The sequence below is a fragment of the Sturnira hondurensis genome, unplaced genomic scaffold, assembly GCF_014824575.4.
Source record: "Sturnira hondurensis isolate 20B ecotype Veracruz unplaced genomic scaffold, ASM1482457v3 Scaffold0023357, whole genome shotgun sequence".
Classification (NCBI taxonomy): domain Eukaryota; kingdom Metazoa; phylum Chordata; class Mammalia; order Chiroptera; family Phyllostomidae; genus Sturnira; species Sturnira hondurensis.
This window is the reverse complement of record NW_028095988.1, coordinates 1,331,965-1,469,656: the sequence shown is the minus strand read 5'-3', so window position 1 is coordinate 1,469,656 and position 137,692 is coordinate 1,331,965. Positions and strand designations below refer to the sequence as shown.

The 137,692-nt window shown below is 49.3% G+C and overlaps 1 protein-coding gene and 2 pseudogenes across 1 annotated transcript; all 3 read right to left on the bottom strand.

The window, feature by feature from the left end:
• Positions 1-18,796: 18,796 nt before the first annotated feature.
• Positions 18,797-136,900, bottom strand: NUP210 (nucleoporin 210). Its single transcript, XM_037037453.1, has 40 exons — positions 136,507-136,900; positions 118,663-118,799; positions 117,092-117,223; positions 110,850-110,946; positions 107,968-108,118; positions 106,066-106,198; positions 101,521-101,679; positions 100,901-100,969; positions 97,888-97,994; positions 97,061-97,201; positions 95,480-95,617; positions 94,339-94,494; positions 89,840-90,038; positions 84,718-84,863; positions 77,295-77,516; positions 75,403-75,576; positions 65,550-65,742; positions 64,925-65,031; positions 62,904-63,008; positions 62,717-62,818; positions 55,228-55,356; positions 54,132-54,259; positions 53,903-54,038; positions 52,434-52,496; positions 52,026-52,205; positions 49,485-49,565; positions 48,110-48,241; positions 46,678-46,836; positions 43,102-43,193; positions 40,453-40,627; positions 38,881-39,056; positions 36,346-36,566; positions 29,988-30,124; positions 27,374-27,497; positions 26,213-26,359; positions 24,196-24,446; positions 22,856-23,072; positions 21,571-21,666; positions 21,408-21,491; positions 18,797-20,178 (listed from the first exon to the last, which is right to left on the bottom strand). The coding sequence occupies exons 1-40, from the start codon at positions 136,689-136,691 to the stop codon at positions 20,078-20,080; spliced, it is 5,682 nt and encodes a 1,893-aa protein (XP_036893348.1). The 5' UTR covers positions 136,692-136,900; the 3' UTR covers positions 18,797-20,077.
• Positions 24,457-25,874, bottom strand: LOC118980799 (ubiquitin-conjugating enzyme E2 L3-like; annotated as a pseudogene).
• On the bottom strand, positions 116,284-116,384 carry LOC118980988 (uncharacterized; annotated as a pseudogene).
• Positions 136,901-137,692: the final 792 nt, after the last annotated feature.

Sequence of the window (137,692 nt, the reverse complement as noted above, 5' to 3'; positions counted from 1 at the left end):
AAGGACTCCCCCGTCTGCTGGCTGAACCTGCTTTCCTAAGTTGACTATTTTGGCCTCCGTATAAGGGTGACACGTGCTGTGCTCAACCATCTGGGCAGGGCCAACCAGATTCCCCTCAGGTGCCATGGGCTGCTGTGACTTCCTCTTCTGTATCGCTACTGAGTGGGCCCTCAGGGAACTCTGTTTCCACCTTCCCCTCTCCTGCCTCATGCACTACAACAGGGGAGGGGGATCGCCACGGCCCCGCTATTTGGAGGTTTTCCTCCAGTGCTCAGATTCTGCCCTCCAAGTCTTCCTCTCTTGCTTGGAGTTCATGTAACTCCACTACATTGCAAAATGCAGTGTCCGTCTCAGCTCACAAAGCTGAAAGAAACACCCAGCCCACGGCCCCTGTGGCCACCTGAGTGTTAAGCTTCTCCAGGGTCTCCCCTACCACCTGCAGGGCTTTCTCTACTGTGCCTGGGCTGGCACTAACACTGGGCCAGTTTGAGGGGGACCCAAACCTCCAGGAGACTTGCCACCAGATATCGCAGGTCACCCTTCCAAGCCCCCTCCAGGAGGGCTGATGGCTCCTGCATGCCTACTGCGACAATCCTGCTGATGGTGCCAATTGTCTTGCAGCCATTCAAGGCTGAGCAGATTCACCTGGGTTTTGGGCAGATGGAAGAAAAGTCACGAAGCCATCAGGATGACTGGCATGTCTTAATTCTAGGGTGGGGTGAGCCACGTGCGCCAAAAGCCATGTGCTGCACCACAGGAAGTCCTGACTTCCCTATATACTAAATACACACAAAGCCAGCGGAGTACCAAACTATTGTATAGCAGAGCTTGATTCTGTGCATGGGAGCCCCTACTCAAGGTTATATGAATGCTGCTAAGTCACAGTTGCCCAAACATCTGGGCGAGGGACTCCATTTTCCCTATACCTGGGGACAAGCCCGGAAGAGTGAAATGGCAGTCTTGTTCAACAAGCTTATAGACCTGCCAGGCAAATGGTGCCACACAGCAAATGGGGCTGGCTCTGTCCTCCCAGGAGAGACACAGCAGGTCAATGGCAGCCCTCCCCACATGCAATCCCAAACTTGTTCGCTTATGTGCTGCCTTCTTAAATTTTGCTGTCACTGGGTACACACTAAATGCATATCTGTTTTTTCTTTGCTTTTTTAATTTATTTTTATTTTTATTTTTTAAAAATATTTTTTTATTTATTTTTAGAGGGGAAGGGAAGGAGAGAGGAAGAGAAACATCAATGTATGGTTGCTTCTTGTGCATCCCCTGCTGGGAACTGGCCCCTGCTAGGAACTGGCCTGCAACTCAGGCATGTGCCCTGACTGGGAATTGAACCACGATTGGTTCACAGGCCCGCGCTCAATCCACTGAGCTACACCAGCCAGGGCTCTTTGCTTTTTTTAAAAGCAAAAATATCTTCAGTTTAAAAGCTTTTTAACCAAAATATATGTAGTCTGAAATGGAAGTTTGTGTCACTTGCCATAATTAAAAGGTAATTCATGAAATAAAACAGAATGAAAAAAAATGTTAATTTCTACTTAGAAATGGTGGTCATTCTACATTGTGATGTTGAAGCCTAATCTTTCTAGATTAGCAAGTGCTGGAGAGGTGTTGAAGACCAATCACTGTTACAGAGCAGAGGTCCAAGGGCTGGGGGAGGGGGCAATATTTGGCCCACCCAGGGACACCAAAAACTGTGACAGAATACAGGGGTCGAGGACAGTATACTAATACTGAAAGGACCCCCTACTGAGCTTGATTGACCATCGCCAACAGGAAAGACATCTCTCAATGCCAGAGATTTGTGAAAAGGAAAGGAAATCCTTTCCTTTTCAAGGATTCAAATCCTTCAAGTAGTGACCCAATGTCTCCATTAAAACATCAAAGTCCTTTAGGATACCCACAGACACCCACCGTGCTTCCATCTCCCCCTGCCCTAATTCGGGGTACCATATCTCAGGAAAAGAGCACACGTCCTTGTTTCCAGGCTGCTGGCACCATCAGCTGTGTTGCTATCCAGGCAGAATCTCTAACTACTTCAAAGCCATGTGGCACCTTCTCATGGCCTACTGGCAAGAGTTCTTTGTACTCATCTTCCAGGCAAAGTTTCTTCTACTTTCCAGGTCACATGGCCAAAGGGAGCACCCCAAAGCCGTGTGTGGTCCTCTTCTACCAAAGCTGCAGGGGTCTACACTCTGGCCAAAACCACATGTCTCTTCTCTCCACCAGAGCTGTGGAGAGGGTAGAGTTGCCACTCTGCCAAAGCCAAGTGGCGATTCTCTACTAAAGCCACATGGTGGTTCCCCCTACTAAAGCTGTGGGGGACCCCACTCTGGCAAAGCCTCTGGCTCTCTCTCCCTGGAAAAGCCAAGAGGGGGTTCTCACTCTGGCAAAGCTGCATGGCACTTTCTCCAATGGCTGCCATGTCTGGGTTTAAATCCTCACACTAATCTTCCTCTGTACCCCCATTTCCGACTCTTCCTACAATCAGTTACACCTGCCAGCATTCCTGTATTATTCCAAGTTTACTGGGCTGCCATCATGAGTCTGGGCAGGTGTGGCCCCATGTCATGGAGCCAATCTTCTCCAAGCTCCCACACAGGTGCTGTAACCAGGGGAACCTGTTACCTCTTGTGGGGGAGTGACTTCATCGAGTGACTTCATCCCCTTGGCTCCAAGCATGGCCACAGCTATTTAACACATCTAAGCAACCCACAAAAGGTTATAGATATGTTCAATGACCAGGCCATGGATTAGCTTCGAGGCTTGTGGCTGTACAAAACAGCTCTGCATGTTCGTGCTCCATGTGTCCCTTCCCCCAACTCACACCTGTGGGGGAAGGGGGAAGGACATCTTATATGTCTCTCCAATATTTCCTAGACACCTTTCATTCTGGACTACATTCCAAATCCCTTTTGGGGGCCCCCCTCTTGGCTGCACCCTGTATCATCACCATGCAGCCAAGCCCTTCTAGTTCATCTAATAGAAGTATTGAAATAGAGATGAAAGGTGGAGGTTGTCTCCCTAATATTCCGTATTGTTTAACTTGCTCCTGTTCACAAACCTGAAATGACCTTGGCGATTTAGTCTCAGGTGTGTTAGGGCCCCACAGGACTTGTCCAAACTCCTCACTCCCAGTCTCTGCCTTTTAATCTGTAAAATGGGGATAAGCATATAAACGGAGGAAGGATGTTGGAGACCCTGAAATTCAGTGAGATGACATGTAAGTCACCAAGCACAGCTCCTCCTCTGAGGGAGTTACAACTATTTTCATTAAAATTACCCTGAAAGAGGGGATTGCATTAGCAGTGAAAGGAACATGCACCGTAGGGGGCATCTCTTCCAAACTTTTTTTGGAGATGGGGAGTCTGAGGCCCCAGAGACAAGGCCCTCTCCCTTAGACCCTGGGGGTACAGCACATGCAGCCAGGAGGCTGTCAGGAACCCATGAAGATGTTTGAGATCGGAAGTGGGGGAAGGAGGAAAAAAACACAATATGTCAAAATGAATAAATGTTTAATTAAATGTCCATAGAACATAACATTAGACAATTAGTCAATTGCATCTCAGCTCAGCTCCTGTGTGGTTATACATAAATTCTATTTAATGAGGTATGTGCGTGTCTTTTCATATATTTGATGTGATGTGCTTTAGATATGCCAAAATAGAACCTAGCAAAAGTCTTAGAATAGCCCTAGCCACAAAAAGGCAGGAGTTTGCCAAGGAGTCCATGTTTGTTGGTTGGTTGGTTGGTTGGTTGGTTGATTCATTCATTCATTCATCAATTCATTCATTCATTTATTCACTTATTCATTCTTTCATTCAACAAGCACTTTACAGAGTGAAGTCAGCAGAGCCCACATGCAAAGCCCTGATTCTATTCAAGGGGCAGCTCAGAGTCATCGCCTCCCTTTAGCTCTCATCTCTTGGTATCCTGTCCTGAACTTGATTCTTTTATTCATCTCCTGCAGGGCAGGTTCCCGCCATACACATGGGGGAAACCGAAGTTGAGAGGGGGCAGAACAGGACTGATGTCACGGAAATTCACCCATAGTTAGTGGCAGAGCAGGGATTTGCACCCAGACCTCCCTGCTGCACCTCTTTTGGGAGTGAGCCGGCCTGCATCCTCTGCCGCCAGCGCATCAATATTTACACAGCTGACCTAGACCTCTTTCCTTCCGGAAGTCTGCAAGGAAGCCCATTACAGATTCATGTGGCACTGAATGTACTCCTAATTAAGAGAACACAGTTGTTCTAATTTTAACATCACTCGCATACTACCTCCATCTGCCTCCCCTCCTTCTCATTTCTGTTAGAGGATGTTTGCACCTCCTGAGAGCATGCCACAGCCCCAGCTCTCTTGTCTGTTAGTTGGGATGAGTCACCTTTTAGAGGGCTCGTCATAGCATGGGAGACTCAAATACTTCTTCTGGGGTCCCTGACGTTACAGAACAGAGGTCTAAGTGGGGGCAATGTTGGCCCACCCAGGGACGCCAAAAACTGTTACAGAACCACAGGGCCTGCCCCCACGAGGATGGTAAACTAATACCATCTGGACAACCCACTGGGCTCGATTGTCTGCTGCCAATCAGAAAGACGTCTCTCCATGCCAGAGATTTGTGAAAAGGAAAGGAAAGTTTTATATAAAGTTATACAGACTTAAAGTCATGACCCAATGTCCCCATTAAAATATCAAAGTTCTGTAGGATACCCAGAGATGCCCACAGTGCTTCCTTCTCCCCCTGTCCTAATTAGGGGTACCATAACTCAGAAAAAGAAACACACATCCGTGATTCAGGCTCCTGGCACCATCAGCTGTGATGCCATCCAGGCAGGATCTCCAATTAATCCAGAGTCATGTGGCACCTCCTCATGGTCGACTGGCAAAGAGTTCTTTGTACCCATTTTTCCAGGCAAAGTCTCTTCTTTCCTTCACCAGAGCTGCAGGGGTCTGCACTCTGGCCAAAACCACATGGATCTCCCCACAAAACTGTGGAGAGGGTAGGGTTGCCACTCTAGCAAAGCCAAGTGGCTATTCTCTGCTAAAGCTGCATGGTGGTTCCCCCTACTAAAGCTGCAAGGGTCGCCACTCTGGTGAAGCCTTGTATTTCTTCCTTCTTCCACCAGAGCCAAGAGGGGGTCCTCACTCTGCCAAAAGCACATGGCTCTCTCTCTGCACTGCCACAGCCGCATGGATCCGGCTCCTTCGATGGCTGTCGTGTCTGGGTTTAAATCCCCGTGCCAGTCCTCCTTTGCAGCCCCATTTCCCACTCCTACAATCGGCTACACCTGCCAGCATTCCTCTATTATTCCAAGTTTACTGGGCTGCCATCATGAGTCTGGGCAGGTGTGGCCCCATGTCCTGGAGCCAATCTTCTCCGAGCTCCCACGCAGGCGCTGTAACTCAGGGGACCTGTCCCTGTTACCTCTTGGGTGGAAGTCACTTCCATCCCCCTGGCTCAGAGCATGGCCACAGCTATTTAACATATCTATGAAACCAGTTAAAGGTTATAGATATGTTAAATGACCATGACAGAGGTTAGCTGCAAAGCCCTTGCTGTACAAAACAGCCTTCGATGGCCCTGGTCCATTTGTCCCTTCCCCAATTCACACCTGTCTGGGGAAAGGGGTGAGGACATCTTAATATTTCCTAGACACCTTGAATTCTGGACCCCATTCCAAATTCCTATTTGAGGCTCCCCTCTTGGCTGTACCCTGTTACACTGTAGGATTTTCCCATTGTAACAGGGTACAGCTAAGAGGGGGGCCCCAAATAGGAATTTGGAATGGGGTCCAGAACTCAAGGTGTCCAGGAAATATTAGAAAAGTATATAGGACATCCTCACCCCAACAAGTCTGAACTGGGGGATGGGACACATGAAGCCAGGGCCATTGAGCACTGTTTTCAATAGCCACAGCTTTGCAACTAACCTCTGGCATGGTCATTTAACATATCTATAACCATTAACTGGCTTCGTAGATAGGTTAAATAGCTGTGGCCCTGTTCTGAGCCAGGCGGATGGAAGTGACCTCCACCCAAGATGCAACTGAGAGGCAACTCCCCCTGGTTACCGTGCCAGGCTTGGAGCCTGTGCTCTCACGTGTGAGAGCTTGGAGAAGATTGGCTCCATGCCATGGGGCGACGCCTGCCGGGACTTTCAATGGCAGCCCAGGAAAGCTGAAAGAATGTAGGAATGCTGGCAGGTGTAACTGTAGGAGGAGTTGGAAATGGGGCTATAGAGGAAGATTAGCTTGGGGATTTAAACCCAGGTGCAGCAGCCAGACCAGGGAGAACCACTTGACTTTGGCAGAGTGGGGACCCTGCAGTTTTGGGGCTCTCCCTTTTCCCACCCCAAAGGGTGGCAAGCAGGAGAGACTTTGGCTTAGGAAGCAGGAGAGACTTTGCCTGGAAGAAAAGGGGTGAAAGGATTCTTGCTGGTGGGCCATGAGGAGGTGCCACATGGCTTTGGATTAACTGGAGATCGTGGTGGCGACACAGCTGATGGTGCTGGGAGCCCGAATCACGGACTTCTACTTCTTTTCGTAAGATACGGTCCCCAGACTAGGGCAGAGGGAGAAGGAAGGACTGTGTGCATCTGAGAGTATTCTAAAGGACTTTAATATTTTAATGAAGACATTAAGTCACTACTCTAAGTCTGTATAGCTTTTAAACAAATAATTCCTTTCCTTTTCACCAATCCCTGGCATTGAGAGACATCTTTCCTCTGGCAGCAGGCATGGCAAACCTAGTGGGGGGACCCCCAGAGAAAAAAAGGGGGGTTCTTTCAGTAATAGTATATTTTACACCCACCCCCCAGGTCTGTTCTCTAACACCATTAAGCACAGAACGCCCATCCAGTTAGCACCTGGGCCAGGCTGGAGGTTGGCAGCCTTAGCCCCTGTTGTCTCGACTCTCAGAACAAAATTCATCTGCTTCTCAAATCCTGTCAAACATCTGCCCTGTTGCTAAGTTCCCTTACCTTTCCCCTCCCTCCTCTCTAGCCTAGGATTCCCAGATAGAATAGAGGATGCCCACTTATATTGAAATGTCAGGTAAGCAATGAATCATTTTTTTAAGCATAAGTATATCCCATGCAACATTTGGGACATAGTTACACTAAAAAATATTCACTCTTTAGCTAAAATTTTAATTTCAGAAGTTTAACTGGATTTCCTATATGTACGGGGTAGGGCAAAAACAAGTTTACAGTTGTGAGTACATTAAACCAAGTTTAGTCTTGCATTATTATTTATTACTTATTATATTATTTTTCATATGAATAACTGTAAACTTACTTTTGCCCCACCCTGTATATTATTTTTATGTTAATGTGTAATGATTTTTTTATATTTTTCAATTATAGTTGACATACAATATTATATTATTTTCAGGTATACAACATAACGGTATGTAACAGGGAATATCAGGGTCCCCCAAATGCTTAAGTTCCCCCAATAACATGGCTGGGGTAAGGGGAAGCAGAACAAGGCCTTGGAGAGTCACTTTACGTATCTAAAGAACTTGGCCAGTGTTTTAGTTAAGTTAAAGTTAAGTAGTTTAGTTTAGTAAAGTTAAGTAGCTGTGCCTGCTTGGCTTGGAGCCAGTCGGGTGGGCGTGGCTCTAGCCCTTGAAGCAGCCGGGAGGCAGTCCCCTGGTTGCTTGGAGGCGGTTCTTACGTCATGGGGCCCTGACTGCCCAGAATAACTGCAGCCGGCAGCCGGGCAGCCGAGAAAGGCAGAAGAGACCAGACTACTGGCAGGTGTAACCCGGTGTGGGAGGAGTTGGAAATGTTGTTACGGAGGAAGGTCTGCCCTAGGATCTAAAGAGAAGCGTGGCAGCCCTGCGGGAGTTCTGGTCCATGTGGGAAGGAGAGTAGGAGAGCCATGAGGGGCGTGCACTCTCTCCCTCTCTGGACCACGCAGCTTAGAAAGGAGCAGGACAGCAGGGTGCAGCAGCCATGCGGGGTCTTGGACACAGGGTTTGAAAGCATGCAGAAGGACACCCACTGGCCCACCAGGAGAATAAGGGTTTGGATTAAGAGCAGGAGCCTAACCCAGCACGGACCCCTGGAAGAAGCCAGAATGCAGACAGGAATCTGCCCAGCTGTGCCACAGGCTTCTGTTTATTTTGACTGTCCTGGCTTGTCAAGGGGAAGCAAGGCTGTGTGTTTTGGCGTGTTTTTTGTTTCTAAAGGGCATGGGATTTAATGGCAGAATTCTGACATTATTCAAAACCTGTATAACTTTTGAATAAATAGTTGGTTTCCTTTTCCTAAGACTCTGCCTTTGAGAATCACAGTTCTTATCAGTGGTGGGCAAAAGAACCCAGTGGTTCTGTTAGAGTTAGACATTTATATAACTTACGAAGTGATCACCCCAATAAGTCCAGTTACCCATCTGACTCATAAATATAAATAGTTATTATAATATTGTTGACTGTATTGCCTATGTTGTACTCCACATCCCCGTGGCTTTTTGTTAACAACTCATTTGTACTTTGTAATCCCTTCTCCCTTTTCACCCATCCACCAACTTCCCTCCCCTCTGGCAACCAACGTTTCAAAATGTTCTCTTGAGTGCCCTACATTTTTATTTGCTATTCCCAACCCCCACTTCAGCCACACTGCCCTCTCACTGTTTCATAATTACCAATAGCATTTCCACCTCAGGGCCTTTGCATGTGCTGTTCCTTCCAGCTGGAATGTACCTCCTGCCCCCTCTTTGCTGATTCCTTGACACTGAAACGTTGCTCAACTCGAATGTTGCCACTGCAGTGCAGTTTTTCCTGACTGTTCAACTGAAGCAGCATCCCCACCACCTCTATTAGTCTCTCTCCCATGATCATGTTTAATGTTTCTCATGGCACTTAACACTAACTCTGAAATAATCTTCCTATTTATGAGTTTTCCATATGCCCCACTACAAGGTCAGCGCCATAGGAGAGGTCGAGTCTGTCTAAGGGAGTCCACGCACATGCATATTTGTTGGGCGTTGTTAAATATCTGTCTAAAAGTGCTCCTGCAAGTCTTGATCCGTGTGGCTCAGTTGGTTGAATGTCATCCTGCAAAATGAAAGGTTGCCAGTTTGATTCCTGGTCAGGGCACATGCCTGGCTTTCTTCCCAGATCCGGGCATGAACAAGAACCAACTGATCAATGTTTCTTCCTTACATTGATGTTTTTCCCCTCTCTTCCTGCCTTCCCCTCTCTCTAAAAATAAAAAAAATTAAAAATTAAAAATAAATAAATAAACAAAAGGGCCTCTGCAAGAGAGGTTTCATTTTGTCCATACCACAGCTGGGGAAACCAAGGATCAGAGAAGTAGATGACCCTTCCTTGGTCTCCCGTTGGCCTTTTATGTATCAGGACCTCTTTCCAGTATTTTGTATTAAGTTTTTCATCCCAAATCAGCCCAGTGATGGAGGTACTATTATAGAGGTACTCGGCCAAAGTAAAGAAACTGAGGCACAGAGAGGTTTAGCAACTTGCTCATGATCACATAGCTCATGAGAAGTGGAGTCAGGATTTGAACTCAGGCCTCTACCCCCAGAGCCTGCATGTAGAAAATAGTGATCTGGGTCAGTCTCTCACTTTACTCATTTAAGTGTTAACAGACCCACAGAAACCCTGGCCAGTCATATAACCTCAACCCTCTCCTGACCTTAGCCATTCCCTTCCTTGCCGCCGTCACCAGCTACCCAGCACACACAGCTTCATGCTCTCTCCTTGGGCATTTTTTGTAGTTGCTGTCCCCTCTGCTTGGGAATCGCTCCCTGTTTTTCTTGTCCATCAGAGAAACCTTTTATTATTTCATCAAGGTCACTAAGCAAGTATCCCTTCTTCCAGGCACATCTCCCCGATCATTCCCTCTCCTACACCAGGCCTGGGCTTCCATCAGGCTTCCTCAGGACAGCTCCCACTCTGGCTCTGGTCCGAGCCTGGGCTGTTTCCACATAGGACTGGGAGATCTGGGAGGCACGGATGGGTCAGAGGCCTTTCAGGTCCCCAGTGCCCAGTGCCCAGGGCAGGCTGAGCTGAGAAGATGAGACAAGTCCAGGACCACAAGGGAACCTCAGCTCCCATCAGCAAAGAACCATCAACAGGGAGCCTCAGTTGCTCTTGTTATTTCTGTCCTCAGCAGAGCTTTGGTCTGCATCCCAGGCTGGTGGGGGCCAACTGGAGCTGACTCCTCTGGTGTGACTAGAGCAGGGACACCCAGAGTCGGGGTGTCTGGTTCAAGGAGAGACTTCCAGGAAATTAAATCCAGTTTGGGGTTTTGGCTCAGTATTTCTCAAGATCCACACAGAGGAAAGCAAATGCCTATATCTAGGAAGTTGTTATAAGAAAATAATCAGAAAAGCACACAGAGTTGTGCTCACAAGGATGTTTATCCAGTGTTGTTTATGACACTAAAACATTGGAAACAAGATAAGTGCTGTGGACTTCTGGACAAGATGGAGACACAGGTAGATACTTTGCCTTCTTGTACAACCAAAGGGCAATAACAAATTTAAAAACAAAAAATAAGTAGAATTGCCAGAAAAATCAAACTTTATGGAAGTCTGACAACCAAGGAGTTAAAGAAGAAACATCCACTCAGACCAGTAGGAGGGGTGGAGCCGGGCAGCTGGGCAGGGAGGACCTGTGTGGCAAGGCGGTGGCTCACAGACCAGGCGGTCCCGCATTTTTGTGCAAGACAGACCATGCAACCCAGGGATCCAGTGCAGGAGAAGGAAGCCTCCAAACCTCTGGTTGTAAAAATCCATGGGGGTTGTAGTTGCCAGAGAAATTTCCAGCCTCACAGGAGAGTTCATGGGAGAGAACTAGAATGTACACAAACCACCCACCGGGAGTCAGCACCAGAAGTGTACAATTTGCTTATGGGTAGCAGGGTAAGTGGCTAAAAACTGGCCAAGAGCAGAGCAAGCAGCATTGTTCCCTCTTAGAGCATCCGCCACATACACTGCTACAACACAGAGACATGGATTGCCCCCTGCCTCGTGAATACCTAAGGTTCTGCCCTTACTACATAACGGGCACCCTGAGACAAGAAAATATGGCCCAAATGAAAGAATAGATCAAAGCTCCAAAAACAGAACTAAGTGATGAAGCAATAGCCAACCTATCAGATGCAGAGTTCAAAACACTGGTAATCAGGATGCTCACAGAAATGTTTGAGTATGGTTGAAAAATAGAAGAAAAAGTAAAGGCTATACAAAGTGAAATAAAGCAAAATATACAGAAAACCAACAGTGACAGGAAGAAAACCAGCACTCAAATCAACGATTTGAAGCGGAAGAAAGAATGAAACATTCATCCAAAACAGAATGAAGAAACAAGAATTCAAAAGAATGAGGAGAGGCTTAGGAACCTCCAGGACATCTTCAAATGTTCCAACAACTGAATCATAGGGGTGCCAGAAGGAGAAGAGGAAGAGCAAGAAATTGGAAACTTATTTGAACAAATAAGGAAGGAAAACTTTTTTAATCTGGCAAAAGAAGTAGATTTTCAGGAAGTACAGGAAGCTCAGAGAGTCCCTAAGATATAGAATTCAAGGAAGCACACACCAAGGCACATCATAATTGCATTACCCAAGATTAAAGATATGGACAGAATATTAAAAGAAGAGAGAGGAAAGGAGACAGTCACCTACAAAGGAGTGCTCATCAGACTGTCAGCTGATTTCTCAAAAGAAACCTTACAGGTAGGAAGGGGCTGGAAAGAAGTAATCAAAGTCGTGAAAGGCAAGGACCTACATCCAAGATCACTCTATCCAGCAAAGCTATCATTTAGAATGAAGGGCAGATAAAGTGCTTCCCAGATAAAGTCAAGTTAAAGGAGTTCATCATCACCAAGCCCTTATTATATGAAATGTTAAAAGGGCTTATCTGAGAAAAAGAAGGTAAAAAATATGAATAGTAAAATGACAACAAACTCACAACTATCAACAACTGAACCTAAGAAATAAAAAACAAACTAAGCAAACAAATCACTGAAATTGAGACCACATGGAGTTATCAGTGGGGAGGGGGATGGAGGAGAATCAGGAAAAAGTTATAGAATAGGAAGCATAAATGGTAGGTAGAAAATAGACAGGGGGAGGTTAAGAATAGTATAGGAAATGGGGAAGCCAAAGAACTTATATGTATGACCCAAGGATATAAATAAAAGCAGGGGAATGCTGGTGGGAGGTGTGGTCCAGGGTGGAAGGGAATAAAGGGGAGAAAAAAATGGGACAACTGTAATAGCATAATCAATAAAATATATTTTTTAAAAAAGAAACAAGGTAAGTGCCCTTTTACGAGGGACTGTGTTAGTGACCTATGCTACACCTGTGCTAGGCAGCTGGCCTCTTGCACCATCCTCCCCCCCCCCCCGCCCCGCTCTCTGCCCATCAGCCACGATAGTCACATTGTCTCCCTCTTAGAGCCTTGGCACGCACTGTTCCCACTGTCTGGATCACTATCCCCTTGCCTGCTTAGGTGGGTAACTGCCTATCACTCTTCCAATCCTCAGCCCAGTCATCACTTCCCATCCTCCCTCTTTGATTAGATCAAATCCCCCAATAATATGGGTCTTCTAGGAGCCTGTTGTATTTGTCAGAGACGAGCTACCAGTGTTTATCTTTTTGCCCAATTGGACTGTAAGTCCCACAAGTGTAGGAGCTGATCTATTTTTGTTTCCAAGTATAAACACAGATCCTAGCATACATAGTGCCTGGCACACTTTAGGCACTCAATATTGGTTGAATGGTTGTATAAATTAATGAAGAGCTAATGGATATAGACCAATACTCATATTCATGCCAAGATGCCCATTTCTGCAAGAAAATTCGTGTGCATGTGTATGTATGTGAGAGAAAGTCTTAAAAGAAAGGACAGCAAATCTAAAACAGTTAACAGTCAGCAGGAGGTGATGTTTCTTTTCTTCTTGCTTATCTATATTTTCTACTTCAATTAACTCAGATTACTCTGTAGTTAGAAAAGTACATACATGGGATGGGAGTAATAGAATACTGTACTTAAAAATAATTAAATAATTTTTAAAAAGAAGAAAAAAAAATTATAAACACGTATAAAACTACTGTTTCTGTATCATAATTAAATGCAAATATGTGGATTTCCTCCTATAAAAAAAAAAAGAAAAGTACATACAAGTCACCTGGGGGTCTTGTTGAAGTGCAGGCTCTGATCCAGCCAGTCTGTGGTGGGGCCTGAGTGTCTGCGTTTCTAGGCTCATGCTGCTGATCTGAGGACCAGAGTTTGAGTAGACAGGTTGTAGAGTATTGCATGAGAAGAAGAGAGGAAGGAGAGGAGGGGTGCTGGAGGAGAACAGGAAGAAGGGAAATTGTAAAAGAGGTGAGACATCTGCCCCTGACTGAGAAACCAGGCAGGTGGAGGTGGGAGAAAAGACAAAGGGAAGAATGAACAGATGGGCCAGCGGCTGAGACGGGCATCCCTAGGGTAGAAGAGACTTGGTGGTGGGAGGGGCAATGAGGCCTGGCCACTGGGGCGAAGAAATGGCCAGAGGGGTGCAGTACTTCCATGCAGTACTTCCATGATGGGTGGGCAGGCATAATTCAGGGGTCCAGTGTTCAGAGCCCTCCCCTTGGGCTGAGCATTTCCTGGTGATGAGTGCTCTCCGAGGGCCTGCTCCTGTCAGTCTCTCAGGTGTCTGTAGTCAAACAGGGACAGACAGGGACTGCTTGCTGTTTCCTTCAGAACCTCACTGTGCATGTTGACTGAGTTGGGCTGCACTTTGCAGAGGTTCTTCCCTCCTGTTGCACCCAGCTCAGCTAAGCTGTGGCCTCTGTCGTCTCTCTCCCTACTGCCCAGGAGAGGACACCCCGTCGAGGGAAGCAGGTGTTCTTGGAGGGCTCAGCGTTGGTGGGCAGACTGGGCTCAGACCTTCCATCTGCTCCTTTCCAGGTTCTCAGCTCCTCAGAGCTGGGGCAGGGCCTGATCTGGGCTGAAGATGACACTAAGGGGGGCGGGGAGGGACTAGCAGGACTGTAGGCAGAAGCCTGTGAGAGCCCGGTCAGAGGGCGAAGGGGCAGAGAAGAGGGGAGGACACACATTTTCTCCAAATACAGCTCGTGCACTCCCTTCAGACAGACTAGTCATTCTATTGGTGAACACTAAAGGGGATTCTACCAACACACACATTTAGCCTCAGGATAGCCTTCTACCCGTCCCCAGTCGTGCCGCACTCCCACTCACGCACCATCCACGGCTCCCCATACCTACAGAAGTGGTTTGCAACTTTTGGGGTGCTTCCTCAAAGAACTTTGGCAAGCTTCTATCCCCCCACAGCCTTTCTAAGTTGATAGCTATACTTTTTCACCCTATGTTTACGGGTATACTTTTGTTAATAGGAAATAAAACACATTAAACATTTGACAAGATAAACTACACTGAGGCTCAACTAATTAGAATATTTTATGACATTATTTGATTAAATAGGTTTTAATGATCAAATTAAACAGCCCACTCAGAAACTGAAATTATGTGAAATTTTATTAAGTAGGTTTTATCCGTTTTATAATTCACAATGGGAAAAGAGTCCCATTAGATTGAGAAGAATCAACTTTGCGGACTTAGATCCCAGCTGTGCTGCGTCAGAACATCTCACCCCGCCCGTGTTCCCTTGGAGAATGTCATAAGGGTGTAGAGACAGGAAGCTTGCAGCCTGAATGTGGTGATCCCAGGCATCCAAAATCAGGACCTCCCGTCATCCCGAGTGTAGGGGCCCTGGGGCTTTTTACGCCCAGCACAATATGCCGTAAGTTTGTTCCAAACGTATGAAGATTTAAACCCAGGCCACTACCTGGTCCTTCTCACTGCTCATCAACACTGCCCCCACACGAGGTTAGAAATGTCTGACCTGGGGCCCAAACCTGCCCTTTCCCTGAGATGCCCATTGTTCCAGGCCTGGCTCTGACTCATCTCCTCCCAGGCACAGTCCCTTCTCCTAGGCTTCCGCCCTCCCATCCCATCGAAGGTCCTTTGGTCGTCCTGCCTGCCTCTCACTCTGTCTCTCCATTTGGCTCCTCTCTCTGCCCCTGCGCAGCACATACCTTGAGCTCCCAAATGGCTGGAGAATAAATGCGTGACAAGAAGGGCACTGACAAAGGGTATGAGCATCCCTTGGAGGTTGCAACAGGAACTCAATTTTCCTGGCTTAGGAAACAAAACGATCAACTTGGCAACAGACATGAATCTGCCTCCATCTCCGGTGCCCAAGAAATAGCACTTAACAATTTTCTTCTGATTTAGACAAGGAGTCCCCATTCCCCTCCCTCATATGAATGGAAAATGTCATTTCAATGGTTCCTGAAAACACAGGGAAATGACTACATTTACACATTGAATGCAACCCCACAAAATCCCCTTCTCCGCTGTTTCTGAGACCCTGGGGGCAGTAGAAGCAGGTGGTTGGGGAAGTAGTTGCCTGCTGGAGCTTTCTGGGTGAGGTCATGCACTCCAGGTCTCTGTCTCCACCCCCAGCCCTTCACAGGCTGTGGGTTTTCAACATAGGAGCTAATTAAACCCACACAGCAAACCTACAGAGGAGGTCCTGTCTTAATAACCTTTTGTAGGCAGGGCATCTGAGGCTCAGAGGGGTGATGTGAGGTATCCAAGGTCAAAGCCATCCACTGGTAAGTAGCAGAGGCAGGAGTGCTAGGTGCCTGGGCCCTGTCTGCCAGCCTCACGGGCCACTGCTCTTTGCCTCCACGGAGAAGGACCCAGAGGAAGGGCGTGCCCTCTGCCCTAGAACTGTTGTGCCTTAAAGCAGAAAAGCAATGCATTTCAGGCTCTATTTTCCTGGTTTTTATAAATCAGACAGAAGTCTGAGATTCAAAAGGACAACAATGGAAAAATTAAAAAAGACTATCAAAAGTAAAAATGTGTCCTTAGAGACCAAAGCTAAGATCATCCTCACCTTCATGTTTTCAATTACTGTACGTGAATGCAAAAGTTGGCCAGTAAAGAAGGCTGATAAGAAAAAAAACAATAATTCACCTGAAACATGGTGTGAGAGGAGACGTCCATGGGACACCCTGTACCACCAGGACGATGACCCAGTGGGCCCTGAGCTGGGCTGTTGAACAGGACGCATGGACACCACTAATTTAGGGCTGCCAGGAGTTGGAGCTGACAACAGGGCACGCAACACAACTAGCGCGGGACCTGTGCTGAATATGTGACATCAGGTGAATGCTTCCTAGGTACTTCTGTGTCCCATGTCCTGGGAACAGTTGAATCAGGCTTGTTCCCACACTCAAGGAGGTCCCAGCTGGGAGGGGGGGCTGCAGGAACATCCTCCTGCCTACTCACCTGCTGCCTCTTCATTTCATTACGATGTGAACCAACGGTCCTTCCACACAGGGCTCCCTGCGGGCCCTGTGTGCCGGCTTTCCCCAACAACAGCAACGGGGGGAGGGGGGGACACACAGCACATGGGGACACAGCACCTTCAACACTTCCCGTTTATTAGCTCAGGGGCTCTGGGGTCCCTCCCCTGACCCCACTCCACACAGCAGGAGATGAGCAGCAGGCAAGCGAGCCAGCCGAGCTTCCCTCACATTACCATCTGACCTGCGCCTCTGGAAGTAATTCTCTTCCATGAAGACGTCCCTGGTGTCAAAAAGGTTGGGGACTGCTGTAAATTAGCTCATTTTGTCCTCACAGAATCCTTGTGAGAAGTGTCCATCCTCCTGTTTCCCGTCAGGGAAAGCAGGACCAGGGCAGTGAGAGTCCCTGCAGGGGCTTTTAGATTCTGCATTCAGCATCCCAGCATGCGCAGGCCACCTATGACGAAGTTATCTAAAGTCATCACTTGTCCCCCTGAGTCTGCACCCAGGCAGCCCCCGTCCTTCAGGGCCCTCGGTGTGGGAGCTGGGCTCCTCCTTGCCCCATGGAGACCACACGGTGCTAAAGCCTCTTCCTCACCTTCCCCCTCCCCTGCCTGCCTCCTCCTCCAGGAGAAGACACCCCCACTCACCCACCCACTGCCCAAATGAAGGCTTCACACGTGGTATCTCGTTTATTTTTACAGTAACTTTGTAGGCACTGTGCCCATTTCACAGAGGAGCAAACCAAAGCCCAGAAAGCGGAAGAGACTAGAACAGGAGGGAAGGGGTGGATCCAAGCTCTGTCTGATCTCAAGCTGAGTGGGAGGTGTGGAGGATGGGTAGGGTCTGGAAGGCAGCTTCCAACCGAGGACAGAGAAGAGGTGCAGGGAGTGGAGCCTATGTGGGAAACTGCGGTTTTACCAAAGGTGTACCGAGGAGCTGGGGGCCAGTTACACCCAGAGAGGCCACACCCAGGCAGGGCTGTGGTGGACGTGAAGGGCAGCGGGGGTAAGACAGCTGAAATGAGAAGAGGCTGAGGCAGGGAGGCTAAGCCTCCTCCCTCAGGGAGGGACCCTGGACTGAGAAGTGGGCCGTGGGAGGCCAGACAGACGAGGCGAAGAGAGGATGGGAGGAGAGGATGCGTTGATGGCAACTTGGAGACTGGCTGGGTGCAGGGGGACGTGACGAGGGCCTGAGGAGGGGACCTCAGTAGTACAGGGGCAAGTGCGTCCATTGTGGCTGAAGGAGAGTGCTGGCCAAGGGGTGACTAGACATGAGGTGTGGCCTCAGGACTGGGGGCGCAGAGCAAGGAGAGCTGGGACTTCTGGGCTTACTTTTGGGTGCTGCCATTGAATGTGAGGAACTAGTTTGGGCTGTGAACGAAGACCACCTTGATCATGAAGCCGGTGGGTGTCAGAGGCCTTCCTGTGCTGGGATGCAGCATCATGGTCTTGACAGCCCAGTGACTCTGGTGGCTGTACTTGCCTTTATATGGAAGCCCCACCTACTCTGCTCAGCCAGGGGAAGGGACGCTGAGGTCAGGAGACCATTTGTGTGCCCCAAACACAGTGGTATGTTGACTCCTGCATATGCTGGCTGCTCTTTTCCCTGCTCTCAATTAGGGGTTTGAGTCCTAAGGAAGAAGCTGAAGTGACATTGGGGACAACTGGTCTCCACCAGAGGCACCTGTGGGTGGCCTGTGACCTTGGGCAGCTACCTCATTTCTCTTAGCATCGGGTCCCATGCCTGTGACCTGCCTCACGGGGCTCTCAGAAGCCTGTGTGAGTGCTCTGTGAAGGCAGAAGGGGGTCCTGGGGGCCGAGTGGGAATGGGGAGGTGGGTGAGGAAAGGCTGACAGAGGACCAGTCCTGAAGGGCACGAACAATCCAGAGGCAGAAGGTGAGGGTCTGGGGAGGCAAGGTGGGGCAGCAGATGAGAAGTCGCCCACAAGGCAGGGAGAGTGAGTGGGGAAGTATTCAGACTGTAGAGGTCAGTGAGGCGACGGGCTGAGCAGAGGTGCTGGTAACCCTGGGAAGGTCAGCCTTCAAGGAGCGTGGGGGTGGGAACTGGAGTGGCAGGGAGGAAGGGACGGCTGGCAGAGGGAAAGGTACCAGAGTGAGAAGGCTGAGCGGACGCCCGGTAACATGTGGGTGTGTGGGCAGGGCTGCCACGTTCTCCTACAGGGAAGGCACCTATGGGCACCCTCGGCTGCCAGCCGTGGGAAGACACCATGGCCCCATGTCCTGGCCACTGGCTAGTCTTCTGGAGGTGGGAGGAAGGCCTCAGTGGTCAGCCCGATGAGGGAGGTGTAGTACAGAAGGATCAAGGGCAGCAAAACAGACCTTCTCCCCAAATCCACATAATCAGAAGCAGTCACCAGGGCCTGGGCAACTTCTAGGCAGGACTCATGCAATTCCGGCAATGATCATGCTCCTCTTAAGAAATTATATTAAGCTTTATTAAATAAACCAAGTAGAAATACGTCAGTTTGAGCTCAAGTAATACGCAAGGCACAATTCTTCCTGTCTCCAGCTTTTCCAAAACAAATCACAAAGACCAGCCCCACAGGACTGAAGTGCATTCGCACTGCAGCTCAGAATCAAACCAGACCTCGCACGCAGCATCCGTGTGTGACCGGCCCTGGGGTGGTCTCTAGGCCCAGCCCCAGTGCACAGGGCAGACGCTGGAGGCCTCAGTTGCTGAAGAAGGAGGAGCTGGGAAGGAGGGAGGCCTTTCCCACTTGTCTTCTCCGCAGTCTCTGCACTGACCCTGCTGGACTCTGCACCTGCTGGGAAGCTGCCTGGAGGGCAAGGAGGCATCTTCCATTTGCAGCAACTTGGAGGCTCAGATCTGCTGAGGTGCAACTGTTGTACAAAAGGAGGGACAAATAACACTGGGTCTCTGTGCTTGGGCGGGACACAGAGGCTTCTCCAAGGGAACAAAGACATCTTCCTAATGATGCTTCCACGGTCCCTGTGCTGACAGAGAGCTGGGATGTCCTTATAGGGCTGAGGCTGAAGCCAGGAGATGTTTCCACAGGTTAGGAAACAAAGAACCCCAAAGGCCAGCAGTCTATTCACAGTGGCCCCAAGAGGGGCGAAAAGCAGCCTGGCTGGTAGTTCCTGCATTGTCTCAGGTCTCTGCGAGGCTGAGCTGGCTCAGGGGCCCAGCCGCTGCAGTCCTGAGGCTTCTTGTGCAGTGACCGGGCGGGCGCGGCACGCTTGCCATCCACACTCCTCACTTTCTAGCAGGAGCCAGATTAGGGGAAAGGTAGCTTCCACAGGGAAGATACCCCACACAGATGAAAAAGTAATTAAAAAGTCCTTCCCCTGAGACCAATGCAGTAATATCTTCTACTGATATTTAGTTTAGTCAACTTCTAAACAGAGCTCTGCCTGCTCAGAGTCCTGAGAAAGGAGTGATTTTTGAGAGTCTAGGACAACTGCAGCATCGTCCACAAACCCTCGATAACCAGGCAGAAAGGAATGAGTCAGAAAGTCTTAGCCTTTGCAAGACTGAAGTAAAATAAACTGCGATACATAAGAATAAGCTAATGAGCAAAGCCTAACTAAGTATGTATGAGAACAGAAGCTTCAGGGTGGGCCTGTCAGGCTTGGGTCTCAAGGGCTAGCTCCAGGCTGGATGCTCCAGGCTGGACGCTGCAGGCTGCCCCTCCGTGCAGCCGTGGGAGTGTCAGGGCCTTGAAGGCGGCCACGACTAGTGGGAGGTGTAGGCAGGGCTCCACAGCCCTGAGGGAGGACTAGCTCTTCGACCAGGAGGCAGTGCTTTGCAAGGCATCAGTGATGAGGCAGCAAAATCTAGGGTGAAAAGAGAGACAAGTGAGCAACGAAGCACAAGGGGAGGGGCCCTCCTCAGAGACTCCTCTGAACCAAGTTTACCAGGTGCTTTCCTAAGTATGCCCCCAGGCATCTCTGGGCCACACATGAATCTACTGGGGGCTTGCTGAGCTGGCCCTAAGAGGGATGGAACAACAGCCGGACACGAATAGAGTTCTGGAGCGTGACCCCTGACCTCCCAGAACTCAAATACAGAGTCTCAGGGTGACAGAGAAGCATCCAGTCCATGGTGCATGCAGGGAGGGGCCATCCAACTAGGCAGGAACAGATTCTTGGTCAGAGAAGCTGCATGAACAAAGACTCTAAGGTGTGCAGAAGGGTCTGAGTATTGGGGAGGCAGTGCAAAGGCCTGGTGTGAACCAGGAGGGGTGCAAACACAGGGAGGGGTGAATAGGGAGATGTGGTTAGGGTGAGTGGCTCTGTGAGGACAGATGGTTAGCATAACCGAGCTACAAAGCAAGTGAGCTGTTGAACTCTGTGTGCCTTTCACTGGGCGAGTTCATAGACCTAAGAGGCACCTGGTAAAAGACTATCATTCTAGGGATCCAGGTTGCATGTGGGAACTTCTTGCTCTACAAAATGCATCTATACAAAACCGTGTCCTCTTTCAAAAAATTCACAGACTCCTTAAAACCTAGACATAACTCCCACCCCTCGCCCCACCAAAGTCAGCAGACATCAGCTCAAGGATTTCTTAGGTAGGAAGGGAATGCTTGAATGGCAATAAGGAGACACAATATGCTGTGTACAGCTGTGCATATTGGGTACTATTTCAGGGAATACCACTTATAAGAGAGGTGCCTCCTGAAGTTGTGCTGAGTTGTCAGGGCCTTGGTGCCACCAGGGACAATGTACTGTTCAGAAGGATGAGCCTTGGCATTCTAAATTTTTTATCAGGAGTCCCAGAACCCTTGCCTCTGAGCCAGCCAGCCCAGCCCCAGCTTAGAGCCCACTGCGGTCATCTAGCAGACTCGAGCCAGGCCCAGTGCGCATGCCTGCAGGCACAGAGCTCCCTGCCACCGTCCCTCTATCCGACATGGGTCTGTTTGGGAGAGCCCTCCTGGCCCATGGCCAGGACCAGCCTTGGAGCTGCGGGGTTCCCTCCCACCAGCTCCCAGCTCTGCCCTTCTCCCCTAGGCTCCTCCTCTTCCTCCCAGTTCTGCCTGGCTGTGCTCAGGGTGGCTACTCACAGTAGGGGCTGTGCTGAGGACCAGCTCGGTGGGACAGAGCTGGCGGTGTGCGGAGCTCTCGCGGGGCACAGACCATGTGGTAAGCTGCAAGATCAAATGCGTAGCTGGTAAGAACAGCGAGGGTGGGGAAGCAATCCAAGGGACACAATGTAGTCTGCCTTACCTATGATCATGACGGCAGTCCCAGCCAGCAGGGCAAAAAGTGTGAAGAACATGACTTGGTAGGAATCCAGGAAGTGCTGGAAGAGGCTGGCTCCATCTGTGATCAATGGAAATATAACTTACTAAATGCCACACGGAGTCCTTTTGTGCTGCTTGAGGCCAGGGACAGTGTCTGGTCCCATGGGGCTATCACCTCAGTACTCTGTCACCTTCCACTTGTTCTGCCTGATCTGACCCTGTACTGCCTGACAGTCCACTTCCTTGGAGGAGACACCTAATGAAAAGGCTCGACACTGCTCAGCAAGAAGGTTTGGTTTCCTTACAGTTCAGCTCAAGGGTAGAACAGACCAATCTGGGGGAGTACGGAGGGTGTGGGCTGCTTGGGAGTCAGCCACACCACCTTGAAGGCAGCATTGAAAAAGCCAAGTTGAGAGTTAGGACCACAGAAATGGAAGTCAGGGACAAGGCATTGTATAGCCACCCCACTGCTCTCAGAGGTGAGGATGAGTATGTCAAGGACACCCAGCACCTTCTGTGCCAAAGCCTCCCTTACTCTGGGGCCTTCCTCGGCATGGCCAAGGACTCATCTCCAGCCTTTATCAAGGATCCTTCCTGTACCTCACTGGGCTGTCCTGCACTCAGCAGGAAGGCAGTGGCCTCCTCCAGTGTTCCTAGCACTGGTCGCACCCCTTCAGTCCACTCCCAACCAGGCCTGACCAGGTCACTTCCCTCCCCTTGGGAAAAAACCCAAGTCCCTGGGTTGGCTTTTTAAGCCCCTGGCCCAGCCCCATACCCTGCACATCACCCCAGGGGCATTCTGACTATACCACCCTGTCCCCCACTCCCTCTCGCCCTTCCAGACCCAGCTGAAGCAGCCCATTGGAACTGCAGCCCCTCCCAGCAGAGGTGAAATTGCCCCCTGTATATTGCATTGGTCTCAACCACATTCTAGAGTCATTCCTTTCTTTCTGCAGCTGTGAATCCATGCCTCTCCACTGGGGATCACAGGGGGAGGTTGTGGGGAGTGCTTCTCAGGCATCTGCCCAGCACAGGGTCTGGCATACAACAGGCTCCCTGTGGCTGCCACGTTGAGATGAACCGGGGTGGGGGGGGGGGGGGAAGTGTGTAAGATGGCTTAAATGGGCCATTTTCGTGTTGTGGTACATTCTGCATTTCTGACTCTTCCAGTTCCAATGCTCCCAGGTTCCCATTAACACCCAAGGCCTCTCTGGTCCATACTTGCACACCCACGTCCATCCCAGCTAGTGTCTTAGCCCATGACTCACAAGGACTGGGCCCTCGGCGATCCATCACAAAGGCCACAGTTACTGGGATGGTGACGGCTTGGCTAGTCAACGGGCTGGAGAAGGTCAGCGCGGTAGACAGAGGCCCCTGGCTGCCGGCTGCAGGGTCGGAGAGGCTGACTGTGTACGTGACAAAGCTGGGCAGCCCCAGAGACTTTTCCTTCTCAAAGGCCAGCACGGCTGGGGATCTTGATTTCACCTGGGGGAGACATCAGGGCTGTAGGTTAAGTGCCCTCACTGCTGCTGAACACGCTGTGCTATCCTGCCATGCCTGGAAGCCAGAGGCTCGGACCCCTCCCAGGTCCCTCCCACACGCTGGACGGGTGAAGATGGCTGGGCACTTTCAACTGACAGCACGCCATCTGCTACGCCCAGGAAAGAGCACACTGTCTACACTAGAGCTGTTTTTAAGGAAAGGTCAAACCAGTATCATTGAATTCTAATCAAGTGCACTTTGAGAAGTGCTAAACTGACATGAACTATCACCGCACACTGAGTTTCAGGGGGAGGAGCCCGGAGCTCCACTATCGGTGGATCTCCAGCAGCCCCATCCCAGGGCCTGGCAGACCCTCCACGCCGACAACCCACGCATCCCTTTCGCTCAGCTCAGCCACATCTGATGCTGTGAGACCAGAGAAGCAGATGGCAGAAGAGCCAACAGCTCCCTCAGACACTCCCCCGGTCTCTAACCAGCCTGCTGGACTCCAGGACATTGTTTACCCACCATTCAGCAGGTGGGGAAATTGAGGCACGAGAGAAGGGACTTGTTCCCAGTTGTACACGCGTCAGTGACAGGTTACAGAGTAGGGCATTTCTGCCTGCCTCGTGTCAGCAGCAAACCTTCCATTCATTCAATCTACTAAATGCTCACTAAGCCCCGGCTGGTGTGGCTCAGTGGATTGAGTGCCAGCCTGCAAACCAAAGGGTTTGATCCCAGTCAGGGCACATGCCTGGGTTGTGGGCCAGGTCCCCAGTTGGGGGTGTGAGAGAGGCCACCACACATTGATGTGTCTCTCCCTCTCTTTCTTCCTCCCTTCCCCTCTCTAAAAATAAATAAATAAAATCTTTTAAAAAATGTTCACTGAGCACCATGGCTGTTAGAGAGGCTGTGCTAAGTGCTGCCCTCACATTCCCAAACTTCCACTTGGGGAGACCAGCAGAAATCATAACAGTGCTATGGGGAGAGAAGGGTTCAGAGCATTCAAATGTTTTTTTGTTTTTAATTTTAGAACGAGGTGATCTAGGATTTCCACATTCCATCTAACCTTCTCTGCCTCCTGGTCCTCTCTCATGCCCTAGGCTTGTATGCTGATGCCACTTACCTCCAGGTTCTCCAGAACCTCCATGGCACCAAAGACTTTGACCTCAGAGCTGGTGTAATGGTTGCTCAACAGGATTTCAGCCTGGTCGGTGTACAGTCCTGGGCTGAAGGGTACCTCGGCCCCAACCTGTTCTCCAGAGAAGTGGCTGCCCAGGAGGGAGGCAGTGACCAGCAGCGCTGTCTTCTTCATGCTGAGGTGCTTCAGCTGCTTGTCCGTCAGTCTGTGCATCATGACTGAGCAGAGGTACTGACCTGTGGAGACAACGGTCGGTCTTCTGCTTTGTCCTCTTTCCCAACCGTGCCTCCATGCTGTTCCTCCTCCCGGCTTTTCTTTCTTTCTTTTTTTAAAAGAACATCTTAGATTTTTAACCCTTTCTTCACAGGTTACCCGGACCAGTTTTGATTAAGAAAAGTGCAGAAAGTTATTAACTGCCACGAACGGTGGCATGTGTCACACGTGTCTGTTTTCCAGAGTCCTGCTTTGCAGGAGTCAATGCATTGCTGGGGTCTCTGCCCCCAATTGCTGGAATCGAGCATGGCAGAGTTCAGCCGATAGGTTGCTTTTCCCTGTATTCCTTTGTAAATGCTTTAGTGTTTGTACAGAAGTTCTTAGGGTCCTTAGAATACTCTTCAGCTATGTCTGCCCAAAGGAGGTGCTTGGGCTGGGGGTCGTTCACCAGCGCTCTGAGGGACTGGATCACTTGGTCGGTTTGGGTTGCTGGTTTCCAGTTCTCAGCACTAATTACTGGCAGACAGATCTTCCCCCTCTCACTGATGTTGGGGCTGATAGATATTCATTTGAAATGTGGCCTTTGGCAGTTTGAATGGGCACTCAGCTAGAAAGTTGATTTAAATTCTAAAGGCCCTTTTATCATATAGGCAGTCAGGGACAATAGGCCCTTGCCAAGTTAATAAGTTTGTGTCATCAACATGGATATTTTGGAAGTTTTAATTCCACATCTGCGGATTTCTTCAAGCTCTTTCATCAGCGCCTGCTAGCCACCATCTTGGATCCGCCACTGCTGGTCTCCCAGTCTTTCCCTGCTGTTCCTATTGGAGGACTCCTACTCACTCCTCAGAGCCCAGGTGAGGTGTCACCTCCTCCAAGGGCTTCCTGGGAAGTTCTTCGTCAGTGTCTCCAGCCCACTACATACCAGCACTCTCCCTCACTGTCTCAGAAAGCTCTATTCACCAGATCCTCATTGGATTCATACTCTCTGGGGCAGGAACATGGGTCCAGCCAATCTGGCTCAGGTCAGGTCTGCTGAGGTGAGCAGCAGACCCCATGACCCAACACTGGGTTGCAAGTCCAGCTGTAGCTGACTCAGGGTATAGCCTACGGCCCCGGATGCAGTAAGATATTCTGTAAAGGCATGAGTTAGGACTATTTTGGTGTCTCATGTCCACCATGTCTGACCCAGAGTAGACAAATGAGCTGCACAAACACTGTTGAGTGACGCCTTGGAAAGCTCCCTAAATCTAAAACTGGATGCCTGGATAGGGTCTCTAGTTGGCCCAGACCAACCAAGTGCCCCACCATGCTTTTGCCCACCCTGCAGGCCTTCAGTTCCACAGCTCTAGTTACTGGTAACTTGTGTGGCCATTGACTATTGAACAAGGAAGGGCCATCCACCCCTCTCTGGCTTGCTCTTCTCAGAGCCCACACCTGTAGTAAAGTAAGGTACCACCCACCCCATTTCACTGAGGGATGTAGTCTCCACACCCACAGGCTCGGAGCTGGAAAGAGCAAAAGAGTAATCAAGCCCAGGGTTTCCAACTCTGAATCATGTCCTTTCTGCTGCAGTAGGTGGTTGCTGAAAATGGCCATGACCCATCACAGGAATGCCCACTTCACCTGGAGGACACAATGAACCACAGAGCCAGAGTGACAGAGTTAGTCCCCAGGCTTGGCTCTGGACAGACTGCCCCTCTAGATGGATACCCATTGTGAGTGAAATGCACTGAAGGCAAACCCTTCACGGAAGTCAGTTTCCACTTTTAAACCCCTGCAGACTTACCTAGTACAGTGTCAAATGCTGGTTCTGCACTGAACACGTCATGGGCTGGGAAATCGAAGACGTTTTGCTTGAACTGGACCTGGCAGCTGATGAGAGATTCTGGATGCAGGGTCTTGATAACTTCCATCTGGGCCAGGGAGCACTCACCTGGAAGTGGGGAGAGGTTGAGATGGGTGGGGGCCAGGCCTGTGGGCCACCACACCAAGGCCTGGCAAGGTCTCTTCACCTGCCTGAAGAGCCCCAAAATGAAGGAACAGGGACAGGCCACAAGGAGGCTGGCTGGGCCACAAAATGGCACCTACACCCCAAATTCCTTCCATGTGGGGCCCCCAGGGTTGCCAAAAGATTCATGACGGTGCCATAGTTTATCGAAGCTGAGGACAAACTTTATAGAGGAGGGGCCATTCTGAATTTCAGATCAGATTTCCAGCATCTGTTCTAGACCCTGTGTCCAGGGGCACGGCAGATGGGTCAGTCAGGCCCATAACGCGTGTTGTCTGTTCCTGCCAGCAGGGGGAAAACGGGAGATTTCTTTCCAGATGTTAGGAGGGCACCGGTTCTGCATCGATGCACTGACTGTCTGTCTGAGGCAGCACGGGGCTGTTCCCTTGCACCGAAGCAGGAAAACAGAGGTTATCAGGATGAAATAAAGCTGTCTGCTCATGCAGAATGAAAATAGTGGTATTTAATTCTACCAGTTAAGTAGTCTTTCAATTTTAAAAAAACCCTGAGCTGGTATATTTCTTTCTGGCAGCTGCTGTCTAGGGCTGCCATGGGCATGACCTGGGAGAGGTAATTACAAAGCCAACATCAGCAGTGAGGCCGGTTAAGTCATCATGTTCTGGGATTAACAGTGTTTGTTGGCTTTCTCTACTCTGCTGCCCTAGAGCTAAAGTTGCCTTAACAGCTCAGAAACAGTTTCTGGCTGCCACGCTCTTTTAGGAAAGTCCTTTCATGGCATCTGCTTGTGTACAACTCAAATTTCTAAGAAGATATAAGGAACAGGCCAGCTGGGGTTAAATATTCTCTCTGGAGTGGGCATCAGTCTGAGTAGGAAAACCATACAAAACCCCATTAGAAGGGCCTAAGAAGCTGCCCTCCCCCCTCCCCGAGACTGGCAGGGCCTCCACCTGGACAACCTGCATCGTGCTCACTCTCTACCTCTCAGATTAGAGCTTCTGTCTCCCATGGTGATCATCACTTTGGAAGTTGTGACATCCTGGAAGTTGGTCTGGACAGGGCGGATGTGACGAGCTACGATCTTCTGAGGGACTCCGATCAGTATCTGGAAGGAAGCCAAGGGAACTTTACTGAGTGCTATGTGCCGGTCTGTTCATTTTTTATCTTAACCTGCGGCCTGGGACACGGGAACTGCCCATTTCACAGCTGACAAAACTGAGGCTCAAACCCTAAATGATGTGCTGGAACAGGGCAGAGTGGGGGTTAGATTCCTTGGCTGGTCAGACTCCACAGCCCAGTGGTCTCCCACTGAACAAGAACTGAACAGCAGGACTGGATTTGTCCATTGGTCTGGGGTGGGCTGTGGATTTGGCTCCTACAACATTTATAATCATTTCTCTGTTCATCAATTGGGTTAATTAACCTTTCAGCAAAGAGAAAAGAATATATTTTACTTTACTGTCATTTAGTCAAAATAAATTAACCCAGCCAAAATGCATACTCACACAGCTTTGGCAGTAAAGGCCCGAACACTCCAGTCTTCCCAGATTTCTCTCGCTCGTGCCCTTTGCCCATCTTACAATCCCAGATGCATGCCTTCACATCCTCTGCGAAGCCCAACCCTGTCTGCCCTGCAGGCCCAGCTCTAGAGCAGCCTTCTTCAGCTGGAAGGCAGCCTGCCCAACTCTGTGTAGGCATTGAATACTTCCTGCCTCCTCCAGATGTGATTTCCCCCAGAACTTGACCTCTTGGAGAATGGGGATAGCGTCCCACTTTCCCAGAAGTGCTCATTGCTCCCAGGACCATGGCAATCAGAGCTGTAGGCAGGGCCCAGGCCCCCTAGTGGTCACCCACACCTCTGTGCTGGCACCGCCCACGTTCTCCAGTCTTTTCGTCCCCTGACTGCCCTGTGGTAGTCCTTTCCCAGCTTATTCCTTCCTCCTCCACACTTCAGAGAGAGGGTCAGGGCCTTGACCCCACTCCCTTCTTGCTCTGGTGTGCCTTCCAAGAACCCAGGTCTTCAAGAACCATCTCTGTGCTGTAAACCCCTACCCCTTCTCCAGCTTTTTGCCCTGGAACTCCAGGTACACCTGCCTAGCTGCATTATCACCAGCCTCACCTGAAGGAGCTCAAATTCACTATGTCCCAAAGTCACTCATCATCTTCCCCTGAAACTGGCCTCCTTTTCTGTGCTTTCTTTTCACAGCAAAGGACCAACATCTACCTCGTCTCCCAAGCCAGACCATGGGGAGTCAAGGCCTCCTCCTCTCTCACCCCCTACTTCTAAATGGTCATCAAGCTTTGATGACTTCTCCTGAATCTCTTCCAAAGTCACCCTTACTTTCTACCCACCTAGTGGTGCCAGCTGAGGGCCCACCACCCTTGGTCTCCTTTGCAGCTGTTCCTCTGCTCTGGGACTCTTCGACTCTTCTGGGCATCAGGTGGTTGTTCTAAAACATACCTCTTTTTCATATTACTGTTTGACTCAAAAAATCCCTGATGAACTCGTACTACATCTAGCATAAGCTTTCACCTTTTTACCCCGCCGTAGTAACAGTACAGTAAATACCTACTGAGCATTTGCTATGTGCTGAGTACCATTCTAAGTGCTTCACACATGTTAAGCCATTATTCTGCATAGCACTGTCATCCCCATTTTGTAGGTAAGAAAATTGAGGCACAGGGAGATTTAGTGACTTATCCAAGGTCACCCAGCCTCTAAGTTGGGTGGTACAGCTGGGATTTAAACTCAGGAAGCCTAGTCCATGGAACTAACTACCTGGAAATCAAAGTGTTTCATGATCTGATCAGAAAACAAGCCCCCACTTCCCCACAACCTATTTTCCAGCCACCAGGACTGGGCTTGTGAACCCTGCACACCTTTGCCCATGCCATGCTCCCTCTGTCAGCAACCCCGACAGGTCCCTGCCCCTGACCACTCTGGTAGCTCATTCCAGGAGAGCACAGCTCTATTAGTCACAAGGTGATTCTCGCTGCGATGTGCTGGTGCAAGCTGCATTGCTACAGCACTAAACATGCAAGCTCCTGCCTGATACTGCTGGACTCACTAAGTGCAGGCGGCCTCTAGGAATGAGACACAGTGTGATGCAGCAAGACTTGCTCAATGATTCATTCTTGGCTGCAGATAAACAGAAGAGAGAGTTTTGTTTGCCTCCAGAGAGACTCAAAAGCTGACTTGCTAGGGGAGTTTTAACTTTGCCAGTGATGCCAAATCACTGTGCTGGCCTGCCCACAGCCACAGCTTCCAAGGAATGCCCATGCAGGACATTCCCGCCCTTCCAGGCACACCCTGAGTTGAGTGGGAGCCGAAATCAACCCTAGGAGATTGCCTCTCATCGTCATACCATTTGAATATGGGGAGATGGAGGCTGGAAATAAAAGGGCACCTGTCCCAATCCTAGAGGTAAGTGGGTGGCAGACCCCAGACTCATGACTCCCAGATCCTGATTGTTTCCCAAGGCACTGACACTTATTTCTTAGAAAGAGTCATTCAGTGTCATAAACTGAAAGTTTCACCCCAAGAATTTCAACCATGCCTCTCAGGCCATTGAACCATGTATGTCCTCAAGCTTACCTCTTTGTAGGTCCTCAGATGCCCAGTGACCTCATAGTAAACTGTCACAGATCCGGCATCCCGGGCCACAGCCACTCCTGTCTTGGGATCTACCTGAAGGATGCTGCTGGCTGAGGAGCTCCAGGTTCCGGAGAGACCTGGGAGAGAATGCCCAAAGTCACCCATCTCTCCCACATCCGACACACCTGCCAAACCCCATCTCACCTGGTGGCTGTGCCAGCCTTCTCCATCTCCCACCCCCACACGCCCCATGGCTGCCCGAGGGAGCTCGCTCATCTCTCTCAGGAAAGAAGTTATGCTCTGCCTGCCTCTGAGGCCTGGTTGGCCTATAGCCCTCGTGTCCCCGGCTGGCGGCCCCAGACCACCTGCACTCTGCCACCCTGCTCAGTGCAGAGCTGTAGCCCTGGGAAGGAGGGGCCTCTGGCCACTCCCATCCCCAACACCTCTCTGCATGTTGTCTCCCAGTCACTCCCTGAGATGACCTGGGTGTTGTCCCTCCCAGGCCCCAACCTGTGCATGCTGTTCCCTACAGCAGCGCTGAGCACATTAGTTATCAGTCCTTTTCTACCAAACAAAGCAGGTGTTAGACTCAGAGCTGTCACTAGACAGCATTCGTCAATTAAAAGCCAATCATATTACATGGTAAGTCCAATAAAAGAACTTGGCAACCACATTCTATTTATGGCAACTTATATTTGTTTTTCTTTAAAGGCAGTGTTTACCTTTCTTTTAAAAAGAATTTAATTAGATAAAAAGATAGGGGAGAGAGGCAAGATGGCAAAGAGTGAATGGAAGCTACACTATCCTCCTCCCAGGACCAATCTGGAATTACAACCAAATTGTGGAGAAATCACCCAGAACATATAACTGAACAATAGAGAGAGATGCCTCACAACCTCGGACAGACAGAAGAACCAGCTTTGGCAAAACCTGTCTGATAAGGAGTATGGTGGAGACTCGAGAGCGCTGGCTGGGCGCCCACAGGTGGTAGCGCTTGAGGGATAATTAAGCAGCAGATCAGACCCCCCCCCGAGAAGAATGGGGTCTAAACTCTAAGCTGGGATCCCCAGCCTAACACACCAGAGCCCCAAAAGTGCACAGGTAACAACTAGTGGCAAAAAGTAGCAGGGTTGGCTCTGCCAGAGACAGACGACTGGAGACACAAAAGAGTCCTTTAAAGTGACAATGCACAAATTTTCACTTGCTGCCACTTACCCAGGGCTCCGGCAAAGCTGGAGGCACCTGAGGAGACACTGGGGATGGAAGCTTTGGGGAGAAAGTGGAGAAAGTAGCCACAGGGAACCTGGTACTGAGTCATCTCCCTTGTGGCAGCAGCCATTGTGCTCAGGCAGAGCACTCCCTTCCCAGTGGCAGCGGCCCTGGCTGCCCTGCCCCCAAGAGAGGCTTTGTCCCAGCTCTGTGGTACTTAAGCCTGACTGCTGACTGCAGAGTGACTAGATCAGTAACTAATGGAGACAGTCACAGATGTAGACCCCCGGCAAAGAGGTGCAGAGTAAATTAGATATGCTTGAGGAGAGACTGGAGACAGAGGCTTTGGAGAGAGAACTGAGAGAGCAGCCGCTAGGATCCTGGTACTGAGTTGTTACCCATACTTCAGCAGCCATCCTGCTCAGCAGACCACTCTACTCCGAGCAACCACTGCCTGATGGGAAATACTAGCCCCAACCCCAGGAGGGACTCTGCCCTGCCCTATGGGGCTTAAGCCTGACTGCTGAGTGCAGAGTGACTAGATTAACAATGGAAGGAGACAGCCACAGACAGCAGATCACTGGTAATCTCGGAGGAGGCTGCCTAAGGTCAGACGAGGTCACCATCTGACATTACCAGAGGCGGATCCAAAAAGAAAAAAAACAGTGGTAAATACCAAAGGCTACTAAGATAAAATCCACTGTAGTCCTCTCCACGATTAGTGATATTTTCTTTCCTGCATAGTTTTTTAACGTTCATTTTTTATCCAGCAAGTTTGTGCATATGAAGTCACTAGAGTTTACACTATAGTTTATTTCTCTCCTTTCTTATAATAGTCTTAATCTCTTTACAACCTTATTAATACTGGTTTACTTGCTGTTGATACTGAGATTTCAGGGGGCACATATTTTTGCAGATGTGGGTTTGTTCCCTGGGCTTTGTGGGTTTCTTCTGGCAGCACCTGCACAACAGCACACAAGGTGTGGTGGGCAGAGTGACCCTCAGTCAACCAGCTGGAGGAAAGGACCGACCAAAGAATGACCCAAAAACCATCAAAATGCAGTTACATCCAGACAGCCAACACAAACAGCACCCAAGAACATCAACTTCAGGAGATCAAGGAGACTGCACCACTGTATCTTACCAGTCTCATATCATAGACGTTCACAACCACAAACTCAAGGGGTCAGAACAGATTAATTTAAGAAACAGAGGCTAACAACAAGAGTCTCACAAAACAATGGGAAGACAAAGAGACAAACCCCAAATGAAAGGAAAGTGATAAGCCTCAGAAAGAATACTAACTGAACTAGAGGCAAGTCAACTATCAGATACTGAGTTCAATGCAATGGTTATAAGAAAGTTCAATGAACTCACTGAGAATTCCAAAAACTACAGGGAAACTATGAGGAACTTACTGCAAACTATATCAACCTGAAAAAGGAAATATAAACCATCAACAAGAGCTAAGAGGAAATGAAGAATACAATTTCTGAAGAGAAGAACACAGTGGAAGGAATTAAAAGCAGACTAGATGAAGCAGAGTATTGAATCAGTGAGCTGGAGAACAAGGTAGAAAAAAACTCCCAAAGTGAGAAAGAAAAGAAAAAAAAAGACCCAGAAAGAACAAAGAGGTGTTAAGGGAACTGCAGAACAACATGAAACATAACAATATCCATATGATAGGGATACCAGAAGGAGTAGAAGAAGAGCAAGGCATAGAAAGCCTGTTTGTCAAAGTAATGATGGAAACTTCCCTAATTTGATGAGAGAAAAAGTCACACAAGTCCAGGAAGCCCAGAGGGTCCCAATCAAGAGGAACCCAAACAGGCTCACTCCAAGATACATCATAATTAAAATGGCAAAACTCAAAGATGAAGTGAGAATCTTAAAAGCAAAAAGGGAGAAACAGGAAGTAACATACAAGGGAGCCCCAATAAGACTAGCAGCTGACTTCTCAATGGAAACGCTCCAAGCCAGAAGGGAATGGCAAGAAATATTCCAAGTAATGAAAACCAAAGGCCTGCAGCCAAGACTACTTTATCCAACAAAGCTCTCAATTAAAATGGAAGATGAAATAAGGAGTTTCCCAGACAAGAGAAGGCTCAAAGAATACACCTCCACCAAATCAGCACAAGACATGCTACAGGGACTGCTTTAAGAAGAGGGAGGAAAAAGAGTGAGAGAGAGAAGAACATAGGTACAAAGGGAGTAAAATGGCAATCAGTATGTACCAATCAATAATAACCTTAAATGTAAATGGATTAAATGCTTCAATTGAAAGACACAGAGTAGCTGAATGGATAAGAAATCAAGACCCACAGATATGCTTCCTACAAGAGACCCATCTCAGGACAAAAGACCATCCCTGACTGAAAGTGAAAGATTGGAGAAAAATATTCCAAGCAAATGGACAGGAAAAGAAAGGCTGGGGTGTTGAAAACCACCCTGCCTGGTTTCAAAAGCTGCAATCCCTGCATGGCTAAGGCTGAGCCACCTTCAGACCATAAGCCACTAAGGAGACAAAGCTTATCTCCCTGGCAGGGGCGCTGCTTCTGCTCCTTTTACTTCACCCTGCCTGGCCCCCAGTGCTTGGTCGGTTAGCCAATGATGAGTAAGATTCCCCAAGCGGGGAACAACCTAAGACAGGCATGATCATATGGAGGCCCCAGGGAAGGACTTGGGGGGCTATGGAGAAAGGGGGTGATGGACCCTTGCCCCTCAGCTTTGACAGTCATTCTATCTGTGAGAACTTTCCCAGTCTCTTGGCTGCCTTACTTCCATTGCCTGACTTAAGCCTGAAACAATGACAGGGGACAGTGCAGCCCTGTGCTGGAAAGGGTGGGCTCCCCTGGTGATAAGGACTTAGAAAGAATATATAAAATGCAGTGAGACCTGCTTTGCTAAGAATGCTCTCAATTAAATGATAAGGGTCCGAGCAGGCAGTGGATTTGTTTTCCAAAATTTTGTAGCCCTTTAGCTAACAGACTCTGACTCAGAATAGGCCTTCAGAGTTCTTTGTATGCTATCTATTGTTTGATCCTTACTGCCTGACAATGATTAATGAGCTTTACCTGTATTCCTGTGCAAAATGAACCCAATAAAAGCCCATTGAGGAAAAGGCCTTGGCCATTCTCCTTTGAGAGATCAGCTACCTTTCTTCCCCAAGCAGATCATGTCTTGATAGACTTATTCTCATTCGTGGTGGCTAGAAGGAGGGGTGAAGGGGCTGTGAAAAGAATGCCCCCCTCCCGACTGGGGTAAGCAATACTGATATCAGACAAAATAGACTTCAAAAGAAGGGCTATAAAGAGACCCAGAAGGACACTACATAATACTCAAGGGAAAAATCCATCAGGAAGATAGAAACATTATAAACATATGTGCACCCAACAAAGGAGCACCCAAATACATAAACAAAATCCTGGAGGACTTTAAGAAAGATATTAACAGCAATACAATTATAGTTGGGGATTTTAACACCCCACTGTCAAAAATGGACAGATGTCCCAAACAAAATATCAATAAAGATATTGTAGCATTGAACAATGCCCTAGATCAAATAGATATACATAGAACCTGTCAGCCCAAAGAAGCAAAATACACATTCTTTTCAAATGTACATGGAACATTTTAAAAGGTAGACCACATGAAGGGACACAAAACAAGTCTCAACAAATTCAAGAAAACTGAAATCTTATCAAGCAATTTCTCAGACTGCAAGGGCCTGAAACTAGAAGCGAAACTCAAGGGAAAAACAAAAACACTCAAACTCATGGAGATTGAATAGCATGCTATTAAATAGTGAATGGGTTAAAAATGAGATCAAACTAAAAATCAAAAAGTTTCTGGAAACAAATGAACATGGACACACAACAGTCCAAAACTACTGGGACACAGTGAAGGCAGTCCTGAGGAAGAAGTTCATACCAATACAGGCTTACCTAAAAAACAGAAACATTTCAAATAAACAATCTAACCCTACATCTACAAGAACTAGAGGAACAAACAAAGCCCAGAGAATGTAGAAGGAAGGAAATAACCAAGATCAGAGTAGAATTAAACAAAATAGGGATTAAAAGCACAATTCTAAGGATCAGTAAATGCAGGTGCTGGTTCTTTGAAAAGATAAACAAAATTGAGAAGCCTTTAAGCAGACTCATCAAGGAAAAAAGAGAGAACCCAAAGAAACACAATCAGAAATGAAAGAGGAGAAATAACAACTGATACCACAGAAATACAAGGATTTTAAGAAATTACTACGAAGAAATTACTATTATTTCTTCATTAGTATGAAGAAATATACGCCAAGAAATTTTAAACCAGGGTGAAATGGACAAGTTTCTAAAAAATATATATTTCCCAAAACTGAATGAAGAAGAAGCAGAAAGTCTGAACAGACCAATAACAGCTGGTGAAATTGAAGCAGTAATCAAAAAACTCCCTACACACAAAAGCCCTGGACAAGACAGTTTCACAGGAAAAATTTATAAAGCATTTAAGGAAGAGCTAACCCCTATCCTTCACAGACGATTCCAAAAAATCCAAGAAGAGGGAAGACTACCAAACCCTTTTTATGAAGCCAGCATCATCCTAATCCCAAAACCCGATAAAGACACAACAAAGACAGACAACTTCAGGCCAATATCACTGATGAACATAGATGCTAAAATGTCTCAACAAAGTCTTGGCGAACCGCATCCAACAATACATTAAAAAGATCATACACCATGACCAGTGGGATTCATCCCAGGGATGCAAGGATGGTATAATATTCACAAATCAATAAATGTAATACATCACAAAAAAAACAAAAGATAAAAACCATATGATCATATCAACCGACACGGAAGAAGCATTTGACAAGGTACAGCCCCGACTTATGATAAAAACACTCAGCAAAGTCCCTGACAACAAGTAAATGAATGAGTGTGGCTGAGTTCTAGTAAAACTTTATTTGTAAAAAATAGGCATCAGGCTGGATGTGGTCCAGGGTGGTAGTCTTTTGACTCCTGCCCTAGCACGTCAACGAAATTCTATTTGCACGTCTCCTACAACAGGAAGCTGAGCACCTCCCCTGGGAGCTCGCTCACGTTTTTGAGGGCCCATATCTCACAAGGGAGGCTCCCTTGGCCAGAGTCTCTCTTACCTTCTAGGCTGACCAGAACAGTGGCCAGACAGAGGACGTCCCCCACTACCACTGTGCCAGACAGCTCCGGTGAGATGGTGTGTAGTACGGGCAATGGGGCGAAGTCAAAAAGGCCCATGTGTTCTGTGTCCCACACGCTGAGCAGGGTCAGGCCCACGCTGATGGTGCGGATGACGCAGGTATTGTTGGTTGTGCCCTTTCCGATTTGCACAAACTCATCTCTAGGCACAGGAGGAGTATAAAGGCTCTCAATAAGTATCAGGAAAGAGCCCCCAACTCCAGAGGGAGAAACGCAGCATGAGTCTTCTGCTGGGCAATGCTTTTTGCTGACTGCAGCCCCAGATGTTGCCCAGCTCATGGCCACCCAGCAGGTGCCCCCAGTAGGAAAGCACCACAGGCTGAATAAGCTTGCCCTCACCCCACCTTCCAAAGGAACCCATGGCTCTCTGGGATAGCCGGGGATGGCCCACATCCCCATCCCCATACTGCAGATGGGGAGGCTGAGGCCCAGAGAGAAAAGTGACCTACAGAGTGTTTTCAAATAGGGAACAAGTATGTCCTGGGGAGGCAGAGACTGCCCTTCGTGGTGTGACCTGAACAAGCAAAGTAGCCTCTGTACGCTTTCTCATCTGTAAGATGAGTATAAGAATGAACCCTTGTTGCCCTGGCTTGTGTGTACTGAGCACTGGCCTGTGAACCAAAAGGTTGATAGTTCAATTCCCAGTCAGGGCACATGCCTGGGTTGTGGGTCAAGTCCCCAGTTGGGGGCAAGAGGCAACTGATTGATGTTTCTCTCACACATTGATATTTCCTTCCCTCTCTTTCTCTCTCCCTTCCCCTCTCTCTAAAAAAGGTTATTAAATAAAAATTTTTAAAAACAACAAACCCTTGCCACAGACTCGATATGAAAGTGAACCAAATCAGTGGTTGTGAGTGCTGAGACTAATGAGTGCCTGGCATGAAGGAACAGCTCAATCCATACCAGTTGGTGTTGTCCAGTGAAAAGGCTTAGTCTAGGCAGGCTGAGGGTGAGGGTCCCAGCTTCGTCACTTCCCTCCACCATGCCTTCTGACTCCTGAGCCCAGACTGGTCTCTTTGAGAGAGACTCTTACCACAAAAGGGCCAGTGTGACTTCTGTAGAATAGCTGACAGGCTGCAACAACCCAACCCCATTCCCTCCAGGGCAGCCTACAGCCCTGACTGACAGATGGCCAGTACTGTGTGCACAGAGCTCCACAGCTGGCCAGAGGCCCTCACAACCACAGTCCAGTTGATGACTCTGAGGACTAGGCCATGTTCCCCATGTGACAGATGAGAAAACAGAGGTCTGGAGAGGTGACCTGCCTTGTCCAAGTTCACAAGCTCCATAAAGGGCAGAGCTGGGCTTGAACCAGGTCTCACTGCAAACCAGGGTCCTTCTATCATGACATGCCCCCAGCATCTGGCCTCAACCAATTCAGCAAGAGGGGCCACATCTGTTGCAGGGATCCTGGGAAGGCCAGGTTATAATGGCCATCAGCACTTGGACACAGTCTTCTGTGCTCCTACCCCAGCGCTGCCTAGACAGCTCCCCAAGCCCTACTCCTTCCTCCTAGTCTGATGCTCCTCTCTCCTCCTCCTCTGAGTTTGGACTGCATGCCCCTGAGGCAGCGGTTCTCAACCCTACAGTAATGTGGAAGCCTTATTAAAAGACAAATTGCTGGGCCCTGTGAATGTGCGCTTCTGAGAGGTCCCCAGTGATGCTGGTGATGTTGGTCTGGGGAGCACACTTTGGGAACCACCTCTCCAGCAGACTTGGACTTTCAGCAGGCCCAGACTGATGCTATGGCTCTCTTCTTCACTCTGGAGACCACCCTCTCTCACCTCACATTAGGCCAGAGGCTGCAGTTGTATTTCAGGACAGTCATTCAAAAAGAATTGCACTTGGAGCTGGGTGGGACCTGGTATTAAAACCCCACTTCTGGGTTGGGTGGCCCTGGACACATGGCTTGACCTCTCTGGGCCCCAGCATACGGGCCACAGTGAAGAGTGAGATGTCACGCAGAAGGGCCTACACACAGCACCAGTGAGCACCTGAGCGTTGGGAGGTGTACCTTGCTCTGACCAACTCCTGTAGAGTCCGTAATTGATAATTTGCACCCACAGATTACAGGGCCAGGGCAATGGCCAGGGTTGTTTACATCCCCTGCCACCCAGCTTTCAAAGGCACACTAAAGTCTTATTACAAACACTCCAACATCTATGTTTTCCTTTCTGACCCTCAGGACATGTCCCCACCAAACATCATCCTGCCATACAGCAAATAGGCCTCCAGCCACGCTTTCCTCTTGCTCCTCCTGCCTCTGGACCAAACCTGGTGCTTCCCCTGGTGGCCCTGTGAGTGTGGCATGCTTCTCCTCCTAGAAACTTGAAGGAACAGAAGTCTTCTTTCAGTGGCATTTGCCTCTTTGTGTTGTCATCAGTAACCTCCTTAAATTAAATCTGGTTATAACCGAGGCACATTCACATGAGAAATGTACATCACCCACAACCTACCTGTTAGTCGCAAAGTTGAGGACTGAATTGTGAGCATGGAAGATGTCTCCAGAGTTGTCATGGAAGTGAACAGTGAATGTCATGGTCATTCCCAAAGGGAGGGCCATCAGAGCCTCCTTGTTCCGGGTGTGCAGGGTAGGGCTCATGGAGATCCTCAGGTAAGACACAGGAGACACCTGAAGGACGACAATACGGCAGATATGGCAATGACTGTGTTGGGAAATGGCTGCCCCCAAAACCCACCTCCCAAGTAGGAGATGCTTGCTCCTAGCTGGTCCCCATCTCAGGCAGGACTAGGGACTGGACCAACAAAGAGCAAAGGCCCCACTCCCCAGTGTTCCAACCTAGTGCCAAAATCGCCACCTCTCTGCACCGTGAGCCAACCCAACCCACAAGAGTCAAAATCCATGACTTTGAAAAATTAGATCATTATTCACGTTGCAAAAATATCCCTGGGCTTTGACTGTTCAGAGTCTTCTAAGGCTCTCCAGGCATTTGAGGTAGAGATGCCGCCTGCTCGGACTGCGGAGGCAGCACGGACTGGGGGCCACGGCACAACTGCAGCTGCTCCGAAGAAAGCAGACGGGGAAAGGAGAGAACGAAGGGTCTGGGAGCCCAAGGACCCAGGCTTCATAAAGATCAGCCTTGGTTCTCTTCCAGGTAAAATCTACCCTGAACAAAAAGCTACGTCCCCAAATCCCTTTCTTTGACAAAGTTCAGTGACGCAGTGGCTGGTACACAACTGGTACTCAGGACGTATTTGCTGACAACAGATGAGAAGCAGTCACTTTCACTCACTCACAAGCTAGGGTGGAGGTTCCCTGCCAGGCACTCACCTCGAAATAAAAAGACATTACTTAAGGAACTAGGCCTGTGACCCAGGGAAAATCTGAAAATAAAAGTGGTCATGTATTCTGTCATCTACGATTCAGAAGATGGCTGTAATGAGATATGGAATATCTCACGTTTAGAATAAACCCTAGCACGCAACCTAGGGATGCCCAAGAAGAAAAGTCCTCTCACTAAGAAGGGACATGGGAAGCACCCTGATATGACCAGAGGACACAAGGCTGAGCCAGGCCAATGCAGGTGAGGGCCCAGACTCTCTCAACTACTGTGACCTTGAGCAACTCACTTCCACTCTGAATCCTGTGTGTTTGTTTTCTTGCCTATAAAATGGGTCAGCTACTCCTTCAGGCTGCTGTGGGTGTGGTGTGATGATCTGCAGGTCAGGTGCCTAGCACATGCATTCAGAGGTGCCTACCATGTTCCAGGTACCAGCCAGCTGGTCGGGATCCTGAGGTGCCAGTTCCAGCCAATCACGGACTTTGCTGGACCTTAGTTTCCCCAACTATGAAAAAGGTCGTTGTCATCTATAATCTCCAAAGATCTTTGGCTCTGACAGCCAGAAAATGCTGTAGCTTTTTATCTAGGATCCTTGCCCCTGGTTATTCTGAACTAAATTCTTATAACTGCGAGGTAAAATATTCACTTTTATACATGCGAGGGGGAAAATACTGCCTCGGCACTACTGCCTTTATTACTCTAAAAAGGAACAAACTATGATCCTACCTTTACTGCAACGATGATAGTCTGGTTGGCCCCAAAAGGCTCTTGGGCAGTCACTTCAATTGTTGCGGTCCCAACTGTGGACCCCGACACCAGAAAGCCTTTCTCGTTAATGTGCACTACGGGAACGTTCTCGGGCCCGTCCAGGACGCGGTAGCTCAGAGACGCGGCACCATCCCTTTGGAAAACAAAGCAAAGCGGCTTTTCACACAGAAGTGGGGGTCTGGGGGGAAGGCCCAATGTTAGCTCCACCGTGCACATATGGGAGCCTGCCTCTTCAGCCACCCACAGGAAACCTCATTGCGAAAACCGAAAGTTCCAAGGAAAGCATTTCTTCTCCCCCTTCTTGGAACAAACAGCACTGACCCACCCAGCTGGTCAGTGAGGAGGGAAAGACCATGAGGGCTGGTTTGCTTTCGTTATGGGGCATTTGTTGTAAAGTATTGTTTCTGAGGCAAACTGAGTTCAATTTACTGAAATCAGGAAGCCTGGTGTAGTGGAAAGAAGATGGGGCTTTGAGTCACTCCGACCCAAAGGCAGACCCAGTGCCCCACAAACAGCTGTGTGCCTTGGGGCACATCACATCCCCTCTAAGTCCCCTCAGCTGTGAACGGGGAGCAATGCCCTATTCCAAGGGCTGCTAACAGGGTAAAAATGAGCTACTTGCTCAGAAAGTGATCTGCGAAACTACTCACATTATACACTGGGCTAAAGACAAAGTGTGTAGTATTTTTAAAAATTTTTTTTATTTATCTTTAGAAGAGAAGGGAAGGAGAGAGGGAGAGAAATATCAATGTATGGTTGCCTCTCGTGAGTCCCCTCCTGGGAACTGGCCTGCAACCCAGGCATGTGCCCTGACTGGGAATCAAACCACGATCGTCTGGTTCACAGGCCCGCACTCAATCCACTGAGCTACACCAGCCAGGCAAATTGTGTAGTATTTTATGCCTCTTACATATTCATTAATATCATAAAGTAACAGGAAGGCTTTGTGCCCCAGCCCTATAAACCTGCTCCTTAGAGGCCTTTAAACAAATGCTATCTTCTCTGCCTCAACATTCAACCCCATCACCAACCTCTCCTCTTAACCTAAAGAACTCCTGTGCATTCGCCAAGAACCAGTCAAACATCTCTAACCATGACATGCCTTCCCTAACCCCTCACATGAAAGGCCCTACTTTGGGCTATGGCTTGAATATCACATTTCGTTTCATTATGGCTCTTACCATGCTAGCTTCCTCTTTCCTCCCTACCAGATTCCCTAAGGGTACCACGCGTTAGTCACTTCTCTTCCTGAAGCCAGGCACACAGCCCGGCATTTAGACAATTTGGCTTAATGAACCATGTGTTTGTGTTTCATGACCATGTGAGTGCTCCTATGGTCCCTACAGTCCCTCCCCATTTTGCAACTGCAGTTCGAGTGCAAGTCATCCCTTGGAATACAAGGTGGGCATTGGTTGCAGATACGCTTTAAAACTGTGTTTCTCAAACGTGAATGTGCTTTCCCACAATTGGGGGATCTTGTTTAAGTCCAAGGTTGGCATTTTCACACGCTCCCATGGGATGCTCATGCACTTTGAATGGCAAGTTTGAAGACACACAGGCATTTGGAAAATTTAACACTTCCAAGTTGGTGCTTTTCCCCTTTTGAGGTACTGGATTTCAGCAGCAGTTATTAAACAGTTTCTAGGCTACAGCGAGGAGAGGAGAGCCCTACAGGCCTAAGTGATGAAGAAGAGCAAGGAGGTCCACCCAAACAAAAAGGAATGTAAAGACCACACCCATTTTAAAGGCAACACCAAGACCTGGCTGGTGTGGCTCAAGGTTTTGAGCACTGGCCTGAGAACCAGAGTCGCTGGTTTGATTCCCAGTCAGGGCACATGCTTGGTTGTAGGCCAGTTCCCCAGTGAGGGGTGCACATGAGAGGCAACCACACACTGATGTTTCTCTCCCTCTCTTTCTCCCTCCCATCCTCTCTCTCTAAAAATTAATAAATAAAATCTTTTAAAAACTTTAAAAGTATAAAGGCAACATCAAGAAAGATGCTCAGTTCACCTAAAGCAGCCACAGCTGCTGACGGCTTTTAAAAAAATGGTCTTTTTCATCTTCATCTGAGGACTTTTTAAGATTTTAGTTATTTATTTTTAGAGAGAGGGGGAGGGAAGGAGAAAGAGAGAGAAGCATCAGTGTGTGGTTGCATCTTGTGTGCCCCCCACTGAGGACTTGGCCAGCAAGTGCCCTTGGCCTAGGCATGTGCCCTGATTGGGAATTGAACCGGAAACTCTGGTTTGCAAGCCAGTGCTCAATCCACTGAGCCACACCAGCCAGGACCACCTGAGGAGATTTTTGCATTGCTTTTATAGTAAGAGAATAAGAGAGAGAGAAAGAAAAAATGAGAGAATGACAGTAAGACAGAGAAACACTGATGTGAGAAACATCAAATTGGTTACCTTCCTGTACATGTCCCAACAGGGATCGAACCCACAACCTGGGCATGTGCCCTGACCAGGAATCAAACCCACTTTTCGGTCTACTGGATGACATTCGAACCACCTGAGCCACACCAGCCAGGGCAGCTGCCGATGACTTTGACAAATAAATTGCTGGATGGGAGTGCAGATCCATGACCTTGCTAAAAACTGACTCACGTACCTGTTTGTCTGAAGCTTTAGAAATGAGTTGGGTGACATTAATATTTGTTCTGCTTCTATTTCAGGGTTCAGCAGCAGCAGCTTCTCAAACACCTGGAACAGGGGCACATTTTATTTCATAAGATGCACTGGAATCACATCCAGGTATCTGTTCTCTCTCAGCAGGGACAGCCAGAGGAACTCACAGATGAGAAACAGTTGTAAGCAAGCACCTGCCAGGTAGCTGATGATGTGCTGGTAAGGGCTGAACATAAGAGGCAGAGGTGTGATGAAGAGAAACAGGCAGGTGCATGCTGTGTACCCTGATGGGAGCTGCTCCCAGAGCCAGGCAGCATGGGTCTCTGCCTCAGTTCGGAGCGGAGGTGAATTGTTTGTCAGGATGTATGCACAAAAGGCAGCATGCAGAATCATAGGGCCTAGGCAGAGTCTTGCTCAACTGTAAGCCTGCCAGAACTGAGCTTGCAGAAAGCACCATCTAAATTCTCCTTCCTCTCAGGAAGACATCTGCCCCTCACCATGACCATCTTGAAACAACGCCTGTCTCACCCCTTGGTCCCTATGTCGCTCCCTACCCTGCCGGGCTCTCTCTGGACCCAGGGGGGGTGGGGTGGGTATAGGGGCAGCACAAGACAATAAATCTGATAATGTTGGACTGTGTTGGGAACTGCCCTGCCTGGTTTCAGAAGCTGTAACTGCCCCGTCCCTCCCGTGGCTAAGGCTGAGTGAGCGACCTTCGGACCATAAGCCACTAAGGAGACAAAGCTTATCTCCCTGGCAGGGGCGCTGCTTCTGCTCCTTTTACTTCATCCGTAGCTGGCCCCCAATGCTTGGTCAGTTGGCCAATGACTGGTAACATTCTCCAAAGGGGGAACAACCTAAGACAGGCATGATCATGTGGAGGCCCCAGGGAAGGACTTGGGAGGCTATGGAGAAAGGAGGTGATAGACCCTGGCCCCTCGGCTTTGACATAGCCTGAGTCTTCATTCTGTCTGCGAGAAGTCTCCCAATCTTTTGGCTGCCTTATTCCCCCTGCCTGACTTAAGCCTGAAACAATCACAGGGCGCAGTGCAGCCCTGTGCTGGAAAGGGTGGGCTTCCCAGGTGATCGGGCCTAAGAAAGAATATATAAAATGCAGTGAAACCTGCTTTGCTAAGAATGCTCTCAATTAAATGATAAAGGTCCGAGCAGGAAATGAGTTTGTTTCCCAAAGTTTTGTAGCCCTTTAGCTAACAGACCCTGACTCAGAATAGGCCTTCAGAGTTCTTTGTATGCTATCTATTGTTTGATCCTTACTGCCAGACAATAATTAATGAACTTTACCTGTATTCCCATGCTAATTGAACCCAGTACAAACCTGTCTGGGCAAGGGTCAGCACCCTATCCCCTTGAGAGGGCGGCCAGGCCGTTCTGAGGTGCTCCCCCCTTGAGGGAGTAGCCGTGTCATCCCTTTCCCTCCACAGGACTTGGTAGTCCGTATGAATTTGTCTCATACCTCATCCATGATGCCTCGGACACTGTGGGCAGTGTCTGCATCAGGACTGAATCTAATCCTGTCACTCCCCAGGGGCCCTGAGGCCCCTCATGGCTGTAGGGTTTGCAACAGGAAACCAACCTGACTCCCTTCCAATACCACTCTGTTTTGACCGTATAATCCTTAAGCCTAGATATTTTTTGTCTGTAAAATATGTTTAAAATAATCCTTGCCATGCCTGTCTCAAAGAGGTTTGGGATTCACTTGATACAGTGTGAGTGGCAGTGCTTCCCAAATGGGAAAGAATGAACAGCGTCTGACAGCTGCGTGGGGATCTGATGTCAGGTGAGTCCTTCTGCAAGGCAGGTGGCGTTCAGTGAAGGAGCCTCGCTGACTTCAACTCAGACACGCATACTGTGCAGGGAACAGACACAAATATGTTTCCCTCTATTTTTCTTAAGCATGTATTCTTTGTTGTTCCCCTTTACATGGAGGTGAAGGTAAAAAAACCTCACTTTCCTGTTAACCATGCAAGTACCGCAGTAAATGGCAACGGGCCCCCGGCCTGCAGGGGAGAGAGTGGAGTGGGGAGGCCCGTGGCGGACCACAGTGTGGCTCTACTGAAGTGGGGGCTGCGTTCACCCCCTGCCCGTCGTGCCATGGGGCAGATGGACGTCTTATGGCAACCTGCATATTGGATTTTTATGCAAAATCTTCCTATTTTTAGATGTTGGCAACAAAGAAAAACTGTTTCAAAGCATTAAGTGAACCAAATAAAACACATATATGGATCCAGGTTCTCTAGGCTTCTAACATTCTCAAAACTCCACATGCCGTCCATTAGGGAAACCAAGGCGCAGAGCCCTGAAGTGACCCAGCTGAGGTTACAGAATCTGGAAGCTGCAATGCCCTGTCTGCAGTTCCATGAGGGGCGCTGGAACTTAATGTCTAACCAGAAAGAACATGTATTTGTGTTTATCTGTTTAGGTGCACATACATGCATGTCTGTGTGCCCATGTCGGCCTGTGTGTCTTCTGGCAGAGATGTGTGCGGTGCTGTCTGTGGACGATGCTCATGTGAGCCGCCATCGAAGGCTGTGGCAAACGGGCATTTCCTTCTTTGAAAATCTGCTTCTTTACCCCTGTTGGGGTATGTGCCTAGGTTACAAATGGTTTCTCTTTTTCTGAAGAGGCGCTTGAACCCATTTCTTTTCTCCTGATAGTTAGGGGGTGCTTTCAGTTTTCCTTTGTAATTTAGGAGGACCCAAAGGTGACTGAGTTCCGGATCAGCCAGACAGGGTCCTTGAAGCTAAAGATGTACTTCAAAGCAACTTGTCAACTCCCTAGTTTGACAGAGGGGCCCAGAAAGGCAGAGGAAGCAGGAGGGCAAGCTGGAGAGACACAGGAAGCTGGGCGGAGGGTGGGAGGAGGACTGCTGGGCTCTGGGTCCCGCGTCGGCACTGCCCCCTCCAGGGGCTGTGGGCAGACCACCTCTCTCTCAGAGGCTTCGTTTCCATCTATGCAGGGATAGGCCACACCATCCCCCAGCCATCTACGGGCCCACCGCCTGTCTACGGAGACATGGATGGGCCGCTTCCCCTCCACACCTTCCTGTGGGGCCGCAGGCTCATTGTCAGGCAGCAGCAGCAGCAGCAGCAGCTCCTGCTCCTCCAGCCTCACAGGGGCACTGGGAAATGGGGAAACATGTCTGCCTGTGAGGTCTTCCGTGAGGGTTTGTAAAATAAACTCAATTGCATTAAGGCCCAGCTCAGAGCACTTCCCAGCCTCTTCCTCCCACAAAAGCACCCCACATTCCAAGCTCAGAAAGTTTTTCTACTTTGGAAACACAGTACGCTATTTCAGACCTCTAGGCCTTTGCACTGGCATACAGCCAGTCCCTCCCCACTAAAAGGTCCCTCCTCTGCGAAGCTTTTGGTCAGTGCATCTCGAGGCTCCCATAGCATCTGACATACCCCCAACCCCAGACCTCCAGACCGAGAACGCCTCTGGGGCAGGGCAGTGGGAACACTCATGGCCCCTGAGAGGAGGAGGGCACTGGGCTGGCACTTTCTCTCTCACGAGTGGTTCTGGCCCACCTGTCCTTTACCTGGATTTGGATCTCATCGGAGAGTTCTTCGGCGAGGCCATGCAGCTGTCCAGCTTTGGGGTCCAGAGCCTTGACTACCACCCTCAGCCCTGTCCGGCCTTTTACCCGACCGTGCACGGTCATGGCAAAGTTGTACTGCGACGGGAGCCGAAGTGACGCCTGGGACAGACACCAAATATGTTTTCAGGGAGAGCCATGGGGCCCTAGAACCCCCAAAAGGGGCAGTCAGTCAGAAGCCCCAGACTGTTCTCAAAGGCTGCTGCCTTCCTATTCTGGTCAGGGCTGGTTAACCCCAAAGTGTGCAGACTGTGTCACCCCAGAATCAGCACAGAACACCCCACACCATTTCACTGTGTTCTCAGGTGAATGCGAAAAAGGCTGGGCCCACCCACCACAGCCAGCATTCTTACAGCAGGGCTCCTCAGAGCCTTCAGTGTGCAGAAGTGGTTAGGAATCAAGAGGGATGCTAGACTCAGAGGTGTTTCCCTGCAGAGCTCCCATGTTAAGGGGTATCTGTGAATGAGTCACTTTGCCCATGGTCTACCAAGAGTCTGGGGAAGCCCCCTGGCCCTGGGAATAGGACCCTGGCCCCACTGGGTTGGCCGGGGAAGGCATTCGCCCTATACCAGACAAGCTTGGAGCAGCCTCTAGGAAACTCCATCCCTGTGACTTGCCCCCTCCCCTTCACAACCACTATCCCCTCACCATCCATGTATGAGGTAAGAAGGCATATCACAGAACCACCTCCCACTCAGGTCCTGTGTGCCCAAGGCCTACCTGGGGTGACAGCCTAGAGTCACCAGGCCTGGCACCCAGTCCCTTCTCCCTACTGGCTTGTGGGGCAATCCTGAGTGTGTCCCTCCCCATATATAAGCTCCAGTTAACATGAAGAAAAAGTTTAAGTAAGTTACTTCCAACACGCTCCAGCTCTGAGATCTGAGGAAGGGCCGGGGTCCACCCAGTGGAGGTTACAAAGGAAGGGGAGTTTGGCCTGTGCCATAAACCAGGAGAAAACCCGAGGTCTGCCAGGCATCCTCTCAAAAAGGGAGTAGAAGTTAGAGGTTAGGGACTTCCCCACACAGTTGTCTTTTTTCATACCTTCTGTTTGGTACGTTATCTATAACCTACTCTGTAGTGGTTAGCAAGAATGTGCTTAAGAAGAAAAGGGCGGGGGACAGTCTTTTAGCACTACAAAAAGAATTGCTGGGAGACCATCATACCCAGATGCAAGGACTCAGAGGAAGGACACAGGCGATAAGGAGTGGTGGCAATGTTTGGGAGGAGTCCCTAAGGGCCTCGAGAGAAAGCAGAAAGAAGTTGGGACTGGCCTAGTGTGAAGATGCAGACCTAGTGTGCGGAGCGTTGGGGGAACCCTCTCTGCACCGGACTCTGGCCTGGGATGGAGGGTGGGAGGCTCTGGGCAGGTGGTTACCTCATGGTGCCGCCCCCGGATGTCCAGGATATCCCGCTTGGTGACGGACCAGTGGAAGGTCAAGCCTGGCACAGCATTACCAAAGGAGAAAGGGTTCTGGTTGTTGGTGATTCCAGTAATGTACACGGGCATCTGTGGGGGGGAAGCCAAGCTAGTGACAAGCAGAGTCCAACCGACAGGAGTGTCCCCAGAAGCCTTGGGGCTCTGCCCTGCTCCCTCTCCACTGCCGGGGGACTTCTGTGTCTCCTTTGAGCCACCTGAGCTGCGTCCACTCTGCCCTCAGCAGAGACGGGTACGGCACAGGATTGGGAAGATGTGATAAAAAGGCAAATGATGGTGCCAAAAGCAGAACCAGCCCCTCTCCACCCCGTCCTTCTCGGGCCGTGGGCTGTATTTCACTTTGGCTGAGAGGCCCCATTCCCGAAATGACTCCCTCAAGCTCTAGGACAAATGCAGCCCCCCGCAGCGCGGCACACTCTGCCCACAGTCGCTGCCTGGGCTCCTTTTCTCAGCCCAACGGGGGCCCTGATTACATGGATGGGTGCAGGTGGGGTTACAGCCTCCTCCAGCCTGTGCTCACCGAGGGTCTACTGGATGGAGGGCACATTCGGGGGCCATGCAGCAAAAGGCAGTGACAGACTCTGAGCCAGTTCCCAGCTCCATCATCTACCAGCTGTGTGACTTTGGGCAGAGCTTTAAGCTTTCCATGTGTTCACTTCCTGGTCTATCACACGGGGATGACACTGGTGGCCTCCTCACAGGGTTGTGATAAATGACTTAATACACGGAAAGCACTTAGTACTCAGTACACGCTATACAGTTGTTAGCTCCTACGTGTGGAAAGGTCAGGCGTTATGTCAGTAAGTGCACAACACAGGACTGGAAGGGGATAAATGCTGTGAATAAAAGGAGCTTTGCCCTGCGGGGGAGAGAACCAGGGAGCGCAACTGTGGTCTGGAGCAGGAAATTCAGGGAAGGCTCCCTTAGGACAGGGTGTCAAACTCATATTCCCCGAGGGCCACGTCCACAGTTGCCTTCGAAGAGCAGAATGTAACTCTAGGACTGTATAAATGTAACTACTCTTTAACAGTTAAGCAAGAGGTCAGTGCTGCCACTGGGTAGAAACATGGTGGCTAAAACAAGGTGGAGGGCTGGATTCGGCCTGTGGGCCTTGTGCTTGCCACCTGTGCTCTGGGAAGTGGAGCTGAACCCTGTAGGGAAAGAGGGTTATGCAGATAAAGGGGCAGCGGAGAAGTGCTCTGGTGAAAGGGGTAGTGTCCTAGCGGTGGCTCCCCCAGCCTCACCCTGAACCGGACCTGCTACAAGGCTGCTCAGACAGCACAGACAGGAAGGGCTGCAGAGGAGCCCGCCTCACCTGGGTCCCCGTCCTCATCCGAGTGATGGGGGCTCGGATCCTCACCGCCTGAAGCAGCAGCACCTCCACCTCCACGAGATCCTAGAAAAAGGGCTTCAGAGCTCAGGCTGGCTGGCAGTATGTGAACGTGCCAACAACAGGGGTTTCCGGAAGGGGCCCTCTAAGGAAAAAGGCTTCTGCCAAGGCCTGCTCATTCCTAGGGCTAGAAAGCACCCACGGGATGTTGCTCAGGGCTTCTTTTACAGAGGCAACCTGGTTTGTGGCTGTCTCTCCCATTCCCCAAGGTGGGGTCAGGGGGAGGGAGAGGGAGGGCAGGTCCCACCCTGGTGCTCCAGGTAGCACTGGAGAGACTTGAGGGCAGTGACTAGGGACTGTTCTCGAGGCTGGGACACCCTCACAGGACAGGTTTCCAGACCCTTCCGACCTCAAATCCAGAGCCTGTTGATCTCTCTAAGCAGAGCAAATGGACAAATGCAGGAACCAGGCAGAGACTGATGAGAAAAGACCTCATACCTCCCTTCATTCTGAACCCTATACTCCTTTAATCCTGGCCAAAGACTAACTCGAATGGCTTCTTCATAGTCCTGTTGACTTACTCAGAACATAGGCTAATGAGACTTTTGAGCCCTTTTTACATATCCTTATACTGAGCCCATCTCCTGTGTCTTGTGATCTGGGCTATTGCCTGGCACATAGTAGGTCCTCAATAAGCATTTATTCCCTTCCTTTCCCTTTATCCTTTTCAGCGCTCAGTCTCTTCCTGCCAGTCCTGGTCCACCTCTTGACCTCGGGTGCTGATTCTTAAACGGATAGAACTGGAAACTTATGACCAGAATCACATACTGTTCATATGGAGCTGGTCATGCAGCCTCTGCATGTTCCAAGGGGCATCAAGGCCTCCTCCCAGCACCTCCCTCAGACTGCCAGAAGGGAGACATCAGGAGACAGGTGGCCTGGCAACGTCCAATTACAAAGAATAGCGATGGCCATGAGGGAAAGGTGGGCTATGTGCCTCTTTGGCCACGTTTCCAGTCAGCTGCCATTTTCAGCAACCTGGGTCCCCAAGATGGGAATAGTAAGCCAGTTCCTGAAGCCATAATGCCTTCTTTAGAGAGAGAAAAAGGGCAGAGCCTCTTTGGTCCTTAATTTTATTCCCGAGGACATCTCCCTGAGCCCGCTGTATGCCACAGCATAGACTCTTGCATTCCCACTGCTTTCTTGTCTTTAGAAAATTGATAGGCAGCATCAGAGTGCCACCTCCACGATTCAGGAGGACGGTGCAGTTTAACTAGGATACGTGAGCAGACACCGAAACGACTGGAGAAAAGCGTAAATAAATGAACTCATTGTTGGCTCAAGGTCAGCCTCAGGGAAGCCTCCTTCCCAGGGTGGCATGTGCACCAGCTCGCTCCCCGGGGCACTCCGTGTCTTCCTGGGCCCCAATTCTGGACAAGGAACAGGATGACTGGGTTCTGAGAGGTTCCTGTCCAGTCAGGTGATGCAAAACAAGATGCTCTTAAGCCCAAATTGCCACACAGTTGTAGCTGTGCAGCAGCCTCTGCCAAGAGGTGGCCGCAGGTCACTGCAGGCCAAGGGGGTCAGGGAGGGTCCGAGCACCCCAGCCCTTCTCAGGAGGTGGGAGCACCCTCCCATCTCCTTTCCAGAGGCCTTAAGAGGTACCTACCCCCTGGGAAGAAGGGAAATAATCAGATTTAGGGACACCAACTTTCATGCGCTTGGTGTCAGTCCCACTGACACGGAGCAGGGGCCTCTCCTAGGGAAGAGGACGCCCCTAACTTGGCCTTCCAGCACCATGTTAACCCAGAAAAGCAATCAGGACATGTCCCTGACTCTAGCAAAGAGGCTTGGGAGATAAGCCTCGTGGAGCCAAAGGTATTAGTGGATGATTCAGGTTTTCTGTTTCTCCTAGAAATACAAACCCAGGCCTGTTGGTATCCAATTATTTATGCTTATGAGCCAAGCCAGCGCACACCTCTGAAAACCCACACTGTAGTTCACGAAGTGTGACAGCACCCACGTCTTCTCTCTCAGAACACCCCGGCCCTGCTCCAAGTGAATGAACAAAAGGAACGAGAGCTCTGCCGTCAGCTGTCCCAGGTCAGGCCCTAGAACTGCTCTGTAGGAACCGACTCACTGACGGCTTCTGTGGCCCCTCGCCTGCAAATGGGGAGTGACAAAAGACACAGGTGCTGAGGCTAAAGGAGGCACCTAAAATGAAGCCCTCAAATGTCCCTGTGGCAGGGGGCTGGAGACACTGTCCCTTTAAAAACAGCTGCAGAGACTCAATCTGCAAAAGCATCCAGGTGCTCCCATGTTGGCAGGGCTGACCCAGATGACAGGCAGGGGCTATAGACTCGGGGGGCAGGAGCAAGAATCTCAGAGAGGGGTGGTCCTCAGCAGCAGGGCCAAACCGGGTAAATAGGGCTTCCTCCCCTTCACAGCTGGCCACCCCAGCAGCTGCTGGGGGGAGCAGGATGCCCCATTGCAACAAAGGACTCAGAAGGCAACCGTCTCTGTTACCTGAGACACGATGACGAGCTTGCCAGTCTCAGCATCCACGGCCTGAACAACCCCTGACACGGTGCTGTTGCCAACGGCAAGCCCCCGAACCAGCCCAGCACAGTTCACCACTGCCACGCTTTCGTTGCTGATGGAGAAGAGGATGTTGGACTGAGGCTGGGGTCCTCCCTCAGAGGTGATCTGGAGTGGGGAGAAACAGCAGTGCCCGTCAGCCCCTATCCTCCTGGCCAGTCCAAGCCTCACCTCTGAGGACAAGGGCCTCAACACCCGAGAGCATTCCAGTTTAGCCTGTCTGATGTCCAAGGCAGGTGGACATGCCTGAAGCCAAGGGCAGTGTAGGTGGCTACTACCTTGCAGGTGTCTGGCCACGGAGAGGAGGGGGGCAGGGATGGGGCCTTTGGCTCCTACCTGTATCATGGCCCCAATAATCAGCGTCACCTTCCTGGGTATTAGCTTAAATGGGGGGAAGACCTGGGTGTGGAAACAAAAGAGAGAGAGGAGACCATTGCTTTCCGAGCTCATGACGCTGGGCATAGTTCACAGTTAATATTGCCAGGGAGAGGGGAACACAGTGCATGGACATCACTCCTCTTGAAGAGGCAGCAGGGAGAGCCTGGGTCTTGTGCCAACTCTGAAGGAGCCCGGGTGGCCTGCAGAGTCTCATCCTACCCACAGGCCCAAGGATCTGTGGCTGGGGAGCGCACATTCCACCGTTTGTGAATGTCTCCTGGGAACCATTACAGGTATGCTTTTTCTAGCCCAGACCTGCAGAATCAGGTGGCGTCCTGTGATTCAGGTCTTTAGACCTCCAAGAGATTCTAATGCACGTCGGTTTCCAATCCACTGCCTTTGCGATTTCCCCAACTGTTTTTGGAAGGTTGCCTCTTTCACTAAATTTCTCCTGACAAATTGCCTTAGAAGTTCTCTACTCCAATGCCCTGAAAACTTTTCAGAAAGTGGGCCCAAGGGTAGAGACGAGGATGCCCAGTCTCTGCAGCAGGGCAAAGCCCCACATCCTCCTCCTGCACCCCTTAATCCCAGCCTAGCAACGGAGAAAAAGTGCCAGCCGGCCAAGGGGATGCTTTGTGCCTAAAGATTAGTCTCTTAGAGCTGTGCTATTTACAGGCAGAAATAAATTCTGCTTTACCAGGAGACAGGTGCACTTCCATGTAGTGATATAATCCACATCCTTCAGAACACGGATTGATTAACACCAAGCCTGCCAGCTTAGGTGTGGCCAAGACCCTCAGGGGACGCTGGCAGGAGCCCGACAGTTTAGTGCTGCTCGGAAGGGAGGAAGCTCGATACTTCTTGTCCCCTTGTGACTGGGGCGCTTGGTCAAACCTCACAGCCTGAGAAAGCGCCAAGTCACTTGTTGAGATGATGCTGGGGGACCTCAGAGCTCCCACATCCAGGAATTACCCACTCCAGGTGCTCCCATTCCAAACACTCACCCCTTCTAGGGGCCTGTTCTAAAGCTCAGACTGACTTTCATGAAGAGCTTCCATACATGGACCCACAACTGTCTGCAGCTGTTGCCCATCCATTAGTTTCTGGAACTTCCACAGTTTAAAGAATGTCCTGCTACGACCCTGCCAACGGAGAAGTCGCTTCCCTTCCCTGAGCCACATCAATGGCCCCTATGATCCAGAGGGAGATTAAAGTAACAGCCCCGCTTCTCTGGGGCTGACCCCAGATCCATGCCTGGTAGTGGGAGCACACAGCTGGGCACAGATTTTAGAAATGCCTCTTCACAGTGGCTTCCTGGACTTTCCTTGAAATTTCTAGCCTATCGCAAGAGACATACTCCCCTATCCACCCACGTGTCCCACAGTGGCTGGGCTCATCCCACGTGTAGAGCAGAGAAACAGCTTTACCTCAATCTGTTGCGGGGCTGAGGTGATTGTCTGTCCAGCTTTATTGGTCACAACTGCAGTGAGACTGGTCTGGCCAATGGCCACACCGTGGACGTGGAACATGGCGGTGTAGTTGTCAAGGGCCTCGTCAAGGGAGCTGGAACAGAGGGAAGGGCTGGCACTTTTCCCCGCAAAGAGACCTGTCAGCACTGACCCCAAGATGCCCTGTTCTGACCCCTGGGGGACTCACACCAATGAGACAATCTGGGAGGCTGCTTGGAGCTTCAGGTCCATGAAGGCAAAGTATTTGGCCAGGAAAGGTTTCTTGTGAGAGTCCAGCACACGGACATATGCCTTGACTGTCTTCCCAATCTCCACCTACATCGCAGGGACAGACACTCAGGGGGGCCTCTGAATGACCACTTCTACCACCTCTGGCAACCTCCAGCTTTCTGAGAAATGTCACCAACCTCAAACCCACAGACCTGGAAATTAGGGACAGGTCACCTGGGTTGACCAGTCCCTAATTTCCGACTATTAGCCAACCAACAAATAAAAATCAATTGAGTATTTGCTGTTCACAGGGACCTTAGAGATACTTAGATATATAAATTACACACAGTAAGAACTTTAGGAAATGGGAGCCAGAAATGCTTAGTGAAGAAATAAGTCTGGTTAGCGAATTGCCAGTGGAAGTGACACCACAGGAGGAATATGAGACTGTAAGAGAACGTTGGCTTTTTCAGTTGTCTAAGCTGCTCAAACGCCCCTCTTAATCACCAACCCTTCTCTCCACTCTGGAAAACAGGAAGTGACAGTAACCCTCTATAAATCTGGCTATAGTTACTTTAGGTATGTGAAGTATAAACATTTCCTATTAATATTTTTTAAAAGCCTATATCTATTATGTGTTTACTTGCAAAAGACTTGGCACTAATGAGCTTCATTCCTGAGAATCCAAAAACCTAAATAGTGGGGAGAAAAAATCATGTTCAGCAAGGTGTACACCTGGCTGGTTAGTACCTACACTAGCTAGAAGATAGAAATTCCCGAGTCAGGGATGATAATGGAGTCGACTCCAAGTGGGAGTCACAGCCAAACTTTATGGAGGTCAACTGGGATGAAGAAATAAGCTCAGAGGTTATTCTGCATCATGTACACAGAACAGCAGAGATAAGACACAGAACTGCAAGAGCTGCAACTCAAGAGCAGGGTGGGGGATTGCAGAAACCATGGGGAAAAAAGCAAAGAACATGAGAAAAATATCTCCCACAGCCACGGCATTTTCCTGTGGTTTTTTTTGTGAATCAGCAGAGAGGGAGCCACATGAAGAAGTTGACACTGACCTTGTCCACCACTCGGACGTACAGCTCCTGAATGTCCGAGACATAAACAACAGACTTTGCTGGGGCTGGGAAGGCGAGGCACAAGTCGTGGATCATGATGGTTGACGTGCCTGGGAGCAGAGGGTGGACCTGCAGGGTTGAAGATGGGCTGCTCAGTTACAGCTGCTCACAGCAGCAACCTATCCACCGTGGAGCGCCACTTCCCAGAGACCTCTGGGGCAGAGGTCAACATTAGTGAACAAGAAGCATCCTAACCCAAATGTTGCCCTGCCCACCCCTCATCACGAGCCCCCAAGGCCAGCCAGGGGATGAGCTCGAAATACAAAATGTTAGTGCTGGGATGGATCTCAGAGAGCATTTGTTTCCTCTGTGCATTTTACAAAGAAAACGGAAGCCGTTCAAAGTGGGGCAATCAGTGGCCTTGGGGCACGCAGCCATATCGCCCATCTGGGCAACCTGCCACTGCAGCTCCAATAATAGAAAAGCATCTGGCAAGTCAGGGGCTGGAGGGCACGAGACAGCTGCTTCTCACTCACAAATCTCACCTGAACTCACAGAACCACAGAGCCTGGGAACAGACCGTGGAGGCCTCTGTGGTCTTAAGTGTAAGCTCTTTGAGTCTCACTCATCTCTACACTCATTTCTAGCCCAGCTCTGTTTGAAGCAGAGACCTCCTAAAATGTTCTGAGTAAGTGAACTCATCCGAGCTACTGTTTCCCAGCCTCTCACTGCCAAAGACCACCCCCTTGTTAAATCGTCTCTCTCTACCCACTTTCACGGATCCCATCTGAAAGAACCTCTCCCCAAACTATATCCAATCACTCTCTCATGCTACAGGTGGATTTTGAGCAACTTGTCATATTGCTGATGTGCATATTTCAGTGACGCAGTCTGGAGGCTGGACAAGTACAGGTAAGTCTTGGAGCTAGTGGTGAGCCCAGTGGGGTGCATGCCTCTCATCCCCATCTGGCTCTGGCTTTGAGATCTGATACTCTTTGGGGCTGTCTTCACCCCTGCTGTAGCCTCAGGGCTGAGCCTACCCTGTGGTACTGACTACACCTAGTAAACTTGTCTTGATTAGATCAATAGGCAGGGGCAGAGTTGAGTCATTCAGTTAACAAAAAGAAACCTGGTGTTTCAGCCTGCTTATTTAGCTTCATTTTTAGCTTTGTTAAGACCCAGAAATTCTGGGGGAAAGTCCGCAAATCCAATCTACTTGGATAGTCCTCATCTACTTGGTAATGGCTGTTTCTGGTCCAACTCCTTCAATGTACAAATGGGGAAACTGAGGCTCACACAGGCTGACAGCACAGCCCGAAGGGGCAGCACTGGGAGGCAACACAGGTGCCGAAGTGCCCGGTGTAGGGCTCCTTCTGCCACACTCTTCCACTTCCAGAGCTAGTATGTCTGGGGCCTAGAATGGAACTGGGAGCAAGACAGGGAGTGGGGTATACAGTCTGAGCCATCGCCAGGCCAAGGAAGGGGTCTGGGAGCACCAGGCCTGTTTCACAGAGCACAATTCATCCTGGTGTATTGTATTGCCCCAGAGAGGAACAAAAGCTTTCTTTGAGAATATAATGCAAGGATATGATGCAATCCTGAAAAAGTTACTGCCAGAAGTAGCCGGCATACTTCACAATGTGGAGAAATTGCACATAGTACCAACTGCTGATGGAAGGCTTTTTCCTTTTCACATTTTTTCCTCCTTCAAAAGGACCATTTTGCACATTTTAAAAAAAGACAAAATTGTGGTCAGGAAATCTATTCCTCTTCCACTTGATTTCATAGAGGTAGGATGTCAAGCCACCTTCCAGGTGACATGAGAGGAAGACAGTGTCATGCTGCCATTCATGGAGAGGCTGTGGTATATCTTGCTCTGTGTGCTTGAACACGTCAGCTCACTTCATGCCCATATGACACTGGGTTAAAGAAACCACTCTTGGGGAAGTAAGAGGAGTTGTCAGCTAGCTGGTGGCAAAGTGGGGACCTTTCTCTAGTGACTCTAGATTGTGCACGTTTGTTCTATCCCCCTCCTTCTCCAGATGCTTCAAACCCCCTTGCCGCCTGATTGACATAAGGGAGCTGCATGAAGGAGAGGAGGCAGGGAAATCCCTGCCTGGAATGAATTCTAATTTCCAAGTGTTGAGAATTTCAGCAAGTACTAGCCAAGGGGAAAGTCCTGTCATCTCTTCAGAGGTGATGAATGCATTATTGCTCATTAAGATTCTGTAAGTGGATCTAGAGGCAGCTTTGTTCATGAGTGGGCTAAACTGTGATGTCCACTTGTACCCACCAGGCACTGAGGTTCTGCTTACACCATTTCAGCTCCTTCTTTCCTTTGGCCCCATCATGCTTTAGACTTGTCCTTTCCCAGGCATTTGCAGAAGAGTAAGGATCCTACAAATTTCTGAATATCACTGGGGCCAACAGCTCTTATTTCCTACAGTGTGCCCATCAATACCCTGTGGTGGGCCAGGTAGTACCATGCAAGAGTGTTGGGGTCCGTGCCCCAAGTAGATGCCCCCACGGCTCATGGGGATGACCAGGATCACACAAGTATCACAGGCACTGAGGAGGTCCTGGTTTAGACACAAACATGAGACTGTATCCAGGGATTCTGGCCCACTCTGAACTTCCCACAGGGTCAGGGCTGAGGACATGCACTTCTGTCTGCAGGTCATTCTCAGAGGAAAAGCAGGACACACCCAAGTCCAAGCCCAGAAGCTGCCATCTACTGCCAGCTTCATCTCAAGTACCCTCCTTGGATATACAATATTGTCATAATGGGGTACATGTCACAGGACTAAGGAGATGGGGGAACCACTGCAGCTCTTGAGCACTTGCCTTCATCTGACTTGTCTGCACTGAGTCCTCAGGGCTGGGATCAGAGCCTGGCACATGATGGGCCCCGATAATAAAGGTATGAAGTGCTCAGACCACAGCAGGATTCTTCCCTAGCTCTTATAATCCATGGGTTCTCCTTGGAGGCCTTATTTTGGAATGTAAAGAATTGTTGGGAAGAAAGAAAACCTAAGCTTAAATCAGGTAATCACTCCAGTGTGCAAGCCAGCCAAAAATGAAATAAAGGCCCCTTGCAGAGTTTCGGGGGCTGCATGAGCCAAATGGAGCTCAGTCCAGCGCAGCCCCTGGAGCACTGTGTGGGCATTGGAGCTTTCACAGTGGCACTGGCAAGAGCTCCACAGCTCCTGCCACAGAGGCTGAAGCCAAAACACACCCAGGAGCCATTTCTGCATCTCATATGTGTGTCAACAGGGAAAGAAAGAAGCTTTTCCTATGACTAACTAACAAACTGTTGTGGGCTTTGTCTCTGTGTTTAAGGGAAATGAGAATGCTACTAATTAACAGCTGGAAAATGCCAAAGATGTGCAAATGTCCTTCAGAAACAGCCATTTGAGAACAACTGCTAGGACCTATTGCAGACAGTCAACACTCCACAACAAATTCATATGCTGGTTACAGAAGAGGCAAAGGACACCAGAGCCTGATTTGTACCTAGAGTTGCAATGGTCTCTGCAATTTGTACCCAGAGGTCAAAGATGATAGGGAACAGAGACCCTAGTGGTCAAAGTGTCCCCTTCTTGGGTCAAAGTAATCCTTGTGGGGCCTGCATACGGGGTGCTGCTGCACTCCCACAGTGCTAGACTGATCCTGGGGGTCCTGCCTGCAGTGGGCACTCTGTACCACTTGAGAGAGCCATGCAAGAGATGAAACTATGAGCAGAGGCCAATCCACAACTCGAAGAGAGATCTGCTTGAGCTCTATTGGAGTCATCCGTAAAATGGAAAAATCAACTCTTGTCATGACTACGAGACTCCTACAATCTGTTGCTGAGAGGCACTGTATAGGGCATGGGTGTCAAACTCATTTTCACCAGGGCCCCCAGCAGCCTCACAGCCACCTTCAAAGGGCTAGATATAATTTCAACTCCCTAAGAGTTAAGGAGTAGTTACATATAGACAGTCCTGAAATTATTTCGGCCCTTTGAAGGCAACCTCGAGGCCGATGTGGCCCCTGGTGAAAAGAGTCTGACAGCCCTGGTGTAGGGTGACCCTAGAATTGCAGCACTGTAGAACTGAACAGGGGTGCATAGGTCTCCTGCGCAAGTTTCACTCTGATGCTGGAACCCCATGTTGTGTCTTTCAGACAAGCATCCCCGTTGCTGTTAGAATATCCCTCCAGAGGCAGATGCTCATGGCCTACAGAGGCACCTGGTCCACCATGGACTCTTAGATGCTCTCCTTCTTGGAGGAAGTGTCTCCCTCTGGTCACAGGTCAACCTCAGGGCTTATGCAAAATGCAAGGTGGCAGGTAAATGTGAGTAAAAGTGTTTCCAAGTAGAGTTGGCACTGTACACATCTTTCCCAGCTTGAAAACAGAAGAGCTACTTTTAACCTCCAAAAGTAAAGGAAACAGTAATATTTCAAGTAGTTGGGATTACTTAAAACTTGAGGTTTTCCTTTTAATGTAAAGGATGTGACAATGAACACTTATTTATGTGGCAGGAAGAATGGTCTGGAGAATTACTCTTTCTTTTATAAAGGGAATAAAAATGCCAGGGGAAAGCTTCAGATATGATCTCAGGCTTCCAGCAACCCTCAAGCTTCCTCTAGAAACACACATTTGTGCCCAGGTGCTGAGACACAGTTTTTCTTGCTCTGATTTACAGCAATAAACCTACAGCCCTGCCATCTGTGGGTCTACTTTGAAAAGAACAAAAATAGACTTACTTCCTCACCCTTCACCAAGGGACTGCACTGTGAAAAAGTGTGCTCTCCACAAGACAGCTAAAGACCCAGGCTGACCACTGGAGGAATGTAAAAAATGTCTAAAAAAACCCCCCAAATAACAAAAAGATCTGAATTGTCCTAAGACACATGCTAGCAAAACTGATGAAAAGAAACAATCCAAACAGACCTAAAACAGGTGAAGGATTGAATTGGTTTATCAAAAAACTATCCACAAAGAAAAGCCTGTGTCCAGGTGACTTCACTGGTTAACCCTACAAAATATTTAAGAGTAACTGGTCCTGGCTGGTGTAGCTCAGTGGATTGAGTGCGGGCCTGCGAACCACACGATCATGGTTCGATTCCCAGTCAGGGCACATGCCTGGGTTGCAGGCCAGTTCCCAGCAGGGGACGCATCAGAAGCAACCATACATTGATATTTCTCTCCTTCTCTCCTTCCTTCCCATGATAAATAAATAAAATATTAAAAAAAATAAAGAATACTTAAAAAAACAGTAACTGTTACTAATTCTATAAGAACTCTTCCAAAAATTAGAGGAAAGAGCACTCCTAAGTCCGCCCATGAAACCTTATACCCAAACCAGACAAACACATCACAGAAAAAAAAAAAAAACCCCTACAGACCAACATCTCTTATGAATATGAGCATAAACTCCTCAATAAGATATTAGCAAACTGAACCCAGTCACATGTAAAATGAATTATATATCATAATCAAGTAGCTGTTTTCCTAGGAATGCAAGGTTGGTTTAATATCTGAAAGTCAATTAATGTAAGACATCATATCAACAGAATAAAGAAAAAAACACATGATCATCTCAAGAGATACAGAAAAGCATCAGACAGAATCCAGTACCCTTTCACGTGTGTTTGTGTGAGTGCACAAACAGAGCTGACACCTATAGTGTATGTGGGGTTTCTTTCTGAAGCGATGAAAATACTCTGAAACTGACTGTGGTGATGGCTGCTCATTTGTCTGAATATACTAACAACAACTAAGCTGTATATTTTAAGTGGGTCGATTTTATAGTATCTAAATCATGCCTTGATAAAGCTGTTATTAAAAATACCAACAAAAGATGCATGGCGGCTTTTCCTTAGACATAACCTGTGCTCTCCTGTTTGCAACAGCCCCCCCTTCTCGACCCTGAAGCTAAGCATCGGGTGACAGCATAGCATGGCCCAAACATATTTCCCACAGCCTGCTGATTTAACTCACTCGCTTTACACCTGTTCCACCTCACAGGCAACTGATTTTGTGACTCAGCTGTCAAGAGTCAACGGATACAGAGAAATGTACCTGCAGAGAGTTCCGGCTTGAAATACCCTACAGAGATTGAGGTGACATATGTTTGATTTCTGACTAGGCCACAGACTTACTGTATAGTTGTGGGCAAGGCAGCCTGGCAGTATTTCTTTTTTTTTTTAAAGATTTTATTTATTTATTTTTAGAGGGGAAGGAGAGAGGGAGAGAAACATCAATGTATGGTTGCCTTTTGTGCATCCCCTGCTGGTAGTTAGCCTGCAAGGAACCGGCTTGCAACCCAGGCATGTGCCCTGACTGGGAATCGAACCGCGATCGTCTGGTTCGCAGGCCCGCGCTCAATCCACTGAGCTACGCCAGCCAGGGCAGCCTGGCAGTATTTCTAAAACGAGATTTGGGGAGCAGGTCTCTGTGAAGGTTAATTCTGACATAAGCCTTCTCTGGAATTAAGCAGTTTGTTCTGTGCTGCTGCTAGCTCGGAGGGGCTCCCCTGCGGGACCAGGGCAGTGCTGACGGCCAATGCGGACACAGGACTGCAGGCGACTCGCAGCCAGGCAGAGGCCCTAACCTGTCCCGTGTTGCTGCACGGTCCGCACTATACCCACCACACGCCAAACACTGAATCAACCTGCCTCTTTCGAGTCCAGGAAAAAGTCTCCTTCGGTGCTGGGACAACTGCAGCAGCCCTCACGTACTTGGCAGTCACTGCTTAGCAAAGGGGACGCAGGTCTGAGGCCCAGAGCAGTCCAGCAGCCAGAGCGGAGCTGCAGTTTAATGACACGGTTTCGGGTGTCTCGGCTGTTTGTGTTTGGGCTGCCTGCGTTTATGGCTTGTGGGCGTGGTTTGACACATTCAGTAGTAAGAGTCTCCTTTTAAAGGAAGTTCAGTTGTCACTGGTATTTGTTTTTACTCTTTGCTATAACTATAGGGTTATTGAGAGACAAAAACAAAAACATTTAAACTACCCAAATGATCCACAAGGAGAAAACGGCTAAGGACAAACAGTTGCACAGAAATAACCAGCCAGCCTACACGGCAACATGGGGAAAAAACTCAGGATAAAATAATTGAAAAAAGTAGAATGCTAAATTCTTCCATGCAGTGTCAAAGATGCCACATTTGCAAGAACAGGGAGAGGATCAAGGAAGGAATGTGGAAAAAATAGAAAAAGCTAACACATCTTTTAAGAGCAACTTTATGGCTGTTAAAGTGATGCTTTACATATAGGTATTTAATCTTAATAAAGATTGAAAGGAAACCATTAGGTAACTAATAGTGTAGGTAATGTGTGGAGATGAAATAAAAATCACAAAGGTAGGCAAATGACCAAAGTTTCTCACCAATGAATCAGAAAATTCAAAGAAGTCACAGACTGCAGCTGATATGATCAAGTGCCAGCTTTTGAATCGATCATGAACCCACAGCCACCCAGCCCGTGGAGACGAGAGCCCACACTCACCATGGCACTGCCTCTGGCCTCCTGGTAGGCCACCTTGACAACGTCTGTGGTGCTGGTGTTGAGGAAGAAGTAGCCAGAACCTTCTCGGACGTGCAGCTCCGCCTGCAAGGAGGGCCAGGCTAGGAGGCTGGAACCGCCAACCCAAAGGGCCATGTTCAGGCAGCAAGGTGGCAGGGGAGGGCTGTACCTGTACTCCAGGGTGGTTGTAGATGGTCATCTCTTCCGGACTCACCCTCACGTCCTCCACCAGGATGAGTTCTATGGAGGCCGACACAGGCACAAGCGGGTCGTGCTGAAGGGCAAGGCCATAACCATCAGATCCAGGAGGCAACAGGTCAGCTCTGCGCAGCCCACAGGCCTACCTCCTACCCCCTGGGAAGAGCAGGACAGAGGCCCCAGGTCCTGGTGTCACCACAGGGCACGTGTTATGTCTGGGACCAAGCCCCAGTGAACCTATGTAGGAGTTCAGCTGAGAGGCCATGTTTCTTTGAGGCATCTCATAATCCTGCAGAGGAAAGTGCCCCCATCCTACCTGCCGGGCTCCATGTAGGGGGCAGTTCGCACACACACCTGGAAAGCAGGGGGCACACAGCAAACAACCAGCTGTAGTTCCATGTGCCAGGGACAGGTGCTTGACCAGCCTAAGCACAGGTGGTACTATGCAGGTGTCCTCAGGTTACACTCACAAGACAGTAAGCTCAGCCCTCACCCAGTAGGCCATGTGCATATTTAAGTATCTTTGTTTCCTGCCACATGTCATTCCAGGGAGACTGCTGGACCAGACTCAGCTCCAACCCACCCACACGCTCACACATTTGGATACCTACCAAGTGCTAGGCACTGTGTTAGGCACTAGAGGGATAGTAGCTGCCTTCAGGGAGATGTATTCTAACACAAGGACTGAAGAGAAAAAGTAAAGGGGTGACAAAGATGCGAGCGTGGTGGAGGCTGAAGGGGCCGTGATAGGTGCTAGAGGGAGAAGGATTCTCAGGTGTGCCTCTCAGGTGAGCAGAGACTCAGGAAGTGAAGGTATGAATGATGTCAATAAATTATGAAAAGCCCATAGGCCAAACAGCGCAAGAGCAGAGACCTGCTTGGATGTTTGCACCCCAGCAAGGAGGTACATGAAGCCACCACCAGCCAAGGAATCCCTGGTGCTAGTGGGATGACTGAGGACCTACGCCATCAGAGACAGGCACTGGTGTGCTCCTCGGGGCTACCCGCCTCCAGGCCAGACTCCTAGTGCTGCTCCCATTAGGGCCACACCCTCTTCAAAAGTGTCCCCTGCTCCCTACTACCCAGGAGATGATTCAAGCTCCTCATCCTGGCATTTAGAGTCTCTTGGAGTCGGACCCCACATTCTCTGTATAGTCATTATCTGCTGCCTCCACCCTACTCAAAATCTGAGTTGATTGCCACCCCTCTTCCACGAAGGGGTGGGTGTTATCCAGGCAGCGCCATTCTGGGGGAACCCATCTGCCACTCACTGGCAGTGCCTGTGCCTGGGCCCCGTGAGATGCTGCTTTGTAGAGGTGTGGTCTAGTAGGTGGGCCACACGCGCATGCAGATGGTGGGAACAGTGTACACGTGTGTGTTGGGCGGGGAGGGGTGGGCATCATGTGGCAGATCCCTGGAGAGCAGGGAGCACGAGGGGCTCTGGGCCCTGGGGCAAAAGCAGCCGCTCTGTGCCCTAAGTTCAGGGAACTTTCCACACGGGGGCTCATGTTGTGGATGGAACTAAAAGAACAGGAAGTCACCTGCTAGAGAAGAGTAAAAGGAGGGAGGGAATGGCATCCAAGCAGCAGGAACTGTGGGTTCAAAGGCATGACAGCCTGAACCACCAGGTGTGCCAGGTGGGGTAAGCCAGGCCCATCAAGGACAAGAGTCTGGGTAAACAAGTCCTGCCTGAGAACGAAGACAGCTTCAGCCAGAAGGTCTGGGGGCTCCCAAAGCTGTGTGCTGGAGGGCCGGAAGGTGGCACTGGATCCCTCCAAGTCACCCAAGTGAGTGGTATGTGGGTGGGGGAGAAGGGACGCAGGAGGCCAGCAAGGAGGATCACCAGTTCAGGCGAGCCCACCACACCCAGTCTAGGAATGGGGGTAGTAAACTGGGGGCTGCGGCCCAGTGAGGCGGCTCAGAACATTAGGACACAGGGAGAATGGGGCAGCGCAGAGCGATCCCCGACCACCAGCGTGCCCTGAGAGATACCGGCTGCTTCACACCGGCTGCGCGGAGGTGGGACTGCTGATAGCCAGTCACGGTAGCAGAGATGGCTGTGGTTCCGGATGCCTTGTGAACTGAAATGGCCTGCAAACCTGAGTCCAGGAAGAGGGAAACCTGTGTCATTTTTTTTGCATCATTACTGCCTCTGAAACACCCCCTCCCTCCTCTGATTTGTAGTTTTAAACTTTCCACAGCCCTAAAAATAGCTGTTTATTGAAACCGTATGTACCATACGGGTTAACAGGCCCTGAGCAAGGTTCCACAAAGCAGCTTGAGATGCTTTGGCGAAGATGGGCTTAACCCTTGGCTGTGGGGTCTGTGACGGTAGCATGTAGAGCACAGCCCGGGAGACAATGACATGCTGCACAACCTGGGACTTGTGGGTCACCCGTGATGTGCCCTGAGCCTGTTTCCCCATCTTTGAAACAGAATATCACAGGATTAAAGAAAACGAGTGAGTTTACATGCTCCCTAAGTTTTCGTCCTAGATAAGGGAATCTCAGACAACAGCTCCAACAGCCTCCAGTACTCCTCAGGACACATCTCATCCACAGGGTTTCACTGCTCTGTCCTCCTGTCCTGGGCCAGGGGGCTCGCCACCCCAGCTTACCGTGCAGCTTCTTCTGGCCATCCCCGTCATCTTGGGACACCAGCTGCATGGGCAGATCAAGCTCAATGCTGGCCAGCAATGGCCTCGTAGACTCCCACTGGATGCTCAGAGAGCTGAAGTTGTTGAATCTGCGGCCCTGCTGGTCATAGGCAACCAAGTCCAGGAGGGGGTTGCGGTGGCTGGAGACGGGGACCTGCAGGAAACCAAGGTCAGGTGCTGTGGCCATGCCCAGCCCACAGTCGGTACAATGTTCAGAGTGAGCACTGAGGACCATACCGGTATGGCCACTTGTGACCACATAATATACCCTGAATCTGACTGGCTGCCTTATGGGCTCATGAGGGTGTTGGTGAACAACTCAGGGTGAGCCACTAACCAACCTTCAGTACTGCCTGGCGATCAGGGTGCCCATAGCCCTGTCCAACCTGGTTTCTTATGCTAGTCTACTGTCTTCAATGGGGGCAAAGGCCTTTGACAATGTCTAAAAGCATTTTTTTAGTGGGTGGAAGTCAAGGATGCTGCTGAATACCCTGTAGTGCACAGGACAACACCACAAGACTAAAGAATCTGACCCAAAATGTCAACAGGGCCAAAGTTGGGTGACTCTGTCCTGGACTTCCCCACCCCAGCCAGGCTGCTGTCCTTCCCCTCAGCCCTCGCCTTTCCAAATCCTTTTCAAAACTTCCTCTCTGCCCTCCCCACCCCTCTTCCCCTCCAGGATATGTCCCCTGGTGGTTTAAAAGGAATGCCAGTTCCAACCCTGAAAATGTCCCAGAGCCACTGAGTTTGCAAGGCTCTTGCAAAGCTCTTTCCTTCCAAAATGACCCAGGGATGTTAAGAGCTATCATCTACATATTAAGGGCAAGAAAACAGGGTCCCACGGAAGGGAAGGAACATTCAAAGGCAACTCAGCGGCCAAGTGGCACACCTACAGGATTCAGTTTCAAACCCTGAATTCTATCACCTACCCTCACCTCTCCATCCCTGAGAAACCTGTACCTTGGAACCCATGCTGAATTAGCCCCACCCCCCGACCCCGCCATGCCAGAAGCTGGCTCGTCCCCTTCTCGCCCTGACCAAAGAACATGGGGGCAGCTGGGGTGAGCAGCAAGGCAGGGGCCCCAAGCACCTGGACATCTGGGTCCCACAGCTTAGACTTGAGCTGCAGTCCCACCTCTTTCCACCCAAGCAAGCAACCAAAATAAGGACAACAAACATTTAGAAACAAAAACAACTAGAACTGCCCTCGCTGGTATAGCTCAGTGCATTGAGCATTGGCCTGCGAACCAAAGAATCACGGTTCAATTCCCAGTCAGGGCACATGCCTGGGTTGCAGGCCAGTTTCCAGCAGGGGACACACAAGAGGCAACCATACATTGATATTTCTCTCCCTCTCTCCTTCCCTTCCCCTCTAAAGATCAATAAATAAAATCTAAAAAAAAAAAAAACCCAACACCTAGAACTGACAGAAAATTGATCTGTATGGAAGTTAGACAGCCAAGGAACTGAAATAGACACATTCAGCCAGACTGGTAGGCAGGGCAGAGTTGGGTGGCCCAGCGGAAAGGGGTCACAGCACAGGAAGCAGTGACACTGGGCACGCAACGCACTCTGGGCATGCAAGATGATACCAGACAGACCCTGGGTGCCCAGGTAGCAGCTGGAAGACCCAGGATGTAGGGTGGCAACGGGGAGACCCAGCAAGGTGGTAACTGAGAAGTGGGGCACCAAGTGCAAGGTGGCTGGCTGACTGGGCAGTGGTCCCACATTCGCACACAGATAACTGGGGAACGAGACAGATCATACAATCCAGCGTCCTAGCGCTGGGAAATAAAGCCTCAAAACACTGATTGAAAATACCGTGGGGGTTGAGGCATGGGGGAGACTCCCAGCCTCACAGGAGAGTTCATTGAAGAGATTCACAGGGTCCTAGAAAGCACACAAACCCACCCACATTGGAATGAGCACCAGAAAGGCCCAGTTTGCTTGGGAGAAGTGGCAGAAGGGACTGAGGTCCCACAGAGAGCAGAGCAAGCACCATTGTTCCCTCTTGGACCCCATCCCTACACACAGCGTCACAACCCAGTGACTTGGTTGCCCCACCCTGGTGAAAACCTAGGGCTTCGTCCCTTGCTATGTAACACACACGTCAAGACAAAAAAAATGGCCGAAAAGGAAGAACAGATCAAAGCTCCAGAAATAATACAATTAAGCGACCAAGAGATAGCCAACCTATCAGATGCACAGTTCAAAATACTGGTGATGAGGATGCTCATAGAATTGGTTGAATTTGGTTGCAAATTAGATGAGAAAATGAAGGCTACACTAAGTGAAATGAAGGGAAATGCACAGGGAACCAATAGTGATGGAAAGGAAACTGGGACTCAAACCAATGGAGTGGACCAGAAGGAAGAAAGAAACAACCAAACACAAAAGAATAAAGAAATAAGAATTCAAAAAAATGAGGAGAAGCTTAGGAACCTCCAGGACGTCTTTAAATGTTCCAACATCCAAATTATAGGGGTACCAGAAGGGGAAGAGGAAGAGCAAGAAGTAGAAAACTTATTTGAACAAATAATAAAGGAGAACTTCCTCAATCTGGCAAAGGAAATAGCTTCCAGGAAGTCCAGGAAGCTCAGAGAGTCCCAAGGAAGCACACACCAAGGCATATCATCATTACATTAGCCAAGATTAAAATGAAGGAGAGAATCCTAGAAGCAGCAAGAGATAAGGAGACAGTTACCTACAAAGGAGTTCCCATCAGACTGTCAGCTGATTTCTCAAAAGAGACCTTACAGGCAAGAAGGGGCTGGAAAGAAGTATTCCAAGTCATGAAAGACAAGGCTAGATTTTGCTCTAGCCTTGGACAAGACAAGGATAGATTGCTCTATCCAGCAAAGCTTTCATTTAGAATGGAAGGACAGATAAAGTGCTTCTAAGATAAGGTCAAGTTAAAGGGATCCATAATCACAAGCCCTTATTTTATGAAATGTTATAGGGACTTATCTAAGCAAAGGAAGATAAAAAAACATGTATAGTAAAATGACAGCAAACTCGCAGTTATTAACAACCACACCTAAAACAAAAACAAACTAAGGAAACAACTAGAACAGGAACAGAACCACGGAAATGGAGATCACATGGAGGGTTAGCAACAGGGGAGTGGGAGGAGGAGAGAGGGGGAGAAGGTACAGAGACTAAGTAGCATAGACGGTAGGTAGAAAATAGACAGGGGGCAGCAAGAATAGTATGGGAAATGTAGAAGCTAAAGAACTTAAGACACACGAACATGAACTAAAGGGGGGAGGAATGTGGGTGGGAGAGGGTGTACAGGGTGGAGGGGAATGAAGGGGGGAATGGGGCAACTGTAACAGCATAATCAATAAAATATATTCAAAAAAATAAAAAATAAATAAAAGGGTCATGTGAGATCACTTTAAAGGGCCTGGCTTACTGTAATTAATGCATAAATAGGGAAATATAGGGAACCGCTTCACGTGGAGTGGAAATGTAGCTCAGCCCTCACCTGGAAAGCCAGTGGGGTGCATGTGGTACGCAGGACCACGCTCATGGAGAGGTTTTCCCATGGGGAATCAGGCCTGCATTGTACCTAGGCTGCTATGAGACTTGCTTTTGCTAAAACTCCCTCACCCTGAATTGAGCTAGCAAGTGCCTACTGCAACTTCCTAAAGTCTGTGCTAAACCTCCCAAGTAGGGAGTGTGACTGGTTCAACCAGTTTTCCCTTTGGGCTGCAACATCCTTCTCTTTGAAGTAATTAGCAACATTCTTTCCTTTGGTATCTGTAAAAGGTAGTTCCCTGCAGTGAACCTGTGCATAGTAAATGAGGACTACCCTCCATGTAATGTACCCAGAGAAACAATAAAAGCCTGTCCAGGCAGGGACTGAAGTTGCCGGCTTGTGCGCGCGCGCTCTCTCTCTCTCTCTCTCTCTCTTTCTCAGAGAGTGGTCATGCTGTCCCTTTTTCTCCACAGGACTTCTGTTGTCCATGGTATTTGTTCACAAGGAGCCACAACATACACTGGTCCTGCTGGCCAGGATCTGCCACAGGGAAACATGTTAGTTCTTAGCAATGGCCACTAATGTGTACAGTGCACTTTCAGGCACAGGTTCAGAAGACTGTATTTCTTTGGCCGTGTGGTTAGGAGTGACCATGTCATTTACTCTGGCTAGTGAAATGTGACAAGTGTCATGAGACAATTCCAGGATGCAGAGCTTTAGTAGCCAGAACAGAATTTGCTATGCTCTCCTTGTCAGCACACACACTGCCACCTGGCCATGTTCAACTTGGCAATGCTCACATTTAAGTCTGGGAAGGAAGATCACAATACACACAGCAGGGTGCCCCAGCTCACCTGGATGCAAAGGCAGTGTGAGTAGAAGTAAACCTGTATGATGTGAGGCCACTGGGACTTGGGGCTGCTTGTCACTGCAGCCTCACCTCTGCCCTGACTGATGCAGCCCTGACAACCACCTCCCCCAGCATGGCTCCTCCGCCAATCCTAGCTCTCTTGCCCCCAGAGTACACTAAACCAAAACCATGTTGCAAACTGTAAACACCACTCAGCACAACTACCTGAGAATGCAAAGGATTTCTTAAGTGTACGCAAGTTGGGAACTATGACGGGGGCACATTCTGGGTGCCCTATTCCTTTCCCTAGATGCAACCCTGGGTGAAATACGGCTGCTGTTCCCTTCTTCCTGCTCTCCCAGGGAAGGACATTATTATTGTGTGTCAAGCATACTCACAAGCTTACTAGATGCTCCCAATGCCATTGTAGGCAACAATATAATCCCTGCTTTACAGATGAGGAGGCTGAGGCTCAGAGACATTAGTAAGTGGCCCAAGGTCACACAGGCTTAGCGGTAGAACTCCGCTTGTCTGATTTTAAAGCCCACAGGCCTCACCTGACAGTTTGCAGCCTCTTCCTGGTACAAAAGTCAGGCTCAGATGGCTAATTAGTCTCCTTGTATGTGACTGGTGCTCCACTGCAGTGACCTGAACATGGGATGATCTGCTCAGAGTACCAGGGTCAGGCTAGAGTGTGGTTCCATTCTGTCACTGTGTCCTGGGCAGCCTCTAACTTTGGAGAGGTGTAAAATAATTAAATTGATTCTGCACCCAGGAGGCATGGCAAGGATATAACTTTCTCAAGGTCCCCTAATGATACCATAAGTCACAGGCTAATTGGCTCTCGGCTCCAGAACCCCAGGACTGATGATCATGTGGCAAGTTCATGTTCAAAGTCCATCATTTCCTGTGAGCAAGGTCTATGACACATGCAAGCTAATGCAGAGCTGTGCTCCGCTGCCTGGCCAGCATCTTTCAGTCAAGAGAGACAGCCCTGGGTAGACCCAGAGGGTGCAGACTATGGACAGTCAGACTCCGCTCCCCAGGTGAGAAGCCGAAGTTTAAAGGCAGGGAAGCTGTATGTAATCTGATTGGTTTTTGTTTTGAAAATGAGGTTTGGCCAGTCCGGGGTTGAGTGGGCTGGAGCTGAGTGAGAGGCTGTCCTCTGAAGGGCACTTGCTCTGGGTCGGCACTATCCCCCTGCCCCTTTCCTTAGCAGAGTCTCCACTTGGCTTCTCCAGCATCTACACTATCGAGAGTCACGGGCAGAAGACAACAGGGACACAAGCACAGCGAGCCCTTCTCCACACGTATTCACCCATCACACTCACTGAGCTCCCGAGCTGGGCTCTCTCGCAGAGGCTCACAGAGGAGAAAGGAAATGTGTACATTTTACAACATTCAATGACATTCAGTGCTTGGGGGTAGGGAGGAGAAGGGAACGGGAATACTGTAATAAGGGTCCACACCCCACCCCAAAATGGGAGAGGAGTTTTGGGAAATGCCAAGGACGGCGCATGGCGGCAGCCCCCCTGTGGCAGCCAACCCAGCTACGTTGCCCCAGCAACCAGGGCAACTGCACAGGTAGACCACACAGGGGGTTCTGGGGGTGGACTTAGAAAGGAGAGTGCAGAAACACCACACACTTCTTTGCAGCCCTCTCTCCTCACTGGTCTGGTCGGCCTGCAGAAGCTCAGGTTCCCAGAGGTTGCCAGTGCCCCTACCCCAGCACTACAGGGCCTGCCTGGAGCACAGCCAGGGCAGCAGGACCAAAGGAGGGAAGACCGAAGCAGGTGGACCCTGGGTGCCACAGCTGGGAGGATAGCCCCACGCTCCACCCCTACATGGGAAGCCGCCTCCCACCCAGAGCCCGGCAATCCACAGGAGCTCCTCCAGTGCCTGGGCTCTGCGGCCAGAGGAGAGAGACCCGAACCAGTGAAGAGGAGTGTCACTTCTTCATGGGGGCGGGGTGCAGGGGACTCCCAGTTTTTGGTCACTCTAGCACCTTGAAGGGAAGGAACAGCACCCATGGACTCCTATGATGCCTGGAGCAGACTGTGACCAGATAGCTGCTGTGAGGTGATGGCAGCTTTAGTACCAGGGAGGCTGAGTAACAATGCTGGGCTGCAGATAAGCAATAATGGGGGACTCGTGGGCATGGGTTTGGAATTTAATCTTCCAGGGGGCGGCTGGTTTTCTGGGCTCTGTGGATGAGGCCAGCTCAGAGCAGGAATGCTCCCGTCCCCTTAAAATGGGTACCCTGTCCATTAAAACCTGGTTCCCTCCACACAAATCTTGTTATGCGTGTGCATGCTGACAGTGGCCAAACCCCAGGCTACCTGGTTATAATGTGAAATGATGGTGGCGGTGAAACTTTACATAAGGTCTAAAGGCTCATGAAGGCCCTGCCGAGGAGCTAACATTTGAATAGAGGACTCAAGGAGGCAAAAGAGGAAAGCATGAGGCTGGGCGGGGAGAGGATTCAAACCAAAGGGAATGGCAAGTCAGAGACCCAAGCAGGGCCTGTCCCAGCATGCTCATGGGGGACAGGGCTTCCAGGCAAGGATGAAGGGGGTGACAGAGAAAGAGTGATGTGGAGGACTCAGCCCTGCAGGTCACAGGAGACAGGGCTCTTCCTCCAAGTAAGTGGGATGTCACAGGCAGGGCTGAAACAGAGAACAATGTAAAAAGCGTCACAGTTACCACTCCCGACACCTTATGTCCAGTCATATTTTTCTCCCACCACAAGGCTAGGAAGCTACTGTTACCCCATGATCATTCAGACAAGGCAAACGCGCAGAGGGCACTGCTTGTCCCCTAACGCTCAGGCTGTGGACGTGCCCAGCCTCACACACAGTGGACCCAGCAGGCCAGGTTTTCCTGGAGTCTAGAATTAATGTAATTTTCTTCTTTCATCAAAGGATAATTTACTAAACACATAAGAGTGATTTAAAATGTAAAACTTTCAGGACATTCACCTCAATAGTCATCAAAGTCAGGGAAATAAAAATGTCTTTTCCTGAACACACACAATTTCGGTTAGGAAAGATGGCCATCCACTCCATGCCACGAACACCCTGGCCTGACCTAGGGGTCAATGCTGGCTTCTCAGGGCTCTGACCCCCATTCTTCCCACTTATCCAGAGGGCACAGAAGCGGGATATTCCTTGCCCAGTCCTTGCAGGAGTAGGTTGGAGAGAGCTGAGGCTGCGCACAAAAAATCCCCACTTTTAACTGATGCCATCAAGGCACCAACACTTACAGGACCCGTGTCAGGAACAGTGGAGGAGCTCACACGCCCATCTGTCTCAGGGCTGAGTAAGCAGTAACGTCCAAGAGAAGGCAGACGCGCACCCACTGACTGCCAGACAGTGGGACGAAAAGGTGAACTACATGTGCAGCACACACGGAGGCTGAAGTCACATGTCGGAGGGCAGACTGTTCATAAGTCCCAGACACGGGAGGCTGGGGCCTTCCCGGAGCTTTGAAGAGATTCACTTCGACCAACTATAAAGCCACCCTGACCTTCACCCAGCCAACTCCCAACTCCTGAAGACGGCCAGTGCAGGGAGAGGCTGCTGACAGAAAGAGCTTCAGAGAGGTTCCCTTAGGCATGAAGGAGATCCACCCTGAGTGCTTTCTGGGTAACTGCAGAAAGCCAAGGGAGTCCCACCATGATGCCACTACGGCAGAGTGCAGCTGGACACAGAGCTGGGGCTAAGAAGAGAAGCAGCTTCTGAGGCCACTGGGAGGAGGCAATGAGCTTGGAGTCAGCCCGATCTGCTCTGCCTTTGGGACCCTGCCCGTCTCTGGGTCCCATGGGCAAACCCGGGAAGGGGTGCGAGGACCCTGGTCTCACAGACAAACCTGGTGACAGGCAAGGAGGCACAGAGGTCAAAATTCTTGGCACAAATTGTAGGGGACCGGTTTGTTTTAGTCTGACAAATGTGACTCAGCTTTGAATGGAAAGCCTACAGAAACAAAGTGGTGGGCAGGAGGCAGACCTTCAAACTTGAGTTTTCCCGTGGGAATCAGGCCTAGAAAATGCATACAGATCGTTATGGCTTGCTCTGGCTAAAACTCCATCACCCTGGTCTAAAACAACAAATGTGTATTGTCTATCTTCAAGGTAATTTCCAAAGTTTGTGTGAGCTCTCCCAAGGTCAGAGCTAATCAGCTCATCGCCATTCCCCTCTGCATGTTATTTTCATTTCCTTGATTGTACCTAGAATGTAGACAATAATATTCTATGTAATAGATAATAAATCTTTCTCTGATGTAAGACCCCAGGAAAACAATAAAAGCTTGTCAAGGCAAGGGTTGGGGTGCTCCCCTCTTGAGGGAGTGGCCGAGGCACCACAGGCACTCTCCCCTTGAGAGAGTAGTCGTGCCGTTCCCTTTTTCTCCACAGGATTGTTGTCGCCTGTGCATTCATTCTCGTCATAAGCCACAAAAGGCGGACTCTGCTGGACAGGGTCTGCCACAATAAATGACTTTTCTGATTACTGTGTGGGCACAGGCACACAGAGAACCTTGTCTGGCCTCTGGGTCTTCGCACTTGCCTCTGCACCCCTACCTTAGCAGTTCTCAGCCGAGGGGCCCGAAGGGGTATGTGTCCTCTGCTCCGAGGCCTTTCTGAGCTGTATCTGAAGTCACCTCCACTGGTAGCTGTCCTGCACTCTGTTTCACACCCTCCACAGTATTTCCCACCCTCTGATCCATCTTGTCTCTCATTACCTCTGTGAGACAGGTGCCTCACATGTCCCGATTACTCTGTATTCCAGAACCTAGAACTGTGCCTGGCACAGAAGAGATGCTCAACAAACAAATAAATGTCAAATGAATGATTGAAAAGAAGCCCACTCTCCATCTCTGAGAAGAGGCTGGGGCTGGCTGCAGCAGGCTCATACACCTGGACCTGAACAGGGGGACTTCCAAATCCTCTATGTTCGGTTACCTGGTCTCTGAGTGTCTTAGAGGTAGGGGGTTGGTTGGCTGCAACCCCAAAAAGACCAGACCTGTGCATTCACCTTACATCCTTGCTGTCAGAGTAACCCCCAAGTGACTTTCTTCTCTCTCCTGACATTCACGTTTGAAGCACTGTCCCTGTGTCTCTCAGACCCGTGGAGAATACTACGGTTTGTCACCTGTCTTTGGCAGTTCCCACTCTGACCACACACACATTGCTCACCAGCAACAACCCCCTCAACCTTAACATCCTAGAGACACAGTAAAATAAAGACTTTTTACAAACTGCCAAGTGCTGTGCAGAGACAGAGAGCTCAGTCCAGGGTCAGAGGCTCTACTTTTGCCTGGTGCTTCCATGAGCAGCTGGGACTCCTGAATCCTGTCATTTCTCCAGGTCTTGGGGCCACCCATATGTAAAACTTAGATAAGAGCACCCACCGTGCAGGGCTGGCTGAGTGCCGAGATCCAGGTGGCATGCACCGAGCCATCAGCATCATCGAGCAGCGTTCACTCACCACTTGTTTGTTCTGCTGCAGCAGTGGGCACGACAGGCCCAGCTGGGGGCTGGCGTAGACGGGCATCAGGGTGATCCTGGAGGGTGAGGCACACACAAATTTCACCACGGCAGGCTCCAGCGCAGGGAAGGGGTTGGTGATGCTGGGCTTGTTCCCCACTGAGAGGGCAATGACCTGGTGGGGTAAAAGGAGCGGTGAGAAGGAGCAGTGCTCTGCTGTGCACCGTGCCCCGCCCCCCAGCTCCATGGGGCAGTTTGCTTCTCTGCAGAATGGAGATGATGATGATATCTACATCCCATGGGGGCCACAAAGGTCCAGTGACACGTGCTGGGAGATGGGAGCCCCCAGTGCCCTCTACAGACATCAGCCTGAACCACTGCTTGCTCCCTGCTCCAGGGAGGAGGTGGGTCGGTAATACCATGTGGCTTCCCAGCACCCCGTGAAAACCCCACCGCTGCATGAACAAATTCCTGAGTTCGTGGGTGTTCAAATGAAGGGTCCACACTGACTTGAAAACCTTCATCACGGTGAGGTGCAGGTATGAGGAAATGTCTGCTGACGGACTGAGACCTGTGGAGCGGGTGAGAAAAGGAAGCGGCCCTGGCCCCTCGCTGACGCGCACTTTCTGCAGGAAGGAATGGTCTGATCTAGAAGCCCCTCACTCTTCCTGACCTTGAGGCAGGACAAAGGGCAGTTTCCACACTGACATGCAGGGTTTTTGCCTCCAGCCGGACAAGCCAAGGAGGTAACACACAGCCCAGTGCAGTGGGAGTGGCACGGAGGGTCCGACTCCGACAGCCCCGGGGGAGAGGGTGGGCAGATGACCACGCCAGGGATAAGAAGCTTCTCCAACGTAGTTCTTGACTACATTTATTCTTGTCATGTTATTACTTATTATTACCTTCTCATGTTCCTTATTCTGTTTTTTAAACAAAGCCAGTGGAAAGGAAGTAGGAACTTTCACTGTGCATGTTTTCTGCTCACACCCAGGCAGTCTCAGTGTGGCCGACTTCACGAGGGCACCTTGAAACGCAAGTGTTTGTGTGTTTTAAGATCAACTGACATTCTTTGCCCTATTAAACACACAAGGACACTCTTTACTTCTCCAAAGAAATGGGCTCTCTCTTCTTTTGATTTACGCCGGCCTCCCGCCTTGTTTCCTGTTTACCAGCTTTCCAGCACCCTGAGAACGCAGTGGTGCGGCCACACTGCGAGCCAGGTGAGAGCAGGGCCCCGAGACTCAGGACCTCTAGGCACAGCGGCCTGAACTGCAAGCTGCCCCTGATCCAGGCGATCCCCGCCCTGAGGGTGTTCAGACCAAAGACATGTTTTGTTCAGTCTAGCTAGTCTCCTAATTTCTTGGCTTTCAGGATTAAAGAAATAAAAATTAAGAGATTTTACAGAAAAAAATATTGGCATTCCCAGCTTATCCTGAAACACCAAAAGATCTGCCACACCCAGCCCTGAGACTTCACTTTTGACAAGACCTGCCTGCTCTGGAGGCACCAGACTATGTGCCCCTAGTCTTGGCTCACTCCTGATCTGGTGGTGGGGAGTGCGGAAGCCTGGAGAGAGAACAGGTCACCAGGTTGTTGAAAGGGAGCCAGGGCAAACTAGTTTTGTCAAAGCCAGCATGTATGGAATGGGGTGGGGATGTGTCCCAACCGCCACACCCTGCTTAGCCTGCTGCGTTCACCGAGTCATTCCACCTCACTGACCGGCCATTTGTCTACGAAATGAGTACAGCGGCAGCAGCTCTCTCTCAGGGTTACTTCAAAGATTAAATAAAATGATGCTGGGAGTACAGCAGGGTATACAAGGGGTCCTCGAGGGGGGGACTTTCCACTCCTCTCTCTGGGCAAGATGGGTCTGAGGGGTAGCTGCCTTCTCACCTGTTCGCCCAGGGCTTGGCAGGTCACAAGGATCCAGTGCTGCTGATAATTACGGGAGGCAGGGGGCCCAAAGAGAGCCAGACTTATGCTGTGTGTGTCCTCAGAGGTGACGTTTCGGAAGAACTTGGATGGCTCGAGGACCCAGGGCCTAGGACCTCCTTCGAACAGCATCTCTTTTGAGGAACCCAGGGTCACCAAGGCAACAGAGGAGGGGTCCACAGCCTGTGGGAGCAAAAAAGAGAAGAGTCAGCACCTTCCTCTGGGAGGCACAGGCCACACAGTGGAGACCTGGGCCTGCGCCTGTACAGGCCACGCAGGCTGCCATTCCTGGTGCTCACGGCAGTGCTCCCAGGGGTATGGGTGCAAAAGTGCTCTGGGTAGAACTCTGTCCTCCTGTACGATATGCTGCTGGAGGGAGGGGGCGTAAACTGATCTGCTTCTTTCATAAAACAATCCAGTAAAAGCCCTGAAAATACCCACAGACCCTGAAATGGGCACTCTGCATCTGGGGTCTAACCCGAGGACAGAACAGGAAGGAGAGAAACAAGTTCGTGTACAGAGATGTTCCTCACACTGTCATTTACTGCAGCCAATCACCAGCTATAGTCTACAATCCCCAGTGTGGGATTGTACTCACCTGTGTAAGTACAGGGTGCATGCACGCCAAGGCCTGTGTGGGTCTCTAAGGCAGTATTTACCAAGAACTGGGTACACAACTGGCTGAACAGTTTGATCCCAACCATGTTGTTTTAAAAAGCATAAACAAGCCTAAAAAGAAATACACCTGATGACCAGGGAGACACAGACTGGGTGTCCTCGATGTCATCGTTACTGGTAGTTTGTTTCCCTAACTTTTTACTCCACGGCATTACCCTGACTTTCTCTAATGTACACATAAGTTTTGGGGAACAAGCCTCTTTCCTTGTTTCGTTCCCAGCATTTAGAATAGTGCCTGGCATGGACGAGGCGTTCAATCACTATTTATTAAGTAAATGAGTGAATATTAAACCCTAAAAATGCCCAATAAAAAAGGATGAATTAAAGTATTTTTTTACAAGAAGCTCTCATCTGTTCTTCCCGCCTAGGGTGACCACTGTCCTGAGGGCCCCAGGGGTTCCCACGTGGACAACGGCAGTGCTTAGGGTCTGTGGGAAAGAATGTCCTCCTCACCCCACAGCACGGAGAGGGCCAGCACCTGGAGGAAGATGCGGTCTGCTCCACTGGAGGGTACCCCCTGTACAGACACAGCTGGGTGCAGGGAATCATGGAGCCCCTGAGGGCCCTGTTCCTTGACTCCCAGCCACAGCCGCACTGACCTCCCGCCCCAGAGGCCCCAGAGAGGCTGCCACCAAGTTCTGACTTGGGCACCTCCTTCCCTGCTAGTCTCTCCACTCCACTCTCCGAGAGCTGCCAGGGGAAGGGACTTCCTAAAACAGACAATATCCCCTCTACATTAAATGATTCCACAGTGCCGGCTGCCCCAGGAGGAAAGGCTGAGTCAGCATTTTATCCTGGGATTTGGGGGTCTCCCAGTCCCGCCCTGGCCTCATCTGTCCCTAGTCCTACCTTCAGACTAGTCTGTCCCCAGGTTGTCCTGGACCTCTGATCACGCCTTCCTCCAAGGCCTCACTTCCTCTCTCACCAGGTAACCTGCAGCCTTCCAGGCAGATTGTGGCTCAGTCATATTGGGAGGAAATTATTTGTTTTGGTCTTTGTCTCCTGATCAGGACTTGGGCTCAGTAAAGGTAGGCAGGATGTATCTTTTCCTTCTGTATCCACAGAATGATCTCAACTACACAAAAAATGAAACACTGTATAGCAGGGTCCCCAACACCCAGACCAGTACCAGTCTGTGGCCTGTCCGTGGTACCTTATTTTCCTTGTTGCTATAGCAAAAGGGATTTTTTTTTCTGATTTCTGTTCCTGATAGTTCATTGTTGGTGTACAAAAATGCCTTTAATTTCTGGATATTGACTTTTTATCCAGCTGTTTTGCCAAATTCACTTACTAGGCCGACAAGTTTTTTGTGTCGTCTGCAGGATTTTCTATGTACACTATCATGTCATCTGCAAACAATGACAAGTGTACGTCCTCCTTTCCAATGTGGATGCCTTTTCTTTCTTTTTCTTTTCTGATTGCTATGGCTAGGCCTTCCAGTACTATGTTGAATAGAAGTGGTGAGGACTAAAGAATAAGAGGGCCCCTTTCCTGCCCATGAACTGCTCAGCACGCTCAGACTCACCCTCTGGCTTTCTCTCCCTGCACCTCTCCTCACATAGCTGTGCAGGAAGCTCCTGTGCTTCACTCAGGCCTCTGTTCAAATGTTACATCCTCAGAGGGGCCTTTTCTGAGCCCATCTAGGGCAGGGCCTCCCCACACTTGTTACCGCCCTCCCCGGTTCAACCACCCTTATCAGCAGGGCCTGCCACCATTTTCTATACGCTCATTTGTCCAGTTGCTTCTGTGTTCTCACAACTAGAATGAAGCTGCTAGTTGCTCAGTCTCCCATCCCATAAAATGGGTATAAGAAGTAGATTCAAGGAAGCAGGAATGAAAGTCCTGAATGCATACCCAGTAGTGCCATTGTTATCCATTGTCATCCTCTCATTTTACAGATGGAAAACAAGAATTTCAGCAAAGCAAAGCAACTGATCTAAATTTACCTAGCTGGTGGGCACAGGTCTATTCTCACTTCAGGTGCCCCATCCTGCCCATGTCTCAATGCCACAACCAGCAAAACCCAGCTCTGGGTATAGCAGGTCATTGTAAACCTCACCAAAGGATGTTTTTCATACACCCCAAAGGGACAGGTTGTGCAAAGGCACCATATGTCCCATAATGAACAACTGGAGAACTAGGAATGATCACCTTACCATGTTATTCCCTTCTCATTCGGGCATTAAAGTGTCACAGAACTCTATGCCAGGGAGATAGGTCATTAAGCAACATCACTAATGAGGGACGCTTTGAAATTGCACAGGCTCCTCAGTGGGCATTACAGTGCAACTATTCAAACAGGCAAAGCCAGACAGGAGAGTGCCTTTTTGGCTCAGACAAGGTCTCCTTGCTGGGCATCCATTTCCTGGCTTGCAAAACAGGAGGATGGGTCTGGTCATCAATAGTCCCTTAGCACTGGCGGTACGTGTTTCCAGGAGATGGAATTATGCCTCTCTCAGAGCTACTCACACTCGGTCTAGAACCAAGCGACAGAAGGCAAGGGGCACAGTGGTAGGAGGTTAAGGCCCCAGCATACCTGCTTGGCCCAGAGACTCCAGGGTCCGCTCATTCAGTATGCTGACATGGCCAGAATGAAGGAGCCTGGTAGCCTCTCCAGGTCCAGGCACTTAGGGGCTTCCAGAAAGTAACTTGGAAGTGGGACAAGGCGCTCTAATACCCTGCAACAGACAAGGGCTAAAGAATAATTGGGATGTTAACCATGGGGGGAATTAGGTCACTGGCAAGCATGAGCCCCTCCATGATCCAGAGAGAGAAGATCACATGGAAGTTGTGGGGAGGAGAAAAGAGCTGAGCAGTACTCATGAGATCTGGACAGAAGCCTCTTCTGTGGATGGGAAGAGTCCTTACATTGTGTTTCCAGAATATGCCCATTCCCAGACCTTCACCAGCTGCCCACGAGAAGATGAGAATATCCAGGTCCTACCCAGATTTCAAAAACCTCTTTGTTCTGACCCACCACAGCCTCCTATCTCACGCCAAGATATACCATACCACTTCTAGTGCCCCCACCAGCCATGCTTCCAGTCTCCCTCTCCTCCTTCTGTTTCTGTGTTTATTGGTGACCTGTCCTCCCAGGGACCCTTCATTATCTCTACTATGCTCGCTGCGATTATCTGAGTGTCTGTCTTCCCCATACACTGACAGCCTCCCAAGGCACAGAGTGTACGATTTCTCCCTAGGTATCTGCCTCCCCAGCCTGGGCCTGTACCAACAAAGTGCCCTACAACTATCTGCAAAGTAAACTGATGGACGGACCAGCAAACACAGGTTATAGCAATGACTATCTGCTGCCTTCCCAGTTTTCACACTCCTCTCCTCTTTAGGGAAAGAATCCCAATTTTATCAGAGTAGTATAGAGCCCAGGTAAAATACTTCCCTGGGTGTGACCAACAGATTAAGTTAGGGCCTGTGAGATACAGGTGGAAACTGCTGTTTTAAACTTATGCCAAGGCTACTACAGGGAACTAACTTGGCTGAGAAGTGACCTCTTTCCCATTTTGGCTATGTGGAATGCAGATATGATGGCTGGAGCGTAGTAGCCATTTTTGACTATGAGGCAACCTTGAAGATGAAAGCCATATACTAGGATGATGGAGTGAAAAGACAGAAACCTGGAGTCCCTAATGATCACGGAGCTGCCACACTAGCCCTGTGTGAGAGCTCTTGTGTGAAAGAAATAAATTCTCTATTGGTTAAGCCACTGTTATTTGAGTTTTGTTACCTTTCTTAGCTTATATGAAGGCATAAGAAAAATAAAAGGAGAAGAAACCCATATTCTTCTATATTGTCAAGAAGCCACCTTGATTGGGGTACCATATCTTCACCCTTAATCCCACATTGGGACAGGGAGCTCTGTTGCTGGCCTCTGATATTCCAGACAAATACCCCAATAATCAGACTTTCCAGTCATCTGGAGAAGCACTCATGGAGGGCCCTACAGAACCTCTTTGAAGGGTCCTGGCCAAACATCCCACTTCGTGGAAGGCTGTGGCAGGGCTTCTTCAAGAATAGCCACTGCCATCTCAGGAATAGCAGTTCTCTCCAATGCTGTCCTCTGAGCCCTCTCACCTCATCTGGTACCCTGATCAGTGAGAAGAGTCTGACCTGTACTTAAGATGCCACCCTCCCTTCCCCCAGGCTCTCTCTCTATCATCCTTTCACACTTGACTTTTTCCATGGCATGCATATACAAAAATACATTACTTGTTTTATTCACTGTCTGTCTCTACCGCTGTCTCTGTTACAATGTCAATTCATGAGTACAAGGATTTATGTGGGGGTTTTTTTTCCAGTGTAGTATTTCTCAGGTTAAGAGCATGGACTGGTACAGAGTATTCATATATTTGTTAAATAAATGGATGAATGAAGTAAGAGGAGTAGGGATGGGCCATTCTTCCCTAATAAACATCTAGAAGTATCTGCTATTTTAGGTCTGGGGGTTAGGAGCCCTTGGTTTCAATCCTGGTTGGTTAACTCTAAACACATTTCACCTACTTCTTCATTATAATTTTTTAAAGATTTTATTCACTTATTTTTAGAGACACAGAGAGGGAGGGAGAAAGAGAGGAAGAGAAGCATTGATGTGCAAGAGAAACGTCATTCACCTACCTCTCCCACACCCCCAGTCAGGGACTAGGCCCACATTCCAAGCACAGGCCCTGACTGGGAATCAAATCAGCGACCTTTCATCTTACAGGGTGGCGCTCAGTCCATTGAGCCACGCCAGCCAGGACCAATACTTATTCATTTAAAATAAAACAACCCTTTTCAAATAATTAGAATCCTTGTCATAGAGTAGTTCCAGCTGAACTATTATTTGGAAAGGGTTGTTTTATTTAAAATAATAATAGTAATAAATGCAAATATAATAATAATATAGTAGCTGGAACTTCTATATGATCCAGCCATTCTACTTCAGGATATAAAAGAAAATGAAGGAACAAAAACATTAACTTGAAAAGATTTCTGCACCCCATGTTCACTGTAGCATTATTTACAATAGCCAAGACACCAAAACAACCTAAATGTCCACTGGTGAATGAATGGATACAGAAAATATGGCATTGTGTACATTTCATATACACAATGAAATGTTATTCAGGCATAAAAAATGAGATCCTGCTATTTGCAATAACATGGATGGACTCAAAGGCATTATGCTGTGAAATAAGTCAGAGACAGACATACAGTATATGATCTCACTCATAAGTCGAATCTAAAAAACAAACAAACAAAAAACTCATGAATACAGAGCACATAAGTGGCTACAAGGTGGGGAAGAAGTTGGGGGAGGAATGGGTAAAGACACAAACTTCCAGTATAAAATAAGTAAGTTCTGGCGATGTAAGGTACAGCATGGTGACAACAGCTAAAATATTATACTGTATATTTTTAAAGATAGTAGAGCTTAAATGTTCACATCACAGAAAAAAATTGCAACTATGGCTGGTTACAGATGTCAACTAGACTTACTGTGGTGATCATTTCCCAATATATACAAACACTGAATCATTACAATGCACACCTGAGACTAATACAATGTTATATGTCATTTATACCTTAAAAAAACAAAACAAACAAACAAACAAAACCCTTGGTTGCGGTCTGCTCTCCATCAGACGCCATGCCCAGGGTTTGGGGTTCAGAAATGAAAAGATTCTAATGTTACTGAGCTTGCTGTAACGGATAAGAGTCACAGAGCCAGGAGACCAGAGTGTCCTGAAGGTCGATGCTTGGATGTCAGGGAAATGCAGTGCTGACTGGCCCCGCCCGGAGGAAGAGCCTCCCCCAGGCCAAGACTTGAGCCCTCCCCCAAAGAAGGAGCCAGTTTACCCCTCTCCAGGCCTCCTGTGTGAGGAGCACATTTCCAAGTAAGAAATAACTACATGCACCAGCCTGTTGCATGATAGCTATTATTGCAGCCCTCACAACTACCCTTCATGGAAGGTCCAGTTCTTTTTTATCCGTATTTTAAACTAACCCTCAGTGCACACTCACTACCTCTTGGGCACGGTTTTAAGCCTATTTTGCTCATAGCTTAGCTAATTCTTATAACCCTATGAAGCCCGTTCTGTATTAGCCCCATTTTACAGGCAGAGAAACAGGCCCAGAGAAATTAAATCAGCCAAAGTCACAGAGTTGGTGACAGACCTAGATTTATACTAAGGGTTGGTGACAAAGCTGTGATCTCAAGTACTGGAACAACACACAAAGCTGTGTGCTTCCTACCTACCACGGGTACGTGGGGACTCAGACACTTCATGGTCACCTGACACCAGGCAGGGAGAGAATCCAAACCTGCTCCCAAGGCCTCAGAGGGTTCCCAAGTCTCAAGTTCCCGGGGCCCCAGCATGTGCACCCTCAGGGCAGGGCCACTGTTCCCATTCTGGGATTCTGGGGACACCCTGCAGGGGAACCCCGGAGGTCACCAGAACTGCCCCTCTGCTGTGGCCCCTGCAGCCCCCAAGGGTAACGTTTCATCCACACGATGTCAGGAATCTTTGCCTATATCATCAGGGAGGCTCTGCTCCTTCTACATCTTTCCTAATTTCAGCTCAAAAATCACAGAAAGGGATTGCTCTTCTAAAAGCTATTCTGAATAATCAGGATTTTAACACAAATTCACCAGCACAAATGAATAACTCACACGAGGGAAGGAGATGGGGGGCAAGGGCCCCAGGCTCACCTTGAGGGGCAGGTAGGCCGCGATGGTGATCTGGGCACTCAGGTGGATGTGGCCGTGTCGGTAGCTCACGAGGAGCGCAGTGTAGCCCTGGGCCTCGGCTCTCACCCTGACACCACTGCAGTGCTCAGACCCTGGATGCAGCCCCCCTGCAAGAAGAGGAGAGCAAGTGGTGGCTGTGAACTTGCCTTCGCTGGAAAGACAGGACAGGCTGGCAGTCCTTTCAGCCAGGGCTTGCTATGCAATCTAATTTTTTAGCATAAAGATTTAATTCCCATGCCAAAAAGTACACTTGTCAGGAACGATGTTTGTGTTCCCTCACAAACTGAGCACATGCAGCACCCAGGACCGGGATTACCAAACACCTGGACCTGCACCCTGGACTCTCCCATGGACCCTCCGGTCACTAGCTCCCCCCCTAAGGAGAACCACTGTGAGCTGTCTTCCAACAGAGCAGCATAATTTTGCTGGCTCCTATATTTCACATAAAAGGAACCACTGAGCATAAACTCCTTTGTGTCTGCCCTTTTCAATTCAGTGCTAATGGTGAGATCTCTCCTTATATTTTGTACACCTTCTATCCACATTTGCATATATTATCCTGTTGTGTGAAGAGTCAGCAAATCGATTTCTTCATAAGACTGCAAAGACCTGGGATGTTCCCAATGCAGGGCAGTGATACAGTGCTGCTGAGAACATGTCATTGGTACACATTTCTTGGACACATGTTCCAGGCTTTCCGCTGGGTGTGTCCGTAAGAGTGCCGCGTGTGCACCCCTAGTCCCTACTGCCTAGGAGCATGCATAGGTTCAGCTTTCATCATTGCTGCCAAACAGCTTTCCCAAAATGGTTGTATCAAGTTATACTACTTCTTTTTTAAAATTTATTTTTAGATAGAGGGGAAGGGAGGGAGAAAGAGAGGGAGAGAAACATCAATGTGTGGATGCCTCTCACAGTGAGGACCGGGCCTGTAACCCAGGCATGTACTCTGACTGGGAATCGAACCAGCACCCCTTTGGTTCGCAGGCCAGTGCTCAATCCACTGAGCCACGCCAGCCAGGGCGAGTTACACTACTTCTAATAGCTACGCTATACCCCTGCCAATGTGTGGTATATCCCACCCTTTAAAAAAGCCATTATAGTGGCAGTATATTGTTTTCCTTCCAAACATTAAAAAAAAAATTATACTGTGAAACCCCACATTCCCACCCCCTACATTCCACAAGCATCATCTTGTTCTATGTCTCTTACTGCCTTATCTATCCATCTCCTACCCATCCATCAATTGATCTTATTTTATAATGAATTTAAAACTAAGTTGCAAGCATCAGTATACTTCATTCTAAATATTTTGGCAAATACGTAATTATCTCAATATTTCTTTATGTTTTTTTTTTTTTATTTCTTAAGGTCCAACTTACGCATAGTGAAATGCAGGACCCCGTGGCTACTGTGACACCCAGCCCACCGTGATGCAAAACACTGCCCCCCAAACCAACCCAGGTCCTGCACTTCTTCCCAGGCACTCACTCCCTGGAGGCCATCCCTGTACCATTCTGATTTCTCCACCATAGTTTAGTTTACTTTCTTAATAGTAGTTTTACTGAAATATATAACCCACATACTGCAGAATCACCCATTGGAAATGCACGTGCACATTGGTGGTTTTTAACATATTCACAGAATTGTGCAACTATCGCCACTAAGTTTAGAACATTTCACTCCCCAGAAGGAAGCCCTGTACCCATGAACCATCACTGTCCTTTCCCCACCCCCTGGTGCCTGGCAGCCCTCGCTCTGCATGCAGACTCAGCATGGACTGGTCTGCCTCGCATCGCTCATCAACGGGCACAGTGTCTCACACAGTGTATTTTTGAAACTCAGCTCTGCTGCTGTGTGATCAGTGGTTGCTCCCTTTGGATGCTGAGAAGTATTCCACCGCCAAGACGCTCCACATTTTGCTTATTCATTCACCAGCTGATGGGCATTTCGGTTGCTTCTAGTTTGGGGCAATTAGTAAAAGAGCTGCTGTGGACATTCAAAAACAACCTCCTCCACACTCTTAGGTGTCCTTCAGGGTATGCGATTTTGCCAATGGCCACTGCCATGCCCTTGGTAGAAGTCCTTATGCCACCAAGAAGGGTAGGCCAGAGTCCACGGGCAGAGCCCAAGAGCTCCAGAAAACTGACACTGGGTCCACAATTACACAAACAAAAAGAATGGTGAAATGACAGGTCTGAGCATGGACCCTGCAATCTTCCACTCTGGTACAGGGGGTCTACGCAAATGCTTATCTGGACATGACCCTAAATTATGGGAAGGGAGGGGGGTCCTTTGTAGAGCTAGGAAGAGATGCTGAGGAACTGAGCCCTGAGGGGCACGTGCAAGCTCCGCGGCCCTGCCTGGGAGTGGGAGGGCCCCTGCTCTGACCTGGCGAGAAGCTGAAGCATGCCACACCCTTTCTTGTCTCTAGGAGGCTTGCGACACTCTTCCCACACCTCAGAATACTCTTCCCCTATTTTCTCCTGCTCCCACCCTTCAGTCCTAGTTATTTCTTCCTCTAAACAGCCTTCTCACATACCCCAAAACTAGCTTAGACAGCCATCTTCAGCACATTTCTCCTGGGGAACACATTTAGACATTTCGAGCCAGCTCAGGTCCAAGAGTGACAGAACTCCCAGGACGATGCTGCTCTCCTGGTGCTCTCTGTCCCAGCACCACACCTGCCTGTTGTACCATCTGTCTGACAAGACTGTCAGAGCTGTGAAGGCGAAACCACTTCTCTCGTGTTTACCAGGGACCCCTAGAGCATGGCACGTCGGAGGTGCTCAATGAACGGGGGCTGAAAAACAGCCGAGGCTTACGACAGAGAAAGGGCCAGGACAGAGCGAGAGCTGATGCACTGCCACCCCCAGAGGGTGAGCCTGGTCAAACCCAGCAACTCCACGGAGTTCACAGTAACGCTCAGAAGCCAAGGGGCTTTTAAGGGTGCTTCAATGACGAGGACAAGGCAGAAATGGGATCCCAGCAGCCAAGTCCAGCAGGAAGAGGATGAGGCCCCCAAACAACCCAAATGTGCTGGCCGGGGTGGTGCCTGGGACTGCACTTACCAAGGGAACCCAGTAGTTCATTTCCCAGAACCATGACCTGAGTTTCACGTGTGCTCTTAACTTGGTCAAGACCAAGGACATGGTCTTAAGGGGGAAATGGAAAAAGAGAAGGAACCCATTAACCTAACATGGGATCACATCTGTCTTCATGTTTCTATTCCTTCAGTTTCATGCGTCCTAGGGGCAGGTGTCAATCAGCTGATCCCACCTGGTCTTAAGTCCCATGGATTTCCATGATACCAGTGTCTTTCTACCCTGACTAGACTTCTCATATAACCTGGGCCCTACCACAAGCCTTCACAAAGCCACGTATGCTCTTCATTAGGGGACACTTAAGGAGCTTGCTAAGGGAATTTCAATGCCACAAGATTCTGTCTCAGCCGCTGTCTTCAAAACCAAACCTGGCACCATGAAGAGACATGCACTCGTGCCCTTACAGCAAGCAAGGGGCCAGTGTTCCCACTTTATACATGAAGAATCCAAGACTCAGAGAGGTTGGACAACTTCCCTGACATCACACAGCCACTGTGTTGAAGGAGGAGAGTTCAGACCTAGGAAAGTGGAATTCCAAACCCTGTTCTTTATTCCTGGGACTTCCTGGATGCAGACCCAGTGCCTGGGCTGCAGTCTGCAACTCCTCTCCGGGATACACGTGGGGGGTTGTGCAGTGCTGGGGAAGCAGGCCCCTCTCCTGCCGTCAGTGGGTCTCTCTCCCATATGCTAATGTTTTCCTCCATTCTAAATGGTTGCCTTGCTGAGGACACTTAAGATATCTTAAAGCTCGATTTCTCCTGGGTGGTCCGAGAGGACACAGCAGTGCCCTCCAGGGAAGGATACAAATACGGTTTGCTTAGTGTTATCTCAGACACACTGCCTCCTTCCTCTGCACAGCTTCACATACAAACGGCTCTATGGGTCACCACAACCACAGCAGTGGCGTGTAAAGCTGCCTGGCATCTCAGGCCATCCTACAAACACCCTGCCAATTGGGCTTCCTAAACTCACCAGGATCAAGTCATCACTCCTCTGCTCACAAACCGTCAGTAGCTCCCACTGCCTGAAGGGCTCCCAAACCCTAGAGCACCCCACCATGATTCAGGATCCAACAGGTTCAGCCATTCCGGGTCCACTGTGTGTCCATATCCCCAGGCATGCCAACCTCAGGGCCGTGTCTCTGGAGCCCCACCGAGTGCCATTCTGGTTCCCTGTTACTTCTACCCCTGCCCAAACCTCACTCCTCCCTCATTAGCTCAACAGTTCTTGCTTTTCTTCATCTGCAAATTAGAGAGGAACCCCTCTGCTGCCCTTGACTGACATCCCTGGGGGGACCCATTTCTAGAGGACTCAGGCTCCAGAACAGTAGTCCAGACATAGTCTGATGTGTATTCCATCCTGCCCTGTGCTCTTGTGAGAGCCTGGATGGCTACACAGCCTCCGTCTCTATCTGACACGTGGCCCAACCACAGCTCCTCCTCCCAGGGTGGCTGTGAAGTCTGATGCTGTCACACAGACAAGGTACTTACTTACCCTGCACCTGGCAGGGCCGACACTCCATAAACTAGCTTCTACCATCACCGTCAAAATCCTGCAAGCGATGCTACAGTGAAAAAGTCCAATGTGCATGGCTTCGATGGCTCTGGAGGGATGGACCTCACATGTCACAAAGGTGTTGCAATTCCGTCACTAACCAAATCCCCTATCAACAGCATATTCTGAGCACCTACTGCATTCTAGGCACTGTAATGGGCACTGTGACATGCAATTGTTTAGAATGACACTTGTTTTAGAGAAATGGAAACTGAGGCTCAGCGAGCCGTGACACAGTGGGTCGCCTGGCAGGTAAGATCCAAATTGCAGACACAGGACACAGGGACAAACTCCACTTCTCATGCTGTGACCCCCTGTTGCCTAGGCCCTCTATTTAGGGATCTGAGGCAGCCCGTGTTGAACACCCAGGCAGTCTGGATCAGCGCCCCCGCCCCCCATCTAGTGTCTGCTCATCAACGCTAGTTTACCTGGAAGCAGCTGGAACACACCCTGGTTCTCCACCTCAACCTCCCAGTAGAAGTGGGAGCAGTCGCTAAGAGTAACCACCTCGTTGGCCCCACCGGGCATCAGGCCATTTATCCTCAGGGGCAGCTCCAGGGTCTGGCCCACTCGTGCCTCCACCTGGCATGGGGCGAACTCCATGCCTCTGGGCTCGATCACGTATACCTGGAAGACAAGGCATGGACTAGGGTCGTCAGGCTCCATGGGAGAGGAAAGGCCTGCTGCTCAGATTTACTGAAAGTACTGTGTGTTGGGCTTTGACTATATGTCAGTGAGAAGACTAAGTTTGAGGGACATGAGGGATTTGTGCTGGGGACTGAGGTGATGTTCTGGGATGAGCTGTCGGGGAAGGCCCCTCTGAGTAGTGATGTAGGAGCTTAGACCTGAGAACCGTATCAGAGGCAACCAGACACAATTCTGGGGGAAACAATTTCTGGGGAGAAGAGACAACTATACAAAGTCCTGAGCCATGTACCAGCTCAGCACATTGGAGAAATACAAAGAAGGTAGGATACAGGGTGAGAGAGACATTATCAACAACACATATGTATTAAGACAAAACTCACCAGACTCCAGGTTCTGTTCTAAAAACACTACTAACTCATTGAGTCCTCTCTATCTCCTCCTTAAGGAGGTTCTGTTACCAACCTCATTGATGAAGAAACTGGCATGGGGGGTTTGGGAGCCTAAATGCGCTGCAGCGTGGTGCAGTCTGGCCTAAGCAGTCCGGTCCTACAAGCCAGGCTCTAACCATCACACACACTGACTGTCAGGGAATTGTCCTCTGGCTTCTGGCTGAGCAACCAGATGGAAGGTGGCATGTTTACTTAGATGAAGCTTGGGAAATGAGGGGGGGGAAGATGGTTATAATTTATACAAATATTTGATGGTAAGTTGNTTCTGTTCTAAAAACACTACTAACTCATTGAGTCCTCTCTATCTCCTCCTTAAGGAGGTTCTGTTACCAACCTCATTACTTGATGAAGAAACTGGCATGGGGGGTTCGGGAGCGTAAATGCGCTGCAGCGTGGTGCAGTCTGGCCTAAGCAGTCCGGTCCTACAAGCCAGGCTCTAACCATCGCACACACTGACTGTCAGGGAATTGTCCTCTGGCTTCTGGCTGAGCAACCAGATGGAAGGTGGCATGTTTACTTAGATGAAGCTTGGGAAATGAGGGGGGGGAAGATGGTTATAATTTATACAAATATTTGATGGTAAGTTGTAGCTAAAGAATCTCCATTATGACCCTGTTCACATGAAACTTAGATCAATCTTAAGAGAGGTATGTGTGTGTTGTGTGTGTCAATAAAAAGACAAAATAACCCATTATCTAAATGAGTGAGAAAAACAGCTATGTTACTTTTACACAGTGGAATACTACTTGGCTATAAAAAGGAAAAATATTTTACTTTTTTGACAGCATGAATGAACCTGGATGACATTTTTCTAAAGTATATTTTATTGATCATGCTATTATAGTTGTCCCACTTTTTTCTTCCCTTTATTCCCCTCCACCCTACATCCCCCCCTTAATTCACGTCCATGGTCATACATACAGGTTCCTTGGCTTCGCCATTCCCTATACTTTTCTTAACCTCCCCCTGTCTATTTTGTACCTACTACCATTTATGCTTCTTATTCCCTGTACCTTTTCCTCAAGTCTCCCTTCTCCCACTCCCTGATAACCCNTAAAAAGACAAAATAACCCATTATCTAAATGAGTGGGAAAAACAGCTATGTTACTTTTACACAGTGGAATACTACTTGGCTATAAAAAGGAAGAATATTTTACTTTTTTGACAGCATGAATGAACCTGGATGACATTTTTCTAAAGTATATTTTATTGATCATGCTATTATAGTTGTCCCACTTTTTTCTCCCCTTTATTCCCCTCCACCCTGCATCCCCCCCTTAATTCATGTCCATGGTCATACATACAGGTTCCTTGGCTTCGCCATTCCCTATACTTTTCTTAACCTCCCCCTGTCTATTTTGTACCTACTACCATTTATGCTTCTTATTCCCTGTACCTTTTCCTCAAGTCTCCCTTCTCCCACTCCCTGATAACCCTCCATGTGATCTCCATTTCTGTGGTTCTGTTCCTGTTCCAGCTGTTTGCTTAGTTTGTTTTCATTTTGTTCTTCTTAGGTTCAGCTGTTGACAATTTTGAGTTTGTTGTCATATTATTGTTCATAGGTTTGATCATCTTTTTCTTAGATAAGTCCCTCTAACATTTCATATAATAAGAGCTTGGTGATGATGAACTTTAACTTGACCTTATCTGGGAAGCACTTTATCTGCCTTTCCATTCTAAATAGTAGCTTTGCTGGATAGAGTTATCTTGGATATAGGTCCTCGCCTTTCACGACTTAGAATACTTCTTTCCAGCCCCTTCTTGCCCGCAAGGTCTCTTTTGAGGAATCAGCTGACACTCTAATGGGAACTCCTTTGTAAGTAACTGTCTCCTTTTCTCTTGCTGCTTTTAAGATTCTCCCCTTCTCTTTCATCTTGGGTAATGTCATAATGATGTGCCTTGGTGTGTGCTTCCTTGGGTCCAACTTCTTTAGGACTTTATGAGCTTCCTGGACTTCCTGAAAGTCTATTTCTTTTGCCAGATTGGGGACGTTCTCATTCATTATTTGTTCAAATAAGTTTTCAATTTCTTGTTCTTCCTCTTCTCCTTCTGGTGCCCCTATGATTCGGATGTTGGAATGTTTAAAATTATCCCAGAGGTTCCTAAGCCTTTCCTCATTGTTTTGAATTCTTGTTTCTTCATTCTGTTCTGATTGAGTGTTTGTTTCTTTCTTCAGCTCCAAATTGTTCATTTGAGTCCAAGTTTCCTTCCCTTCACTGTTGGTTCCCTGTATAATTTTCTTTATTTCGCTTTGCATAGACTTCACTTTTTCCTCTATTTTGTGGCCACACTCAACCATTTATGTGAGCATCCTGATTACCAGTGTTTTGAACTCCGCATCATCAGATGCAGAGTTGGCTGTCTCTTCATGGCTTAGTTCTGTTTCTGGAGTTTTGATCAGTTCTTTCATTTGAGCCATATTTCGTTGTCTCAGGGTACTTGTTATACTGTAAGGGGCGGAGCCTTAGGTATTCACCAGGGTGGGGCAACCCAGGTCACTCACTGTGTAGTAGCACTGTGTGTTGGGGAGGGGTCACAGAGAGAACAATGCCGCCAACCCATAAGCCAGGTGGGCCCTCTGGTGCTGATTCCTTGGTGGGTGGGTTTCTCCAATGAACACTCCTGTGATGCCGGGAATCTCTCCCATCACCACAACCCCTACGGGTTTTTACCGCCAGAGATTTTGAGGCTTTTTTTCTTGTTCCATAACCCTGAGCTGTGTGGTCTGTCTCACTCCCAAGTTGTTCCTCCTGGTTTATCCACACAAAAACATGGTACCACCTGGTCCTCTAGCTGCTGCCTTGCCTGCCCCATGGACCTGGAGAACACTATGCTAAGTGAAATAAGCCAGCCGGAAAAAGACAATTACCACATGATTTCACTCGTATGTGGAATCTAGTGAACAAAATGAAGTAATAAGTAAAACAGAGACAGACTCATAGGTGGAGAGCAGGTTGACAGCTCTGGGTGGCGGTGGTAGAGGGATCGAGCAAAAGAGAAAAAAGAGGAAGAACTCACGGACATGGACAACAGTGTGGGGGGCGTTGGGGAGGGAGGAGGTCGAAAAAGGTATAGGGAGGATAAACAGTAATGAAAAAAATACAGTTAAAAAAATCTATTGTCAATATCCCAAATCATGTAAGAGAAGGTCAGGATTAGACACACAATGTATGGACCTTCCATTTCTGCCCTTAATGCAGTAACAAAAGGAATTGTGGTCAGGGTCAGGCAGTAAGGAAGGAGGAGGGGTCAGGAAGCCACCAGGCTCAGCTGCAGGTGACCGCTCCCACATGTGGCCTTTGCTCAGTAAGTTGATGCCACATCACCTGGGGTCAAAAGCCAGGTGTTGAGCCCTAGTGCAGGGAAGTCCTCACTGTATCTGAACAAGAGTCAGGTGAAAGGAATTGGAGCTGGGATCTTTGGAGTCTTGGGCCTTCCCTTCGTCGTGAATTTACAACCCAATATTCAGGGACCCTTTCTATTTGGAGAATCATATCTTTGAGGTTTGGAAAATTTCCTAGGACAACTCTTTAGATTATCTCATGTCTTCTGTGTTTTCTGGGATCCATTCCAGAAACTCCAGTTATGTGGACTCCGGCCCTCCTGGTGCCATCCCCTGCCTGGTGTGGGATGTCGTTTCCATTACCCTGATATGGCTGTGAGCTCCTCACAGGTGGGGCTGGGAGTGACCCACCACCACCTTGCTTGTTGCCAACACCAAGTATAAGACAAGCAAGGACCAAAGTGTGGTTCTGAATTAAACCTGAGGGCTGGTTAAGAAGGGGGTAGCTAGACACCACCCCTGGGCTCATCTGACCCCTAGGCCTCACCTTCATCTCTCCAAAATGGAGTGGGTTCTGCACATCATGGGCCTGGATCACACTGAGTCCTATGTCACTGCCTGTGGTCATCACACCCTTGACAGTGACTGTCGCAACCATGTGGTTTGATGAAGTCCAACTGAAGTTCCCACTCCCACCGTGGGCCTAGGGAAAAAATCATCATCTCATCAGCCCACCTGCCTGGTCTCTGTTTCACACACACACCCGCTCACATTCACTTTACTCTCACTCCTCCTGACACTCATTTTCTCTCACACACGGGTCAAGGGTCAGCATCAAGCCAACATCTGAATGGAGGCTGCCTCCACCCCTCGATTTATACCTTGTTTCTAGTCCTCCCATTCTACGGACCTTGGGGCTGATGTGCACGCACACACACATGCATGACAGTGGCTGAGAACCCAGGGCACCTCCCAGAGCTCAGGCTCAATAGAAAAACTCTTGGCCAAGGAGCTGGGTGTAGGATGCTGCTTCCCTGACCAGACAACACTCCCTTTCAGCACACACCCCTGCCCACTCTGAGCCATTTGCCCTGAAGTAAAGGATAGCCTCGCAGCTTCCAAGAAAAGGGACCATTGCCCTGGAACCCAAGAGGGCCAGGAAGATGACATGGCTGGTAGTGGGGACCAGTGACCACACAGGACACCTGTCACCACTGCCAGAGAAGTAGGGACTGATGGGGACCATGTGGACCCCAAGGGCTTGAGCCACAAAGGAGTCGGCCCATGCTGACAAATGCCAGGTGGGCACATGAATATCAGAGCAAAGAACATGTGGTATAAGACAGGGTTGGAGACATTTTCCCTTGAATTTCAAATTTTCTTCTAAGGATGTTCACACTGCTTTGGGAAAACAATTTTTTTACATAAACAGATGCATGTGGAAGTTACACCTGTATTCCAGATTTTCTTTATTTTGCTTTATTATCTGTTTTTCAGTTTTTTTCTGATTATTAAAATACACTACTAGGATAGAAACCTCAGAAAATATAGAAAGCATAAAGACTCTCTGGTTTTAAATTCTCTCCAGTCCCTAGAAGGTAATATTAGAAGAAAGAAAATGGCCAAAAAGTCCTAACCCCAGAGAAACACCTGAAGGAGTGCAGCCAGACACGGGGGCTCCCACTTACCTTGATCATGTACTGATAGGCACCTGTTTTTGGTTGCCACGGAAATGTCAAGATGCTGGGGTAGAGAGTGATGGGGACGTGAATTTCCACCTCCTGCTGGTTCCATACAGGCACTCGTAACATGTGGACCCCTCCATCCTACAAGGGGATGAGGAGGCCCCACATCACCATGACGACCAGGCTGCCAGCAGTTTTCCCAGTCAAGCAGACCCCTGCCCTTCCCAATCGGTCACAGAGGTAGATTTTGTGATTGTGGGGAGTGGGAAGGAAGATGACAGATAACCTGCAGCCTCTCTGTCTCCATGGAGACGGCTTTCCGAGTAAACATGCTTGACTTCATCCTCGGGGCCCCCTAACACGATGGATGTGGCTATCCCCACTTTATGATGAGGAAACTGAGGTGTGGGGTGCTAAAGCAACTCATCCAAAGCCTCCAGAGCTGAAGTGCAGCCTTTGGTAGGAATCACAGTGAGGTTTATAGGCTACTGCTTTCTGCTGCCTCTTATAGGTCAGTGCAGGTAGGAAGATGAGAACGCCCATGCCAATGTTTCAATCAGGTAAGAACTGCTCCCGCCTAGAACTGACTGGCTTTCTAAGTACCGGGGAAAAGAAAAGACTTTGAATGGCCCACAGCAAAACAGCCAAATGGCCCACAGCAAAACAGCGAAAGACTGGTGACTCTTGACTGGTGCATAGCAGGACACAGAGGGCCTGACACTGTCCCCCAGCAAGCACTCCAGCCCTCATTCCAGAAGGTGTAGACTCACCTTTACAGGGGCTGGCAGGGGAGGGGCTCTGGCCTGGTGTGGGGACAAGTGACAGGACGAGCCCAAAGCCTGCCCCCCACCCCTGGACATCCTTTGTAAGCCCAAAGGGACCCTCAGAGCGCCCATAAGAGCAACACACGAGCTGAGGTTGGGACCCTAACTCCCCAGGACTCACGTGCAGCCCAGCTGACATTCTATCTTTGGGGTGGATAAAGGAGATGCCAACTTGCCTGGTCCACCACAGAAGTGAGGGCTGCCTCGATAGTTGTCTGGCCTCTCTTTATCGCCCTGACGTGATGGAACGACCCATTCTGGGAAGAAAAGAGCACCTCGAAGAACTCAGAGGGAAGCACAGTTTCAATGCGGATGTTCTGGAAGGTGAGGNCCCGCCTAGAACTGACTGGCTTTCTAAGTACCGGGAAAAAGAAAAGACTTTGAATGGCCTACAGCAAAACAGCCAAATGGCCCACAGCAAAACAGCCAAAGACTGGTGACTCTTGGCTGGTGCATAGCAGGACACAGAGGGCCTGACACTGTCCCCCAGCAAGCACTCCAGCCCTCATTCCAGAAGGTGTAGACTCACCTTTATAGGGGCTGGCAGGGGAGGGGCTCTGGCCTGGTGTGGGGACAAGTGACAGGACGAGCCCAAAGCCTGCCCCCCACCCCTGGACAACCTTTGTAAGCCCAAAGGGGACCCTCAGAGCGCCCATAAGAGCAACACGCGAGCTGAGCTTGGGACCCTAACTCCCCAGGACTCACGTGCAGCCGAGCTGACATTCTATCTGTGGGGTGGATAAGGGAGATGCCAACTTGCCTGGTCCACCACAGAAGTGAGGGCTGCCTCGATAGTTGTCTGGCCTCTCTTTATCGCCCTGACGTGATGGAACGACCCATTCTGGGAAGAAAAGAGCACCTCGAAGAACTCAGAGGGAAGCACAGTTTCAATGCGGATGTTCTGGAAGGTGAGGCAGAATGGGAGAGAGGTACTTCTCAGACAACCCAGGAAAGTCAGAATCCAGGACAAAAGCAATGTGACCAGAAAGCAGAAGTCAGGCCAGGCCAGGGGCCCTTCCCACTATCCTCACAGTGGCTTGCAGGCCTCCAAAGGCCAGCAGTAAGCTGGATGAAGCTCTGGCACTGAGCTCCGACCACTCTGGCCTCTGACTCCTCCCAGGTTCCCATCCCCGCAGCCCCAATGATCCTGCGCTCCTGTTGTAGTCACCTGTGCGGTGCCCATGGGCGATCAGAGACTACAGCTGGCTTTCTTAGGCCCTGAGATCCCACAAGGAAACCACCAAATACAATAAGAGACATCAAAATTCCTTACAGCTAATTTCATTTGACAGACACCAGTGCGCCATCACCGTGTCCTTGAAACCCGGCCTGCAGCTTCCTCTCCCTGCCCCAGCCCCGTACGGAGTGGGCCTGTGGTGTATAGATGCCCAGGTCTACTGGGTCTTCACATGTCCCAGGGATCCCATAACAATGCCTCTTAGGGACCCACAGCACCACCAGGAAGTTCCTGAAATCAGCCTGCCTGCATGGGGGGCCCCTGTCCCTTTGGGGGTACCTCACTGCGCAGCTATTGCAGGAGACACGCCCCACCTCACCACCCCGCCAGGACCCCAGGCAGGCACTCACGTCTGACGGGTAGACCTTGTTCCCAGACTTGTCGAGCACTTCAAGGGTGATTTCATACAGGCGTCCGGTCTCAAGCACCCACCTGTCCCCGGGGTGTACTGTGAACCCTATAAAACAGGCAGGTGGCAGTGCTGACAGCTCAGGCCACAGGGGGATACAGGTAAGGAACAGGATGGGGCCACGTACCATCAGCATGAGAGCTCCACACTGCTTACCCGGAGGCCCCACAACCCCCATCTGGAAGGGCTCGGACCACTTACCTGAAGAGACATAGAGCTGCTCAACTTAAAGACACCTACAACCACTCACCGGGAAGACCCACTGTCACCTGGAGGGTCCCAAAACCACTACCAGGAAGAGCTCATACCACTCAGCTAGAAAGACCTGTAACTGCTCACCGGAAGGGCCCATAACTGTTCACCTACAGTCTGCAACGGCTCACCTACATTTCTCCATGGGAAAAGACCAGCTGTTAATGGACTGTGAGACCTAATGCTGGCCATCAGTGCTGAACCCTAAAACCCTGAGCTGATCTCCAAGATTCCCCAGAACTAAACATTAACAATCCCACATTGACTGCTCAAGACTCATTCAAACTTGATTCTGTCTACAGCAGGTCGCTGCTCAAAATCCATATACTCTGAATACACAGTAGGCCTACTCTGGATCCATGTGAGTCTACACTCCGATCCCAAAGTGGGTCTATGCTTTGAGTCCAGGGTGGGTCAATGTTCTAAATCCACAGTGAATCTACGCTCTGAATCCATAGTAAGTTTGCCCTGAATCCACAGAGGTTCTATCCTATAAACCAAAATGAATCTATGCTCAGAATCCATAGTGGGTCTACACTCTGAATCCACAGTAGGTCTAAGTCCTGAATACAGAGAGGGTCTGCTCTATCTATGAATCACAATGAATCTATGCTCTGAGTACAGAGTAAGACTGAATGCTCTGAATCCATAGTAGGTACACGTTCTGAGTCTACAATGAGAATACACAGTCATTCCACAGTAGGTCTGAATCCACAGTGAGGCTAAGCTGCATGCACACAGGGTTACACTCTCACGCCACAGCGACTACACTCAATCCACAGGAGATCTACACTCTGAATCCACAAGAAGCCTAAGCACCAGTCCACAGTGAGGCTACGCTCTGAATCCGCAGTAGGTCTGTACTCAGAATTCAGTGTTTCTATGCTCTGAATCCACAGTGACTATACTCTGAATCCACAGTAGGTCTACCCTATAATCCACATTGGGTCTAGCCTCTGAATTAACAGTAAGTCCACACTCTTAATCACTCTGGGTCTCTGCTCTAATCCACAATAGGTCCACACTCTGAATACATAGCAAATGTACATTCTAAATCCACAGTGAATCTACACTTTCATTCACAGAAGGTCTACATTCTGAATGCACAGTAAAGCTACGCTCTGAATCCACACTGTGTCTACATTCAGAATGCACAGTAGGCTTACGTGTGAGGCCCGGCACTGAGCACTCTCTCTCTATGAGTTTGCACCTCTTCCTCTCGCTCTGGTCTCATAGGAGATGCCATACCAGCTGCTTGCTGACCTCGGTGATATCACGTACTTTCTCACCTCCACGTCATTACCCCAGCGGCTCCCTATACCATGACGACACACCAGAAAAAGAGCCGCTTCCTACCAAAGGCCGGCCTCAGTTATAATCTACCTGAAGCCTTTCACATTTATTGACCCTTCCCACTGTCCTGCCACCGCCTGCTCTGCTGGTCTCTCCCCACAAAACCAAGCACCAAGGACCCTGCCTTGCCTCTCCTGGAACTCTAGCGGTCAGCAAAGACCAAACAGATGGATGGTACCAAAGATGCATTTCTGAGTAAATGGCGCTCCTAAGACACACAGGGTCATCCTGCCTGCTGTCACCGTATTGTCCAAAGAGCAATCTGATACGGCAGCACAGGAGGACCGCGGGGTTTGCTGCGTATCCAACGTCGCCTCTCCTACATCACATTGCTGCACTCAACAGGTGAGTAAACTCAGGCCAAAAGAAGCGTGGCATCGGTGACAGAGGGTGTGCTCCGGACCTCTCGCAAGTGGTCATCTATCATTGCAGCTCCCAGGCACTGACTGTGCCCCTCTAGGTCCTCCATGGCTGTGGGTTCCTCCCCTCTCCTCTCAGACAAATGCCTCCCCTTCCTCCCCAAGGAGACATCTGCCAACTGTCGTGTTCCCTTAGGGGCCCCCCTAACTGAGCAGGCCCCTACCACCAAACATCCATGGCCAAGTTCCGGTCTGGACAGAGTGCTGGTATAAAAACCAGCAGGGGACAAAGCCCTTTCCCACTCTACTCATCTCTCTTCCTGGCCACCTGCCATCTGATCCNACGGCAGCACAGGAGGACTGAGGGGTTTGCTGCGTATTGAACATCGCCTCTCCTACATCACATTGCTGCACTCAACAGGTGAGTAAACTCAGGCCAAAAGAAGCGTGGCATCGGTGACAGAGTGTGTGCTCCGGACCTCTCTCAAGTGGTCATCTATCATTGCAGCTCCCAGGCACTGACTGTGCCCCTCTAGGTCCTCCATGGCGGTGGGTTCCTCCCCTCTCCTCTCAGACAAATGCCTCCCCTTCCTCCCCAAGGAGACATCTGCCAACTGTCGTGTTCCCTTAGGGGCCCCCCTAACTGAGCAGGCCCCTACCACCAAACATCCATGGCCAAGTTCCGGTCTGGACAGAGTGCTGGTATAAAAACCAGCAGGAGACAAAGCCCTTTCCCACTCTACTCGTCTCTCTTCCTGGCCACCTGCCATCTGATCCTGTCGAGCCTCCGATTGTTTCCGGGTTCCGACAGGGGAAGGAATGGGGAGCAGCCCTGACAAGGGCAGGGGAGTGTTGGTGGCCCTGGGCCTCCCAGCTGGTAGAGCTGGCCAGAGTGTAGCATTTTCTGGGGGGAACTGTGACTTGTATTTTACTTCTAACTCACACAACCAAAATAGAGCAGCATACAGGACCCAGAATGCCCACACTCACCCAGGTATCCGGGTTCCACCACATACACCGTGCTATTAGGTAACCTGGAAGCACCCTGCATAAGGATACCTGAATGCTTCATTAAGGAACAAAACACAAACAGTAAATAAACCAGCTGTCAGACTTCCTCATGGCTATGATGGTAGATCAGGACATCACATGGATGGAGGAGGGGAGGAAGACTCCTTGCCCAATGTCAAGTGGAACAGAGGTGTCTCCAGAATCAGAGCTACCTGGTGTCTCCTACACTAGCAAAGTGGGGAGGGATTCTCTACAAAGGGACACTGGAGGCACACAGGGCACACCAACACGTCTGAGACAAAGAGATAACCCACACGCCAGTGTGGGAACAGCCTCAGTCAGGCCCTCGGGTGAGGCCACAAGTGCCACAGGTTCCAGGCGGAATAAGCCTGCCTGCCCACCACCGCCTCCCATCCCTGCAGCCTCTCCAGTGAGTCACCTACAGAGGTGAGCAATCTTTCAGATTTTCAGACCTTGAGGAGAAATGGCTATTTTGAGCCTAGCCCAGCTTTCCGGGAGAAAAATGATTTGACTTCCAAACAGCAGATCTGCACACAGAACATGCATATGGGGTGTACACTGGCCTGAGAAAAGGATATTCCTGTGGCCGAGGACCAGGTTGCTCTGTCCCAGCTGCACAGCGGTGACCGTTGATGTGTCCTGAGCCAAGACAGCCACAGGCCGACCTGGGTCTCCAGCCTGGTCCTGGATGTTGTTCTGAAGCTGCAGCTCGTACTGGTCTGAAGGCATTGAGAGTTCTGGCCACCCGAATCCCAGACAGCCAGGTGGGAAAGAGCAAGAAAATGGAAACATTAGGAGCCAGTGCGTCAACCACGCCTGAATCACTGCTACTGGTACAGCTGTGTGATATTTTTTGCACTTATTTTTTTTCAACACTTTAAATTTTAATATTATTTCCACACCTGTGGATAAAGCTGACACTCTCCATTAATTTTCAGAGGCAATCATTTTTTGTGACTCCTGTATGCTGCTTTTTAAAATTAAATAAAGCCTTGGACTTGAATTACTGCCTGCTTATAGAATACACTCTATACCAACATTAGACCCTTTTGTACTCATAGTAGAAGTAAATTCTGCTTCCACACTGGGGGGTCCAGGATGGGGCTCTCTGGGTCTGGGCACCCTCCAGGAGCTTCAAAAAATGTGCTGGTCCATGGTGTCCCACACAGTTTGTGAGCTGAGTCTAGAACATGCAAAGCATCTTCTCGTTGCTACCCTGAGCATCCCTCAGTGCTTCCCTGCTCTGTGTCATGGTGTGAAGGAGGGCTCGCTCAGCGGGGCCCAGGATGAAAAATACAGGCTGACAGAATCTACCCCCTCTGCCAATGTCCCACACCCTGTAGGTCAAGACTACAAGCATTTTAATATAAGTGACTGCTGCTGACCAGCAAACCAAGATGTGGCTGAACTGTGCTAATGTTCCACGTGAACATTACTCCATTTTGTCCCCCAGCACCCCCCGAAACATCAGGTACTCCTGATGTCCACATCTTGGAGATGAGAGAGCTGTGGAAATGAGGATGAGAAGCTTGTGAGTGGTCCCACAGTGGGTGAAGAGCAGAGCTGGGACTCAAACCAGAGAGCCTGACCACTGACGTGCCCTCGCCCCAGCCAGTTCACTGGCTGATCACCCAGTCACCCAGCCCACAGGTATGGCCCCGCCCCAGCCCACAGGTGTGGCCCCGCCCCAGCCCTGCACGAGAACCACTGACAGCTTCCCTGCTCAACACGGGAGGAGTTCCAGCTGGAGCAGCCTTCCGAATTCTCAGAGATTCTGAGGAGAATTCCAAAAGGGAGGCAACATGCCTATTTCCTGACTTGGGGCATCTTTTCTGTGTTCCAATTAGTCCCCAAGAACGTGCCCTGGAGCAGAGTGTTCTCAGTGCGAGGTACCCTGACCAGCAGCACAGAACTGGCCCTGCCCCGGGTCTGCTGAAGCCAACCCAGGGCGTGGGCCCAGCACCACGTGTGACAGGCCCTGCAGGTGGCTCTGAGGCACACCAGGACTGAGAATCATTTCTTCGTCTCTGACTGAGGGAGTCCAGCCAAGCTGGGCTGTGATCCTTGCAGACCATGTACCCAGTGTGGCTGCAGTGAGTCAAGGGAACACGTCATAGTAAAATAACGCCACTGCTCAGTTAAGCAGCATTACTTTATGCTGCTTTATGAACCGCTAGCCTCCTCCCTTGTTTAAAGTTCTCCAAATGAATGAGGCCCTTTTACAAAATGAATACACTGACTCTTGGAGGATCTTGCACAACTCAAATGTAACCACACAGGTGGGGCAAAAGTAGATTTACAGCTATGAGTATGTGAAACACGGAGTTTATTCCCATATTATTATTTATTAATTATTGTATTATTTGCATACCAACAATTATAAACCTACCCTGTGTATACAAAACACTAAAAGGATGAAAATGAAGCGCTTCTTTGGATCCTTAAATACCTCTTGTAACACAAAGCACATTACTTTTTAAAGGCACTGAAGATACAAGGCTTTGCAGATGTTCAGGGTCACTGCCCACAAACAGGGGAAGACTGCTCCTGGGGTCCCAGAACAGCCACCTGCAGACAGTAGATGACCATCCCCAAGGCTGCCCTTGTGCTCTTCTTGGACACATGGTCTCTGACTCCTCCTACCTTGGCTGACTCCCCAGATGTGCTTCTGACTGTCCCAGATGTGCTTCTGACTGTCAAGAGTCTCCTGACCCCGTGCCATGTAGCGTCCAGGGATGACGAAGCAGCTCCTGGGGTGGTGGGCCTGAGCCCAGGACGGCAGGGAGCCCACTCCGCTGCCTCTGACTCCAGCCCCTGCTCATGCAGCCCAGGCTGCTTTAGTTCCGAGCAGCCACGGTTCAAAGATACATGAGGTTCTAAGTCCCTTCCACATCTGGGTCTTTGACACAGGCCCCCAGCACACATCCAACCATGCAGTTGGTTTTCCAAACCTCAGTGCATTTTATGTGAGTAATTTCCACCATTCCAATCACTTGAGTTCTTTTCAGCTACCAATTCCTTCAGCCAGCATGTCCTTCCTACTTCTGTCCTAATAATTTGGCTACTGTGCCCACCATGTCTGCAAGTCACCCAAATGCTAACGGGACTGAAAACTGAGGAGAGAGACCTGTGGCCCCCACCAGAAACATCGTCCTGTAAGCAACATGGATAAGCCTCTACAAGCACCAAGAACCCCTCTCCTCCCTCACTGTGGGTCCCTGCTGGTCGAGATGTTCATAGGGTCCTCACTGGCTTGGCCGTTTTCCGCCCCCACTGGGCTGGGCATGCCATGAGGACAGGGATCTGGGCACCCCTGCCGGCCACTGCACGCTCAGCCTCAGCCAAGTGCCGGCACAGAGTAGGTGCTCAGTAAAGGGACTGGCGGCAAAGCAAGCAGCCACATAAAGGAAGGAAAATACGGAGGAAAAAAGAAAAATCACATTAAAAAAACCCCGAAATTAAAAAGTCATAAAGAATTAATGTGGCGTTATACTTATCTGCATGTTAACAGGCCCATGCAACCGGCCTCTAGCCTACAATTCTCCTCTGCGGGATGCTGTGTAAGACAGGCCCTTGCTGGAATTCATGTCCCCCGTAACGATACTGTTCCCCCGACTTTCCTGGCTAGTAAGCATGTTAAAAATGACAATGATGTAAATGATATCTCAGTTGGAAAAAAACCAATCCATCTTTAAAAGTACTGGACAGTGAATTTCCATTTGCATTTCTTGTTCATGTGGACATTTATTTGCTGGCTCTCCCAAAGCATCCTTCTGGGACGCACTCAGGCCCCATGCCTGCCAGTACTTCAATGACACAGTTCGTTTTTCGAGGAACTTTCCATCTCACTACCTCACGGATGAAAGGGAGGCAACCTGCCCATCTGCTGTCAGGGACCTTTCACGTGCTCTAATTCTTTGACTTCTGTGTCATGTCCGTGACCAAACCCACAACTTTTCTCGATACCTTGGATGTTTCTCCTCTGGCCCTCCATCCCACACACACACACACATCAGCAAGAACTGGGCCCAGAGGCAGGAGGGCCTAATTTTGCCTCCTGTGGCCTTCTGGGGGGCAAAGGCCTCTTCCACACAGTCATGACTGACCGCACTATTCCTGTCAGTGAAGGTGGCGTCTTTTCAACCAAGGTGACTGAAAGCTGGGGCATCTCCAGCTTCTTAAACACCTTGCCCCACAGGTGCCCAACCTGGCCCTCAGACTGAGGGACCCGAGCGCAACACTCATGTCCCAGACATGCTTGATGCCCTGTGTTCTAACCATGAAACATGTCAGCGTTAAACGATAATAATAACAATTCTTAGTAGGATTAGTGCTGCATTAAGAACACTCACCCTATGAAGTGCATCACACATACGCAGACAGCACTTCAGAATTTCCAGAACAAATCCACGTCCATTACTTCAATTTGTCCTCCCAGCACAGGCAGAAAGGCCTCAAGAGTTCTGACGCAGACACTGAGTCCCCAAAGGGGGACGTGGCTTGTGAAGACTGCCCAGCAGTCAGTGGCTAATCAAGGGTAAAACCCAGTCCAGTGTGAAGCCCATGACTCCTGGCATTCTCAAAACAACGGCATATGGACCCAAAGAGATTGGAAGCAGGGTCGTAAATTGATATTTGCACGTTCATGTTCACAGCAGCAGTATTCACAACAGTGAAGAGGCAGAACCAACCCAGGCATCTATCCACGGGTGAACAGATGGACAAATGTGGTGTGTCTGTACACAGAATGTTATTCAGCCTTAAAAAGAAAAGAAATCCTCCACAGGCTACCACGCGGAGGCACCTACAGGGCATTATGCTACATGAAATAAGCCTGTCACACAATGACAATCACTGTATGATCGCACTTATTTGAGATCCTTACAGAAGTCAGTTCACGGGGAAGGGGAGCAGAACGGGGGCTGCAGGGGCGGGGGGAGGAGGACGGGAGTCAGCGAGCCCCAGGGACGCAGGTGCAGTTCCAGCAGATGAGAAGCGTCCTGAGGACGGATGGTGGCGACGGCTGCACGGCCACGTGAACGCACCTGATGCCTCCGACTGCACACCCACAGAATGGTTAAGTGGTGTCACATTATGTATGTCGTACCTGACTCACGACTCACCTGTGATCTTTCCTTGCCTGATCTTCTGCACCTTGTAGCGAATGGAGGTCCCCACCATCAGGTAAACATCGTAAGCTGGGTTCAGAAGGATGTTCTCCAAAATCAGCAGCCTGACCTCTGCAGGGTGGACATTCTTCGCATAAAGGAGAGCATAGAAAAGGTGAGGTGGGGTGGAGGAATAGAAATGGGGGTGTGGGCAAGGGAAAGGCAATCATTAGAATTTTTTACTATGTACATGTGGGGAGGGGAAATTCCGGGGTGAAAAAGCAAGGCAACACCCTCAGACCCCAAAGCCTTGGGGTAGCCTTGCATGTATGGCAGGTGTGCATTCACTGGTCACTTTAAGTGTGTTATAGGTCAGTTGACAATAACAATTAAACAGAAAGGAAAGTGAGGACCCAGGAGTGATAGCCACATATGCTGTGGTCACCAAGGGCTCAAGGGGTCTCCCCAAAGAAGCCCTAAAGGCCAGCAAGGTTGGGAAACCTCAGGCAAACCTGGAAAGGGAGAGGTGTGTGTCCCGTGAGCACCAGGCCCTGCTTCTCGGCCCCTCCCTGCCCACCTCCCAACTCTCCCTCTGCACTGAGACCTCCTCATCGGCAACTTGACGTGGGGGAAAGACTGCCTGTACAGTGCGCCTTCATCATCACGTTCTGTGGAGCCTGCACCTTTCACTGCCACCAAACCGCCCCACTGCTCTGCAAGCTGGAGAAAACTGATGGCAAAGCAAACGGTCCCCATCCACAGATGTGCAGACCCACTTTCCCTGGTGGGGTGTGGCCGATCACCACCAAGTGGGTACTGACCAGCTCTGCATCTACTCATGTTATCTAGGTTCTCCTTTGACCTGGTGGTAACATCCTACAGGTTTCCTGGCTTAGCAATAAGTTACATAATATCTTTGACTCGTTAAAAAAGAAAAAAGCACACAGAGCTCCTACCTTGGGTCAGGATCTACGGTGAGTATTTTCCCGCAAGGCAGGCAAGGAAGCCGTTTACCAACACAGGCGGGACCAGGGGGCCTTTCTAGCTCAGCAGTGGTCTGGTTCCTGTCCCGCCCTGCACACCACCCAGGGGCCCAGAATCCTAAGAAGCAAACTGTCTCCATGTACTAACTCCAGAGAGCTGTAGGGTCAACCCTGGGACATGGCACCTCCCATGTTTCCAAAACTCTCTGGGTCCCCCCAGACTACTCGATAATCCACCAAAGAGACTGAATCTGGAGGTTTCTTTCATCTGACAGTTTACAAATTAAACGGCACATAAAGTACCACGACCTTCCTGCCTGTGTTCCAGGAATCAGGCAAACCAAAGGAAGAGCTCAGAAGGCATGGTCAGGGTGGACGTCTGTCCACAAGAACCAGAAAAGAACCAGGACTGTGACTAAGCCCATTCTTTTCCTCCATTGTAACCCTCTCAAAACAGGGCACTGATAGAGCAGTAGATACTGGTGGGCTCAGATCAATACTGGGGGTGAAGGGAGGCTGAGGCCTCCACAAATGTGACCCCCTGTATCAGGGCCAGTGCAGAACAGGAAGCAACAGCACGGAGGGCACCTCAGGTTCACGGAGCCCCAGATGTGTGGATGTGTCTCTACTCTAGGACAGTGGAGTAGTTGTTGAAAATAAGCCAATGAAAATTCCATTGCTCCTGAACCTCCCTCAAAACTAAGAATAGAATGAATGCTTTGTGGCTCTAGATGGTACACTCAGGTGCCCCAACCACCTTGCTAAGCTATGGCCCCCAAAAACAAAACCGAACAAATGAAAACATGGAATTACACCCTGAAGGCCCCCTTTCATGAATAGTGAAACTTCGGTGGTAGGGGACCTCATTTCCACTATTGAATGTGTGTATGGTTCCACCCAGAAAGCCAGGCATCCCCCAGGGCCCAGGGCCTACCTTGTACACAGCCTCCTGGATGCGTGCCTTGAGCTTAGAGCTCCCAGTTTTCATCCCTGACACCAGGATGGTGTCCCCCTGCTTGGCCGCCTTCTCCATCTCTGATATGTAGGAAGGTGGTATGTACGTCGACTCCGAGAATGGGAGGATTCTGGAAAAGCACATGTCGTCAGACCTGACGTGTGGGACCAAAGAACCTAGCATATTCATTATCTATCAGGACCCCAGGTGGGTGCCAGACGCTGAAATAATTGGTGTTGCCCCAGTTGGTGCTGCTTAGAAATGTGTCCCCGAAACTTCCTACATCAGAACTGCCAACATCCTTGTGAAAGTGCAGGTTCTTGGCCCCTGATCCAGGCCCTTATTTGTGTGAAGCCTGGCAGTCTACATTTTACCAAAATCTACACATGATTATGACAAACGCTGAAATTTCAGAATCACGCACTCAGAAATGCTTCACTCTCATAGATGTGAAAGATGAGGCCCATGGAAACTAAGAAATAGTCCCCAGACTACAGACTCAGCTGGGGTGGTGTCAAAAACGCCCACCAGGCTCCCCAGGGCCACCTGCCACGGGTTCAGTCCAGCCCTGGGCTGGCTCCTGCCCCTGGGGAATGAGTCTCAATGACCAACTTCCAAGCATCTGGACAAGGGAACATCACATCTTATTCTTTCTGGGGATAGGCTGTGGGGAGAAGCCCCAGGCAGGGAGAGAAGTTGAGATGTGTGAGAACTCTCCCAAGAGTGTGTGCTGACAAGCACAGCTAGCTTGAGGAACCCTTTTGAAACAATTTCTTACTTGCAGCCTGTGATTTACAAATTACAAGAGCCATACATTAGACATGCTTTCATTCTCCCCAAGGTCTGTTGGGTACTGTATTGCATGATGATTTATCTCCTTGTCCTATCTTTCTAGCTGTCATATGCTGAGTTGAATGGAAATCCAATGCACCTGGGATTTGTGTTCACAGCTGGCTCAGATTCAGAGTGACTGGAGGCTCAGGGGCCTGTCATGGCAGGAAGCAGGCCTGGTGGTGCAGAAAGGGGCAGGGAACCAGCACCCCCTGAATATCTAGTGTGTTTCAGGCCCCGAAAGGGCTCTAAACACAGTCCATGTGCTGACCACACGGCCGCCCTGAGGAAACACAACAGTTACTTCTGTGTGGTAGAAGATGAAGCTGATGCTCAGATGGGTTACATTTCTTGACTAGGGCCACCGGCGGGAAGTGATGAGGCCTGCACTGAAATCCAGATCTCTCTGACCACAACGCCCACGTTCCTGGCTTTACGAGACACCAGCAATTCCAGAGCTCCTCCAAGAAACACAGATGGAAGCCTGAGCTGCATAAAGAGCTCTGACCCAGGAGGGTGCCTCAGTGTGCACAGCGTCAGGACGTGAGCGTGTCCGCCACAGAGATGCTGTGAGCCAGGCCTGGACGTTTCCTAGCGCCTTAGGCTAGACTTTTAAAAGTGTAAATACCATACTCTTAACTCCCCCCCAAATACCTACTAATTGCAAGGAGATAAGAAGGTGACTTTATAAAGAGGCTCCCTGGTAGATACCCTACCTGAGTGATGACAGTGATGGACCGACAAAATCACAGTGAGATGCAATTAGCTTAGGGAACCTCACCTTTGTGATATTCCTGACAAAGATGCGAAGTTCGAATCTAACTAGGAGGGAACAGCAGATGACACCAAAATAAGAGACTTTCTACAAAAATAACTGGACTACAATCTTCATAAGTGCCAAGGTTCCAAAAGTCAAAGACCATGAAACTGCTCCAGGCTGATGGAGCCCGAGTAACAGGACAACATATGGGGACCCTGGGCTGGGGTTTGCCACAAAGGATTTTGACGACTATCCTGTGGAGACGCAGGAAGATGCTCTTCGTGGTCATAAGTACATATGAAAGTCATCAGGGTGACGGTGCAACAGGCTGACAACCTGCTCTCAAATGGCTTAGGGAATGCGCTTTTTGTACTGTACTTGCAAAATGGCTGCAAAATTTTTACCAAACCTTCCTCCCCCTCAAAGGGACTATACTCTTTAAAAGCTGACTTGATAAAGCATGAGGCAATGCAGTATAACAGGGGCAAAGCCCAGGCTTAGGTCTGTGCCCACAAACTGGCCCACAAGCCTCACGGCAGTGATGGATATGCTCCACACCTACTTTGTCCAGGGGATCACCACCACCGCACAGTGAATGAGCACTGCAAATGCAGCTAGTGCATCTCAGGGGCTGAGCTCATTATTCTACCCAATTTAAATGCAAATAGCCAGGAAGGGGTGGTGGCTACCATACTGCACAGTGAAGATTCATACAGATCTGAGTTCAAGCCTAGCTCCATAGTTTACCAATCTGAGACAAATGGCTTAAAATTAGGCCTGCATGGCTGTTGGGCAGAGTGACTGAGTCAAGATGAGTCAGGAGCCCATCTGTATCCCGTATCCCTTGTGCTGGGAACGCAGCCCCACGCACCTGTGAAGGGCTGTCACTGCTGGAAGGTCCTCTTAGTCAGAAACTATCTCCCTATTAACTGGCCCCCTGATAGAAGGGCTGCCCTCTGGGACCACACAGAACCCTTCTCCTGCACCCCATTACCTAGGACAAGTTTTCTCTTCTGCAAAATACATCCCAACCTCCTTGACAATTTCCCACAGAACATGCCCAGTGGCCTGCAATAGCACCAAACTTCCTACACAACTGTGTGGGCAGAAATGTTTTTTCCTAACCCAGTTGGGGGAATGCTGGCCAGCACACCGGGAATCATCCTGGGCTGCACCCCTCGCTGACAGTGATGATGGCCACGATGAAAGCTCCTGGCCCACTCAGAGCCCAGTGACATCCCCTTCCCTTCACCGGGGAGGCGTCTCTCACCGCAATGCATTGTGGGAGTCGGAAAACCGGCTGGCTTCCGTGTCCTTCATGATCGTCCAGTCAAAGACCAGTCCAGCCAGGGTGCTGAATGTGTTCCCTATGAGAGCAGATGGGGGAGGAAGGCAAAAATGCATGAGTTAAGTCCCCGCGGCCAAGAGAAGGGAAAGCATTGGCATCACTGCAAAGGAGGCACCGTGCCTCCATTTGGCAGGGGGCAATTAAGGCTTAAAGGGTCCGGGCCACGTGACCAGGAGAGGCTGGCTGAGTTGGGATGGGAACGCAGGCTCGTCGCAGATGAACGCTCGTGTCCTGCCACCGCACCTCTGCCTTTGCTCACAATGGGTCACTGCGGTGGCAACACTATCACCTCTGGCACCTGTAAGCACTTCACAGCTTAGGCAGCGGCTCCTGGGGCCTGATTCGTTTATGCCTCCTACCACCTCCCTATCCAGAATCTCAGATGAGGGGGCAGAATCCCCAACCACCAGGCTTCCCATGACTATTCTTGTCTCTTCACCTGGACACTGAGACTCCCAGGGTCCCAAGGCGGAGAAGACAGTAAGCCACGTGCAGCTGGCCTTGGCTCTGAAGTCATGGCTTGCATCTGTGCACCTTCGGACAGGGTGTCAGAACAAGCAGAGCCCAGTGGATGACTGGGCAATGATTCTCAGAGGAACAGGGCTCACATTCAGTCTTAAACACTCTGTAAAGACATTCTTAGTGTAGCTATTAGCACCTACTATGTGGGGCAGACAGAGCCAGGGACCTTGCAGCCTCAGAGCCAAGTTGATATCGAGGAGGAAAACCCAGTGTCCAGTCTCCATAGGACGCGCCTCCCCTGTCCTGGTTCAGGGGGCAGCGGAAAAACATTAAGCAATTCAACTGAACACACACCTGCCAAATGACTGCTGGTTTCAAAGTCCAGCATCAAACAGAAAAGTCCAGAGGAATGGAGTCCCTGTTCTGCCCTCCAAGTGTTGTCTGTGCTTGACCACAGCGAGTAAATAAGGGAGGGACAGACTTTTCCTGGGAAGTCAGGGAGAGGTCCCCGGAGAACAGAATGTCTGGAAGGAGATGCCTAAAGGAATGGGTGCTTTTGAGAGCAGAAACAGCAAAGAATGGTGGAAGGTGTTCAGACGAGCAGAACACACAGCATAAGGCAAGGAGAAGGGAAAAGGAAGGGGCATCTCTGCTGTATATGAGGTGTCTGGGCTGTAAAATACTACGAAAAATGTCAGCTCAATGCAGGCACTTTGCAGACAGCCTCGGGGCAAAAAGATAAACCTCAGTGCTGTGCAGGGACCCCAGGTCCAGGGGAAAATACTGCAGCAGGACACAGGCAGTGTATCCTGGGGGACAAAAGCTCAAGCAACGAAGTCAGATATCCTGAATTCCACCCCCTACTCTGCCACCCATGAGCTGTGTGACCTTGGGCAAGTTACTTAAGCTCTCTGGGCCTCAGCTTCCTTGTCTATGCAAGCAGCGTGGTCCACTGGGAGTAAACAACTGCACTTGTAAAGGGCCTGGCACAATGCACGGTGCACACAGGGCATTGCTTCTTGAGCCAGAAGCAGAGTCTTTTTTGACGAACACCCACACCAATCTAGACAAAATGTATCCCCTGAGACTGCTATATCCTCAAAGATTACAAGGGTCAAATTCATCTTCACAAAGGAGACTGTACCCAGTAAAAAGGACACAGGCTCAGGGAAAACAAAGAAGAGATAATAGAGGTTCTGATCCAGTGATTTCTGGGCAAGAATTACCAACTAGAAAGTGATACACCCTCCCAGGGAATAATGAGGAAGGGAGTGAACCACCTGCTCACTGCAAAGTTGGGGCCTTGATTTGGGAGATTTGTGAATGATCTGGTGTTGTAAGTCCGCTGCTGAACCTAAATGTCCTATGCTGAACCGTCCTCATGTGCCACTAAAATCTTAGGAGTGGGAAAGGCGACTGTCACAGGCCACTGGGCACCTGTCCTGCATGGGTGGGCCAGGGGCAACAACCTGCCTGCCTGACATTGCCACTAATGGCCTGAGGGAAAGGACGCACGGCCAGGAGAAAAATAAAATGACTTAACTGTAACAGAAAAGATGAACAGTAACGAGTGTTGGTGAGGACGTGGAAACACTGGAAGCTTCCTACACGATTGGTGAGAATGTAAAACAGTATAGCTGCTGTAGGAAAAAGTCTGGCGGTTCCTCAAAAAAAAATTAAACATAGACGCTGCCGATGGCCCAGCAGTTCTACTCCTGGGACTACACCCGAGAGGCACTTCCTAGGTGCATCTCCAACATGTGTCACACGACTTGCACACGAATGTTCACAGCAGCACCATACACAGTAGCCAAAAACATGAAACAACCCAAATGCCCATAAACAGATAAATGAACACACCAAACTGGTCTGGCCATGCGATGGAATATTATTCAGCCACAAAAAAATGAAGTACTAACACATGCTCAGCAAAAGCCAGTAACAAAAGGCCACATGTTGTCTCATTTTATCCTTATGAAATTGTGGCAGGAGGCAGCATAAGATGAACTCTGAGACTGCGCAGCCGTTTCTGGCCAGAGGCTAGCAAGTCCTGGTTGCCAGGCAATGCCTTTTAGCCCTTAGGTAGCAGCTAGGAATGAGCAGCCAGCAGGGAAATAAAGGCAGGGTCCTCACCACTGCAATCTAACAAAGAACTTAATAAAGGAGGCTAAGAGCAAAGTCTCATTCACTGACCCATAGGTCCTGAGCCTGGTTCAATAAGAGCGCCAGGCATTCCAAACAACACAAGTCAACTATGACAGTGCAGGAGGGGGGAAGCCCTTGAAGGTCTGTATCATCTCCACTAGCTGGGAAAAGGAAACCTTGAGACTGTGTATGCATCCAAGGCCTAGAAGGGGGAAGAAGAAAGAGATCCACAGTGAAGCCCATAGAACAACTTTGGGTAACTGCCTGCCTCCTGCCATGTATACAAAATGAACAAGTAGAGCCTGGAGGAAGACAAAAGATTCAGGCTAGCAGACCCCGACCCACACTTATGTTTGGGTAATCACGTCTCCCCGAGGGAAGCTGGCACCACCTTTACCTGTCAAGCAATATGTAACTTCTTCCGTCCCACCCCACCAACTATATAAGTCATCAGAACAAAGGACTTGTTCCCTGGGCCTCTTTACTCTTTCGCCACATGGTGGGAGGAAGGGCCTCTGGCCATCCCGCTCCGGCCCCTCTTGCCTTTGCTCTCCTATTAGAAAACGGAGCACTGATAAACTGCTCAGACGCCAGCAGACTTCCTGATCTGTAATTCTTTACTGCACTGGCAAGAAGAGCCAGGGTTTCTCCGGTAACAAAATGTCTACAATAGGCAAATCTATATACACAGAAGGTAGATCGGTGATTGCCAGGGGCTGGAGACAGGAAAGAATGAGAAGTTACTACTAATGGAGATAGGGCCTCTTTTTCATAGTGATGAAAACTCTACAATTAAGGGTAATGTTTGCATGATTTTTGACTATATTAAAAAACATGAAATTATACATTTTAAACAGGTGAATTTCACCTGTGGTATAAAATAGTGATAAAAATTTTTAAATCTTTTAAAAACCTGTGACTTTAAAAAATGTGACTTAAGATGGGAAATAGAACAGAGTGGTGGAGAGAACAGATGGGTAAACTTAATATGACCCCCGGGACAAATATGGCCCCCTGCCAGTTTTTCTAAATAAAGTTTTATTACCGCCCAGCTATGCCCATTCATTTACACATCATCTAAGACTGTTTTAGGGCAACAATGGCAGAGCTCAGTCACTGCAGCAGACTGTATGGACAGCAAAGCCTAAAATGTCTACTATCCGGCTCTTCGCAAAGTTTGCTAACTCCTGGCAAATAGGGTGAGCTCTGGGGCCAGGCTGGGGCTCAGACTCTGGCTCTGCTAAACACTGACTACATACCTATGTCCTTGTGTGCACGTTTGTGTTCACTCTCTGTGCCACAGTCTCATCACCTGGACATGAAATGAGTTGGAAAATGTAAGGTGTACAGAGGAGTGCCTGGCTCAAATTTGGTTTTTTTGTTCCCAAGAAGAGCACACGAACACTCCCTGCCCCCGGGTCCTGCATGTGAGTTCCTATCACTTCACTGCACAAACCCCTTTCTAAGCTTCCCAATGCCAAATCTGGTGCGCAGCATCCTGTATCTCCCCTCTGTCGGAACTTCACTCTTTTCAAGAACAAAATGGCCTTCCCTCCTTTGCAAACTCCACACCCTCAAGGCTCAGTCAGTCATCATGTCTTCTAAGAAACTATTCTGACCTCTGTCCTCCACACCCCACCTCCAACCTTCCCAGGGGTTGGCTCTCCCTAACTCTGCAGTCCATTCACACTTGCCATCTACTTTGATTTAAACAGTACCTCCTGAGATGCACGTGGGCATTTATTTACACACGGACCTCTCTCAAAGGTGGAGATTATGGGGACAGAGGCCAAGTCCTTCCTTCCCTGGAAGCACCCCCAGGACCTGGCAAATGCCCCGTAGGTAGAAGGTGATCAGATGCTACCTGCCTTACTGAGTACCCACTACCCACCATGCAGCACTAAACCCTTTACATGCTTCTTACCAAGTCCTTCCAGCCCCCAGGTAAGCATCACTATCTCACTTTCACAGACCAGAAAGCAGAGAAGTTAGGCAGCTGACCTGATGCGTGAACGCATGGAGGAAGGGAAGGTTGGCCCTCCAAGGGAAATCTGGTGCTGGCTAGAGATGTTTCATCGTCACACCTTGGGGAGTTCTGCTGGCATCTAGTGGGTAGAGGCCAGGCATGCTGCTGAACACCCTATAACACAGCACTGGACAGCTTTTCACCACAAAGAACCATCTTCCTCCAATGTCAATACTCCCTAGGCTGAGACACCCTGATCAGAAAATTTTTTAAAAGGGGGTGGGGGTGGTCAGGGAAGATTTCAGAGATAAGGTGAGACTTGGTTTGAATTTGAAGTTTGGGAAGATCCTCCATCTTAAAGGCATCTTTTGCCCGACTTACTTTCTTCAACAATTATCTTAACCTATGTATGTATTATATTTATTAAGGTGATCACTTCGTAAGATATATAAATGTCTATTCACTATTTATACAACTAAAACTAATGTTTTTTAATTTAATTTTTAAATTAAAGTTTCCATTCAGTATTATTTTGTATTAGTTTCAGGTGTATAGCATAGCGGTTAAACAGTTATACACTTTGCACAGTTTTCTCCTTGATATTTCCAGTACCTGCCCGGCACCATGCGTAGTTACCCAGCATTCCTCACGACATTCCTTGTGCTGTGCTTACTATCCTGTGACTACTCTGTAACTGCCAATTTGTACTGCATAATCCCCTCACTGTTTCTTAGCCAGCCCCAACCCCCTCCACCTGAAACTAATATAGTATTATATGTTAAATGTAATTGAGAAATAAATTTTATAAACAAACTAATTAAATGTAATTAAACTGATAAGAACAGATACTACACTTGATCTTACTCCAAAGGCCAAGAAGTGATTAAATGTAATTTAAAAAGAGAAGAAAAAGAATCTTAACCTACAAATTTTTCCTCCACTCTTTTACCACTAGGTCAGGCTACAACCAGGACAGTCTGCTACGCATAACAGATACCCTAGTTGGGTCCAAGCCCAGGCAAGTTGGTACTCAACTCTGGGGCAGTGAAACGAGAAGGATGGGCATGGAGCCAGCAACATAGCCGTGTCCCAGCTGCGTGCACACACACACACTCACACACCCACACCCATACATACACTCATACATGCACACACTCATAAATACACACTCTCACACACTGCATTCTGGACCAGGAACCAATACCATCACCAAACATGGCACTGACCCAGGAACAGGAGCCTCTTCTAGCTTCCCATCACCCAGACATCATTTCCCAAAAAGGAGCCTTTACAAAACACAGTCCCTATGCGCAGGCACGGAGTCAGCCTCCAAGAAATGCAAAAGCTCTCAAGCCTACTATAAAAACTCATCAGCCTACTATATAGAGACCAGTGTACACCAGAAGTAGCTATGGCCCTCTGCCAATATGGGCCTAGGTCCACCTCAAGAGTGGTCCAGACCTCTTCAAGCCCCCTCCGGTGCTGCCCCAGCACCAACTTTAATTTCCTGGTTGAAGCAGCCTTCTGTGGGAAACAGTAGGGCCGTTACAAGGGAAGAAAGAAAAAGAGATGCCCGGGGGGACGTCCTCACCTTCAGAGTCCAGGGCCTGGATCTTCAGCTCCAGGGGCGAGTCCTCCAGGTAGAGTTCGCGGGTCGTGGAGACGATCTGAATGCCATGGATGAGGTCAACAATGGCATCACAGCGCAGAACCTGTCCTGTGGCTGATGGCACAAGACCAAGGGGTCAGATGGGTCAGTGCCATGACTGCCACCCTCCCTACATGGCCTTACAAGTCAAGTGGACTTACACTTTGGCAAAGACTAGAGCAACCAACAAACCAAGCACCACAAAATGGAGCTGGAAGAACCACACTAAGCCTCAGAAGCCAAGCAGGTTTGTTCAAGCACCACCACTAAGTTAAACAACAAGGACTCCAGTATGAGTGAACACCCAAAAAGACAGCGCTGTTCTGATGCCTGTCCCTAACCAGGGATTTTAGAAATGCCACCTGTTTGTTTTTATTTACCTACACTGGTATTTTCACATGAGACTACCAACTATACCATGGAAGAAAAGGGGTGTGTTTGCATGCATATGGATTTTTAAATTGTTCCACAAATCAGTGGAACAATTCCACATAAATGGCATGTGTCTTATCTGAAGAACTCTTTAGTGCAAAAATAACCGCAAGTGACACAAAGTCATCCTGATCATTCTCCAGGCACCACACAAAAAACTCTCTGTGCACTATCAATGGTACTTTGTTAGAAAGCAATACAACCTCACTTACCAAAAACCTTAAAAATACTCCTATGCTGCCCTGGCTGGTGTGGCTCAGTGGATTGAGTGTCAGCCTGTGAACCAAAGGGTCACTGGTTCGTTCCCAGTCAGGGCACATGCCTGGGTTGTGGGTCAGGTCCCCAGTAGGGAACGTGCGAGAGGCAACCACACACTGATGTTTCTCTCCCTCTCTTTCTCCCTCCCTTCCCCTCTCTCTAAAAATAAATAAATAAAAATCTTTAAAAAATATTCATATGCTGTGTGACCCAGTAAAACTGGGAATCTATTGTTAGCTGGAAATGGCCTAAAAGAATCCAAAATTGTTCTCTGAATAAGAATCTTTCTTTTTCTATATAACAATGAAACAAACATCTGAAAATAATATAAAGGTCCGATGTGAGGGATGCTGGTAGGACAAGCTCCTGTGACGAATATTACTCAGCCACTAATAACAATTCTATAATGAGAGAGAAAACTTTTCACACCATGTGAGATAGAAGAAAAGCATGACAGAAAATTACAATAATTGCTTTCTAAACATTTTACAACCATAATATTAGTAAATTAAACAGAGGGGAATGAAAGAATTGCAATGACTTTCTTCCTTCTGACTCAATACCCATTAAGAGTTATTTGCATAATAAATACTGAGACATGAAAGTCAGCCCCTAGGAGAGGGACAACAGCACAAAGTGCTGGCAGACAGAACCAAGGTGGGTGTTGCCTGCTCAGCACGCCCGTCCTCCCTGGGTGTCCTCTGGCCCAACAAGGGAAACAGCACTGCGACCACGGGCTCCAGTGGCATCCATGGCTGGGGGTCTCCATGGGATATTTGTCACATCATCCCCCCAGGGGCTGTGCAGGGCATTCACATCCTTACTGATGTCCTCTGCAAAGATGATGCTTGTCAGGCGGGCAGGCTGGGACAGACGGGCCTGCACCACTGCCTTCTGGGAACACTGCTGCTCGTCCAGACCCAGGGGCTCTATGCTGGCCACCTCCGGCCGGCTCGACGACCTGTGGTAAGAAGACAAGACTTTACTCCCCGGAGCCACCCCACAGAGCACAGCTGGGACCAGAAGCAGAGCCTTGGCTCCCCACCCGGGCTCTGTTCCAGGCTCACACACAGATTAGGGAAGGGCAGTCTCCACAAGCTCCAACCCCAGAGGACAAATGAGGCCCAGCCACGACCCCTGATGGGAGGACGACAATTTGAGGACATGCACCTCTGTACACCTTCCTCCACTGAAATAACGAAACAGGAGACTAAAGACTTGGAAGGCACTTCAATGTTCAACAGGTAAGTCACCTCACAAGACTATTCTCTGGAACTGGAAATAATGCTACACTAGGAGGAAAACCGCCTGTGTGTCTGGTAAGAAGACACGGTGCATCTCTGTTGACCTCTATGCTGGGCCTGGCAGACAGCTGGCTCCAGCATTAGGTCCCATCACCAAACAGACCCTACCAAACCTGGAGATGACCCACCGTAATGACCACAATGAAAGGAAGTCCCCATACGATGGCACTGGCATCATGGTGATGTGGTAAGAAAGGCAGATCAACAAACACATAAATCAGTAAACTCTGCGAGATGGCTCCCACAGAGAGACGGGCTTCTCGAATACGAGGATGAAGGGGCAGCGTGACTCTGGGAGGCATCCAGGGTCAGCGTCCTGGTTTCTCACCTACGACATGTGGTAACAACTGTTCCGAGTTGAGGTGAGATGGGAGTGAGTGGGTACGAGCAGAGTGGACGCGGCATGGCGAGCACAGAAGGACGAGCACTGCCCTGCAGCTGTCTGTAGGCAGAGCGCTCAGGGAAGCCTCTCTGAGGGGGCCTCTCAGTGACATGGTGCAAACGCTGGTGTACCAGTCGGGGACCAGTCAGTGAAGGTCCTGACGTGGAAAGCAACGAGGCACGCTCCAAGAATAAGAGGGCCAGGGCAGTCCAAGCCCTGGGGCTCCAGAAGATAAGAGATGCTAAAGACAAGGAGATGGGCAGCTGCTGAGGTCAAGGAGAAAAGAGGCTTTGAAGTCAAAGGCAAGAGGTCAGGTGAAGGAGATGGTCAAGGTGATAGGGAAGGCTGAAGTCAAGGAGCTAGGTTTTGGAGGTCAAGGAGATTACAGAAGCTGAAGTCAAGGAGATGGGAGGTGCAGAGGTCAAGGACAAGAGAGGTGATGAGGCTGGGGAGGCATTGAAGGCCACAGTAAGGAGCTTAGATTTATTCAAAGAGCAATGACAAGTCACTGGGAATCTTAAGCAGGGGAGCATAACCCAATGCATCTTTATAGAACCTTTAGAGAGTGAGATGCTGCCCTTGGCGAGCTCACAGTGCAACGGAGGACCCAGGGAAGGAGTACCAACTGCACACAACCCCCAAGGCGCATTCCCAGGGCTGCACTCAGTACAGCCCCCAGCAGAGCAGGCACATCATGTCTTTGCTTCCTTCCCCGCCCTCCGCTTAAATTCACTGAAACATCAATGCTCTGGGATAGTCAGAAGGAAACTTGTAAAAACTGTCTGGTGTTAAAAAGCAGTGATGTGAATTACATTCGAACAGACACGTCCAAGTCCTCCAGCTCAAAGCCAAGTGTCTCCCTATGAGCCAAGCAGCACAGCAGTGACCGCAAACACGCCTACAGATGCTTTGATCGCACCAACATCACAGGCAGCTGAGCTGCTGGCAGGACGCCTGGAGTGGGTCGATACCTTTACTGAAAGTGCTCTGAAAGCAAAGGCCACCCACAGGGAAGGGAAGAAGTCTAAGCCTCTGAGGAAATGCAACTGTGGTCCCCCCACCGAGAGACTTCTGAGAAAAGAGAATTTCAGAGACTAAGGGCAGACACCAAAGTGGACGAGGATACCTGAGAGGTAAGAAAAGGTACCTGTGTCAAAATGCTCACACTGCTAGAAACACATCCCATCTAACTAGTCACCGACTTGGAACTCTAACAGCATTTTCAAGGGGCATTAAGTCTTCTACACACATATGTACACACATAACACTTGCCATGGAAACAAGAGGACAAATTGGAAAACTCACACAGATCAAAGAGGGCAGGACAAATAGATGCAATACAGGACCCCGGATTTGGTCCAGGAACAGAAAAGAGCCTTACTGGAAAAACTGGTTAAATCCAAAGAGCCTAGAGTTTAGTGAACTGTCAGATACCAATGTCAATGTCTTCATTTTGAAAAGTGTTCCTTGTTATGGAAAATGTCAACATTTGGAGGAGGTGGGAAAAAAGTTCACAGGAACTCTGTGTTATCCTTGTAACTTCCCTGTAAACCTTGTTGGGAACCACTCTGCCTGGTTTCAGAAGCTATAACCTCCCCATCCCCCATGGCTAAGGCTGAGTGAGCGACCTGCAGACCATGAGGCACTAAGAAGACAAAGCTTATCTCCCACAGAGGCGCCACCTCTGCCCCCTTTATTTCATCCATAACTGGCCCCCAGTGCTTGCTCAGTTAGCCAATGCTGGGTAAGATTCCTCAAGGGAGAATTGACCTAAGACAGGCATGATCACATGGGAGCCACAGGGAAGGACTTGGGGGGCTATAGCAAAAGGGGCTGATGGACCCTCGCCCCTTGACTTTGACATAGCCCAAGTCCTCATTCTGTCTGGGAGAAGTCTCCCAATCTCTTGGCTGCCTTACTTCCTCTGCCTGCCGTAAACCTGAAACAGAGACAGAGGGAGGTGCAGCCCTGTGCTGGAAAGGGCAGGCTCCCTGGGGCAATCAAGGCCTGAGAAAGAGTACATAAAATCCTGTGACACCTGCTTTGCTAAGAATGCTCTCAATTAAATAATAAGGGTCTGAGAAGGAAATGAGTTTGTTTCCCAAAGTTTTGTAGCCCTTTAGCTAACAGACCCTAACTCAGAATAAGCCCTCATAGTTTTTTGTATGTTATCTATTGTTTGATCTGTACTGCATAACAATGATTAATAAGCTTAACCTGTATTCCTGTGAAAATTGAACCCAATAAAGGCCTGTCAAGGTAAGGGCACAAGGCACTCTCCCCTTGAGAGAGTGGCCGTGCCGTCCCTTTTCCTCCACAGGACTCGGCGGTCTGTGTGACTTTGTCTCGTATCTCATCCATAACACTGTGGACACTGCAAGCCAGTGCACACGTCAAACCTAAAATTATTCCAAGATTTAAATTTTTAAAAAAGACGGAGGAAGGGAAGAATAGGCAGTAGGTAGAGGATTTTTAGGGCAGTGCAACTATTCTGTATGAGACTATAATAATACAAGCCATCATACATTTGCCCAAACCTGGAGAATTTACAACACTGAGTATAAACTGCGATATAAACTATGGACTCTGGAAAATAATGTGTCAGCGTAGCTTCATCACTTATAGTAAATGCACTACTGTAGTGTGGGGTATTAATAATGGGGGATGCCGTGAGGAGGAGTGCTATATGTGAAATCCGTAATTTGGCTCAAATTTTTTATGAACCTACAACTGCTCTAAAAAACCAAGTACATTGGGGGAAAAAAGGCAATCCTGCTTCTACCTGAGAAACAGTGTAGTTTTTCTTATTCAGCAGTCCCTGGGAACTAGAGATCTGGACTCCCAGTCTGGGCTGCAAATGCAGCGCCCTCCCTGAGCCTTCCTCTCCTCAAGAACAAACTAGGGACAGCACCTTTTTTCTCGCTCCTTCACAGCACTGAGTTAATCTCAGGCAGAGCTCCAGTAAATACATCCATGCACATGAGAAAAGAGTTACTCTAGTTCAAGTTGGAGACCTGAAATCTCCACCCCACCTCCCCCAGCCCTTCCATGGTCTGCTACTGAGACGCCCAGACGGCCACGACAGCCTGACTGGAAACACCACGCCTTCCCCTTTGTACCTACTGTTTGCAGGACTTTGTTAAGTGCAAGTACGGTCCCTAAAGCAGGGGCCCCAAACCTCTGGGCCACAGACTGGTACCAACAGGGGCCTGTTAGGAATTGGGCCACAGAGCAGGAGGTGAGCTTGAATGTAATGTGCTTGAACTGTCCCGAAACCATGCCCCCTCCACCCTAATCTGCAGAAAAATTCTCCCCCACAAAACCAGTCCCTGGTGCCCAAAAGGTTGGGGACCACTGCCCTAAAGCATCTATATCCAGTGAAATATTAGGTGAATCACACTTAAAAAATTTTAATTGACTTATGAAAAGAAGTAACAGGTAAAATTAATCTAATAAACTCCTTTTTTAGAGTAGTTTTAGGTTCAAAAGAACGTTGAGTGGAAAGTACATTTTCCCTATGCTCCCCGCCCACAAGTGCACAGCCTTCCCCACTATCAACCTCCCCCACCAGATGGCGCATCTGCTATAGATGATGAACCTACACGGATACGTCATCACCACCCCGAGTCCAGTTTACACAAGGGTTCACTCCTGGGGTTGTGCATTCTATGGATTTGGACAAACATATAATGACACATGTCTGCCACTTAGTATCAAACACAGTAGTTTCGCTGCCCTAAGAATCCTCTCTGCCAATTCATCCTTTTTTTTCTCATGTTGTCGAAATTTTATTTTTGTCAGTCTAATGGTTGAAAATATTGTATCTAGTTTTTTGTATATTTTATTGATTATACTATTATAGTTGTTCCACATTTTCTCCCCTTTATTCCTCTCCACGCTGTACCCCCCTCCCACCAGCATGTCCCCTCCTTAGTTCATGTCCATGGGCCATACATGTAAGTCCTTTTGCTTCTACATTTCCCATACTATTCTTAACCTCCCCGTCTATTTTGTACCTACCATTTATGCTTCTTATTCCCTGTACCTTTTCCCCAAGTTTCCCTCCCTGCTGATAACCCTCCATGTGATCTCCATTTCTGTGATTCTGTTCTTGATCTAGCTGTTTGCTTAGTTCGTTTTTATTTTTGTTCTTTTTAGGTTTAGCTGTTGATAGTTGTGAGTTTGTTGTCATTTTACTGTTCATAGTTTTGATCTTCTTTTTCTTAGATAAGTCCTTTTAACATTTCATAGAATAAGGGCTGGGTGATGATGAACTCCTTTAACTTGACCTTATCTGGGAAACACTTTACCTGCCCTTCCATTCTAAATGACAGTTCTGCTGGATAGAGCAATCTTGGATGTAGGTCCTTGCCTTTCATGACGCTGAATATTTCTTTCCAGCCCCTTCTTGCCCACAAGGTTTCTTTTGAAAAATCCGCTCTTAGTCATATAGAAACTCCTTTGTAGGTAACTGTCTCCTTTCCTTTTTCTGCTTTTAAGATTCTCCCCTTCTCTTTCATCTTGGGTAATGTAATGATGATGTGCCTTGGTGTGTTCCTCTTTGGGTCCAACTTCTTTGGGACTCTCTGAGCTTCCTGGACTTCTTGGAAGTCTATTTCCTTTGCCAGATTGGGGAAGTTCTCTTTCATTATTTGTTCAAATAAGCTTTCAATTTCTTGCCTCTCCTCTTCTCTTTCTGGCACCCCTATGATTCAGATGTTGGAGTGTTTAAAGTTATCCCAGAGGTTCCTAAGCCTCTCCCCATTGTTTTGAATTCTTGTTCCTTCGTTCTGTTCTGATTGAATGTTTATTTCTTCCTTCTGCTCCAAATTGTTAATTTGAGTCCCAGTTTCCTTCCCTTCACTGTTGGTTCCCTGTGTATTTTTCTCTTAAAAATATTTTTATTAGTTTTACTTTTGTTTTTCTTTAAGATTTTACTTATTTTTAGAGAGAGAGGAAGGGAGGGGAGAGAGAGAGAAACATCAATGTGTGGATGCCTCTTGTACACCCCCACGGGGGACCTGGCCTGCAACCCAGGCATGCGCCCCAACTGGGGGTCAAACTTGCAACCCTTTCGTTCACAGGCCAGCACTCAATCCAGAGCCACACCAGCCAGGGCTGTATATTTTTCTTTACTTCACTCTGTTCAGCCTTCACTTTCTCCTCTATTTTGTGACCACTCCAACCACTTCGGTGAGCATCCTAATTACCAGTGTTTTGAACTCTGCATCTGATAAGTTGGCTGTCTCTTCATCACTTAGTTCTGTTTTTGGAGTTTTGATCTGTTCTTTCATTTGTGCCAAATTTCTTTGTCTCAGCACAACCATAATATTGTAAGGGGCAGAGCCTTACGTATTTGCCAAGGCGAGTCAACCCAGGTCACTGCATTGCGGCACTGTATGTGGGGGAGGGGTCAGAGAGGGAACAATGCTTCTATCCCACAAGCAAATTGGGGCCTTCTGGTGCTGATTAGGTAGGTAGTTTTGTACATGCTCTTGGACCCTGTGTTCTCTCCAATGAACTCTCCTGTGAGGCTGGGAGTTTCTCCCGTAGCCACAACCTTGACATGTTTTTACAGCCAGAGGTTTTGAGGCTTTTTCCATGCTGGAACCCTAGTTATTCGGTCTGTCTCGCCCCCCAGTTGGTCCTTAGTTTATCTGCACCCAAATGTGGTACCACCTAGTCTTCCAGCCGCCGCCTTGCCGCACATCCTCTCTGCCCCTCCTGTCAGTCTGAATGAATGTTTCTTCTTTAACTCCCTGGTTGCTGGACCTATATACAGTTCAATTTTCTGGCAGTTCTGGTTATTTTTTGTTTTTAAATTAGTTGTCCTTTTGGTTGTGTAAGGAGGCAAAGTGTATCTATCTATGCCTCCATCTTGGCCAGAAATCCATTTATCCCTATTTTTTTAAAGTCCCTATTAAAAAGCCTTGTTAAAGAAAAATAACTGATAAAATTAATTTTAACAATACATATTATTTAACCCAACATACCCCAAATATCACCATTCAACATGTGGCCCCAGTGGCATGTCAAGCACTCACAAATCATAAGTGGCGAGTGACTATGGGATCGGACAGCAAGCTCTGGAGACTGGACTCAAGTGGAGAGCGAGTCACGTGGTGCTCTTCATTCACCACTCCATGTAGGCACCTTCTGGTCCTTGCCCAGGGCTGGATGGGTGCAGAGGGTAGGGAGGGGAGGTGGCAGGTCACCCTTCTGTCATCTCTTCAGAAAGGGCCTTGGCACTGAGGGCAGACCCAAGGGCAGTAAGTGCAGCCTGGAGATGACACAAAGTAGCAGGCCTTACCTCCAGCAGCTTGGGGAGGAAGCACCCAGCCTGACACAGGCCTGCAGTGGGGTGGCTGTTCCAGCCTGAAGACAACGAGGGCCTTTGTAGCGGGAAGAGCCCTGGGACGAGCCTGAAGCAGTCTGGAATCCCCGCCCCTATTCAACTTGGGCTGAGCCCCATGCAATGGGAGCCAGACTGATCCTCACAGGGCTGGCAGGAGGGCTGGAAACACTTTATAATAAATGCTAAAGTGCTGAAAAAAGTCAGCGGCAGACATGGCAAACTACCAGGGTGTGAACAACCACATACCCACTTTCACTTGGGAGTCTCCTCTGGGCTCCAGATCACTCCATTTGAAGCTGGAAGGGCTCATCCCAATATCACAGAAGGTTTATGACAGCCCAGGTGGTGTTTCCACAACCAGCAGAAGGTTCTTTTTAGTTATCTGACTCTTTCTTAAATATTCTGAAGCCATTTGCTTTGGCCATACTTTTAAGGGGCACAAAAAACACACAGAATCCAGCAATGGTGTGTCCTTGGGCCTCACCGCCCCCCTCACAGTGAGGTTCTGGCGGATCCACACTCTAATCTGCCACCACCAAAGCCAGGTCCCCTGCTCCAACAGCCCCATTTACCTGGACGCAGCATCATGTTCTGCCAAAGAAAGAGGTCCTGGCTCATATGGCTTTTCTGCTGAAGAGTCTTTGGGTGCCCCACAGTTTAAACTGACCACCACTCCTCAAAAAGGATGTGTACTGCCCCGACTTGCACGCACTTGGCTCTTTCATGCATCTCAGCTGCTGGGTGGCACGTCCGTCCCACCGTCCCACACTCCCCACGGGCCACATGAAAGTGTTAAGGTCTTTCTCTGGGCCCCTTGTGTTCTGGGTGACATTATCATTTACACCAGTAGACTGAGTTAAGCAGACTGCCCTCTCTAATGTGGTGGGCATCACCGAATCAGCTGAAGGCCTGATGCCGAGTGGTAAAGTAGCACTCTGTGACGGCAGCATGGCTTGCTCAGCTCTCTATTGGTAACTGCTGGACGGTGAAGTCCTTAAAACAGTAGGGTGCTGCCACTCACTCACCAGCTGTGGGGCTTTGAGCAAATGATTTAACCTCTCTGGGCCTCCATTCCTCTTCTGTAAAACGGGAATAAAAATACCTGCTGCAAAGAGTGTGAGTGGTTTAAATACCTAACAAAGCTCTTATCACAGGGCTTTGCACACAGTCAGCTCTCAAGTTTGGAAAACAAGAGGAAGCTCCCAAACAAAGGGCTTGTGGCCCTGCAGCACTTGGTATGATTCCAAGCCTGGGAACTGTGCTCTTTAAACAAATGAGGAAAAGGTGGACCCTTCTACATCGTGATCATTTTTGCTTGACCCCGTCCATCTCCTTCTCTTAATGGAACCTCACCCTGATCCCTGTTATCAGGGTCCCAAGAGCACCCTCTTCAACCCCACATCCCCATCCCACCTTCCTCAGAGCCACAAGAAAAAATCCAGTCCCGAAAGGGGGTTCCTGATCCAAGGTCACACTCCTGGCAAGAGCCTGAAGCTTCTGACTTCAAGTCTAAGCTCTGCTGAGAAGCCTCTCCCTTCCTTTGAGCTTCCTCCCCTCTCTGCCTCAGTTCCTTTGCTTATGTTGTTCCCTTCATTTCACATGCCCTTCTCACCCACCCTGGTGTTGTCCAACTCCTATGGCTCATGGCAAACAGCAACTCTTCCATGGACACATCCATGAGCCTTCTCACCTACCCTCCTCTCAGGTCCCTCAATACCACTGGTCTACCTTGAAGTCCCTACTTCATTTATTCATTCATTGAATCCACATACACTGGGTTATGTGCAATATCCCAGGTACCACTCTAAGTGCTGGGGATACAACAAAGTACTAAATATACATTAATCTTCACCTTCACAGAGCTTACATTTTAGTGGGAAGAGAACAGAATAAACAAAATGTATGCTATGGAATCTGGGGAAATAGAGCTATGGAAAACATAAAGCAGGGAAGGGAAAGGTTGTAATTTTCAGTAGCACGGTGAGAACTTGGACAGGGTGATGCGAGAGCAGAGACCCACACGCCTGCAAAGGAGAGGCGGGCATGGACTCCCGGACACCTGGAAGAGGAGTCTGGGGGAAAGAATCAGCAAGTTCAAAAGCCCCGAGACAAGGGCTTGGAAACAATGCTCCTTCCTGCCCAACTTCCTCCAGACGTGACAGCAGGACAGAGCCCGTGGCTGGTTCATGTCTTGCTCCACTGCACTAGCATATGACTCTGGCCCCAGGTTTTGTAGATGTCCTTTATCAGGTTATAGATTCATTCTCTTCTATTTCTAGTGTGTTGCAAATTTTCACCGCGAATGGGTGTTGGATGCGCTGCGCCTATGGGGATGATTATATGACTTTTCTTCTTCATTTTGTTGATGCAGTAAATTATCCTGATAGTTTTATTAATGTTAAACCAGCCTTGCACTACTGGTCTTTTACCCCAGATGGCCATGATACATTATCCTTTTTAATATTTTCCTGAAATTGATATTTTCATGACAATATTTTCATGAAATATTATCCTTTTAATATTTTCCTGAAATTGATCTGCTAGTATTTTGTTAAGGAATTTTGAGCTTTTGGTCTATGGATTTCTCCTATTTGCAATGTTCTTGTCAGGTTTGCAATCAGTGTAATGTTGGCCTTACAAAAATGAGCTAGGAAATGATCATTCTCTTTCCTGAAAGAGTTTATTAAGGACTTATGTATTTCCTCCTTAAATGTTCACAGGATTTACAGGCAGAGCCATCTAGGATTAGAGTTTTCTTTACAAGAAGGTTTGTAATTTTATACTTAATTTTACCAAGTGTCCTTAATGGAGGAGAAGGCTCTATGCCTTTCCAAGTGCTTTCAGAACCACCCCCAATGTCTTACACAGGAGGTGGGTCCAAGGCACCCATCTTGAAGCTGGGGAAACTGAGGCTCAGTGCTGGCCACATAGCCATATTGCCTCCTCTCCTCTCAGCATTCTCACTCACGACACACCATGACCTCCTTCCAGATCACGGGGCAGCTCCCCTCAAACACCCCAGGGGAGCCCGCGGTATAGCTGCTGTCTCTCTCTCTATCTCTGGCTGTTTCTCTCTCCCTCGCTCATGCACACACACACACATATACACACATGCAAACACATGCAAACGGGTGCCTGGCCACCTGTGTTTCCAGGGCCTGGCCAATCAGCTGTGTGTTCTATTAGCTGGACAAGGGTTCAGGCCTGAGCGTGTGTCTCACTAGACTTGACTCTGAGAGCTGCACGGCTGGAACTGTTATCTTGCTACCCCAGAGAGACCTTGCCAAAGTCAAGACCTAAGGACTAAGAGGCCAATTCCTGCTAACAAGACACTGTGACACAGAAGCCCAAACAAAAATCCTACTTGGCTCTCAGGGTGATGAGCCAGAACAACTTCATTGTTTTATTAAACTATTGTGGTTTGAATTTCTTGTCACATACAGTCAGAAGAATTTGCACAAATAAAATTCCCTGACTGAAGTCTTCTAAGGCTTGTTGCCTTATTTTATTCAAACAATTGGTAATATATTTTTAAAAGAAAAAACCTTTCATTTGTTATGTGTCAGGTACAGATATTTCATTTGCATTCCAACAATTCTATTAAAACCCTCTTTTGATCTATCGGGAAACCTCTGCATAGATGTTGAGGAACCTGCCCACATTCACACTCCTAGAAAAAGGATTCAGCCAGCCTAGCTCTAGACCCTTGGTCTGGACACATGGTTTGTTCAAAACAAGGATGAGGGCTTCCCACCCCTACCTGGGCTGCCCACAGGGAGGGGCTGGGCTCCCGGACCTGGGCAGAAGATGGCCTCAACCTCCTCCTCAAACATCCCACTACCATAAATGCTTTTAAAGTGTCACAACTTTTCTAAAACTGTCTTAAAGGAACTAGGTAAACCAACCATTAGCTGAGAAGTGCTGTCTCACTTCCTCTTGCCTCCCAGGTCTGAGCTGCCTCTAAAGCCAGTGCCCTGGTTTTGAAAGTGGTTCTGCCACTGTCTGTGAGATCCCTGGTCTCTGGCTGCCCATCTGTGCAGTGGTTATCATTCCTGTCAAAAAGGGTTAAGTTTTGTTTTTAGAAATAAGTGTGGAATAACACGCAAAGGGATCAGCAGAAAAACCGGTTCTGTTATTTTGGTTCCCTCTGCCACACACTCTCTGCAACAGGGGCGTCAAACTCATTCTCACTGGGGGCCACATCAGCCTCGCGGTTGCCTTCAAAGGGCTGTAATTTTAGGACAGTACAAATGTAACTACTCCTTGACAGTTAAGGGAGAGCTCAGTGCTGCCGACGGGGAGAAACAAGGTGCCAGGCCGGATACAACAAGGTGGGAGACCCTCGGGCCTTGTGTTCGCCACCCGTGCTCTACACTCTTTCAGGACCCGGCCTCTGGGCATGCGCCTCTGGCTGCGGGGGCAGCTGCCCAGACACCCGCACCTCTGCCAGCCCTTCCCCACCCTCGGGCCCCTCTCTGTATGCTGCCCTCCTGCATCCAGTCACATCCATGTAACCCTTATACCCTATTCTTATTTTTTTCCTTTGAATTGATTCTTCTTTATAGAAACAGTACTTTAAAGGAAACCTTACATCGTTACTGTACATAGAAAGCTCACTTGCCATACCTCTGCAGTGACCATAAAACAAATGTGAATCAAAACAAAGTTCCTTGGTTCTGGGGAGGGGTTCTGAGCCTTCTGCCTGCTCTCCCTGAAGACAAGCCAATAATCCAAAGGCGTTAAGGAAGGTAGAGTGATGGCTGCCGGGGCTGGAAGGGGGGGATGAGGAGCTGGCATTTGCTGAGCGCAGAATTTCCGTTAGGGATTAACAGGGTTCCAGGATGGGCGGTGGGGATGGCTGCACAAATGTATGAATGTACTTAATGCCACTGAACCAATCACTTCAACATGCTCAAGAAGGTAAATTTCATGAAATGTGTATTTTAGCACAAGTTTTGAAGAAAAAAAATATAAACAACATATTGGTACCAGAAGTAAATGCATCTCGAAGAACTCTAAAAGACTGACACTGAATTCTGAAAGCCCACTGGCACACAGAGTCCGTCTGGTGCTGTGCGGGGCACCAGTTCCGCACTCTTCTCAACACAGGAACAGGCGCTAAGCAGGGAACAGGGGGCCGGAAAAATGACATTCAAAAATGTGAGAGGTGTGAAAAGAATGGGGGTGGGTGGGGCAGTGGAAGCGAACGCCCACCCTCCATCTACCTGCAGGGTCCAGCCCGTCCTGGGCAGGGTTAGGCCCTGTAGGCTAGGGCAGAGTGGGGAACCGAGACAGGAAGCAGGAGGTAAACAACCCGGGCACCAGGTCAACTGAAGGCAACACACACTTCAAGGCACCTCCCTCCATGGGTTTCATGAAGTGAGTTGAGCAAGGCCCCACCCAATCCTGCGGAACCAAAGCCGCAAGCAGCCCACAGGGCCGGATGCAGAGGGGAGGGCAAGGCGCACACAACCAGTCCCAGGCTAACCCCACCCAACTCCTGACCCTGGCAACCCCCTCCTGTCCCCTAACTGTAAGCTACAAGATCCCATGTGGCCTGGCCTCTCCCTACTTCTCTAACCTCACCTCCTAACACCGTTCCCCTCACCCAGCCTGCTTTGTTTGTGCTCTTCCAACAAGCTCGGTCCCTCTTCAGGGCCTCTGCACTTGCCGTTCACTCTAGCTGGTGCCCCCTCAGGTCCCAGTTCAGCTCCTAGGAGGCCTCTCCTGACCGCCCTCTCCTGCACTGGCCCCCTTCAGCCCTTATCTGCCACAGCACACTGTTACCCCCCCACGCCGTACCGCCCTAAGAAATGGAGCCATGTACTTCATCCTAGTTTATTATCTAACCTCCCACAATCACCTACATGCCCCAGGAAAGCAGGGTCTCATCTGCTTGCTCGCTGTCACATGCCCAGGACCTGGAATGGTGCCTGGCTCATAGTAACAGTCACGAATATTCATCACCTATCTGGTAAGTGAATCCCCAACCCTCATCTGTGAAATATGACTGTCATCATGCTTGTCCCTAGGGCATTCGGGCAAGATGGATCTTCACGGTGAGCACTGTCCTGGGCACTGCAGGTGCTTTGGCATCTTTGCCAGAAATAACACCAAACACGACCCCCAGGAAGGAACACATAACGATGGTTTACCATTCCAAGACCCCTGAAGAAGAGAGCACAAGAGAGACTGGTCTAGGTATGTAAGGGCGAATAGTGCCTACAAATGGAGTGTTGAGGGAGAAACACTCCGGACTAGGGGAACAAAAGGAGCTATGGACCAGGAACGCCCCATGAATGGGTACAGACGTTGCGAACTGGTGGGCCTCCAGTTGAATTAAACCTAATTTTTTTGGTTAAGCTTCTACATTGCAAATTTTTAATTTTAATGTCAGAGCCTAATTATCCAGTTTCCCTCAGGTCCTGTCGCCTCACCTGTCCAGCTTCCAACATGTGACTGCCTCTGTCCTGCAGTCCATGAACCCAGTAGAAGACCTGGGGGCTGGATGATGTTCCAACTTGGCTCAGTATGTAGAGGGGTCTTAGGAGGAGCCAAAGGAAGCCTTCACCTCACCCTCTCTCCCCCACCTTCACCCTGCAAAGCACTACCCTGTGACTAGCTGCTGCTTCCTCCTGCTGGGGTCAGGTGGAAGAACCCTCAGAAGTGTGTAGACCCCAGGGTGGTACTGGACTCTCTTTGCCCACAGTCGTGGGTCAGCAAGAATGAAGGGACAATAGGGTCTTTCATGCCCACTTTCTCAAAGTGCCACAGAATACTCCAAGGACAAGCTCCACTGTACAGGGCCCTTGCAGCAGCAAGGGCTCCCACTTGCCTCCCCCCAAATCCTTATACTTGTGGCTGAGAAGTACCTAGACCATGGTGAGAGGATGCAACCTCGTTCAGGACCAAGCCTGGTAAATCCAAGTTGCCCCAGCAAGAGTTTCCAAAAAAGAGAGAGGAGGAGGAAAAGTCTGTGCACAGCTTGGTTTTGGGTTTAGTGCACACTGTGTATGTCCTACCTGGTGCTCTTTACCAGGCAGATGGGGGAGTACTGGTGCTCACAGTTTATACCTGTAACCTTGTCTAGTTCAACACCCTTAGCCGCAGGAGTGCTTCACCCAGAGGCCTGCAAGGCTGCATACATCCCCCTTCTCCCAGAAGCAGGCAATGGGTAAAAAACTTGGTCTTCCCCCATCCAACCACCCTCCTCCTCACCTCCTTCTTCCTACCCCTGCCCCCAAGGGAGAACAACCTGTAGTACAATTCAACTCCAGGGGCATCACCCAGATCAGCCCAAGGCTAGACCTTCTCAGAGACCACATCTTCACTCATCTTCCCTTCCCACTTCTTAGTAGAACAGCCTCTTAATAAACTGCACACACTAAATCCTTGTCTCAAGCTCTACTTCTGGGAAGCCAACCTAAAACACTCACTTTTTCCAAGATAAGGCAGCCCACTGAAGAATCCAGAAACCATGGGACTCACACTGCAAGGAAAAGAATAAGCAGATAATGCAACATCTACCCCACAGAACAGTGCCTAGACACTGAACACTGAGGGAGATTCTGAAACAACATGGAAAAATACTTGGGCTTTCATTTTAGCTGGTGGTTGGAAGAGAAACAGGTTACCAGGTGGCCTAAATATCAGGTTTGCACTTTGAGGAAACCAAAATGGTGACTGATTGACTATATTACAGTTAAAGAATTATGATCTATTCTTCTTTTTCTCAATTTTCTATATAATACCATTTTTATATAAAGGATACCTTAAAAAGGACCCAATGAAATATGCTTTATGGAGCACTTTCAATAACACAAAATATCAAAAAAAGAATCAGGAACTTGTTACACAACCATAGTGCTAGATAACTGGAGGAATTCACTTAATCTGGCAAATTAGCCAGAGGCTGTAAGCTCCTGAATGGGGTGGAACCGGAGGAGTCCAGGGGCATCTTTCTCAATTCACAGACCATCCCGAGTTATAGGAGATCTCATAAAGCATGTCCCTCTTTGAAGGTAGTTTAGACCAGATGATCGCTATGGTTCCTCTGGCCCTAAAACCGTCCAATTATTGGATGCTATAAAATCAAGAAACAGCAAGAGTAAACATTCTTGGCTCAGGCATGTGGTGATTTCTGTAAACTTGGAGCTTGGCCACAAATTCAAAGAATGAGCAAAAATAACCCCAAGATTCAGGAGCATTGATATGTTTTTATGGTTCATCACAGAGACTTAGAAATGAACTCCTTGGATGCAGAGGATATTTTCTTCACCAGGTGTACATCACCAAAGACATACAGCTTGTCTGTACATTGACTAAGCCAGTAATTCATCACCGCCATGCTGCAAGAATTTTTAAAACATGCAATACCCCACTCCTTAGTCAGGTGCACTGACCTCCTTTCCCTTAGATTGTCAAATTTTAAAAAATGACAACAGCTAACACAACCGTAGCTGTCCATTGTGAATGAATCAAAACTTTACTTTTACCTATTTGTTGGTCAGATCAGCAAAAATTATAATTTTTGGTGTGCCACAAGATTTTAGCCATTTGTTCATGTGTGCCATGAGATGAAAAAGGTTAAAAACTGCTGAACTAAACAATAGATGATGAAAACAGGAGCAGTATTACTAAAAAATTTTTAAAAACATTTTCAGTATTTAATTGATAGAAGATTTTTCTGTGAGGTTAGCAGGGAAATCACAACCACCAAACATCTCTGAGGAGACACATGAGATGAGTATCCACACACTTCCAATAAACACTATGGGTCAGATGCAAAACAAGTTATTTAATATAGTGCACTTAATGCTTCTCTGATGCATCAGAGACTAAGAATGTTTTTTCTCCTTCCTCATAAGAAGCTGTAAAAGTAAATTAAAATCTCCTGGTCCATCAGTTCCTTTCAGAAGAAAATGAAATTAGGTAAAAAGAAAAAAAAGATTGGTACTCCAGGAGAAAGAAATACTGATATAGAATCTCAAAGGAAGTAGCATACAAATACACCCAAATGGATGTATTCATTTCAAGCCAGCTGTTTTTAATAACCAGCTTCCTCTTTCTTGCCCATATATTAAGAGAACTGACAACTTCAACCAGAGAGTGAGCACGTATTCCTGCAAAGGATGGACTAACAGCTGGTCTTCCCACACAAGACAAGGCCCTAGACAGGGATACAGAAAACTTCAAGCCACAGATGAGCCTCTGAAGCAAGCCAGAAATAACACCCTGGAGGCACAGAAGACACTTAAACCCCAAACAAAAATGGCTGACATAGCATGTCCTTAATTTAGGAGGCCAACTTTCAGAAAATAAAAAGGAGCGAGTAAGAAAGAATGCTGCTATGGGCAACATACTTGCACAGATGAATATTCAAACAAACAAAACACACACACACACACTTCTCTGTAATGGGATCCCTACCTTGCTGAGCCTCAACTCTAACCCAGCTTTGATACTGTGAAAGAAGGGGAGGAGCAAAAGTGTATCATGGGGGCTGTCTGAGTGGGGACTGCCTCCTCCTTCTCATCTCCAGCAAGCTCCTATGAAGTGTGAGCGGGCACCTCAGTCACACCGAGGGCTGTCTCCACCCTGCTAGTAGAAGCCGCATTCTTTTCCAACTGCAGGATGAAAAGGCTGGACCACACCACCCTGCTCAGCCAGGAGCCTAGCCAGGTCTCCCTGATGTGGAGAGGAGGAACAGAGCCCTCTAGTTTCACTGGTATCTGGTGTTTCTCAGATGATACTCCCTACAGTAAGTGTAGAATTCCTGAGTTCCCCTGGGAAGCCGGGAGGGGAGGTGTGGAACAAGGATTGAGTTTGAGGCACCAGGGCTGACTCCACTCTGGGAAACCTGGGAGTGAATCACCAACCACTCCCTTGTGTCTCACTTCTTGACTGTCAAATGGATCCCTAATACTTTCTTCTGAAGACCTTTCATCACAGGTTTATGTTCCTCCCAAAGATGCTGCAGGAATATGATTTGACTCCCACACATGCTTTACACACTTCTCCACAAACCCAATTCCCACACCAATGTGGCGCCAGGGATGAGTCCACTGTCACAAGACAATCTCACGAAACTTTCGTCTCCTCACTAGAGCTTGGCAGGGCCTTGTCCACCGACTCCCCGGAGTCAACTAGAAGACAACGGGACGCTAGTCCCGAGCCCAGCAGCCCAGGTACCTTCCATTCCCTATTGGGTGAGTCCTGAGAATCCTCGTCCCAGAGTCAGGCCGCCTGGGTGAGGTGGGCGAGAACCCTATCAAACAAGCCACAAACACGCAGGTCACAACCAGCCAGGCCCAGGCAGCTCGGTTCCCGCGAGGCGGCGCAGAGACCCGGTGGCGCCATGCGCAGTGGCGGCGACCCGAATGCACGCCGCCAGGTCACGCTAGACCGCAGCTGAGGCCCCGGGGCCCGGTCGCCCGGTCTCCGCACCTGCTGCGCGCGCGCCTGCTAGGGGGCGCCTAGCCGCCGTGCCGGTCTTCCGGCGCCAGTCCCAGCCCCAGCCCAAAGGCTAAGAGCACTCAGACCACGCGGGACTAGCCCGCGCCACCTCCCTCGCGCGGGACACCTGCAGCGCGCCCGCCAGCCTCCCCTCCGCGGGGCCGCGCCTCACCAGCGGTAGCAGCCCTCCGAGGCCTCCAGCGTGAAGTTTACGCGCGTGGCGCGTGTGAAGGGCAGCAGGACTTTGGGGATGTTGAGCTTGGCCGCCGCTGCGGTGGTGGGGCCCAGCGTCAGCAGCACCAAGAGCTCGAGCAGCAGCCACGGCAGCTGCGGCAACCCCTGTGCAAGCGCCGCCATCCTCGCCCGGCTTCACCTCCTACGACCCAGTGGCCCGCCTGCCCCCCCTCGCGTCCTCCGTCCCCGCCCAACCGCTCGGCCAGCAGGTGATGAGCGCGGGAGCGAGAGGGGCGGGGCGAGGGCCCGGGCCTCGGGCTACTTCCTGGGCCCTGGCGGGAACCGAGGGAGCTGAGCTCCCGCGACCCCACTTGCAGTAACGCTGGGCAGAGGTAGGCACTGGGCTACTCGCCTACGACCGTGCAGTGCGGGTATGAGATGATGCGCGCTCCCCAGGATCCGGTGGCAGGACGTGGAGCGTGCCCGAGACACCGTAGGGAATAGAAGCGGTGGGGCGCGCGCCCGCGTGAGAAGAGCCTGCACGCGCGCGGGCCTGAGTGACACCCAGGACAAGGCGGGAAGCCTTGACCAGTTTTCTGGCTTCCAAGTTCACACCTTGTGGTTTCACGCTCTGTGGCTGTACTGCCCGTCAATGTGGAGCATTCCCGCCATTCCCATGGTTGTTCATGGGCTCTGTTCAGCGCCTCTGGGCCTCGGAGGAGCTCGGAGGAGGCTGCCAGTTCCTCCCGCCCCGCAACTTCTCAACCTTGGGCTCAGCTCTTTTCACCTAGGAAATCTGGGATGGAGAGGGCCAGAGTGCGCTTCATCCAGGTTCCTGATTTCCAGAAGAAAGCTGGGTTATTCCAAGGCGAGGAAGACATATCGGAGCACTGAGGGCCCTATGTATGCTTCCTCCCCTTCACAGTCTTGCCAGGAAGTCCTTATGATCCCTATTTCTCCAGGAGGAAACTGAGATTAGGTAGTCCGAAGGTCACTCACCCAATAAGGCCGACAATGGGGCTCTCTTCATCCTAAAGTCCTTGTTTTATGATTTGCACCCACTCACTGTCTTCCTGAAGCGCTACCGAGGTAACCCAAACAGTAGATCAAGGACGTCAGCACTCCCAGAGTTCACTCTTACCCTCATCCCGCTGAGAGAGCGTCAGGGCTTGAGGAGGCCAAGG

Excerpts from the sequence above, each read along its gene's own strand:
- NUP210 (XM_037037453.1), bottom strand. The coding sequence starts at position 136,691 with ATGGCGGCGCTTGCACAGGGGTTGCCGCAGCTGCCGTGGCTGCTGCTC. Across the intron at positions 95,618-97,060 it reads TCACTTCTGTGGTGGACCAG|GATGGAGGGGTCCACATGTT; the intron begins GCAAGTTGGCAT and ends ATCCCCTTGTAG. Across the intron at positions 54,260-55,227 it reads ACGTCCGAGTGGTGGACAAG|GTGGAGATTGGGAAGACAGT; the intron begins GTCAGTGTCAAC and ends CCTGCGATGTAG.